Below are 144,179 nucleotides of genomic sequence, written 5' to 3'. Positions count from 1 at the left end.
AGCTCTCTGCTTTGGCTCATAGTGCAGCAGCTCTCTGCTTTGGCTCATAGTGCAGCAGCTCTCTGCCGCAGAAACTCTCTGCTTTGGATCATAGTTCTGCAGCAGCTCACTGCTTTGTCTCATAGGGCAGCAGCTCTCTGCTTTGGATCATAGTGCAGCAGCTCTCTGCTTTGGATCATAGTGCAGCAGCTCTCTGCCGCAGAAACTCTCTGCTTTGGATCATAGTTCTGCAGCATCTCACTGCTTTGTCTCATAGGGCAGCAGCTCTCTGCTTTGGATCATAGTGCAGCAGCTCTCTGCTTTGGATCATAGTGCAGCAGCTCTCTGCTTTGTCTCATAGTGCAGCAGCTCTCTGCTTTAGCTCATAGTGCAGCAGCTCTCTGCTTTGGATCATAGTGCTGCAGCAGCTCTCTGCTTTGGCTCATAGTGCAGCAGCTCTCTGCTTTAGCTCATAGTGCAGCAGCTCTCTGCTTTGGATCATAGTGCTGCAGCAGCTCTCTGCTTTGGCTCATAGTGCAGCAGCTCTCTGCTTTAGCTTAAAGTGCAGCAGCTCTCTGCTTTGGATCATAGTGCAGCAGCTCACTGCTTTGCCTCATAGTGCAGCAGCTCTCTGCTTTGCTTCATAGTGCTGCAGCAGCTCTCTGCTTTGGCCCATAGTGCAGCAGCTCTCTGCTTTGGCTCATAGTGCTGCAGCAGCTCTTTGCTTTGTCTTGTAGTGCAGCAGCTCTTTGCTTTGTCTTGTAGTGCAGCAGTTCTCTGCTTTGGCTCATAGTGCTGCAGCAGCTCTTTTCTTTGGCTCAAAGTGTCCCCTCTATGGTGCTTGAATACCCTACTGGAGCAATTAAAAGGGGTAGTCATTGTGAGAAAACCCATTTAAAAGACCTATTTAGGAGGGGCTACTAATTAGTGCACATGTTATATGATAGGGCATAAATAACACACAACTTCAGAGTCCTATGCAGTAGCAAGCAGAGGCAGGCAATAGCTGACAATACCCTTTTTTGTTCACAATTTATATCTCCATTATGGCAGCTCGGCTTTGTACAGAACTATGCTACTGAGCACCAAGTCATTGGGGGAAAACATGTTTTTTATTTTCACAAATTATATCACTTGCTGTGTCAAGGCCAGTGTAGCTGGGGCCGCGTTTGTTACTCAGAAGTGCCAGGTTATATTAGCATGGTGCTAAGTGATGGAATCTACATGACATACAATGCGTTGCTCCTAGTCCTCATTTTACCGCAGGATGATGCGGTTCTGTATAGATGGCAACATGTGTTAATCTGACATTCTGTAATAAAGAGCCTAAGGGTTGGATTGAGAGAAAGTCAGACACCTCAGAACCATTTATAGCCAGATGGCCAAGCACGGATGTGAAATGTTTCCATCCTCTGAAGACCAAATTATGCCTCTGTGACATCCTATGTTTGCAAATCTATCCGGTACTTTGGAGCTAATACATGGTGGCATTTGACACTGGAGTGCTGTACGGATAATTGCTGTTATTTACTCCAGGCATTTTATTAGATTATACAAATTACCATGCTGTATCATTCCATGTAGTGTGCTCAGACTTAGGCCTCATGCACATGGCCATTATTTTGGTCTGCATCCGAGCCGCATTTTTTTTTGCAGCTCGGATGCGGACCGATTCACTTCGTGTGCTGTCCGCATCCGTTGCTCCGTTCCGTGGCCCTGCAAAAAATATATAACCTGTCCTATTCTTGCCGTACTTTGCAGACAAGAATAGGCAGTTATATTAAAGGCTGTCCGTGCCGTTCCACGGAACGCACACGGACGCCATCCGTGTTTTGCAGATCCGCGGTTTGCGGACCGCAAAAAATGTAATGGTCGTGTGCATGAGGCCTTATAGAGAAGGGAGGTATATACTATAAATTAGCACAAGTACACTATTTATATAGCAGTGATTTATGCCTGACTGAAAAAATGACTTCAGGCACAGTTTAGAGATTATTTTTAGTTCAGCTGTAGGGTAGGATATGGAATAAGTTATTCTTAGAATTATTTTGGTGAAAAGCTGCTAAGGAGAAACATTTAGTACTGGAGATTATGCTGTAGAAGCAAATGATTCTTCTCTGTAAAAAAATAATCATTTTAACTCTTTTTTTTTTATGTATGTTACGTATTTTTTATCTACATGTCTATCATATAACTATTTACCTATCTATCTATCTATCTATCTATATATCTCATATCTATCTATCTCCTATCTATCTATCTGCACACACACATATGTATATATATACTGTATATGTATATATATTTGTGATCGGGGCTATATGTGACAGAACCTAGCACCTCCTTACTCATAATAGATGTTAACGCTCTGAGTTGTGCCATAACCGCTACCGTCGAGAGTACACCTGAAAGAGGCCATACCCTGTGGGAGAGTAAAGAGAAAGGGCGGGCTGGGAGGGGAATGCTGCTGCCATCCGTACCCCTACTGAGAGAGGTGAGCAGCTGATATAGGGCAGGGCGCCCCTCCCACAAATTCAGACCAATAACTCAGCCTTTTTACTTGTGATCGGGGCTATATGTGACAGAACCTAGCACCTCCTTACTCATAATAGATGTTAACGGTCTGAGTTGTGCCATAACTGCTACTGTTGAGAGTACACCTGAAAGAGGCCAAAAAACCAGCATGAAGTTCAAAACATATTTATTTACATATTAAAACACCAAAGTCTGAAAGGCACATGAAATCTCCCCTGTAGGGTTGGGAACATACCGATTAAAACAAGACGAGCGCCACCGGCCCAATTTACGAATAATGTGTGCCGGGACTTGATTCTTGGAAGCAGCTGATGCCGCACCAATCCTAAAGGAATGTCCTGATACAGTGAGTGGGTCTAAACCTAAATTGACCGCCAGGATACGCACATGTGAGATGAACTGGGAGGTGGACAACGCTGCTGCCCCGAAGGGTAACAGAGGAGTGTTGGAGCCGAGGTCGCCCAAAGCCCCTGACAAATCCTGTAGAACGTGCACTGGACACTATTTGTGCGTCGTACGGAAGAATTTAATCTGGGTAGGGGGGCCTGACTGGGAAGTCTTAGTCACGGGTAACGATAGGACAAAGCCCTCTGAGCTATGGACCAACTGCCGACGGGCTAGGAACGGCCTAATGGGCAACGAAGAGGAGAATTCTCCTGGCCTCATGAAGCCGTAAAAGGCCAAATAGATGGCAGCTTTAACTACCAAGCTTTGCAGTACCCCGAAAGGCCTTAAATCTAATAGGTCGGACATATCTCTGAATACCGGGTCGGAAATGGGCTGTCTACGGGAGCTTACCGCGGGGGTACTATTCTGTAAGCCTTTCGATGTGGCCTTGACCACATGACTGGAAAATACCGATATTCTCTCTGGATGAGATAGGGATAAATGATGTTGAACCACTGACAAGTAAGTCCTCACTGTGCATGTGAAAGGTGCCTGTGCACATGACAGTACCCGATAAAATACAGTATGCGGTCAATTTGACCAAGACCGTCTTGTGCGTGTTCCTGTTGGAATTTACAGTACAACCGCCAGCCGGTGTTGTACGCTCTGGTGGTATTGGCCGAGAGAGAGCTGGAAAACAGCCCATGGGCAGCGGCTAAGTACTTGTTTAGTGGAGAATTAGCGAGGCCAGATGAGGTGACGGGGTCCTCGACGCATCGGCTTTGGGGCAGACCTGAGAAAACAGAGAGTAATTGTGCTTAGCTAGGGCGTCAACTGCTACCATCTGCGCATCATGTATGAGGGAGCCACAGAACAGGAATTTGTGCTTGAGTGACAACTGCACCAGACACCTTAAAAAGGACATGGCCAGTTGAGACCTAGTTTTGCCACTATCAAGGATAGTGATGATGGAGGAACTATCAGAGGTAAAGATCACGGTACGGCCTGTCCAAAGGCTCCCCTAAACACAAGCTGCTGCCACCATGGGATACAAGTCCCTCGCCTCCGCTGATTGACAAACTCCCGTGGCCTCGAACATCACCCTTGGCCAAGTCCCGTTTAGCCAATGGGGGCCAAAAATTGCAGCGAAACCAGTGTTCACCGCTCCGCTGGAGAATATAATGGGGGAGTTATCTGAGACTGCTGGAATAAACATAGACACGCCATTCCAATGACTTAAAAAGTGGTCCCACATCCCTAAATCTGCTAGCGCCTGACTATCCAGGAATACTGGACTATCCAGACAGGGGGCCTCTGAAAGGAGTGGTAATAACCTAGCTACAAAAGACCTACCTTGAGGAATAACGCGCATCGCAAAATTGAGCATGCCTAACAATGATTGTAGCTCTACCTTCATGGTGACCACTGTGAATTTGTGAATAACTTCCTGGACCCTGACCAACTTGTCTACTGGTAGCCTAGCGGACATGCTTCCCGTGTCCAATACAATGCCCAGGAAAGTAATGACGGTAGCAGGACCATCCACCTTTTTTGGGGAAACGGGGATCCCTAACTGCGCGAAACATGCTAAGAGACTTTGGAGATCACCTCGCGGGCCCTGTGGAGATTCAATCAGCAGGAAGTCGTCTAGGTAATTAATAACATGTTCACAATCAAACTTATTCTCGAGGATCCAATGTAAGGCCTTCGCCAGTTGATCAAAAATCCAAGGGCTGCTACCGGACCCAAATGCCAATTTCGTGGCAAAATAATAACGAGTATTCCACTTGAGCCCATGCCATCGCCAAAGCTCTGGCCTGATCGGGATTAACTTAAAAGCGTCTGATATGTCCGCTTTGGATAGAATGGCCCCGGGACCTGTCGCTAAGATGAGCGCGATTGCCTGATCGATGGAGGCGTATACCATGCTGACCTCCTCAGCCGGTATGAGAGAATTGAGACTAGGTGCATGTGTACCGTGAGGTGCCGATAGATCGAATATCAGTCTCTCTTTGTTACTGAATTTACCCGTGACGACCCCTATGGGGCTGACCCTCCACCGTTCGAACGGGGATGTTGTAAAGGGCCCGATGACGTAACCCTTGTCTAACTCCAATTGTAAGAGTCTATCTATGGACCCGGGGTTAAGTAACGCGGACTGCAAGTTTCTACACTCATGAGTGTCATCTGGCAATGCTACTAGGCCTGTGTGGAAACCACTAGTAAAACCAGACACCAGAAAATCGCAAAAACAAGTATCCTCGTGCCCTTGCAGGTAAAAGTTCAGGAGATCCACATTCACGATGCTCAAGCAATGTTTATCTGACTTTAATGAGCAGGTAACCTTTGGGTGAGCCCGGAAACAGTTAACACAAATGTGAAACAGATGGCATTGACTATAATTGCAAGCTGAAAAATTATAGTTGTTGCAGATTGGTGACCTGCCCAGGTACTTGATAGGACGGCTGAGTTTGTCTACAGTTGCCTGCTGCTGGGCAACAACCGACGGACCTGGGATAGGAGCAGAAGGATCGGACTTCGGTGTACTTGCTGCATTATGACACCATTCGCTTGTGTGGTAGATGGACTGGCATGATGAACATGCCGGAGCTTTTAGCCCAGCGAAGTGCCTGCAAAAAATCTCTGTATCGATGCTTGCCCAGTTGGTGGTGAACTGAAACTGGCTGAGCGCCACTGCAGCCTTCGCGGAAAACGAGCAATGATAATCATAGGAGCCAAAGCCGCCGTATTTGTAGCCTAGTTCCGTGACCCTAAACAAGTATAGGTCCAATTCTTCCCTCCTAGCCGGCCGTACTGAACAAATGATATCTCGGTACTAAAAGCAAGTACAAATTCTGGCATAGTCAATTTCCTACTCAGCCTAAGGTCGCGACCCTTCAGGACGACAGAGACATCGCCACAAGCGATGGCCCTATTGTCCGATAGGTCAAGAGTGGCAATTAGCAGGGAAGCTAGGTTCACGTCCCTCCCATCGAGGATGTCCTTTTTGATGTTGGCCAGGATAAAATGGGCTGGCGTGACATTGGGCACTGAAACAAAGTTACCTGAAGTACTAGCCACCGGTGTAGTTACGACCGGTAACAGTGCAGCAGGTGTAGATAAGCCAGAAACCCTAGACTCCACGACTCCAACCTAGATTGTACACTAGACATGGAGGACGTGAGACTATTGAGCATAACATGGAGTTGTGTCAAGGAGGTTTGAACCGTAGCCATGGAGATTTCTTGCTGACTCGGCTCTACGGGGGTGGACACCAGTAGCCGATATAACTCCGCCTTCCAGGCAGCGGCCGGGAAGGGAATGCCTCTCTTTGTTAACTCGGACATGAGTTTAGGCACAGTCAAATTAGGAAGAGAAGGAATACTCCCGGATTCGGTTACCCTGGAACCAAAATCTTCACCAGAAGCATCCACGACATCCGATATGTGAGACATAACCAGACTGTTAAAACAAGCAAAAATTTTCGGGACGTCACCATCACAGTCTAGTGACCTGCTGACTACACCCGTGAAACACAGACACCACCAACCACCGTCACTGCAGAAACATCATGCAAGAAAAGAAAAACCGACTCTGGTGACAACCAGACAGCTGAGGCATAGCGGGAAGCAGAAAAACATGTAAAGTCTTGTAGAGAGGACCTTACCAAGAGGAACGGGACACGACGTCCGTATAGGTGGAAACCGGTAATGATCGAAAAGGAACGTTACCACCTGAAGGAATCAGAATGAGTTTTTTTTTGTTTTGTTTTTTTTCATCAGTTTATATCCACCCTGCCTATAGTGTCGCCACCTTTATGCACGGACGCCCCTGCCATCCATGTGATAGTAACCATTATGGACACACCAAGCATCAAACGGGGTGCAACAGATGTCAGCTGAATGGCAAAGGGGCCCATGCAAAATGGTGGGTACCTAGCGCACCAACTCCGCTAAATTGTAATGAGTGCGTAATGCTACTTCAATAATACCACTGCCCCCCCCCCAAAACCATGAAAAGGGAAACCTCAAGTGACGTCTGAAATGTACGTAATTACCTATAACATGGTGCATGGTACTGAGAGTGCTAACCTTCAACATGATCACTATATGGCATCATCCCCCTACCTAACTAACATCACGGCGGCCCGTGCTAGACTTTGCCCCCCATAACAAAACCCTGCTCTGCCACATGGGCCAAGCTTGTGTACTGACATACATGAATTGGTTAAAATCACAATACCAAATTATTTATGCGACCACAATCAACTACAATCCGCCCTGCTCCCGCCCCCCCCCCCTTCTTCTCCCCCCTAACACCTCTCCAGCAGCAGAGAAGGAACCCTGCACATTTCAAGAAGGTATATGTGAACGGAGTCCCGCTGATTCCTGCTACCTGCGTGCAAGTCACGTGGGAGCGAGGCGTGCTTCTGGACTGCCGTTCCGGTGTGGGGATGTCCCTTCCATACCTTGAAGGGACCGACCCCACCGACCGGACTGAAGAGGTGCCACTGCGCTGAGAGGCAGCTCACACTTACCTGACACACAAGCCGCACGGACGCCCGCTGTTGCGCCGACAGAGGAACCAGCTGACCGTAAGGGCCGAAGGAGAACTTCCGGTGACGTAGACCTGCCGGCTGGAAATTGGAATGCTGCTGCCATCCGTACCCCTACTGAGAGAGGTGAGCAGCTGATATAGGGCAGGGTGCCCCTCCCACAAATTCAGGCCAATAACTCGGCCTTGATACATATATATACTATACATAGAGACATGTGTATGACATGTCACATAATCAAGTATAATTGAGATAAAACATAAAAATAAAGGGGCACATTTATTAAGACCGATGTTTCTAAGGCCAATTGCACACGGCCGTGGTAACACGGTCTGGATTCTTGCTGAGAGCAGGAGCGCACGGCATCATTGGTTGCTATGACGCCGCTGCACTACAGTAATACACTCGTACAATCTATACCAGTGTATTACTGTAGTGCAGAGGGGGCATGAAGCGCATGGCGTCATAGCAACCAATGACGCTGTGCACTCCTGCTCTCAACAGGAATCCAGACCGTGTTACCACGGACCGCTCACGGCCGTGTGCATTCGGCCTAAATGTAAGACCTCTTCTGAGCTGTCTTACATTTAGACCATTTTTTACGCCTAAAACAGGTGTAGAAAATGGTGAATGAGACGGGCCTCCCTACCTGTCCCCTTCCCCGCCCATGCCACACCCACTATTTTAGACCTGGCATCAGCAGGAAAAGTCACAGATAGCGGCGCAACTAACCATTGAGCTGCCATCTGTGCCTATTTTAGGCCTATTTCAGATTAGTAAATGACCCCCAAAGTGCTTAACTAGTGCAGAAGTATATAAAACATGATACAAGATAAAAATTTGTGTACATAACTCAATACATGAAAACACTGTATTCAGATAATGAAAACCATAAAATACATAAATACATAATTGATCAATTACATAAACACCTGTGAATAGATTGGAGGCTGATTGATGAAATGTGCATGACTCATTCCTAAAGGAACCTCATATCACAACCACACCAGCACATGGCATTCTTGATTGTCAAATGCGCACATCCGCATATGTGAGGGGGAGAAGGTTAGACTAGTACCCATAGCGCATGTCAGGCACTAGCAGTAAATGATCTGTAAAAAGTCAGCCATCTTGAATGGGCAAAACAGAAATAAGCCCTACTGAACCATAGGTCATATAGGATATGCGCAATAGAGCATATAGGGATGCGTCCTCTATATTAGATAAGGGAGAAAAGGAATTAGCACTACAGGCATGGGCACACTCAGGCGATCCCTGCATTATTCGCATATGTTTTTTGTTCATATGTGCTAGTGGTTTATTTCCTCCTTTGAAATAGTGAGCGCAGCTCTTAGGAGCTTTTGTGCATGTATGTAGTGCTAATTCCTTTTCTTTTATCTATCTTTTATTTGTTAATCTATCATCATCTATCTATCTCATATCTATCTATCTATCTATCTATCTATCTATCTATCTATCTATCTATCTATCTATCTATCTGTTATCTATCTGTAGTGTCCCACTAGGTAAATGTGGGCACTACACAAGGGTCAATTAGGCTACGTTGTTCCCCACCTTTTGTGGAACAGGGTCATTGTATTTTATATGATGTTTTTATGTGTATTTTTCCTGTTTTATCTTGAACCAGGCCTGTTAGGGGTAGTTCCTCCTCCTAGACAGCAGAGGGAGCTAGGGAACCCCTAGTATATATTGTCAGGTTCAGGACAGGAAAGGGTCAGTCCAAGAGGAGAGTGAAGCTAGCACTTTAGCTAGAAAGGAGCTGAAGATCAGTTCCAACATGCAGCTAGATAGCCCAGGTCCCTAGCTTGCATCCAGGGGAAGAGGTTGCCTCCTGAGAAACCAAGTTCCTTTAAAGGTACAGTGCAGAGCCAAGTTTATTCCAGCCAAACAGAGAGCTGAAGGGCAGAAGGATATTCTACAGCAAGGAGACATATACCAGAGGAATGTTTCCCTACCCAAGGATAAAGCCAGCAATAGGGCATACAGGCCTTGGAGAAAGCCAGACAGGAACTGAGGAAAATACAGCCTGATCTGTAAGTGTTATTCCCTCTGAGTATCTTGCAAGGACTTTGCCTGCCATTTATATATAAGCCTGCCTGTCACAACCTGTTACACGTGGAACTGACTAAAGACTGTAAATAGTTAAACTGTTCAGTAAATGAAGTTCTGGTTCACTGCAACTTGTGTTCCTCAATTATTACTACAATAAATCGGTGTGCCACCGTTACCGGCACTGGCGTCACAAACTAAAAACCTGCAACACCCAGGGCACCTCACCTACCACCCGGCCTGGTCCCTATACATAGAGAGTGCCCCAGGGGATCCCTGAGCCAGCCTCTCCATCACTGCTGTATGCCTGCCCAGGGTATATAAAAAAACTGCGAATACCAAAAACACCCTCGGTTAGTAACTACCCCTGTGACCTCACCATCGCTCACCCTGCAGCACTGCGTACTGCATATTTTGGCGTCACGAACAGGATGCGAATATTCCTACGCCATTGTGGAATCGGAACTGTGTGCCATTATTGCCTATAAAGTGATAAATGCCCTATCTGTTTATTTGAAAATTGTTGGGCCAAAGAACTGTGAAAAACTGCGGTGTGAAAATTGTATTTTTGTGGACTGTTTTCTGTGTCCTAAGTCACCGCTTGGTGGACAGCCTTATGCTTAAAGATGGCCGCCTAAGCTGACTGGAATTATTGCTGTGCCATCGCTGTATTTTGTTGGCGGGACGAATTTGGCGCCTTCTGCTGAAGAGAGCGGGAAGGACTGTATTTTCGCGCCACCACCTTTAATTAGCATTTTATCTCAAGATGGACACCGCCTCCCCCATGTTGAAGTACCTAGGGGGCGGCCTCCCGAAGCAGGGGGAGGTTTTGTGTGAAGTCCTAGTGGTGTGCAGAAGAAGGTCCGGAAATGTTGCAGAGAGGAGAGTCTCCTGAGGGAATGGCCTTACCTGCAAACAGGACCCCAGAGCCTGAGATGATCGACGAAAGAGAAGCACCGCCTGCCTATACTCCGGGACCGGAGAGGCCACCTTGTTTCCCAACGCGGTTGCAGCCCGAGCCATGCCTTGGCTCACGTTGGGGATTTAACAGGCCCTCTGCGCAATGGCCTTTGCTGATGGCCGAGATACGCACCGTGGCAATACGAAAGACCACTGAGAAAAATATATATTTTGAGGAGCTTGCGAAAACAGTGTATGAGCGCCACACAAATACTCAGCCTCATCTGGAGAGGAGGATGGGAGTGGTGGTCACGTTTGATAAAAGCCACGGTTTCGGGTTCATCAAGGACTTGTCCACAGGTTGAGACCTTTATGTGAATCGGAGGTCTGTCAAATGCAGCTATTTACCCGAACGTTTGCATAACCTTCGTGAAGGGGAAAAAGTTGAATTTACCCCCACCGAGGGCCTGAGGGGTCCCTATGCACGGCAATAACCCGTCCCAAGCCGGGACCAGAGGATTGGGAAGAGTCTGAGGAGCCTGCCAGTCCGGAATGCGAGCCTGAGATTCCAGCGGAACCCGCTCATCATACCTACCAGGAGAGGAGTTCCTTCACTGGCCCCAATATCTTCTGGCAGCCCACAGTGCTAGAGAAACGGGTGAGTCCCTATCCCTCACCTGAGTTGCCCCTCAGGGAGAAGACACAAGCGGAGATGGAAAATATGCAGAAATTCCACAAGACCCTTGATGTCCTGCGGTGAGGAAAGAGTCAAGACTCTGCCACTGTACCTGCTGCAACTGTACTGGATCCCTGCAGCGGAGCATCGCATGAGACTCTGGAGGAACAGATCGCCAGGCTAGAAATCCATCTTGATGGCCTGCAACAAATTGCTGCGTCCAGGGTGGCACCAACACCACCTGACAGTAACGATCCATCCGAGAACTCTGATGTCCCCGGCCTGCAGAGAAAAATCCCGTTGCCACCAGTTCGGCGACCTCCAGGACTGCGCCAGGAGAAAAACTCTGTTATACCAGGAGTCGGGTCCGTCGTATAAGGACAGCGACACCCAGACCCACTGAGCCTCCTGCATCGTTCACCCCTAGGCTTGCAGAGCCTATATCATTGATTGGCCCATTTGTTCTACAGTTGCCTGCTAATACCATTTTGTGGGCCCAGCCAAGTATTAATCCACACAGGCCATGACTCAGAGCGGAACCAGGATGTACCACGTCTGACGACCAGTATGAACTGGACACGTACCTGTGAGTAGGCCTGCTAGGCCATAAATTGATGAGGGACCCTTACAGTAACTTAACTGTTTCAGGACAGGAGTCCTATGTTTTGACACCATGAGCTGCTGCCAGTTTCCCATGGCCCAGTGGTGGTTGTAAGGCCACTGAGAATTCCACTTGCTCTACTGCCATACTGTTTACCAGGACATCCTGCCTGCTTCAAGTGCCAATCCAAGTTGTGCCTGCTGTTTTTGCACCTTACCCTTTTAACCCCCTTCTCAGATTGAGTAGGGGATATTACAGCACTACTTTTATATACCAGGACTTGCCAGGGAAAAATATCCCTAAGATGTGGAGTTTTGTGCTGTGACTTTTATGTGAAATTTTAAATTCAAGAACTGTGCCCAGACATGACCACCTCTGAGATGCTGTTTTATGGGACTACTGTATTTTATTATTATGGACTATCCTGGTTATTCCTGATACGCTGTGCTAGGTCAGCGCCCCTGTTCTATCCTGCATGAAGAGAACAACCCTTTTCACCGCACTTGTTCCTTTGCCAGCGGAGCTGCCTGATATATTTGTACTGCAAAAGTAGTGATTATTGTATATGCCTGCTTTGCATTTTTTGTCTTTCAGGTTGCAGTTTCCAGCTGGGCGGGCAACCTCAAAGCAGGGGGGTATGTAGTGTCCCACTAGGTAAATGTGGGCACTACACAAGGGTTAATTGGGCCACGTTGTTCCCCACCTTTTGTGGAACAGGGTCATTGTATTTTATATGATGTTTTTATGTGTATTTTCCTGTTTTCTCCTGTACCAGGCCTGTTAGGGATAGTTCCTCCTCCTAGACAGTAGAGGGAGCTAGGGAACCCCTAGTATATATTGTCAGGTTCAGGACAGGAAAGGGTCAGTCCAAGAGGGGAGTGAAGCTAGCACTTTAGCTAGAGAGGAGCTGAAGATCAGTTCCAACATGCAGCTAGATAGCTTGCATCCAGGGGAAGAGTTTGCCTCCTGAGAAACCAAGTTCCTTTAAATGTACAGTGCAGAGCCAAGTTTATTCCAGCCAATCAGAGAGCTGAAGGGCAGAAGGATATTCTACAGCAAGGAGACATATACCAGAGGAAGGTTTCCCTACCCAAGGATAAAGCCAGCAATAGGGCATACGGGCCTTGGAGAAAGCCAGACAGGACCTGAGGAGAAATTCAGCCTTGTCTGTAAGTGTTATTCCCTCTGAGTATCTTGCAAGGACTTTGCCTGCCGTTTTATATAAAGCCTGCCTGTTACAACCTTTTACATGTGTAACTGACTAAAGACTGTAAATAGTTGAACTGTTCAGTAAAAGGAAGTTCTGGTTCACTGCAACTTGTGTTCCTCAATTATTACTACAATAAATCGGTGTGCCACCGTTACCGGCACTGGCGTCACGAACTTAAAGGGATCTTGCCACCGGCACATTAAACCTGCAACACCCAGGGCACCTCACCTACCACCCGGCCTGGTCCCTATACATAGAGAGTGCCCCAGAGGATCCCTGTGCCAGCCTCTCCATCACTACTGTACGCCTGCCCAGGGTATATTAAAAAATTGTGAGTACCAAAAACACCCTTGGTTAGTAACTACCCCTGTGACCTGACCATCGCTCACCCTGCAGGGCTGTGTACTGCATATCTATCTACATATCTATCTCATATCTATCTATCTATCTATCTATCTATCTATCTCATATCTATCTATCTATCTAATATCTATCTATCTCATATCTATCTATCTCATATGTATCTATCTCATATCTATCTATCTGTTATCTATCTAACTACATATCTATCTCATATCTATCTATCTACATATCTATCTCATATCTATCTATCTCATATCTATCTATCTATCTATCTATCTATCTATCTATCTATCTATCTATCTATCTCATATCTATCTATCTATCAAATCAAATCAGCTTTATTGGCAGGACTAAATACATTTTAGCATTGCCAAAGCAAGTGGTGAATAATTGGGTAAGGTTGGGGGGTGGGGACAGGTCCAGTGTGGGGGTATAGGAGTCCATGGTATATCAGGCTCCTCTCAGTCTATGGCAGGCAGTAATATATTGTGCTGCTGTGGCCGCTGTGTTCTCCTCTTCCCCCAGCAGTATGGAGAGTCTCTCTTCCTCCTCCATGGAGGTGAAGTCTGGGCAGAGATCAGACAGTCTCCTGAAGTGAGTCTCCCTCACTGCTGAGTATTTGGGGCACCGCAGCAGGAAATGAGCCTCATCCTCCACGGCCTCCTGGTGGCACTGCTGGCACAGTCTGATCTCCCTGGGCATGTACCTCTGTCGGTGACACCCGGATTCAATGAGCAGGCTGTGGGCGCTCAGTCTGTACCGCCTCAGGATCTGTCGGTCTTTTGGATTGGGGAGTTTCTCCAGATATGGGGCCAGTTTGTACTCCCTCTGCAGGCTCTGGTATACTGTCAGCTTCTGGGATGTTTTTATGTTGTTCCTCCAGACGCTAATATACTCCTCTTGTACTTGTGTATCGTCCTCTGGATTTCGCCCTTTGTCAGGCTGTATTGCTTGGTGGCTTGGGCAGGCTGGGTTTAGGTGACTTGTTGCAGGGTGCTTTGTTTTTCTGGGGCTTCTTGGTGTAGCAAGGCTTTGTGATGGTAGGAGCTGGGACTGCTGCTATGAAGATGGGCTCTGAATGATAGCGCCCTCTTCTGGACAGCAAAGTAGAGTGGGAATCTGCCCAGTTCTGCTCGACAGACGCTGTTTGAGGTGCCCCTGTGGACCTGGAGAAAGTGTTTGCAGAGTTCTAGGTGGAATAGTTATGTTGGCCCAGAGTCCCACTCAGGGGTGTAACTATCAGGGAAGCAGGGGAAGCAGTTGCTTCGGGGCCCTGAGCTTAGAAGGGGCCCGGGAGCAGTAGCAGGGGTGTCAGCAGGGCAGGGTTGCATGTACTATGATGTAAACTTCTGGCCTCACAGGCAGCAGGCAGCGTATGGTGGAGGGCCGCACTGACGATAACAGCAGCTCTTGTCAGCAGCTGCTACCTTTAAAAAAATCTCCCTGGAGCTTCCTTAAGAACTCCCCCCCCCCTTTTGCTCCTCTTCACTTACGGTCATATTACGGCAGGGCAGTAGTGCTCTTTGCTCTGCTGTCAGCGTCGGGACACAGTGAGGGGGCTGCACTGCTCTCTGAGGAGGAGACACCCAGCCATGTGCTCGGGGGTTAGAAACTCTTCTGGATCCTCCACAGCCTGACAAATCCATCTAGCCTGCCTAAAAGGCAAGTGTATGTGAAAGGTGTGTGTGTGATCATCTATCTCCTATCTATTATACTGTATATATATATATATATATATATATATATATATATATAACAGAACCTAGTTTTCTCACCAGTGGAGGCATTTGGTGGAAATTTCAATGCATATGTGAAATGAGAAATAGGCCTAAGACTATATACTGAATGTCTGTGTGTATTTATACAGTCAGCCCCATACTGAGGAGGCATAGGGGAAATACACTGCCCAGTGGATGCTATTCCTGTACTTGCTTGAAATTGGTTATGCTATTTTATTCTGTGTATTCAAGTAAGCAAGAGTTCACATCTCCATTTCATTTTCGGTTCTTCTGATCCGTCAGAAGAACAGAAAAAAGGATCCTGTAAACAAATGGATCCTGTTGCATCCGTTATGCACATTTGGCATCCGTTTGAGCCATTTCTACCTGAGATCCGTTTTTTAGACAGAAAGAAAACTCCTGTACGCAGTACTTTTTTCTGTCTGATAGAACAGATCTCAGAAATGGCTCAAACGGATGCCAAATGTGCATAACGGATGCAACAGGATCCATTTGACACATCAGAAGAACGGAAATGTAAACTCTCCCTATTTATATTTGTTTTGAGTACTTTTTTTTGCATTTTTCTTGTAGTTATGGTAACAGACCTTTTATTGGCATTGTATAGTGTGTATAGCTGTAATATTGTGAAAGGCAGGAGCGTACCTATAGTGGAGACAGGGGACGCAGCTACTGCGGGGCCTGAACTCAAAAGGGGCCCACCTAAGATGAGGACTAAATTGTAAAAGGACCCCCACAATAGTATTATATACAGTGACATGATATGCAGTATATGTGTGGGAAACGGACAAAGTCACAGCCGGGCCTGGTCTGAGTGAATGTTTTTGACTAGCTGCAGGACTGGGGCTTGCATGGGGGGGGGGGGGGGTTGTTTGAAGAAGTTGCCCGTGAGGGGGGGGGCCCCATTCAATAATTTGGTGTGGGGCCCAGTCAGTTCTAGTTACGCCACTGGTCCCACTTATCTCATATCTATCTATCTACATATCTATCTTCTATCTATCTATCTATCATCTGTCATATCTATCTATCTTTGTATCTATCTTCTATCTATCTATGAATCTATCATTATCGCAGACGTGCAACAAATTTATACAGTGCAACAGCTTCTAAACTATAGGATAACCTGTGCCACATCAGAGCTCCGCAAAGTAAAAGGCCCCTTTCACACGAGCGAGTTTTCCGTGTGGGTGCGATGCATAAAGTGTACACGAGCGTTGTTTTTCATGCATCATTTCTGCGTTGTGTGAGAATCGCAGCATGTTCTATATTCTGCGTTTTTCACGCAGCCCTGGCCCTATAGAAGTGAATAGGGCTTCAGTGAAAAATGCATGTAATCATGTATGTAATCTGGATGCAGTCCGGATGCAATGCATTTTTATCTGATGGAAGGAGATGTTGTTTGTAAACCTTCAGTTTTTTCATTTACTATCTACCAAAAGTATAGGTAATATAAAGTCAGGTCCATGAATATTGGGACACTGATACAATTGTAACATTTTTGGCACTATACACCACCACAATGGATTTGAAATGAAACAACCAAGATGTGCTTTAACTGCAGACTGTCAGCTTTAATTTGAGGGTATTTACATCCAAATCAGGTGAACGATGTAGGAATTACAACAGTTTACATATGTGCCTCCCACTTGTGAAGGGACCAAAAGTAATGGAACAGAATAATAATCATAAATCAAACTTTGACTTTTTAATACCTGGTTGTAAATCCTTTGCAGTCAATTACAGCCTGAAGTCTGGAACGCATAGACATCACCAGACCCATTCATTCTCTATGGGGCAGGGATGGATGCGGACAGCACACATCCGGCATTTCTGGAGCGCGCCCCCGATCTTACAATAGACCATGTCCTTTTCTTGTCCGCAATTGCGGACAAGAATAGGCAGTTCTATGGGGGTGCCAGCCGGGTGTATTGCGGATCTGCAATACACTATGGACGTGTGAATGGACCCTAATGGAAATGTATTTTAGTCTGCAGCTGGCCCTGTAAGTGGAGCACACAGCATTTTGTATTTGCTCGTTATGTCTCACTTAATATTCTAAAGCCTCATTCACACGTCAGTGTTTCACGTACAGTACAGACCAAAAGTTTGGACACACCTTCTCATTCAAAGAGTTATTCTTTATTTTCATGACTATGTAAATTGTAGATTCACACTGAAGGCATCAAAACTATGAATTAACACATGTGGAATTATATACATAACAAAAAAGTGTGAAACAACTGAAAATATGTCATATTCTAGGTTCTTCAAAGTAGCCACCTTTTGCTTTGATTACTGCTTTGCACACTCTTGGCATTCTCTTGATGAGCTTCAAGAGGTAGTCACCTGAAATGGTCTTCCAACAGTCTTGAAGGAGTTCCCAGAGATGTTTAGCACTTGTTGGGCGTTTTGCCTTCACTCTGCGGTCCAGCTCACCCCAAACCATCTCGCTTGGGTTCAGGTCCGGTGACTGTGGAGGCCAGGTCATCTGGCGCAGCACCCCATCACTCTCCTTCATGGTCAAATAGCCCTTACACAGCCTGGAGGTGTGTTTGGGGTCATTGTCCTGTTGAAAAATAAATGATGGTCCAACTAAACACAAACCGGATGGAATAGCATGCCGCTGCAAGATGCTGCGGTAGCCATGCTGGTTCAGTATGCCTTCAATTTTGAATAAATCCCCAACAGTGTCACCAGCAAAGCACCCCCACACCATCACACCTCCTCCTCCATGCTTCACGGTGGGAACCAGGCATGTAGAGTCCATCCGTTCACCTTTTCTGCGTCGCACAAAGACACGGTGGTTGGAACCAAAGATCTCAAATTTGGACTCATCAGACCAAAGCACAGATTTCCACTGGTCTAATGTCCATTCCTTGTGTTCTTTAGCCCAAACAAGTCTCTTCTGCTTGTTGCCTGTCCTTAGCAGTGGTTTCCTAGCAGATATTCTACCATAAAGGCCTGATTCACACAGTCTCCTCTTAACAGTTGTTCTAGAGATGTGTCTGCTGCTAGAACTCTGTGTGGCATTGACCTGGTCTCTAATCTGAGCTGCTGTTAACCTGCGATTTCTGAGGCTGGTGACTCGGATGAACTTATCCTCCGCAGCAGAGGTGACTCTTGGTCTTCCTTTCCTGGGGCGGTCCGCATGTGAGCCAGTTTCTTTGTAGCGCTTGATGGTTTTTGTGACTGCACTTGGGGACACTTTCAAAGGTTTCCCAATTTTTCGGACTGACTGACCTTCATTTCTTAAAGTAATGATGGCCACTCGTTTTTCTTTACTTAGCTGCTTTTTTCTTGCCATAATACAAATTCCAACAGTCTATTCAGTAGGACTATCAGCTGTGTATCCACCTGACTTCTCCACAACGCAGCTGATGGTCCAACCCCATTTATAAGGCAAGAAATCCCACTTATTAAACCTGACAGGGCACACCTGTGACGTGAAAACCATTTCAGGTGACTACCTCTTGAAGCTCATCAAGAGAATGCCAAGAGTGTACAAAGCAGTAATCAAAGCAAAAGGTGGCTACTTTGAAGAACCTAGAATATGACATATTTTCAGTTGTTTCACACTTTTCTATTATGTATAAAATTCCACATGTGTTAATTCATAGTTTTGATGCCTTCAGTGTGAATCTACAATTTTCATAGTCATGAAAATAAAGAAAACTCTTTGAATGAGAAGGTGTGTCCAAACTTTTGGTCTGTACTGTATGTGTACTGTACGTGTTCTCCGCAGACAGCACACGTCCCCATTCATTTGAATGTGTGTATTCACACATCAGTGTTTTAGCACGGTCTGTGGGTGCACGGATGCATGTCCTTTCTTGGTCCATGTTCCTGGATCCATCACGCCCATTATAGTCTATGGGTCCATGAATACCACGGATGCAACACGGATGCCATCCGTGTTGCATCCGTGTTTCACAGATCATTAAGATGAGATGCTTTGAAAATTATTTTTCAGCTGTTCAGTGTCATTGAAACACGGATGCAACACGGACTGCAAAAAACGGACACACGGACCCAACACGGATCCTTCACGGACAGTTTGTAAGGATGTATCACTGACCACCTGCTCACGGATTTGAGCACAGACACGGATGTGTGAATGAGGCTTAACCCGTTTTTCAAATGAATTCCTTTGTTGTTTTTCAGTGGGTGGACAGTTACCACTGTCTATGACCTGATATAATCTCTCTCCAGGACATATCCTGTCATTTTTATTTATTTTTTTCATAAAGAAATCACTTGCACGAAACATTGCTATGGCAACTGAAAAAATGATAAAAGTTTTAAAAAAATATTTTAGTTTTAGTTTTGAGATTGGCTCGTCTGTTGTAGCTTGGTAAGAGTTCTCAATTGTTAAGATTTATAGCTGCAGTAAAGATCATTGTCATGAGTTCTAAAAACGCCATTGTGAGTCTTTCAATAGGTCTGTAAACGCCCCTGTGCAAAACAGTGTGTGAGGGCCCCTGTGTTCTTTGTAAGCCAGGCTACAGAAGGAAAGTCCCAAAATATGCAGCTACAATGGGGCTACTTTCACACTAGCGGCACGGACCTCCGGCAGGCTGCTCCGTCGGGTTAACAGTCTGTCAGATCCGTCCTGCCGCTAGTGACCGCGTGCCCCCGGGCTGCTGCTCCGTCGTCTCCATTGACTATAATGGGGCCAGAGGCGGAGTTCCAGCGGAGGCACGGCAGCGCACGGCGAAAGGCTGCCGGAATAAAACCACGACATGTCCGACATTTATTCTGGCAGCCGCTTGCCATGCGCTGATCAGTTCTATCCCCATGCATCCTGAATGGAGAGCATTCCGTTCAGCATCAGGATGTCTTCAGTTCAGTCTTTTTGATTGATCAGGCAAAAGATAAAACCGCAACATGCTACGGTTTTATCTTCAGCCAAAAAAACTGAATACTTGCCATTTTTTTTCCATAGAAATGTATTAGTGCCGGATACGGCATTCAAAATACCGGAATAAAGGTGAAATAAATAAATGCCAGATCCGTTTTGCTGGCTGACACCAGAAAGACGGATCCGGCATTTCAATGCATTTTTCTGACTGATCAGGCATTTTTGAGACTGAGCAGGATTCTGATCAGTCTTACAAATACCATCAGTTGGCGGCGACGGAACTGCTTGCCGGATCACTAGTAGCCTGACAGATGACAAACTTTCTAATCACAGTCTAAGTACATATGTATGGGTCCGCGCTAGGTTTCCACAGGCAGGCGTTTCACTCACAGGAAGATTCTATGGAGATTCCACGATGTTACAGGCACATCTCCAATAACAATCCCGATACCGACCAGCAAAGTTTCTTTCCTCCTCTCCTTCAGGAGAAACAGAACATAGTGCAATACCCAGGGTGTTTAATATTCAGTAAGGTTTATTGTACTTACAAACATCGATAGGTAAAAAGCGTGTGTAGATGCCCGACCCGGGTTTCGCCTTTGCTTCATCTGGGGCGTTACCGTCACAGTCTACAGTAACCAAATAATACCACAATACAGTGATATAATAAAGTCACAGTGATCAAATAACAGAGCTACAAAATACCAAAATAATAATGCCAGACAGTAACTTACTAATACATTAATAGGTATTCAAGCACAGCACTATGAGAGTGGTGGCCTCAGACATTTGCTTTACTTTGTATAATGTATGTTAAATTAGACCTACAGAACCAGGGCTGCATCTGCCATGAGGCGAAATGAGTAGCTCGCCTCAGGAGTTGGCTGAGTTGTGTTTGGGGGGAGAGAGGGTGTGGCACTACAGAGGGGGCATTATATATACTTATGGCACTACAGAGGGGGCATTATATAATCTTACAGCACTACAGAGGGGGACATTATAAGGGGGGATCATAAATACTGGGGGCACTACAGAGAAGCATTATAAATACTGGGGGACACTACAAGGGAACATTCTAAATATTGGGGCAATATAGGGGGCCATTATAAATACTGAGAGCACTACTGGGGGCCTTTATAAATACTGAGAGCACTCCAGGAGGTTATTAGAATACTGGATCACTATACAGGTGCATTATAATTACTGGGGGCATTATAAGCTCCTATTTCTACTGGGGGCATTATAAGCTCCTATTTCTACTAGGGGCATTATAGGGCATTATTATTGGGCAAATTATGAAGGGCATTGCTTGTAATGGGGCACTCTTTGGGAGCATTATAACTATTGGGGGCATTATTACTAGCGAGGCACCCTGGGGCAGAATTATTAGTGTTAGTGGGGCTTTGGGGATCCCTACTACTATCTGGAGGACTATCTGTATCTTAATTATTTCTGTATTTGAAACATTGGGGAGGACTGAGGTTGCAATATTGGGGATAGCAGCGGGATAGTACTGTTGGGGCAACAGGAGGGAGGGAGGAATATGGAAAAAATGAGGAAGTTAATATGTCTGTGTGGCAAACTCTGCAGAGGCGAGACATGGCTAACATAATTCATCATGACAGTCTAGTCCGAAAGGGGAATATGAGGAAAGAGAACGTCTACATCAGAGGAGACATCACTTGATGCAAGAGGTATGTAATTTGGAAGCGCTGTATGTAATGTCACATCCTAATATGTCTTTAGCAGAATGGCTGAGGCAGGGGTTAGACATGGGGTGGCTCATCTCAGTATTCACATCAGGCAGTAGAAAAGCTAGAATCAGCCCTGTATATAACTGTATTTTTATTAAAGTTAGATTAAATTTCTTAGTGAGTTCAGTTTCAGCTCCTTTCTTCAGTTCTTTGTAGTTTATGGATAGTTGTGTCTATGATAGTTAACTTCCAGATATATATAAAGATGGACTGTTGAATGGATTGTACTACGAAAAATATACAGTTTTCAAACCAGTACCTGGATCAGAATTCTTTTGTAACTGCATGTAATTTACATTTTAGAATAGCCATTTATTTATTAAATAACATGTATCTGTATAGTGCCTCCTGGTGTTTTTTTTTCTTATTTCTTTGTCCTGCTCACTGAGATGGCCGCACATGCTCAGTTTCATCCTTCAACTGCCTCCCGAGCTGTGATAGGGAGAGCATGGACACGCCTCCTGAGCTGTGATAGGGAGAGCATGGACACGCCCCTCCTGAGTCAGATTGATATAAATCTAGCAGAGCAATGGATGGGAGATCTCTGGATCCATGTGAGGTACAGGGCTGGTCCTAGCTTTGTTACAAAGACATTGTCATGTCCTATATGATGTCTGACTTTCATTTTTTACTTTAGTCATGGGATAACCCCTTTAATGATTTGTTCTCACTATTGTTCTATCCGGTTCCTGTTGTTCTTTCATCGTCAGAATATCACAGCACTCAGTGCAATTCTGTCCAGTAAAATAATGGGCCTCTGAAGGACCCATTATAAAGTCTAGGGTCCCATAAAAACGACATAGTCGAGTCACATTATTATGACCAACAGCTAATATCCAGAGAAACTACAACTGCTAAACAAACTGGAAGCGACTCAATAAGGTCCTGGTAGATTGTCACAACTATCTGGAGCCATGCTGACTGCAGTGCATCTCACAGCTGTGGGAGGGTGCGTGGGGAAAGATAAAAAAAAATGCCCATTATAATGTGTGCCAGTGGAAAAAAGTCTGTTATAATGTCTACCAGAACAAAAAAATGCCACCTTGTGTATCAGTACAAAAATGCCTCTTATAACATGTGCAAGTACAAAAAATGCCCCTTATAACATGAGCAAGTACAAAAAATTCCCATTTATAGTGCCTCCTGTAGAATCAATGCCCTCAAGGTGCTCTCCCCCAAGTTATAATAATAACCAAAAGCATGCTGCCAAAGAAAAATAACAAACTGAAATACTTACCTCTATGCCACTGTCAGTGAGGTGGGCAGGACACAGGCCTCTTAAGGTCTGTGTCCTGAGCTGTATGCGGCCCAGCTCAGGTGATGCAACAATGTGCTAGGCCCAAAGCCTATCAGAAGGAAAAGTGTAGTAGGAGACATTGCTCCTGTCTCCCGCTGCAGCATTTACAGTTGATTATCAAGAGAGAAGAGCGATTCCACAATGGAAGCACTCATTGCTCACAACCCTGTAACCTCCCCTACTATTCTGTAGGATGCATCGCCCGAGGCAATTGACTCACATAGCCTCATTGGTGGTGCACCTCTGTCTTGGAAGATGGATTCATGCCCAAATCTGTTGGAAATGAGCAGTCTATAATGTGATGGACAAATGAATCAGGCCAGCAAAGGAAGCAATATGGACAATCACAATACATTAGTAAGTGCCTTGCATTAACTCTACGCAATAAATGCTATTTGGTGAAATGAGACAATCCCTTTAACCAGTTGGTGCTCTGTTCTTTTAGCATAGTGCACTGAACTGTTGGTGTATGCTTTTATTGTGTCTTCACGCATTGTCTCCTGTATTCTTCATACTCAGCTTGCATATTGATTGGTTTTGGTCACATAATTTTATACTTTTTATACTACCTCCCCTGTCTCCATCCTGTGTTGATAAATGATTGCTGAATGCCTCACATGACTCCCATCATTCGTATGTTTGTGCATCCCCGCAGTAATTGTACACCGTTCTTGAAGATCAGATTGTGAGCCCCAATGGGGACAGGGACTGATGTAAGTAGACTGTAGTAAAATATGTTGACACCATACAAGCAACTAGGGAAGGGTAATGCTATCATATCGACTTTTTGCTGGAATGACACCCTACTTCTGAGAACCAAATCCTGCTATCCATATCATTCCTTCAGTACCTCTGTTTCAGATCTGATTAATAGATTGAAATAGATATACATGGTATATGCATAGTTCCAAGGTAGCAGGCATCGCAGCTATTACAGGTCCCACGACTGGTGTGGTGGTGGTGCTGGTGGGGCATTTCTAATTAGATATAGAGATTAGCCTGGCATGGGCAATGAAATACTATGGAGCCCCATGGTCCTAGACTTATTCCTAGACTATGACATCATTATATGTTTTTCCTTCTGCTGTGAGGTCACATTTATTATGTAATGTCACATGTATTATGAGTGTAAACTGTCCCTGTACTGTGACATCAATATTTGTATAATTCATGTTACGTAACGTCAGTGACTAGATTATCCCTATACTGTGACATCACTGTGTGAGTTATGCCATTACTGTGACATCACTATGTACATTCTGCCTGTACTGTGACATCACTGTGTGAGTTATGCCATTACTGTGACATCACTATGTACATTCTGCCTGTACTGTGACATCACTGTGTGAGTTATGCCATTGCTGTGACATCACTATGTACATTCTGCCTGTACTGTGACATCACTGTGTGATTTATGCCATTACTGTGACATCACTGTGTGATTTATGCCATTGCTGTGACATCACTATGTACATTCTGCCTGTACTGTGACATCACTGTGCGAGTTATGCCATTACTGTGACATCACTATGTACATTCTGCCTGTACTGTGACATCACTGTGTGATTTATGCCATTACTGTGACATCACTGTGTGATTTATGCCATTACTGTGACATCACTGTGTGAGTTATGCCATTGCTGTGACATCACTATGTACATTCTGCCTGTACTGTGACATCACTGTGTGATTTATGCCATTACTGTGACATCACTGTGTGATTTATGCCATTGCTGTGACATCACTATGTACATTCTGCCTGTACTGTGACATCACTGTGCGAGTTATGCCATTACTGTGACATCACTATGTACATTCTGCCTGTACTGTGACATCACTGTGTGATTTATGCCATTACTGTGACATCACTGTGTGATTTATGCCATTGCTGTGACATCACTATGTACATTCTGCCTGTACTGTGACATCACTGTGTGATTTATGCCATTGCTGTGACATCACTGTGTGATTTATGCCATTGCTGTGACATCACTATGTACATTCTGCCTGTACTGTGACATCACTGTGTACATTAACGCTGTACATAAAGAAGACCAGATTAATCTTTACAAATGTACACTGATATTCCAGTAAAAAGTAAGTTGAATGTATTACTTAGCTACTGTTTCCTATGTAGCTTCAGCTTAGTCAGCATACAGAGCAGAACTCATTTCAGTGGGAATTAGAGAGAACTGAATAATCACAATTTCATTTGACACATCCACAGATCAATTAATAGAGACGCCTCATGCTTTAGTGGTCTTAGATAGGCATTAGCCATTCAGGTTCTCGTCACATCTGCTTCAGAGCCTCCATCATAAATTCCATCATATTTGATCGGAAAACTAGTACTGCATCAATATATTTCCTGTGTTAGGCTTCAACTGTATTTGTCAATCAGCGGATCCCGCAACACCATTATCAATGGAAGACAAAACGTTAGTGTGAACATGGCCTGTGCTCTCAGATATCAATGTATCTGCATATATCATGTAATGTACTGCAACCATCAGTGTTAATGCTCAAGTTATCTTTGTATATCGCTTACAGGTATTGTGGTGGCTTAGATCCGATTCACCATGCTGACTCTGGTTTCTATTCATTTCTTAAATATCATTTTCCAGTATGTCAATGAATGAAAACTTTAGTTATCATACAAAATAAAACAGCAAATTATAAATGTGCTTGCCATTTAGCTGGCAGTCTGCAGTATTTTATTGAAGGATAGTGTGTATTAATTTCCTCACTTTTGCTGCTACCTTGTGGCCAAGAGTGGAATATTATGTTTGTGATTTCAATTCCTAAAGGAGTTGTCTAGGATTTAAAGGGAACCTGTCATCAACTTTATGGTGACCCCACTGAGGGCAGCATAAATTAGTGACATAAATGCTGACTTCAGCGGTGTGTCACTCATGAGCTAAAAGTAAGTGGTTGCTGAGAACCAGCATCATAATCATTGCAGCCCAGGCCTTGAAAAGAGTCAAATCTACCTGAGAAGAGTCATGGTTATTCATAATCTTCTTCTCTCTCACCCATCTGCTGATGATTGGCAGTTCTCTCCTAGACAGAAAGGGAGAAAACTAGGTAGAAGCCTGTCAGTCATCAGCAGGTGGGCAGGGAGAGAAGGAGATCATGAATAACAAGGACTCTTCTCAGGTGGCCGTGACTCTTTTCCAGGCCCAGTCTGCAATGATTGTGATGTTGGTTCTCGGCAACCACTTACTTTTAACTTACTTTAAATGACAGACCGCTGAAATCAACTCACCAGTCTCTACTTTATTCTGCCGTTAGTATGGCCAGCATAAAGTTGATGACAGGTTCCCTTTAACAAAGCAAAACGAAAAACATAAAAACATGGTTAAAAAAATTAATAATAATAATAATAACATAAATTCCCTCACTGCTCCAGAACCAGTGCCCCCATGGTCTCATTGGTCTTTGTTGATGTGGCGTGCATGCACACATAACCACTGAAGCCAATCACTGGCTTCAGCAGTCTCATTACATGCATGCAGGCTTTACTTCTGAGGCCAGTGATTAGATGCAGCATCTACATGTGCATGTATGGCTTTATCACTGCAGGTCACTGACAAATGGAGACCACTGAAGCGGCGGGGGATTTACCAGGTGAGTATAGGTCTTTTTCATTGAATTTTACAATGTCCCCTGCTTTTAGTATTTTATTTTTAATCCTGGACAACCCCTTTAAATGAAATTTTTTCTCTTGAATGATTTGCTACAACATTCTTTATTATTGTATACACTCTTTAATAACGTCATGTTTAACCACTTCAGCCCCGCTAGGTGAAACCCCCTTCATGACCAGGCCACTTTTTACACTTCGGCACTACACTCCTTTCACCGTTTATCGCTCGGTCATGCAACTTACCACCCAAATGAATTTTACCTCCTTTTCTTCTCACTAATAGAGCTTTCATTTGGTGGTATTTTATTGCTGCTGACATTTTTACTTTTTTTGTTATTAATCAAAATGTAACGATTTTTTTGCAAAACAATGACATTTTTCACTTTCAGCTGTGAAATTTTGCAAAAAAAACGACATCCATATATAAATTTTTCGCTAAATTTATAGTTCTACATGTCTTTGATAAAAAAAAATGTTTGGGCAAAAAAAAAATGGTTTGGGTAAAAGTTATAGCATTTACAAACTATGGTACAAAAATGTGAATTTCCGCTTTTTGAAACGGCTCTGATTTTCTGAGCACCTGTCATGTTTCCTGAGGTTCTACAATGCCCAAACAGTAGAAAACCCCCACAAATGACCCCATTTCGGAAAGTAGACACCCTAAGGTATTCGCTGATGGGCATAGTGAGTTCATAGAACTTTTTATTTTTTGTCACAAGTTAGCGGAAAATGATGATGATTTTTTTATTTATTTATTTTTCTTACAAAGTCTCATATTCCACTAACTTGCGACAAAAAATAAAAAATTCTAGGAACTCACCATGCCCCTCACAGAATACCTTGGGGTGTCTTCTTTCCAAAATGGGGTCACTTGTGGGGTAGTTATACTGCCCTGGCAATTTAGGGGCCCAAATGTGTGAGAAGAACTTTGCAATCAAAATGTGTAAGAAATGACCGGTGAAATCCGAAAGGTGCACTTTGGAATATGCGCCCCTTTGCCCACCTTGGCAGCAAAAAAGTGTCACACATGTGGTATCGCCGTACTCAGGAGAAGTTGGGGAATGTGTTTTGGGGTGTCATTTTACATATACCCATGCTGGGTGAGAGAAATATCTTGGCAAAAGATAACTTTTCCCATTTTTTTTATACAAAGTTGGCATTTGACCAAGATATTTTTCTCACCCAGCATGGGTATATGTAAAATGACACCCCAAAACACATTCCCCAACTTTTCCTGAGTACGGCGATACCAGATGTGTCACACTTTTTTGCAGCCAAGGTGGGCAAAGGGGCACATATTCCAAAGTGCACCTTTCGGATTTTGCAGGGCATTTTTTACACATTTTGATTGCAAAGTTCTTCTCACACATTTGGGCCCCTAAATTGCCAGGGCAGTATAACTACCCCACAAGTGACCCCATTTTGGAAAGTAGACACCCCAAGGTATTCCGTGAGGGGCACTGCGAGTTCCTAGAATGTTTTATTTTTTGTCACAAGTTAGCGGAAAATGATGATTTTTTTTTTTCTCTTTTTTCCTTACAAAGTCTCATATTCCACTAACTTGCGACAAAAAATAAAAAATTCTAGGAACTCGCCATGCCCCTCACGGAATACCTTGGGGTGTCTTCTTTCCAAAATGGGGTCACTTGTGGCGTAGTTATACTGCCCTGGCAATTTAGGGGCCCAAATGTGTGAGAAGTACTTTGCAATCAAAATCTGTAAAAAATGACCGGTGAAATCCGAAAGGTGCACTTTGGAATATGTGCCCCTTTGCCCACCTTGGCATCAAAAAAGCGTCACACATCTGGTATCGCCGTACTCAGGAGAAGTTGGGGAATGTGTTTTGGGGTGTCATTTTACATATACCCATGCTGGGTGAGAAAAATATCTTGGCAAAAGACAACTTTTCCAATTTTTTTATACAAAGTTGGCATTTGACCAAGATATTTTTCTCACCCAGCATGGGTATATGTAAAATGACACCCCAAAACACATTGCCCAACTTCTCCTGAGTACGGCGATACCAGATGTGTCACACTTTTTTGCTGCCAAGGTGGGCAAAGGGGCACATATTCCAAAGTGCACCTTTCGGATTTTGCAGGGCATTTTTTACACATTTTGATTGCAAAGTTCTTCTCACACATTTGGGCCCCTAAATTGCCAGGGCAGTATAACTACCCCACAAGTGACCCCGTTTTGGAAAGAAGACACCCCAAGGTATTCCGTGAGGGGCATGGCGAGTTCCTAGAATTTTTTATCGCAAGTTAGTGGAATATGAGACTTTGTAAGGAAAAAAGAAAAAAAAAGAAAAATCATCATTTTCCGCTAAATTGTGACAAAAAATAAAAAATTCTAGGAACTCGCCGTGCCCCCCACGGAATACCTTGGGGTGTCTTCTTTCCAAAATGGGGTCACTTGTGGCGTAGTTATACTGCCCTGGCAATTTAGGGGCCCAAATGTGTAAGAAGTACCTTGAAATCAAAATGTGTAAAAAATGGCCTGCGAAATCCGAAAGGTGCCCCTTTGCCCACCTTGGCTGCAAAAAAGTGTCACACATCTGGTATCGCCGTACTCAGGAGAAGTTGGGCAATGTGTTTTAGGGGGTCATTTTACATATACCCATGCTGGGTGAGAGAAATATCTTGGCAAAAGACAACTTTTCCCATTTTTTTATACAAAGTTGGCATTTGACCAAGATATTTTTCTCACCCAGCATGGGTATATGTAAAATGACCCCCCAAAACACATTGCCCAACTTCTCCTGAGTACGGCGATACCACATGTGTGACACTTTTTTGCAGCCTAGATGCGCAAAGGGGCCCAAATTCCTTTTAGGAGGGCATTTTTAGACATTTGGATCCCAGACTTCTTCTCACACTTTCGGGCCCCTAAAAAGCCAGGGCAGTATAAATACCCCACATGTGACCCCACTTTGGAAAGAAGACACCCCAAGGTATTCAATGAGGGGCATGGCGAGTTCCTAGAATTTTTTTTTTTTTGCATAAGTTAGCGGATATTGATTTTTTTTGTTTTTTTTCTCACAAAGTCTCACTTTCCGCTAACTTAGGACAAAAATTTCAATCTTTCATGGACTCAATATGCCCCTCACGGAATACCTTGGGGTGTCTTCTTTCCGAAATGGGGTCACATGTGGGGTATTTATACTGCCCTGGCTTTTTAGGGGCCCTAAAGCGTGAGAAGAAGTCTGGAATATAAATGTCTAAAAATGTTTACGCATTTGGATTCCATGAGGGGTATGGTGCGTCCATGTGAGATTTTATTTTTTGACACAAGTTAGTGGAATATGAGACTTTGTAAGAAAAAACAAAAACAAACAAAAAATGTCCGCTAACTTGTGCCAAAAAAAATGGCTGAATGGAGCCTTACCAGGGGGGGAGTGATCAATGACAGGGGAGTGATCAATGACAGGGGGGTGATCACCCATATAGACTCCCTGATCACCCCCCTGTCATTGATCACCCCCCCTGTAAGGCTCCATTCAGACGTCCGCATGATTTTTACGGATCCATGGATACATGGATCGGATCCACAGAACGCATGCGGACGTCTGAATGGAGCCTTACAGGGGGGTTATCAATGACAGGGGCTGATCAGGGTAATCAGGGTGATCACCCCCCTGTCACTGATCACCCCCCCTGTAAGGCTCCATTCAGACGTCCGCATGATTTTTACGGATCCATGGATACATGGATCGGATCCACAGAACGCATGCGGACGTCTGAATGGAGCCTTACAGGGGGGTTATCAATGACAGGGGGTGATCAGGGTAATCAGGGTGATCACCCCCCTGTCACTGATCACCCCCCCCTGTAAGGCTCCATTCAGACATCCGCATGATTTTTTACGGATCCATGGATACATGGATCGGATCCACAAAACGCATGCGGACGTCTGAATGGAGCCTTACAGGGGGGTTATCAATGACAGGGGGTGATCAGGGTAATCAGGGTGATCACCCCCCTGTCACTGATCACCCCCCCTGTAAGGCTCCATTCAGACATCCGCATGATTTTTTACGGATCCATGGATACATGGATCGGATCCACAGAACGCATGCGGACGTCTGAATGGAGCCTTACAGGGGGGTTATCAATGACAGGGGGTGATGAGGGTAATCAGGGTGATCACCCCCCTGTCACTGATCACCCCCCCTGTAAGGCTCCATTCAGACATCCGCATGATTTTTTACGGATCCATGGATACATGGATCGGATCCACAGAACGCATGCGGACGTCTGAATGGAGCCTTACAGGGGGGTTATCAATGACAGGGGGTGATCAGGGTAATCAGGGTGATCACCCCCCTGTCACTGATCACCCCCCCTGTAAGGCTCCATTCAGACATCCGCATGATTTTTTACGGATACATGGATACATGGATCGGATCCACAGAACACATGCGGACGTCTGAATGGAGCCTTACAGGGGGGTTATCAATGACAGGGGGTGATCAGGGTAATCAGGGTGATCACCCCCCTGTCACTGATCACCCCCCCTGTAAGGCTCCATTCAGACGTCCGCATGATTTTTACGGATCCATGGATACATGGATCGGATCCGTAAAAATCATGCGGACGTCTGAATGGAGCCTGACAGGGGGGTGATCAATGACAGGGGGGTGATCAATGACAGGGGGTGATCAGGGAGTGTATATGGGTGATCACCCGCCTGTCATTGATCACCCCCCTGTAAGGCTCCATTCAGACGTCCGCATGATTTTTACGGATACATGGATACATGGATCGGATCCGTAAAAATCATGCGGACGTCTGAATGGAGCCTGACAGGGCGGTGATCAATGACAGGGGGGTGATCAGGGAGTGTATATGGGTGATCACCCGCCTGTCATTGATCACCCCCCTGTAAGGCTCCATTCAGACGTCCGCATGATTTTTACGGATCCATGGATACATGGATCGGATCCGTAAAAATCATGCGGACGTCTGAATGGAGCCTGACAGGGCGGTGATCAATGACAGGGGGTGATCAGGGAGTGTATATGGGTGATCACCCGCCTGTCATTGATCACCCCCCTGTAAGGCTCCATTCAGACTTCCGCATGATTTTTACGGATCCATGGATACATGGATCGGATCCGTAAAAATCATGCGGACGTCTGAACGGAGCCTGACAGGGGGGTGATCAATGACAGGGCGGTGATCAATGACAGGGGGGTGATCAGGGAGTTTATATGGGGTGATCAGGGGTTTATAAGGGGTTAATAAGTGACGGGGGGGGGGTGTAGTGTAGTGTAGTGTTTGGTGGGACTGTACTGACCTACCTGAGTCCTCTGGTGGTCGATCCTAACAAAAGGGACCACCAGAGGACCAGGTAGGAGGTATATTAGACGCTGTTATGAAAACAGCGTCTAATATACCTGTTAGGGGTTAAAAAATTCGGATCTCCAGCCTGCCAGCGAGCGATCGCCTCTGGCAGGCTGGAGATCCACTCGCTTACCTTCTGTTCCTGTGAGCGCGCGCGCCTGTGCGCGCGCGTTCACAGGAAATCTCGCGTCTCGCGAGAAGACGCGTATATGCGTCCAGGAGGAGTAAAGCAACCACCTCCCGGACGCATATACGCGTACGGCGGTCGGGAGGTGGTTAAAGGCTATGTACACCTTTGGAGTAATTTTACTCATTTTTGGCAAAAAAATCTTTTTTTTCAAAAGGCCTTTATAAAAAATATTGAGCCATTCTTTCACAAACGGCTAACTGTTTTTCTAACTGTGTGACTGATACTTTCACTTTCACTTTGTGCCGTTTCATCTAATAAACCATATCTCTAAACAACTGAGAGGTCAAAAACACTTATTTAAACTACATTCTAATCATTAAGGCTACTTTCACACTTGCGGCTGTCACGGGGTGCCAAAGGCGCACTCGGTCTCCCATCAGCCGCTGATCTGTTGCTTAGCTTCAGGAGCGAGGATCTGTGTTTGGCCTTGTTCCCAGGGCAGCTTTGCTAGCTGGGAGGCTCCCTGCTCCTAGGTCTGCCTTGAGCGCAGAGCTGATCACTCGGTACTCGACTTGTCTGTATGTCAGTCACGTGACGCTGGCCACGTCACATGACCCTCAGACCCCACTATAAATACAGGCAGCCTGCTGGCCACAGGTTGCCTGTTAATTCTAGGTTCCTGGCTATTTGTTGGACTACAGAAAACTCACCTGATCCTGTTCCCTGATGATCCTTTGCCTGCTCCTCCTGTATTGCGTATCCCTCCTGGTATTGTGTCCTCGGCTCCCACCTGACTACTCTTTGCGGACTCCTCTGGTACTTTTCTACTCTCCTGGTATTTGCCCCCGGCTTCTCCTGACCATTCTTTGCTTAACCCTTTGTACTGCATAGCTCTCTTGGTTCTGAACCAGTCCGTTCACGTTCCGTATTTTGTCTTGTCTGTCTTCCCTGCACATATCCTAAGTAAGGAACTGTCATCCAGTTGTCCCCTGTCATCAGGACTCATGAGGCAAGTAGGCAGGGCCAGGGGTGAGGGTGGAGCGCAGTGGTAACTATCCTTCCCCCTGTGTGTGTGTGGACGTGGCCGTTACAGATTAACAGGACCAATAACCGCTGTATCATGAATCCTCTTGTGACCCTGACTGACCATGTCTCTAACCTGACACAGATGGTGCCGGAGCTAGGAGAGAAACTCCGTTCTTTTGAATTAGGGCAAGGTTCTTCCACTCCTCAGCCCTCCAGTCGACATTTTGAGCCCCAGATCAAGCTCCCAGAACCCTTTTCTGGAGACCGGAAGAGGTTTCTCTCCTTTAAGGAGAGTTGCAAACTCTACTTGCATTTGCGCCCCGTGTCCTCCGGTCCCGAGAGCCAACGCGTGGGTATTATCATTTCTCTACTACAGGGTGATCCCCAGGACTGGGCATTCTCATTACCTCCTGGGGCCAGTTGTCTTACTTCTGTGGAGGGTTTTTTCAGGCCCTGGGTACCCTCTATGACGAACCAGACAGGGCCCTGGTAGCCGAGATGGCTCGTAGGGCTCTGGTTCAGGGCCATCTCCCTGCGGAGGAGTATTGCACCCAATTCAGATGGTGGTGTGTCCCCTCAGGATGTAATGAGCCAGCCCTGAAGAGTCAGTTTAGGTCTGGTCTGTCTGATAATTTAACATAGAAACATAGAAACATAGAATGTGTCGGCAGATAAGAACCATTTGGCCCATCTAGTCTGCCCAATATATCTGAATCCTATGAATAGTCCCTGGCCCTATCTTATATGAAGGATAGCCTTATGCCTGTCCCATGCATGCTTAAACTCCTTCACTGTATTTGCAGCTACCACTTCTGCAGGAAGGCTATTCCATGCATCCACTACTCTCTCAGTAAAGTAATACCCGATACTTCCTACTTCCTTATTTAAAAGATCTATTAGTCAGTTATCAAATTCCAGAGACCTTAGATGAGATGATGACCCTAGTTGTCCGACTTGACCGACGAGTTAGAGAAAGACGACAAGAACGACAGTTCTGTTCTCAGATGGTGGTCCAGCCAGAGGCCTTTTCCAGGGACAACACTGAGGTCTCCACCGAGGAACCTATGCAGGTTGGCATGACCCGGGGTAATCTTCGTCGCAGAAGGGAAGAGTGCTTCTACTGTAAAGATCCTGGCCTTTGGATCAACAAGTGTCCTAAGAGAGTCCTCTCTGACAAGTCTCCTAAGGCAAGACAACCTAAAGACCAGGTACACCCAGATTTTTCTAAATGTAAGCTTTTGGTATCCATAACAATTTCTCTGGGGGTTAATAAGTGGCCGGGTAAAGCCTTTATTAATTCCGATTCAGCGGCCAGCTTTTGTGACTTTGAATATGCTAGTAAATTGGTAATTCCAATGTTTGCTTTACCTACACCTATCCATGTCATGGCTATTGATGCTACTCCCCTGATTGGTGGTACGGTGAGGTCATGTACCTCTGAAATTTCTCTAACCGTGGGTGTTCTCTTTTAGTCCTGGAGAACCTACCGGTTGAGGTGGTACTAGGGTTGCCTTGGCTCCGTTTAAATAACCCCACAATAGATTGGTCCAAAGGAGAGTTGGTGCAATGGGGACCTAAGTGTGACTCATGCTTATCCGTGGTCCAGGCTGGGGTTTCAGTAAGGTCTAATACATTACCCTCAATTATTAAGGAATATTCTGATGTATTCTCATCCCCTACTCCAGAGGTTCTACCCCACCCCCCTATAGACCTTATGATTGTGCCATAGAGCTAATAGAGGGTGCCAAATTTCCTAAAGGGCGAATTTATAATCTTTCTAAGCCCGAGCGCAAGGCTATGGAAGATTATATTAAGGAGAGAAACTACGACATAGGGAATAGGGAGTTGCTGTCTATTAAATGGGCATTTGAGGAGTGGAGGCATTTTTTGGAGGGGGCAAGGCATCGGGTAACTGTCACTGACCATAAAAACTTAATGTTTCTCGAGTCTGCTAAGAGGATGAATCCCCGGCAAGCCCAATGGGCTCTGTTTTTTACACGTTTTTAATTCTCCATTACGTTCAGGCCGGGAAGTAAAAATATGAAGGCAGACGCATTATCTCGGAGCTTCCATGCTTTTCAACCCACTGAGGCACCGCCTGAATCCACCCTACCAGCAAACATCTTCTAAGCGGCTCTAAGCCAAGATATCTCAGCTCGTATTAAGGCTGAACAACATCTGGCACCGGCATCCACCCCAACAGATAAGTTGTTTGTTCCCATACAATTTTGTCTCCAGCTGTTGGGGGAGTGTCACGATTCTGCCTTTTGTGGACATCCGGGTTTTGAGGGCACTAAGGATCTGGTTTCTAGATCTTATTGGTGGCCCACTCTGACCAGGGATGTCAAGTCCTACGTGTCAGCCTGGGAGGTTTGTGCCAGGTCTAAGACACCTAAGACTCGCCCTGCTGGTAACCTACGACCCCTACCTATTCCCAGTAGACCCTGGTCCCATATCTCAATGGACTTTATATTCCCCTGTCTAAACGTCCGAATGCAAAAACCCTGGCGTCTATTTTTGTGAGAGAGATTGTTTCGTTTACATGGCATCCTGGAAAATATTGTTTCTGACAGGGGTGTGCAGTTTGTGTCCAAATTCTGGAGGGCCTTCTGTCAAAGATGTAAAATGTCATTGTCTTTTTCTTCCACCTACCATCCTGAGAGTAATGGGCAGACTGAACGCCTTAATCAGTCTGTGGAACAATTCTTGAGGTTGTATGTTGCTGATGACCAGCAATTATGGGTCAAATTCTTTCCGTTGGCTGAATTTGCCTTGAATAACCATGTCAATTCTTCTGCTGGGGTCTCCCCTTTCTTTTGTAACCATGGTTTTCATCCCCGTTATTATTCTGGGTCGTCCGTCTCCTCCTCTAACCCTGAAGCGGATAAACTCTCCTACCGAACTGTGCACAGTTTGGGCCCGGGTTCAATCGAACCTAGAAAAGGCTCAAAGTTCTCAGAAACTCAAGGCCGATGGGAGACATTCCAAGGGGGTGAACTTTCAGGTTGGGGATAAAGTATGGCTGTCCTCCAAGAATCTATCTCTCAAGGTAGCTTCTAGAAAATTTGCTCCTCGTTTTATTGGACCATATAAGATCACAGAGTTGATTAATCCGATATCGTTTAAGTTGGAGGTGCCCTTGTCGTTCCACATTCATAATGTATTTTAAAAAAAATCTCTACTTAAAAAGTATTTTGAACCTGTTGTACCGTTGAAAGCCTCGCCTCCGCCGGTTCTTGTTAGTGATGCTGTTGAGTATGTGGTGTCTAAGATAGTGGATGTCAGGAGTGTGCGTAATTCCTTACAGTACCTGATTCACTGGAAGGGGTGTGGACCCGAGGAAAGATCTTGGGTACCCACCAGGGAAGTTCATGCTCCTATCCTTTAGAACACCCTGAAAGGCCATTGCCTGAAGCCTTGGGTCCGGTGGCCCCTCGTAAAAGGGGGGGGGGGGTACTGTCATGGGGCGCCAAAGACTATAAAATCCTGCTGCAGGATTACCCTCCTGGTGGCCGTTGATGGGATGGTGAGCGGCTCCTGCCTGCAGGACGGCGTCCACGTGCGATGTTCCCGCCCTCTGTGTGCTCCGGCCGTTGGTTACTGCTGCAGTCTTCACTTCCGGTGAGGTTACATGAGTTTGAGAAAAAAAATTCCCACTCGATTTAGTATCGGCTTGCCACGTGGAGGCTAGTGGCGGGAAAAAACGCTGCAGTTCCACAGGAGGGAAGAAGATGGCTCCGGAGCTTCTGTTTAGTTGTAGGATCCTTTTTACTTGGTGCTAGCTAGTTTGAATAGGCTGACTCAATGCACCATACGCGTTTCGGAGCGTGCTGCTCCTTCAGTGGGAATGAGTCGCCTATTACTTTTTGGGAATTTATATGGGTTTAATTAGATCCAATTAGTGGTTGTGGGAGTGGTCGAGAGTTTTTTTTTCTTGGTGTTGGGTAAATTGTGTCCTGGATCTTCAGAGGCAAAATTGGGATAAATAGCATATCTCCATGGATGTACATATATTATGTCTGTCACAAATAGATAGCTTAAAACAATGGGATGAAGATAAAAATACAATAGGAATGCAATAAAAATAAAAAATAAAAATATATAAAAATACACATATTAGTCTCAACATAGAATGATGTGCATTTAGACATGTGTAAATTAGAAATATGTAGATTGGATATACAGTGAAATGTGAGATATTTGTAAAATATAATAGATATATAAGTATAATAGATCGATATACATATGATTTATATGACATTGAATGGTCTGAAATGGGGATAGAGTGTGTGTGTGTATGTATGTGTATATATATATATATATATATATATATATATATATATATATATATATATAATGCTATAGTGTTCACCTCTCTATAGTTATCAACTGTGTATCAAAAAGTGATGTATCGGTCTGATTGCATCCTAGTATCTTCCAAATATGGTGTGGATTAGACATGGAGTGGTTGATAGTGGATATGTAGAGGGGCTCACCCGGGAGGAGGGGTCAGAGTGCTGATAGACAGCCTGACTACGACCCCAATTCCCAAGGTGGGCACCCCACCATGGTCAACAAGTTGGATGTACTCCATTTCGTATCTTTTATAGGAAGCCAAAGATTTCCATCTCTGCATTAAGACCTCTCGGGATCATTGTGTCAAATTCAAATATTTTCCTGGATTCGGACCTAGACATGGCGGCTATGTGATTGCCGCCTCTCCATTGGCGTGGGATTCTCTCTATAGCTGTGTAGATGAGTGATGACGGATCGCAGTTGTGATGTTTCTTATAGTGTTTGGAGACTGAGTGTAACTCGTAGCCCTTTTTGATATTTGATATATGTTCGGATATCCTCGTTTACAGTAGTCTTTGTGCGCCCTACGTATTGTTTGAGACATGGGCATTGTAGGACGTATATTACATTATTGGAATGGCAGGAGAGGTGTTCACGGATCTCATGCTTGTATTGACTGTTGGTTGAATCGACTGTTGTCTTTTTTGGAAAGTTTGTGATTTTGCAGTTGTTGCATTTACCGCACCTGAAGAAACCAACTTTGGTTGGGTTTAATCTTATTTCTTTTGGTTGTTGGTGTTAGGCGTAAGCCAAGATTGGGGGCTCTGGTGTAAGTAATCTGTGGTTTATCTGGTAATAATTGGACTATGATTTTATCGCTTAGGATGTGATGCCAGTGTTTGATGCTCGTTTCAAGTTTTTTATAGTGTGCATTGTATGGTAAAATTATTCGGGGGGCTTCTTCCTTTTTGATCGTAGTTATAGTGGTTTCATTACTGTTGTCCAAAAATTTTGTTCTGTCCATTGATCGTACTTTCTCTAGAGATCTATCTATTACTGACGTCGGGTAATCTTTTGCTAAAAATGGTTTCTTCAGGTTTTCTGCTTCTATTTTGAACTGTCTGTCAAGTGTGCAATTTCTTTTTAAACGTCTGAACTGGCTAGTCGGGATGTTTAATAGCCAGCTCGGTAGGTGGCAACTGGAGTGTAAAATAAAGTTATTTGTCATCACTGGTTTTTGATACGTACAGCATTCTAGTTTCTTTTCTGTTTTGATTAGTAGGACAAGGAATTCCACTTGTGTTTGGCTTATGTTGGCTGTGAGTGTTATATTTCTATCGTTTGTATTAATGTTCTCCAAAAATATGTCCAGTTTTCCCTCGTGTCGCTCCAAATAAAGATAATATCGTCTATGTATCTCCGCCATAGTACCAGGCTCGTCCCCAGTAGTGGGGTGATGAAATCGTGTTCCCACTGGGCCATGAAGATGTTGGCATAACTGGGGGCGAACCTGGTACCCATGGCGGTTCCGCGCTGTTGTAGATAAAATGTTGAGTCGAACATAAAATAGTTGTGGGTCAGAATAAAGATAACTCCATCTATTAAAAAATCAATTTGGTCAGTGTGTAGGGGCTGGTAGTGGTTTAGTTGTTCTCTCAGGGCAGCAGTACCATGCTTGTGGTTGATGGTGTAAAGTGAGTTGACGTCCATAGTGCATAGTAGCCAGTGTTTTTCGTATTCTATCTGTTCAATTGTCCTTACAATGTCTGTGGTGTCTTTTATGTATGATGGTATTAGTTTGACTGTGGGCTGCAATAGTCTGTCTATGTACTGGGAAAGGTTGGAGGTGAGGGATCCAATTCCTGAAATAATTGGTCTGCCTGGTGGGTGGGTTGGATTTTTGTGGATCTTTGGTAAACAGTAAAATACAGGAATTCTATTTTGTGAGCTGGTGATGAATGTGTATTCTTGTTCATTCAAGATGCCTTTTCCTCTACCATTTTGTGACAGTCATTAATTCTCTAAAAAAGTCTTCGGTGGGATCTTTTTTAAGGGTGGTGTATGTTTGCGAGTCTGATAATTGTCTTCTACATTCTGACATGTAGTCCTCTGTGTTTTGCAGGACAATTGCTCCACCTTTATCCGCTGGTGTTATAGTTAGATTTAAGGTTGATTGTATATGTTTGATTGCATGTGTCTCTCTTCTGGTTATGTTGTAGTGTGTTTTATTTAAGTTCATTCTCCTAATGTCAGACTCTATACATTTATGGAATGTGGCTATATTGTCTCCCATTTCTTGTTTTGGGTATTTTGTCGATTTAGTTTTCAGATCTGTATGGTTGTAAATGGAAGGTCGGTGATTATCTCTGGATATTGGGTTCTTAATAAAATATTTTTTCAGGCAGAGTTTCCTCACGAATTTCTCTATTCCTATATAGGCATTAAACTTAGCCATTTTTGTTGTAGGTGAAAATTTCAGTCCCTTACTGAGTAATTTCTTTTGTGTCTCATTTAGACTTGTATTTCTCAGGTTAACGATAATATTCGTTGGGTTGTCTAGGTCCTGTGATATCTGTTCTGTCTTCTTCTTGTGTCTACTCCTTCTTGTCCTATGTGATCCCGTGTCCTGGGTGGATTTTCTCTTTGTGGGTCTATCATTGTCTGGTGGTTCGTGTAGTGGTGTTGGTGATAGGGGGTGTTTGTTGGTGTCTCTTCTCGGTGTTCCCTGAAATATTAGGGGGTGTTCCTCGGTGTCCTTTCTCGGTGTGGTCTGGGTGGGTTGTCTTTGTGTGTTTCGTTTCTGTGTCTTAAGTTGTATTTGTGTGTCGGGGTCCGTGCTCTCTTGTGTCTTTGTGGGGAACGGGGGTAGTGTCGTGTCCTTGTTCTGTGGTGGGGCGGGGTTTGATCTAAAAAATGAGGTGATGTAAGTGATTCAAAATAATTATTAGTTGGGATATTGTAACGGTCTTGAATGTTTTTCCTAATTTGCTTTTCTCCCTTTCTCTCAACATGGTCTTCTATCTTATTAGTGGGGACATATGGAATGATTTCTCTATGGTTGGTCTGATTGTTTGGTCTATTGTAGACATGGCTACGCTGTGTGTTATGTTTTGGTTTTTATTTTTTTCTAGTTATAATTGTTCTTTCTAGGTTGTCTAGACTCGTACAGATTCTTTCTTGCCATGTGTTGAAGGAATCGTCTTTCGGTATTTTGTCTATTCCTTTTAGTTTTATAATTTTCCCTCTAGTGTCCTCTAGGATCTGAGAGCGTCTTTTGATTATCAGCTGTATAAGTATACATGATTGTGCTTGTAGGAAATCATCCCATTCTTGTTTGAATTCTTCACTGTATAGGTCGTCTGCTGGATCTTTTGTTAGCATTAATCCTTTTGGTATCAGGCCTTTTGCTAAATATTGGTTTAGTGATTTAATCTCCCATTCTTGTCTGAGTTGTTTATGTAAGAGTTTCTCCAGGTCTCTAAATGTCTCAGAGTTGGATCCATTTGTTGGGTTTATGGGGATAAGATCATCCGTTAGATCAAATGTGTATGTCTCAATTGTTTTGGATTTTTTCTCCATACAGTCCCAAATGTCCATCTTTAAGAGAATAGGAGCTCTGCCAATGGGTAAATTGGAATATATGTAGTGCAAGAGTGAGGCGGCTCTCTATAACTCAAAAAGATGGAATAAGGTGCTCAATCCAGACAAAGCGTACCCAACGCTTGTAGTGGGGGAAAGTAAGTAGAAATAGAGGGCTGGCACTCAAAACATTTGTGTTGTATGGATGAATAAATTTATTAAAGAATGGCTAGGTGTGCCTGGTCGAGTAAAAGCTAAGTAAAAACAATGTCATAAAACAAATCACTGATAAATATAAATATCCAATGTAAAAAAATATCAATATAAAAAAACAATTGCTATTATCAATATATAATCGACATATTGGTGGTAAAATGGTATATTGAATGTCAATTTGGTGAAATCCTGTTGGAAAAAAGGAAGCAGGTTTTATAGGTCTGTTGGAAAAGAATCTGTAGAAAGAAAATCCAGTCTCATGATGAGGTGTCCGGTGGGAAAATTTAGGATAATGTATCCTGATGAACAATGTCCTAATATATCATATAATAAATGTCAGTTATATAAAATCCTGCTGCAGAAAAAACGTCTAGTAAACTTGTGGGATAAGTGTCTCTTTATGACAGGGATAATCGCATTTGATTGGGTATAGATAATTCTTCACAGGTCCAACAATAATGGGCTGTATATAAACAACTGCTGCTATGTAAGCAGGTACATTACCCTCCTGGTGGCCGTTGATGGGATGGTGAGCGGCTCCTGCCTGCAGGACGTCGTCCACGTGCGATGCTGTGCTGTGTGCTCCGGCCGTTGGTTACTGCTGCAGTCATCACTTCCGGTGACGTTACATGCGTTTTAGAAAAAAAAAATCCGCTCGCCACGTGGAGGAAAAGATGCTGCAGTTCCACAGGAGGGAAGAAGATAGCTCCGGAGCTTCTGTTTAGTTGTAGGATCCTTTTTACTTGGTGCTAGCTAGTTTGAATAGGCTGACTCAATGCCCCATACGTGTTTCGGAGCGTGCTGCTCCTTCTTCAGTGGTAATGAGTCGCCTATTACTTTTTGGGAATTTATATGGGTCTAATTAGATCCAATTAGTGGTTGTGGGAGTGGTCGAGAGTTTTTTTCTTGGTGTTGGGTAAATTGTGTCCTGGATCTTCAGAGGCAAAATTGGGATAAATAGCATATCTCCATGGATGTACATATATTATGTCTGTCACATTGTTGTAATAGATAGCTTAAAACAATGGGATGAAGATAAAAATACAATAGGAATGCAATAAAAAATAAAAAATAAAAATACACATATTAGTCTCAACATAGAATGATGTGCATTTAGACATGTGTAAATTAGAAATATGTAGATTGGATATACAGTGAAATGGGAGATATTTGTAAAATATAATAGATATATAAGTATAATAGATCGATATACATATGATTTATATGACATATTGAATGGTCTGAGATGGGGATAGAGTATATATATAATGCTGTAGTGTTCACCTCTCTATAGTTATCAACTGTGTATCAAAAAGTGATGTATCGGTCTGATTGCATCCTAGTATCTTCCAAATATGGTGTGGATTGGAGAAGGAGTGGTAGATGGTGGATATGGAGAGGGTCCGGTGGCCCCTCGTAAAAGGGGGGGTACTGTCACAGGGGGCCAAAGGCGCACTCGGTCTCCCATCAGCCGCAGACCTGCTGCTTAGCTTCAGGAGCAAGGATCTGTGTTTGGCCTTGTTGTTTTGGCTGCTCCTAGGTCTGCCTTGAGCGCTGAGCTGATCACTCGGTACTCGACTTGTCTGTCTGTCGGTCATGTGATGTTGGCCACGTCACATGACCCTCAGACCCCACTATAAATACAGGCAGCCTGCTGGCCACAGGTTGCCTGTTAATTCTAGGTTCCTGGCTATTTGTTGGACTACTGAAAACTCACCTGATCCTGTTCCCTGATGATCCTTTGCCTGCTCCTCCTGTACTGCGTATCCCTCCTGGTATTGTGACCTCAGCTCCCACCTGACTACTCTTTGCGGACTCCTCTGGTACTGCTCTACTCTCCTAGTATTTGACCCCGGCTTCTCCTGACCATTCTTTGCTTAACCCTTTGTACTGTGTAGCTCTCTTGGTTCTGACCCGGTCCGTTCACGTTCCGTATTTTGTCTTGTCTGTCTTCCCTGCACATATCCTAAGTAAGGGACTGGCGTCCAGTTGTCCCCTGTCATCAGGACTCGTGAGGCAAGTAGGCAGGGCCAGGGGTGAGGGTGGAGCGCAGTGGTCACTATCCTTCCCCCTGTGTGTGTGTCGACGTGAACGTTACAGCGGCAGAGTGACCCGGCAAGCAGTTTCGGCAATCTGCATAAAAAACGGACAGCATTTGTAGACGGATCCGGAAGCGAATCCGTCTCACAAATGCACTGCAAGAACAGATCCGTCTGTCCGTTTGTCACACGGACAAAAGGATCCGTTTCTATTTTATTTTTTTCACATTTTTAAAGGTCTGCGCATGCGCAGACCGGAAGGGCGGTATTGGACGGCATTGCAGTATTTTTAATGCTGGATCCGGCACTAATACATTTCAATGCAAATTAATGCCGGATCCGGCATTCCGGCAAGGGTTCCGGAATTTTGGACAGAGATAAAACCGCAGCAAGTTGCGGTAATATCTCTGTCCTGAAAAATCTAAAAGACTGAACTGAAGACATACTGATGCATCCTGAATGGATTTCTCTCCATTCAGAACACATGGGGATAAAACTGATCAGTTATTTTCAAGTATAGAGCCCCTAGGACAGAACTCTATGCTGGAAAAGAAAAACACTAGTGTGAAAGTACCCTAAGATAAGAAGTGAGCTGAAATGAGAGTTTATAATGTCAGAGAGCAGAGATAAGGAGTTCACCAGCTTCTCGTCTGACGAAAAGACAGAAAATCCAAAAGGTGTTAGAAGAGCATCACAGCTACAGTGGATATAAAAAGTCTACACACCCCTGTTAAAATGTCAGGTTTCTGTGATGTAAAAAAATGAGACAAAGATCAATCATTTCAGAACTTTTTTCACCTTTAATGTGACCTATAATCTGTACCACTCAATTGAAAAACAAACTGAAATCTTTTAGGTGGAGGGAAGAAAACAAAAAATCCTAAAATAATGTGGTTGCATAAGTGTGCACACCCTCTTATAACTGGGGATGTAGCTGTGTTCAGAATTAAGCAATCACATTCATGTTAAATAGGAGTCAGCATACACCTGCCATCATTTAAAGTGCCTCTGATTAACCCCAAATAAAGTTCTGCTGCTCTAGTTGGTCTTTCCTGAAATGTTCTTAGTCGCATCCCACAGCAAAAGCCATGGTCCACAGAGAGCTTCCAAAGCATCAGCGGGATCTCATTGTTAAAAGGTATCAGTGAGGAGAAGGGTACAAAAGAATTTCCAAGTGCAGTGTCCCACTCACGTGACCGTGGGCCCCACAAACTCATTTTAATTATGTATTAATGTCATGTGATATGCCTGTATTTTGTATTTTATCTCCTGTCATATTTGCCATGTCACAATGTGATTCCATATGCAAATATCCTTTAGACAGGCCTAGCAAGCAATTATGGCAAGAGAGAAAAGGGAGAGGCGCTCATAGGGTAGTAGGCGATGGTAAGCAGATAAACGTGATGGATTGAATGTGCTCACCTTTGGGTGTTGTGCTGGTGTAAACGCACAACAGGTTAGACACACCAAAGATTGAGAGGGTGAGGGAGGTCCGTGCTGCCGGTACCCGTTCAGTCCCTTTGGATGGAGTTGCCAATAACTCCTAGGGAATGTTAGGTGCGAGAAGAGTGATTTGTGTCCGAAAAAACACAATAAGGTACCTCTTTGGCGCACAGGGACGACCACAGTTTCAAGGTTTTTTGGTATAAATACTATTTATTGTTCGGTTGACTAACGCGTTTCGGAGTTTATAACTCCTTTTTCAAGTCTAAAGTGAAACAACAAAGAAAAAAAGAGGGAGAATTGCCGAAGCCAAAAAAAACACAAAGTCACAGAAAAGGCCCCCACACGGTTGGGGGGAGGATACATATATATATATATATATATATATATATATATACACATAGAAAAAATATACACATATATATACACATATACACATGCGCATAAAGTTCAGTTAGTAAATAAATCAATTGATTAAAAATTACAGCATATAAAAATATAAGACATTTCTGTATATATGTATAAAAAAAAAAAAAAAATTTAAAAAATATATATATATTGCATGTTGGATTTTCCACAATCTGGATGTTTAATGGAACTAGTGTTAGCCCAAACATGAACGCGAAAAAAGACTCTAACCACTTCTATTGGCAAGGGTTTAGTGTGCTCCAACCTGTCCAAATTGGACGCTGTTTAAGTAAAGTACACATATACATATATATACACACATATACATATATATATATATATACACACACATACATACACACACACATACATATATACACATACACACACATACACGTGCACATACGCTCAAGAATGGTGTGAGGGATGTATAATGTTAGACCATGATATACAATGTACATTGGTATTATACTGATGTAGTAGGGCGTGGTGCTTATGTGGTGTGATATGAAGTGGAATGTGATGGGTAGATGTTGGTATTATTAGAATAGTGATGTTGATTAATCTAGTCTCTGCTTGGATTGATCCTTTAATTTTTATTGAGGAACAGGAGGGAGGTATAGGGTTTACCTTGGGGGCGCCAACAGCAAGGGGCAACAGGCAAAAAAGTGGCCGGGTGGCTGCAGAAGGAAGAAGATGAATAAATAATTAAATTATTAAATAAATAAATGAATGATAATGACATAATAAAAGGCCCAATGCCTGAATGTATAGAGGGAAATGAGGATAGGCTCCAGAGGGAAGTGGCAATGAAGCTCTACAAGGCTGTTATACAGCTTATTGAAAGATTAAAAGATTAAGTAAATATATGGGTAAAAAGATCCAATGTCTAATGTTTTATTATATAGATATATAGGGGGAGTTGAAAATGCAGAGGATTCTACCTGAATTTCTACAGGGCTATTGTAAGGCTTACCTGATGTGTGCTGCTGCTGTGTCTGGCGTCACTCACCATGTGTCTGGGAGCGCGCGCTTCTAAAGCTTAGGGGGCGGGGACTGGGTGACGTCACTGGGGAAGCCTCTCTGGGCGGCGCTATTCGGCTGGTGCGCTGGAGGCCAGGGAGAACCTCCTGCTGCAGTACTGTTATGCCGATCGAGCGCTCAGGCTGGTGCTCCGGGGGTAGCGCAAGTTAGACACAGCAGATCAAAGGGGGTGGGTCAGGCCGATATGCTGATAACATAGTGATGGTGTGTGTACATGTTTTGGAGGCTGGTACAGCGCAGCTGATTATAGGGGGGGGGGGGGCTGGGGGAGTGTGATGAAGCTGGATGACAGATGGAAGGAGATTATGGGATGGGTAAAGAGAGAAATTAGTGAAATGAAGATAAAAATAAAATTAAAAATAAAAATAAAAATACAAAAAAATTGTAAAAATGAATATGAATAAATATAGATATGAAAAAATGAATGAATGAAAAAAATAAGAATAAGAAAAAAATTAAAAATAAAAATTATATAAAAGATAAAAATGAAAATGAATGTACAATACTAAAATAAAATAAAATAAAAATGGAAAAAAATATAGAAGGATGAGTGAGTGGAGGAGAATATGAGTGAATGAGAAAGAAAAAATGAATGAATGGATGAAGGGTATGGTGAACCTTTGATATTTTGGTGGCGGAAAAAGCAGTGGACCTGGTGGCTGGGTAAAAGAGCTGGGGGATGGGGGTTTGGGGCAAATGATGGTACTACGGGGGGGGGGGGGGAATGGAAAGGTGACCAGAGGGGGTGATGGTGGATGTGGGGGAGTAAGGTGGATAGCGGTGAGCGAGAACGGGTAAATGTTGGGATGTGAAGTGATGTGTGGACGCGTATGAGGGAGAGGGAATTGTGGGAAAATGACGCATGGTGGAGCTGATGAGGAATAACTACGTAAATTGGGAGATTAGAAGCAGTTGGTCTCTAGAGATTCATTTAGGCCATATGGTTCGATGGTTTGAAGTTTGAAAATCCAATACATTTCTTTTCTCCTCAGTTTTTGGTAACGGTTCCCATCGGTAGCTGGGATTGTTTCAATGGGTAACAGGGAGAGTTCCCCTGGATCTTTATTGTGTGCCTGGATGAAGTGCCGGGAAACTCCGTGTTTGAGGAAGCCGTTTGTGATATTCCAGCGGTGTTTGTTCATCCTCTCTCTTAAGGTGAGGGTGGTACGGCCAATGTATTGCAGTCCACACGTGCACTCCAATAGATAAATCACAAATGTTGATGAGCAATTCAAAAAGTGTTTTATTTCGAAGTTTTCTCCTGTTACGTTACTGGAGAACTTCGTAATTCGGGTTGAAATGTTGAGGCAACACTTACATCTGCCATGTCCGCATTTGTAACTGCCAAGCACCTTGGGAAATGGGCTCAAAATGGGAGGGGGGTCTTTCTTTAGAGAGCGCAAACGGCTGGGGGCAATAAGGTTCTTAATTGTTTGTGCTCTTCTAAAGGTTATGTGTGGCTCCGGCTGTATATGTTTTATTAGGAACGGATCTGCTTGCAATATCTGCCAATGTTTCTTGAATATGTTTCTCAGAATATTATGGTTGGCATTAAATGTGGTTATGAAGGAGGTTTTATACTTCTTGGTGATGACTGGGTCGGTTTGTTTCTTCACTGGTTGATTACTTCCTGATGGTAGGCAGTCTTCCTGAGTGTATTCTTGTGCCTGCCGTAGTGCTGCCTTAACGACAGCACCTGGGTACCCTTTATTATAAAATCTTTTTTCAATAACCTTACTTTGTCTTTTGAAATCGTCGTCCTTTGTGCAGTTCCGGCGAATGCGCTTAAACTGACTGAAGGGGATGTTATTTTTCCACTTTTTGTGGTGGGCGCTCCGGTAGTCCAAATAACTGTTGCCGTCTACTTTTTTAAAAAAGGTCTTAGTTTCAATGGTGTTATTTGTGGTGGAAAGGACTAGGTCCAAGTATTCAATAGATCTCATGGAGTAGTTGGCTGTGAAGGCGAGGTTGAAATTATTGTTATTCAGATGGGTGGTGAAGTCATTGACCTCATCTAGGCTGCCATCCCAGATTAGTAGTAGATCATCGATGTAGCGTTTATAGAAAACGATTTTGTTTTTCCATGGGTGTTCATTGTAAATGAGTTGCTCCTCGAAAATCCCCATATATAAATTCGCGAAACTAGGCGCGAATCGCGTCCCCATTGCGGTCCCCCTTGTTTGCTTGTAGACTTTGTTATCGAAAGTGAAGATATTATGGTTCAAAATGAAGTCAATGCCGTCCAGAATGAATTGTCCTTGTGAGGCCGAGAGGTTCACATCTTGTTGTAGGAAGTGTCGTATAGCATCTATCCCTTTTGTATGTGGGATGTTTGAATATAGTGAGGCCACATCGAGTGTGGCCCAGATGTAGGATTTTTTCCAATTTACCTTGTTAAGGAGGGTGATTAGGGTGGCGGAGTCCTTAAGGTGGGATGGTAACTGGACCACATATTTCTGTAAAAAAATATCAATACAGTGGGATAAATTGCATGTTAATGAGTCAACCGAACAATAAATAGTATTTATACCAAAAAACCTTGAAACTGTGGTCGTCCCTGTGCGCCAAAGAGGTACCTTATTGTGTTTTTTCGGACACAAATCACTCTTCTCTTAGACAGGCCTAGTCAGGGTGCACTACCATCTCCACAAGATGGAGCAGTGTCAGTGTGTATAAATAGCTTAGCTCAGACCTAAGTAAGGCTGTGCAGTCAGGTGCCGTGTGTGCAGTGCAGTCATGTGAAAATGTGTGCAGTCATGTGCAGTTGGGTGCTGTGCAGTTCAGTTTAGTTCCTGGTTGAGGTAAATCCAAACCAGTGCAGATGAGCTCAGGTGAATCCAAGTGAGAGTTCAGTTGAATGCAGTTCTCTCATGAGCCTACAAGAAAGCAGCAGCCATGTAGCTGAATATCTGGAGGGAGGCCCCTTCCTAGCCTCTACTCTGTCGATGTCGGTTCCATAGCCCAGGGTTAAGGCCTGCAAGTATTCTTCCTAGAGGTCAGCAATCCACTACTATAGATCGCTCTTCCAGGGTGACCAATGTCTAAACTGCATGCAGCCGAGTATTCAAGGAATTATCGTTTATGCAAGACAAAGGATTAGCAAGATAGTCATTACCTGAGGACTTATTAGGCACCTTTGTAGTAGGTGTAGGAGATAGCTTGAAGCCTCTACATCTCCAGTTTAAACCCTGAGGACAGTCAGTCAGAACAGCATTGGAATAGAAGTTTCAGGATTCAGAAAAGCACCTTTATTTAAGGATTAGGATCAGGCCGGAGTTGTGACCAGTGTAAGACTTTCATTATTACCAGCCTAGTCTGAGCTGTAGCTTTCTTATGTATTACAAGAGCCTGTACTTCATTGAGGATTTGCATTTCCCTTTCCCCATATGCATGGGAGATTGTGCTTAATGCCGGATTATATCAAGAGACTGTTTTAATGCAATGGATGTGATGTATTAAGAATCATATACAGTAAAGTTCCCTGTTGAGTTTCATCCTGCTGGCCTCAGACTCAGTTCCTCTATTAATACTACAGTAAATGGTTGTACCTCCATACAAAAGGTACTGGCGTCACGACTACAAGGGACCTTGCCACTGGCACATTAATACAGACCACCAAGGGCACCTTAAACCAACATCTGGCCAGTGTCCCTTACACCAGAGCGTGCCCCAGAGAATCCTTGTGCCATTCTCCTTTTCACTTATGCAAGCCTGCCCAGGGACGACATAACCGTGAGTAACCAGAACTGTATATACCTCGGCCCACCTATTGCTCACACCGTGACCTCACACATAATGCCCTTGCAAGGTCTGGCATACCGCACAAGGCATTAGATATACCATGGAACATAGTGAAGACAGTCATCATCAAGTGGAGAAAATATGGGACAACTGTGACATTACGAAGAACTAGACGTCCCTCCAAAATTGATGAAAAGAAGAGAAGAAAACTGGTCTGGGAGGCTACCAAGAGGCCTACAGCAACATTAAAGGAGCTGCAGGAATATCTGGCAAGTACTGGCTGTGTAGTACATGTGACAACAATCTCCCATATTCTTCATCTGTCTGGGGCTATGGGGTAGAGTGGCAAAATGAAAGTATTTTTTTACGAAGAAAAACATCCAAGCCAGGCTACATTTTGCAAAAACACATCTGAAGTCTCCAAAAAGCATGTGGGAAAAGGTGTTATGGTCTGATGAAACCAAGGTTGAACTTTTTGGCCATAATTCCAAAACATATGTATGGGTCAAAAACAACACTGCACATCACCAAAAGAACACCATACCCACAGTGAAGCATGGTGGTGGCAGCATCATGCATTGGGGCTGTTTTTCTTCAGCTGGAACTGGGGCCTTAGTTAAGCTAGAGGAATTATTAACAGTTCCAAATACCAGTCAATATTGGCACAAAACCTTCAGGCTTCTGCTAGAAAGCTGAACATGAACAAGAACTTCATCTTTCAGCATGACAACGACCCAAAGCATACATCCAAATCAACAAAGGAATGGCTTCACCAGAAGAAGATTAAAGTTTTGGAATGGCCCAGCCAGAGCCCAGACTTGAATCCGATTGATAATCTGTGGGGTGATCTGAAGAGGGCTGTGCCCAGGAGATGCCCTCGCAATCTGACAGATTTGGAGTGTTTTTGCAAAGAAGAGTGGGCAAATCTTGCCAAGTCAAAATGTGCCATGCTAATAGACTTATACCCAAAAGACTGAGTGCTATAATAAAATCAAAAGGCGCTTTAACAAAGTATTAGTTTAAGGGTGTGCACACTTATGCAACCATCATATTGTATTTTTATATTTTTCTTCCCTCTTCCTAAAAGATTTCAGTTTGTTTTTCAATTGAGTTGTACAGTTTATAGGTCACATTTTTTTACATCACAGAAACCTGACATTTTAACAGGGGTGTGTAGATAAGTGTTTTTAACTCCACTGTATGTACAGAAGAAAGGACGTCATATTTTTAATAAGGCCCAATTTAAAAATATATATTTTAAGCCGACAATGAGTACAATGCAATAATAATAATAAAAAAAAATGCCCCCAAAGGTATACCTAGCCTTTAATGACTATTTAGACAGAAAGGTAAATTACAAATTGTGCTGGATTCTAGAGAGCAGTGCATTGTGGGAGCTCAGGTCCCTGTCTCACAGTTAGAACTAAGCTGATGGGTCACATGTCTGATTGTTACTCAATTGTTTCTTTACATTTTGATTGTGACATTTTGTTAAATATAGAATTTTCCTTCTAATGGAAGGGACTGGTATCTAGAATACAGATGAGAATGTTATCTGGTATGCCTGCACTTTATTAACAGTATAGGTACCAGTGTAATAAACATGCCAGGCTGTATACCAGGTGCTTGAAATGGCCGTGTGCCTATAGCGAAATGATGCAGATGTATATGATAATGAAAAAGTTACATTATTCTCTCCATCAAACGGCAAAAAAAATAAAATAAAAAATCCCAAGTTGTGTAGTTGAAGGACTGTGTAGGACATGGCTGGGACCAGCTGTTTATCTGTAGTAAGCCATAGACAATATTACTTGCTGAAAGGGAAGCTGTCAGCAAGGCTACATTATTTAGAACATGCTCTGATCCTATTAAGGTTGTGTTCACATCACACGTCCTACATTTCACATACATGTTGGGAAAAACAGGAAGCGAGAGCATAGTATACTACGCTTTTTCATCCTACAAAGACCGACAAAAAAATGCATACCTTATATGGATACTTTTTTACATTGGAGCAGATGGTATCTGTCATCCGTTTAATGTATACATAATATGTATACATGAAACATGGGACAAAGACCTCATGTGAACACAGCCAGAGCGCTTCAGCATTTTGGAGAATGTATATTTTTAGCACTCGCTTGTGGACAGGGCTCCGGTGGCACTTGTCAATAATCTTGTTGCCTGTGGTTAGGACAGCATGATCTTACTGACAGGTTCCCTCTAATAATACTATAGACCAGGAACGCTCAAATTGCGGCCCTCCAGCGGTTGCAAAACTACGACTCCCAGCATGCCTGGACAGCCTACAGCTATTAGGGCATGCTGGGATTTGTAGTTTTTCAAGCTGATATATCAGTTTTGTTAACAATATTAAAGGGCTTGTGCCATGAAAAACCAGCATCTGGATCTGAATACTTTTGTAATTGCATGCAGTTAAAAATGTACTATAATCACTGGGCCATTCAATAAAATGTATCTGTATAGCGCCACCTGCTGTTTGTTTGTTTCTTTATTTCTTGTCCGCCTCACTAATGTGGTTGCATGCGCTTCAACTGCGAACAGCCACAGGTTTAGTTAGGGGTAAATGCATGAGTTCAGGATTTATGTGCGGAGAATCCACACTGAAATCCGCAGGTGTTAGCAGGGAAATCCGTGCAGACAATCCGCATCAATTGGTGCGAATTTACATGCAGATTTCGTGCAGATTTTCCTCATTTGGATTTTCCTCTCCCCTTTAAAGTGAATTGAAAAAAATAGTAATAAAAAAATGAGTAAAAATAAATTGACATGCTGCGGATTTTAAAATCTGCATTGAAAAAAATCAGCATCGTGTACATGAGACTTTCAGATTCTCATAGAACACAAAGTGCATGCGGAAAATCTGCACGTAATCCTGATTGTGTGCATTTAGCCTTATATGGGTACTTTCACACTTGCGTTAAAGTTTTCCGGTATTGAGTTCCGTCCTCGGGGCTCAATAACGGGAAAAAATGGATCAGTTTTATCCTAAATTTGCATTCTGAATGCAGATCTATCCGTTCAGGATGCATCAGTTCAGTCCATCTTACGTTTTTTGGATGGAGAAAATACTACAGCATGCTGCAGTTTTCTCTCCAGCCAAAAATACTGATCAATATAAATTAATGCCGGATCTGGCATTCCGGTAAGTGATGTGTATTAGTGCTGGATCCGGCATTAAGTGTTTCGGCAAAACGGATCCGACTTTAAAAATGCAAACAAAATTAATACCGTATCCATTTTTCCGGATGACACCGGAGAGACGGATCCGGTGTTGCAGTGCATTTGTGAGACGGATCCGTCTCACAAATGCATACGTTTTCGTCCATATTTCCGGAATTCTTTGCCGCCAGTGTGAAAGTACCCTAAGCTTTGTCAGTTACAGGGAAAGAGCTACTGCAGAAAGAACACTGTCCTGAGAAAGGACACCTCTGAGCTGAAATAAATCTAGCAGAGTAAGCGTGATGCGAACGCATTGCGCCCGCACGGAATCCGGACCCATTCATTTCAATGGGTCTGTGTACATGAGTGTTGTTTTCACGCATAAGTTGTGCGTTGCGTGAAAATCGCTGAATTCTCTATATTCTGGGATTTTTACGCAACGTGGCCCCATAGAAGTGAATGGGGCTACGTGAAAACTGCATCGCATCCGCAGGCAAGTGCGGATGCGATGTGTTTTTCACTGATGGTTGCTAAGAGATGTTGTTTGTAAACATTCAGTTTTTTATCACGCGCGTGCAAAACGCATTCAATCGTATTGCACCCACGCAATAAAAACTGAACTGAACGCGATCACAAACACAACTGAATGTACTTGCTTGTGAAATCGTGCATTTTTCACTGAATGCATCAGCAATGCATCCGGACCTAATCCGCTCACGCTCATCTGCAAGGGGCCTAATTAGAGCAATGAATGGGGAGATCTCTGGATCCATGTGAGGTACAGGGCTGGTTCTAGCTTTGTTAGACATTGTCATGTACTATATGATGTGATTTTCATTTTTTTACATCCATCATGGCATAACCCCTTTGAATCTTTAAAATATGTACAGTTTGGGAACCTAAGGTCCCATGTACAGCAGTCTTTGTTGAGTCTTTGTGGCATCTTATTATAGAGGGATACTCCTCTGGAAGTATGAATCTGACAGAAAACCTCCTTATGAATTTGGATTGCTCTGGATGTTGTATTACTATCTGTACCACCTGGAGCTTTGAGCTGTATTATACCCATGTGCATGACGTCTCACGTTACAGGTAGTTTTGGCTGAAAGACTGATGCATTTTTATTGTTTGGTTTATTGAGTCATACGAGACACCTATGGTCATATTCAACTGAAAATCTGCATTTGATGAACAGAGAATTCTATATATTTCTGCTGTTATGTGCAGATCAGGCATTTTCGCTACAACCCTAAAACAAAAGCTGGAAAAGTTGCATTCAGCACTGGTTATGCTGCCCTTACACCTTGTGCCTGCTCACCTATCTTCTCTTGATCTGTCTGCCCCTACACCTTGTGCCTGCTCACCTGTTCTTTCCTGATATGTCTGTTCCTACACCTTGTGCCTGCTCACCTGTTCTTTCCTGATATGTCTGTTCCTACACCTTGTGCCTGCTCACCTGTTATTTCTTGATCTGTCTGCCCCTACACCGTGCGCCTGCTCACCTGTTATTTCTTGATCTGTCTGCCCTTACACCTTGCGCCTGCTCACCTATCTTCTCCTGATCTGTCTGCCCCTACACCTTGTGCCTGCTCACCTGTTCTTTCCTGATATGTCTGTTCCTACACATTGTGCCTGCTCACCTGTCTTCTCCAGATCTGTCTGCTCCTACACTTTGTGCCTGCTCACCTGTTCTTTCCCGATCTGTCTGCTCCTACACTTTGTGCCTGCTCACCTGTTCTTTCCCGATCTGTCTGCTCCTACACCTTGTTCCCGCTCACCTGTTCTTTCCTGATCTGTCTGCTCCTACACCTTGTGCCTGCTCACCTATCTTCTCCAGATCTGTCTGCTCCTACACCTTGTGCCTGCTCACCTATCTTCTCCAGATCTGTCTGCTCCTACACCTTGTGCCTGCTCACCTATCTTCTCCTGACCTGTCTGCTCCTACACCTTGTGCCTGCTCACCTATCTTCTCCTGACCTGTCTGCTCCTACACCTTGTGCCTGCTCACCTATCTTCTCCAGATCTGTCTGCTCCTACACCTTGTGCCTGCTCACCTATCTTCTCCTGACCTGTCTGCTCCTACACCTTGTGCCTGCTCACCTCTCACCTATCTTCTCCTGATCTGTCTGCTCCTATACCTTGTGCCTGCTCACCTGTCTTCTCCTGACCTGTCTGCTCCTACACCTTGTTCCCGCTCACCTGTTCTCTCCTGATCTGTTTGCCCCTAAACCTTGTGCCTGCTCACCTCTTCTCTCTTGATCTGTCTGCCCCTACACCGTGCACCTGCTCACCTGTTCTTTCCTGATCTGTCTGCTCCTACACCTTGTGCCTGATCACCTATCTTTTCCTGATCTGTGTGCTCCTACACCTTGCGCCTGATCTGTCTGAAGGAATCTGGATAAAGGAAGTCCACACATACTGTAATGTATCATTTATTGAAAGAGAATAAAGCATACATACAGCCCCTACAGCTGGTCACAATGTCAGCATGTAAATAATGGACACATAATCATAGTAATACACAAGTGATGAAGGAAGCTATCTTACCATACGAGCATAGGTTGCACCAGAACAATTCATTACAGTGGGCATTTTAGGCAGAGGAAAAGTGAATGGCTTGAGCTTCTAGGAGCACCGGTGGTGTTGCTGTTACTCCTAGAGGCTCAGCTCTCTCTGCAACTGCAACTGCATACATTATATATATATATATATATATATATATATATATATAATCACATAAGGAAATCAGTAAATTCCAGCATGTGGATGGGAGCAAGCAGGACTTACTGACTGTCTTAATGAATCCTGGGGCATTTCAACTACTAAATGAAATTGAAAAATATGGAAAATTTCAGCCCGCACAACCCCTAGCAGGTGCAGATTGCTGTGGCGAAATAGAGATTGCTAGGGGTTGTGCGGGCTGAAATTTTCCATATTTTTCTCCTTGTAGTACGTATTGGAGGCGTGGCGATCTCCAAGCAGTCATGCACACCTGTCCAGTTAATCTGCCCCCTGGAGGCTGGTTTTTAAAGTCAGTATAAAACTGAGTCTGCTTATACAGCACCTACCAGTAGCCATTAGGCTCCAGGAGAAGTATATAGTGGGCTCAGCATGCATGTTGGTACTTGCATCCCTGGATCCGATGAAAGCTGTAATGGCACCGGACGGGGTTAAAAGCAGAGTGTGCTTGGCGTGCATGCTGTACCTGCGCTCCCTGGACTTTATGTGGCGGTCATGGCCCATAAAAGGTAGGAACTAGTGTTAGGGACCACTCATGAAGGCGACCTTGACGTGGTGAGTGGCTTATTACGCTTTGGCCAAAATGTACACCAATGCCTTATTCAGCATCCAGCATAAAGGCAGGGCAGAGTGCTGGTTGCAGTGTGCGATTGCATTTTGTGATTTTACATTTGTGTTTTTAAATGAAATTGAAAGCTACTGTATGTATACTCGAGCATGGGCAGCATAGGAGACCTGACAGAGATGCTCTAGATCAGGCATGCTCAACCTGTGGCCCTCCAGCTGTTGAAAAACTACAACTCCCATCATTCCCGGACAGCCTACAGCTATCAGCCTACAGAAGGGCATGGTGGGAGTTGTAGTTTTACAACAGATGGAGGGCCGCAGGTTGAGTGTCCCTGCTCTAGGTGTATAGTAAGATTTTGATGAAGATCCATCACTTAATTGCTGTAGGGTCACATGTAACTGTATGCTGCTCTCTGCGGCCTGTTGCAGAAATGTCTGCGCTAACTAATAACAAGACAGTAGACAAAGAAAATATGCATTGTAAATAGGGAAGGCAGAAGGTGTAAAAGGATAGCAATAATCGTTTGTGTATGTGATCAATGTGCTGAAACACACAGTATGATCAGGGCTATGTTTCAGGACCCAGCAGACAGGCTAATAGACAGTAGTATTTAGGCTAGGATTACATGGTGACATTTGTTGCCTAGCCCTAGAGCACTGCAAGCAGAGTTAGTGTTATAGTAATATGTAGTAATATATGAAGTTTGTGATGATAAATCTGTATATTATTTGGGTTATCAAATCCTTGGTTTGCCTATGATACAATGTGGCAGTGGCCCATTATGGCATATATAATGCCCCAAGAAAACACGCCCTCTTGTTGCAGCAACAATGTATGTTTGTACAGTGGCAGATATAATGTGACAGAATATGATGTTTCTGTAGTAAACTGTATGAATTCTACTTTAGGCAAGTTTGGTTGTGGCGTGTTCAAGCAGTACAATTCATACCTTAATATCCAAATAAAGCAGCATAGCAGCCTAATACATAAGTATTCACTGCTGGATTTATATTATGTTCAGAAATAACATTGACTCAAGTTTCCTATTACATCTTTTCTTTCTACGCCTTCTTCTAATAGCCTCTTATTATGTAACATGTCTACTTATATCCTCCAATCATAACTCATGTTCCCCTAGCTAAACAAACCCTAATCACGCAGACTAAGGTCAAAAGTGACAGCAAATGGAAATGACTGTAGTCTAATTGCCATTATTTAAAATCCTCTCCACTGACTTTCATTTCACATTGCATTATATGCAGGGTTCAGTGCCAAGCGTTACCGATTTTCTAGAACTTTTAACATGATATGAAGGGAGCTACTAGGAAGGCTAGAGTGACAATACAAAAAACTGCTTCACAAACCCTGTTTTTTTTTTTAGATTGTTCAAATATTTGACATGCTTAATTCACTGTAGGATGCAAAAGTCAAAAATGTAAAACACTTTGCGCTCATTCACAAGACCATATCTGTTTTAGCAGATCCGCAAAACACAGATTCCAGCTGTGTACCTTCCGCGTTTTACAGAACGGACCATTCTTCTCCATGATAGAAATGCCTATACTTGTCCACAAATACAGAAATCTTTTTTGTGTTGCCTGGAACAAAGATACGGATGTGAGCAGAATGTGGTGTGCTGTCCGCATCTTTTGTGGCCCCATTGAAACAGAGGCGTAGAGAAATATATGGTTGTCTGAATGGGTCCTAAGGGGGCCACTTATAAAACCTGGTGCACCAGCATTTTGCCATCAAAATGTTGCAAGTAATATCGTACTCAGCACCTTGCTGCTCCACGTACTAGACTAGAATCTCTAGACAAAAATGATAGGTTTAAGGATGCACCAAATGTAACAAACAGCAGGCAAAATTTGCCGCAAGGTACGTTGATGCAAGCTTCTGCAAAACTGACCTCAAATATTTCCCTCATGATAAATTGTCACCTAAATGTGCACAGCAATAAATCTAATTAAACAATATTTTAAGTAGCTATTACCAATTTTCCTTAAATGGGAGATTAGATAATGATGAAGTCTGTTATCTCAGACCATAGGGAAAGGCCTTAAAACAGAAGCAGATTTTACAATACAAACTGCATACATGAGTATATACAGCTAAGACTTGATGAAACTAGTGTACTTACTATTAGGGATGAGCGGATAGACTTCAGATGCTTCATTCGAAGTCGATTCGCATAAAAATTTGTTGTAATATTGTATGGAGCGGGAACTATTAGAAGGTATTGGCTCCAATGAGTCGAAGGTATTCATTTGCGAAGTCACGTTAAACTTTGTGTAATAACTTTGGGAATTAATTATTACTGTAAAAAACCTTGGTACCGCTCCGTACAATATTACAATGAACTTTTATGCTCATCACTACTTGCTATGATAATCCATATTAAAATTCCATAATAATAATAATAATCTGATATTATGAGGCAAGAAAACTTAAAAACCATTATACAGCCATATTAACTTTGCATTTCAAAGTAAGTACACCAGCCTCATCAGTGTTTACTTAGAAAAGTCTCTAGTTCACTTTGATCTAGTACAATAATTTCAATAGATTTTGTGTAATACTTTGTTTCTCCTGTGGAGGCACTGCAGTGGATTTGAACACTTGCTGAGAAGTTCCCCCACAGATCACTGATTGCTTCCAGCAGATAGATGTCTGTGATCAGCTTATCACCAGGGGACGCTTGTACCAAATACAGATGTCCAGGGCAAAATCGTTTCATAGGATTACAAAAATGGGTCTGCTTTTTTACTGTATCACTCTTTCCCATGGGCTGCGTCTGGTACTGAGATGCACTCCACTCTTCGCCTCTCTTAGTGTGCACTTTGATCAATTTTCAGCTCCATTCCGGTCCACGATTATATCATGTGACCAGCACGCTCACTATCCAAATATTAATATTAACCAACCCTTTTCATTAAATGGTGACTTCACAAGCATGATGTTCTCATGTAGATCTATGTCATAACGTAAGATCATTTTGATTGGATCTCCCCAGAATCTCTAAAAGTAATTACTACTAGTGTTAATGTTAACACTGGTGTTAATTAGATTTGCTGAATTTTACAAAAAAATTTGCTTTGTGACAAATTACTTTGTCACAAAGCAAATTACTTTGTCACAAAGTGCATTAGTAGTGGGTGCAATGACAGGGAGCAACGATTGCGCCGCTCCCCGTCGTTGTACCCCTCAGATGCCGCGTTCATAACTGATTGAGGCATCTGACAGCAATATTACAGTGTAAAATTGAAAAAAATAATTACATCAGACTTACCTCATCCATTTCCTCGCAACAGGCCAGCCGTCGCCATCTTGATAGAAGATCTGGTGTGAAATCTCATGCGGCCCGTGATGATGTCATCACGTTGGCAGGCGTTATGACGTCATACGTATGTACAGGATTTTGTGCAAGATCTTCAATCAAGATGGTGACGGCCAACCCGTCACGAGCAAATGGAGGTAAGTATGATTTTTATTTTTTTTGCTTTTTACAACATTTCAGGGAAAATCAATTCACTACGAAGCACGAGGAAATTCAGCTTCGCAGCTAATTCAATTTTCCCTTAAATTCGGATTCGCTCAACACTAATTACTACATAAAGTTCACAAAATGTCTGCTTTCACTGTATGAAGGTAATTAAAGGAAGCTAATTAAAAAAGATGAGACATAGTTTTTTTTTCTCTAGCATACTGTATTTGATCAGAAAAGCCAGACTCTACAATGACCACTAAGGCAAACACTCATTTCCCATACCATTATTCTCCTTGTATATGATCTAGTGCGCGGCCCGCACTGTGCACACATAGAGCATGTAGGATAAAAATGTCACCAGCCCTTCCTCACTACTCTGGAAGGTCGGCACTATTAAAAACTATGAGGCAACCAAGAGTGGGCAGCAAAAATAACAAAAATAGTTGTGTAATATGTATTGATACTAAATGCATTACTTTTCAGTGCTCCACGCAGTTGATGTGTTGCCCACAAGCGTAGGTTCACATTAAATACATTAAGCATTCAGTGCAAAACATTTTTTTTAGCGACATGTAAAAATATGAAATGCCCTATGAAATGTTGCACTCGGACATATCCATCTACATGTCCTGGCCACACTCAGTGCAGAATATTTGGCTTTGCTCCGAGAGGAATCTTTGGCCAACAAGGGAGGCTTTGCATTTTGAACAGGCGAAGCAGTCGCTGTGCCACTGGCAATCCTCAAACGAGATGTACTGGCCGCCTCCTTGACCTGTGCAGACAGGAAAGGGATGAAAATGTGAGAAATAACACATTAGTGCAAACACTGTACCTTCTGACATCAGAATAGCTTCTTATCCACGGAATGGCATGAAGCAGCTCCTATCTTAATTTGCCTGCAAAATAAATAGCTGTAACGTAGCAACAAAAAATATTTGGCTCCATGCTTGTTTTAGCATCAGCAGTGAGTCACAAAGAAACATGACCCCCAGCCGTGATAAGAAGCTTCATTCAAGACTCCATGGGCCGATCATATTCTAGTGGTGAGAACACAGGTGCCTGTTATAGGAAGGGCACTGTTCCTTTCGGATGGTTGTTACAGCAGATGGCAGATATTAAAGAACATTTGATAACGTTTCCACATGCAAATCTAATTGTCAAGTTGATATGATGCCAAATCCCAGCCTCAGCCCTGCTACATCTATTTTGGTTCACTTACCAGGCTGGGATTTCTTATTTTCTGGAAATAAAAAAGATACCAGCTCTCCTCCTTAGGACACACCTCTATATCTCTGCAGGGACAGTGGGGCGGACTGACCATATACACTTTCCTGGTGGGCTGATCCTCAGGAGGCTGCCCAAGCCCTCCTTATGGCCGCTGGCCAGGTACATAATAATCTGATGGGGCATCAGGTACTTATGCACCTGGCCAGTAGCCAGATGGCTTCCTGAATTTAACCACTTCAGCCCCACTGGGTGAAACCCCCTTCATGACCAGAGCACTTTTTACACTTCGGCACTACACTCCTTTCACCGTTTATCGCTCGGTCATGCAACTTACCATACAAATGAATTTTACCTCCTTTTCTTCTCACTAATAGAGCTTTCATTTGGTGGTAATTCATTGCTGCTGGCATTTTTACTTTTTTTGTTATTAATAAAAATTTAACGATTTTTTTGCAAAAAAATGACATTTTTCACTTTCAGCTGTAAAATTTTGCAAAAAAAACGACATCCATATATAAATTTTTCGCCAAATTTATTGTTCTACATGTCTTTGATAAAAAAAAAAATGTTTGGGCAAAAAAAAAATGGTTTGGGTAAAAGTTATAGCATTTACAAACTATGGTACAAAAATGTGAATTTCCGCTTTTTGAAACAGCTCTGACTTTCTGAGCACCTGTCATGTTTCCTGAGGTTCTACAATGCCCAAACAGTAGAAAAACCCCACAAATGACCCCATTTCGGAAAGTAGACACTCTAAAGTATTCGCTGATGGGCATAGTGAGTTCATAGAACTTTTTATTTTTTGTCACAAGTTAGCGGAAAATGATGATGATTTTTTATTTTTTATTTTTTCTTACAAAGTCTCATATTCCACTAACTTGCGACAAAAAATAAAAAATTCTAGGAACTCACCATGCCCCTCACAGAATTTCTTGGGGTGTCTTCTTTCCAAAATGGGGTCACTTGTGGGGTAGTTATACTGCCCTGGCAATTTAGGGGCCCAAATGTGTGAGAAGAACTTTGCAATCAAAATGTGTAAAAAATGACCGGTGAAATCCAAAAGGTGCACTTTGGAATATGTGCCCTTTTGCCCACCTTGGCAGCAAAAAAGTGTGACACATCTGGTATCGCCGTACTCAGGAGAAGTTGGGGAATGTGTTTTGGGGTGTCATTTTACATATACCCATGCTGGGTGAGAAAAATATCTTTTTGGTCAAATGCCAACTTTGTATAAAAAAAATGGGAAAAGTTGTCTTTTGCCAAGATATTTCTCTCATCCAGCATGGGTATATGTAAAATGACACCCCAAAACACATTCCCCAACTTCTCCTGAGTACGGCGATACCAGATGTGTCACACTTTTTTGCTGCCAAGGTGGGCAAAGGGGCACATATTCCAAAGTGCACCTTTCAGATTTTGCAGGCCATTTTTTACACATTTTGATTGCAAGGTACTTCTCACACATTTGGGCCCCTAAATTGCCAGGGCAGTATAACTACGCCACAAGTGACCCCATTTTGGAAAGAAGACACCCCAAGGTATTCCGTGAGGGGCATGGCGAGTTCCTAGAATTTTTTATTTTTTGTCACAAGTTAGCGGAAAATGATTTTTTTTTTTTCTCTTTTTTCCTTACAAAGTCTCATATTCCACTAACTTGCGACAAAAAATAAAAAATTCTAGGAACTCGCCATGCCCCTCACGGAATACCTTGGGGTGTCTTCTTTCCAAAATGGGGTCACTTGTGGCGTAGTTATACTGCCCTGGCAATTTAGGGGCCCATATGTGTGAGAAGTACTTTGCAATCACAATCTGTAAAAAATGACCGGTGAAATCCGAAAGGTGCACTTTGGAATATGTGCCCCTTTGCCCACCTTGGCAGCAAAAAAGTGTGACACATCTGGTATCGCCGTACTCAGGAGAAGTTGGGGAATGTGTTTTGGGGTGTCATTTTACATATACCCATGCTGGGTGAGAAAAGTGCCACAGCTGGCACTTTGTGGATTTTTATGGAATAAAACTTGGTTATCACTTTTTATCCTAGCTTGACTAGTTTGTATGTTCTACCCATGTTCCTTCAAGTTTTGGGATTTTCTCCCACGCTCCAAAAGACATACTGATAGGGAACTTAGATTGTGAGCTCCTCTGGGGACAGTATGATGCTAATGTATTTAATGCACTGTGAAATATAGTAGCGCAATAATAGTACAACAAATAAAATAAAGTCGAACATCTTTTATGCTTATTCTAACACATTTATTTGGGGGGGCACCGCCACCCTGCTGCACTATATTCTTTATGTTCAGTGTTATGTATGATGATGTGGCATAAACAATGAGATGTATCTTCCACTTGATTGAGATATCTGAAAGCTTTCAAATCAGATTTTGGAGGTCATTTAATAAGCTGAAATACGCAGTTGCGCTGCTATATGCGACTTCGCCCCGCTCATGCCAGTTCTAAAATTGTGGGCGTGGCGTGGGCAGATGGCCCCTCTCATTTACCATTTTCTACTCCTGTTTTAGTCGTATGAAAATTGTCTAAATGTAAGACAGCTAGGGAGCTGTCTTACATTTAGAACTGGCACTGGATGTGCCAAAGTTATAGAGAGGACTGCGCCTTTATTAAGACCGGTGTCTAAAATGCCGGTCTTAATAAATGTGCCCTTTTGTTTTTACGGCGCTCACTAAGCAGTGAAACTGACTTGTGCTCTTTATTCCCCAGGTCAGTACTAGAGATGAGCGAATCGAATCAGACGAAGAGAAATTTGATCCGAATTTCAGGAAAAATTTGATTCACAACGAATGCGAATTTCCTTGCGCTTCGTGGTAACGAATAGCAATTTTTCCTAAAATGGTGGCTACACGTGTGAGGACATGGGGAAAGGAACTCTGGGAGGGCGGGGTGACCCATAATGCCATGCATGCAGCCAATCAGCAGCCAGCCAATTTTTAAGCGTTCTTCTTAGTGCAGGGAGAGACGTCAGAAGGCACTAGGGACAGTGCCATATAAGCGATTTACAAGTGCAGGGAAAGGATAGGGAGGAATCATTTCACAGCATCTTAGTGCAGGGAGAGACGTTAGAAGGAACTATGGACAGTGCTAGAAAAGCAATTTACAAGTGCAGATAAAGATTATTTGGGGATCCAAATAGCCATTATACAGCTCTGTCATTCCAGCAATTTGTTCTTGGAGTGCATGTGCTATGTTGAAAGCCGTTAGTAGCTTATATCTTTTCAAACAAGAAAAATATATATGCAGTTCACTTCTGCAGTTATATGTGTTGAAAGCGTACAGAAAGAAAAAAATACACGCACTTCACTGGTGAACTTATTTGTAGCAAAAGCGTTTAGTGGCCTATTTCATTATAGAAAGAAAAAATATACACACTTCGCAGGTGCACTTATTTGTGGCAAAAGGGTTTAGTGGCCTATTTCATTATAGAAAGAAGAAAAATATATACGCACTTCACTGGTGGACTTATTTGTGGCAAAGCATTTAGTGGCCTATTTCAGTACAGAAATAAAAACATATACGCACTTCACTGGTGCACTTATTTGTGGCAAAAGCATTTAGTGGCCTATTTTCTTATAGAAAGAAAAAATATACGCACTTTACTGGTGCAGTTATTTGTGGCTAAAGTGTTTAGTGGCCTATTTTAGTACAGAAAGAAAAAAATATACGCACTTTTACTGGTGCACTTATTTCTGGGAAAGCGTTTAGTGGCCTATTTCATTATAGAAAGAAAAAAATATATGCACTTCACTGGTGCACTTATTTGTGGCAAAAGTGTTTAGTAGCATATTTCAGTACAGAAAGAAAAATATATACGCACTTCATTGGTGCATTTATTTCTGCTGAAAGCCTTTACTGGCCTATTTCAGTGCAAAAAGAAAAATATATTTTCAGTTCACATCAGCGGTTATGTGTTGAAAGCATACAGAAAGAAAAAATATACGCACTTCACTGGTGCACTTATTTGTGGCAAAAGCTTTTAGTGGCCTATTTCATTATAGAAAGAATAAGATATATGCACTTCACTGGTGCACTTATTTGTGGCAAAAGCATTTAGTGGCCTATTTCAGTACAGAAAAAAAATATATACCGTATTTTTTGCCCCATAAGACGCACTTTTCCCCCCAAAAGTGAGGGGAAAATGCCCCTGCATCTTATGGGACGGATGCTGCCATTTTACATCGCAGTCTACGATGATTCAGCATCGCAGACTGCGATGTATCAGCTGGAGGGGCCGGTTTTATGCAAATGCTGCGGGGCGGTGTGGTCACTGTTCTCCGGCCCCGCTGCTCACTCACTTCCTTAATGCCTAAATCTTTTATAACAATAACTTAAATTGATAAAGTAAATTCATAAAGTAGGCAGCGCAGGCACATGACGTCAGTGAGTTACGGCTGGCCGCCCGCCCTGCTCTGCCTGCTACAGGACATTTAGTAAGTAGTACAGATGGGGCTGGGGATCGGAACTTCAATTAAAGTTATTATTATAAAAGGTTTAGGCAATAAAGCAGTGAGTGAGCGGCGGGGCCGGAGTACAGTGACCGCACTGGCCCCGCCGCATTTGCATGCCACCGGCCCCTCCCACAGGTTTAGCTCCGGTATATTAGGGCATTTGTGGATGCCACTATTATGGGGTGGGGGATATGTGGATGGCACTGTTATGGGGTGGGGGATCTGTGGGTGACACATATATAGCAGTGCCATCCACAGATCACCCCCCCCATAACAGTGCCATCCACAGATCACCCCCCCATAACAGTGCCCCCCTCAGATCCCCCCCATAACAGTGCCATCCACAGATCCCCCATAACAGTGCCATCCACAGATCCCCCATAACAGTGCCACCCAGAGATCCCCCCCATAACAGTGCCATCCACAGATCCCCCATAGTAGTGTCATGCAAAGACCACCATTAGTTCAAAACGCACCAAAAGCACACCTTTTGGTTAAAAATACATATTTTTTTATTTTCCTCCTGAAAAACCTAGGTGCCTCTTAGGGGCCGGTGCGTCTTATAGGGCGAAAAATACGGTATGCACTTCACTAGTGCATTTATTTCTGCTAAAAGTGTTTACTGGCCTATTGCAGTACAAAAATAAAAATATATTCTCAGTTCACTTCTGCAGTTATACTGTAAGTGTTGAAGGCATTTAGTGGCCTATTTCAGTACAGAAAGAAAAATATATACACACTTCACTGGTGCATTTTTTTCCGCTGAAAGCGTTTACTCACCTATTTCAGTACAAAAAGAAAAATATATTCTCAGTTCACATCGGCGGTTATATGTGTTGAAAGCATTGCTGGGAGTCAGCATGGTGGCAGCAGTGAGTCAGCAGGGTGGCAGCAGTGGGAGGACGGGAGCCAAACGTGCCCGGGGTAGACCACCTGCTTCGCAGCAGCCTACCTGCCCGGGAAGTAGTGGTACAGGGGTTCACGGAAGTAGTGGCGGTAGCAGTCAGTCAGTGTTGCGGTTATATGTGTTATTTTGTATTTCAGTACAAAAAGAAAAATATATTCTCAGTTCACGTCGGCAGCGGTTATATGTCTTGAAAGCGTTTAATGGCCTATTTCAGTACAAAAAGGAAAAAAATATACGCTATGTGGCGAAAGCCACTTCACCACGGTGTTTTGGAGGGGGCTGTTTGCCCGCCTCCTGCCCCTGGATTATGGCCCTTTTAAGAACCATCTGGGGACATACTGTGGAGTTACTGGATGGCCACCATTTCATGTATCAGAGGCACATGGTGAGAACAATGGATGAAGCACATGGTGAGAACAATGGATGGCGGCCATTTTTAACTCACAGACACTGTTTGGACTTTTCTACACGGTGCCATCTTGCCGGTATTTGGTGCACAAAGACATCGGGCAGTAGTTTTAAACTATACAACAGGGGACCATCCGTGGACATGTGACTTTTGGGAACAATGGCCTTTGAGACTGTGTAGCAGATTGCATTCGGGCTGTCTTGAATATTGTGTATGTTGTTATGGGTTCGGTTAGATTGTGTTGCGATGTATTGTGGGCTGTGTGTATCTTGCTCTTGCTGTGATGTTAAAGGCATTGCTGTTCTGTGCCTCTTCTCCTCCCCCTTTTCCTGTCCCTCCTCCATCAGCCCTTGCTATTGTCGGGCCACACCCTTCCTTGTACCATAGCCCTCCATGTGCCCTATTGTATGCAAATGAGGCTGTTGGGGGGGGGTTTAAAGTAGGTGTGCTATGTCCAAATAAAGTCAGTTCCTGTTTTAAACCTCAAGGTGAAGTGTCGTCTCATTCTTGGGGGAGGATTTATTGCATGCTGTCCCAGTTTGACTGCTAGGAGTGAAAACCTATTCGTATGGTTTCCTATTCAACTGCCTACAGCATTCATATGCATCAAGAGGATTTATCTGCTTCTTCGGTTTGGTGATTGTGGTGTCTGCCAGAGTGCTTGGAAGCCTCAGGAAACGCTAGGCGCATCCGTAAACGGAGGTACTCAGTCGGGGTGCCAGGAAAGTCTACAGTGTACCAATATGCCTTAGACTGCTCCTGGCAGCTCAGGGTGCACTATGAACAGCACAGACAGGGCACTGAATGTAGGCAGGCTATTATAGATAAGTGATAAAGTACATGGAAGATATACTATTGGACTGTAGTATTCTGGTTAAATTGCTGTGTCGGCACTTTGCAATAAATAAGTGGGTTTTGGGTTGCAGTTTGGGCACTCGGTCTCTAAAAGGTTTGACATCACTGCTCTATGACCTTCCCAGGAGCTGCTGTCGGGAGCAGCGGTTCATTTCTGCGACGTCCGTATAGTGCAGGGGGAATCCGACGACCCTCTCCATGCACCGTTATATGTGGTAAAATCTTTATTGACGTATTTCGGTCGAAGTTATATGTGGTAAAATACTTTTGGAACATATTTTGGTTGAAAAACAAATTTTATTCAGCGTTCAGCGCTGCAGTTAGTAACATAGTATATAAGGCCGAAAAACATAATTTGTCCATCCAGTTCAGCCTGTTATCCTGCAAGTTGATCTAGAGGAAGGCAAAAAAAAACTGAGGGGGAAGGGGGAAAAAATTCCTTCCCGACTCCAATCAGGCAATCAGAATAACTCCCTGGATCAACGACCCCTCTCTAGTAGCTATAGCCTGTAATATTATTACACTCCAGAAATACATCCAGGCCCGTATGGAATTATTTTATTGTACTCACCATCACCACCTCCTCAGGCAGAGAGTTCCATAGTCTCACTGCTATTACCGTAAAGAATCCTCTTCTATGTTTGTGTACAAACCTTCTTTCCTCCAGACGCAGAGGATGTCCCCTCGTCACAGTCCTGGGGATAAATTGATGATGGGACAGATCTCTGTACTGACCCCTGATATATTTATACATGGTAATTAGATCCCCCCTCAGTCGTCTGCCTTGTTCACAGGAGCCCAGAACTGTACACAGTACTCCATGTGTGGTCTGACTAGTGATATTTGTAAAGTGGTAGGAATATGTTCTCATCACTGGCATCTATGCCCCTTTTGATGCAACCCATTTTCTTATTGGCCTTGGCAGCAGCTGCCTTACACTGGTTTTTACTAGAGATGTCCCTAACTATTCGCCGGCGAACAGTTCCCGGCGAACATAGCTTGTTCGCGTTCGCCGCGGTGGGCGAACATATGCGATGTTCGGTCCGCCCCCTATACATCATCATTGAGCAAACTTTGACCCTGTACCTCACAGTCAGCAGACACATTCCAGCCAATCAGCATACCCCCCCTCCCAGACCTTCCCACCTCCTATCAAAAAGCAAGGACAGCATCCATCTTAGATTCATTCTAAAGCTGCAGTGTCACAAATTTGACTATGTTGTAATCGCAATGCGATTAATACAGGTTATATTAATCGCATTGTGAATTCAACTTAGAGCTGGGTTCCTAATGGTTGTATTGCTAGAATATAATGAACATTGAGAATATAGTGCTATATTCGTTATATTCGTCAATTCTAGCAATACAACCATCAGGAACTCAGACCTAAGTTGTAATCGCAATGCGATTAATACAGGTTATATTAATCGCTTTGCGAATTCAACTTGCCACACTCTGCGTCAACTACGTAATTTTCCATGGGAGTTTTGCCATGGATCCCCCTCCGGCATGCCACAGTCCAGGTGTTAGTCCCCTTGAAACAACTTTTCCATCACTATTGTGGCCAGAGAGTCCCTGTGGGTTTTAGAATTCGCCTGCCTATTGAAGTCTATGGCGGTTCGCCTGGTTCGCCCATTCGCGAACATTTGCGGAAATTTGCGTTCGCCGTTCGCGAACGGAAAATTTTATGTTCGCGACATCTCTAGTTTTTACTGTTTAATTTGCTGTTTATTAAAATTAGGTCCTTTTCCATGTCAGTGTTACTGAGTGTTTTATCATTTAGTTATATGCAGTAAAATCTTGCATTTCGGTCAAAAAAATAATTTTATTCAGCGTTCAGCGCTGCAGTTATATGTGGTAAAATCTTTATTGACGTATTTCCGTTGAAAAAAAATATGTATTCAGCGGTCAGCGCTGCGGTTATAGGCGGTAAAATGTTTATTGACGTATTTCGGTTGAAAAACAAAATTTATTCAGTGGTCAGCTCACCGGTTATATGTGGCAAAATCTTTAGTGACGTATCTTGAGGAACTTCGTGACTCTTCCGGGCTCAAAGCTATCTTGACACTTTGTCTTCTCATTGTCTATAGCTACTAGAGGCCTGTTCATGCCAGGCAAATTCCCCCAGAAGTATCTGGGTCAATGAGCAGCCAATACTGCACTTGCATCAATCTTGACAGGATTCGTCTCTAGGTGGAGAGAAATTTGTTTTTTGGAATGCTTTCTCCATCATAACCACATCATCGAATAAAGTAAAGACTGGCGGATTCTCTCCTGTTTTAGGCAACACTTAATTTTTATTATTAAATGTATTAAATATTGAATATTCAATTGAACCAAAACTTGATTAAAATTATGAGAAAGTAAACTTAAATTCGCCAATATATTATCCCAATCTTCGAGGCAAATTCACAGACAATCAATTTGCCAAGCCTTTTGTGCTGGAGAACGTGTAACACTTTATAAAGTTGAGACATTTTTACCTTCTGTTCTGTTCCATATTCCCTATAAATGAATAGACGAAGCGGCCACTCTGTGGCCTCCTCATGCTGCTGCCACCTCCACAATCTCTTGTCGTCGTGCCACTCTGTGGCCCCCTCATGCCACCTCCACACTGTCAACTTGCCACTCTGTGGTCTCCTGATGCTGCTGCCACTTCTACACTTGGTCATTGTGCCACACTGTGGCCTCCTCTTGATGCTGCCTCCGCCGCCACCTCCACACTCGGTCATTGTGCCACCATGTGGCCTCCTGATGCTGCTGCCGCCGCCACCGCTGCGCTCTATCATTGTGCCACTTTGTGGCCTCCTACTGATGATGCTGCTGCTGCTGCCGCCATCTCCACACTCGGTCATTGTGCCACCATGTGGCCTCCTGATGCTGCTGCCGCCGCCACCTCCGCACTCTGCCATTGTGCCACTCTGTGTCCTTCTCCTGATGCTGCCGCAACCTCCAGACCCTGTCACTGGGCCACTCTGTGGTCTCCTCATGCGGTTCTCACCCTCCCCACTTCATGACTGGGCCACTATTTTGCCTTTCGGCCTGGCTGACATCATCATTTGTTTGACCCTTCTTCTGATCTGTCAGAAGGAAGAAAAAATGAGACGCACAACGGATCCTATCTGTGTAGCAGCTGTAAGGCCTGTATGGTCCCATCAGAATTGGCTTATGATTTGGTAGCCAAAAGCAGGGGTGGGTACAAAACACAGAAGACATGCAAATATTCCATTTACGTGTCATCTGTTTTAGATCCAGTCCTGTTTTTTTTTTTTTTTTTTTTGCATTAGCACTACTGATGGATTATTGCGTATGCTCCACAGACTGGATCCTTTTTTGTGGGTTACTAGAACAGGTTCTGATAACATCTATGTGGAATCAGCTGGCGACGGTGTAAAAGGAGTGCGCTTCTTCTTGGCACTAACATTGTCCTGTAAGGTTGAGTACATACTTGACTTATTTGGTCAGTTTTGGCCCTGTGACTGCCCTAATAAGTGAAGTGTGCAGTGATTCTAAGAGCGACGCCTGTCATCTGCATGTCATGCGGACTCACAGTATTTCACTACAAAAGCAGACTCCCTATGCGTGTTAGGCCTCTTTCACACTACCATTTTTTTTTCCCGTTTTGCGGTCCGTTTTTTGCGTTCCGTATACGGTCCGTATACGGAGCCATTCATTTCAATGGTTCCGCAAAAAAACCTGAATGTGTTCCGTATGCATTCCGTTTCCGTATTTCCGTTTTTCCGTTCCGTTGAAAGATAGAACATGTCCTATTATTGCCCGCAAATCACGGTCCGTGGCTCCATTCAAGTCAATGGGTCCACAAAAAAAACGGAACACATACGGAAATGCATCCGTATGTCTTCCATTTCCGTTCCGTTTTTTCTGAACCATCTATTGAAAATGTTATGCCCAGCCCAATTTTTTCTATGTAATTACTGTATACTGTATATGCCATACAGAAAAACGGAATAGAAACTGAACCACAACGGAAGCAAAAAAACGGAACAACGGATCCGTGAAAAACGGACCGCAAAACACTGAAATGGACATACTGTAGTGTGAAAGAGGCCTAACTATAAGGCACAGTGTTCTACGCCACTATAAAGGTTCTCAGCAGCCAGAAAATAGCAGTTTTTTAACGTAATTCGCTGCAAATATATCCGAATCGAAGTGAAGTTTTCCCGAAAAATTCGGTGAACAGGCGAATCGAGTTTTTAAAAAATTCGCTCATCTCTAGTCAGTACGATTATGGCAATACCACATTTATATAGTTTCTTTTTGCATTTTAATACTGAAAAAAAATCAAAATTTTGGAAAAAATGTTATAACCGTTTTTATAGTTATGTCTATGGAGCTGGGTGAGGGCTCATTTTTTTGTGTTACGATCAGTAATTTTTATTGATACCATTTTGGGGTGTGTATGACTTTTTGATCACTTTCATTCAATTTTATTGGGAGGGAAAATGATGAGAACGTTTTTTTTTCCTGTTATGGCATTTACCATATGGGCTACGTTTTTTTTATATTTTAGTAACACAGGCGTATTTGCATGTGGCAATGTCCATTATGTTTATTTTTTATTGTTTAATTATTTTGGGGAAAAAGGGGTGATTTCAATTTCTGTATTAAATTTTTTTTTTATATTTTTTCAAACTTTTTTTTTACTTTTTTATTTAGGTCCTCAAGTGGACCCCAACACGCAATCATCAGTTTGCAATTTGCATGGAGTAATGGAATTTTAACCCCTATCCTATACAGCAATTGCTACATTTCAATTCAGTGCTGCCACCTAGTACAGGCTTTGGCTCATTACTTCTTTGCCCGTGGGGAGGCTTTCCTGCCTGAGAAGGGCACGCTTCTGGGTTTGAGGGCTTCAGATGCCGTAATCACATTTGAACATGGCATCTGAGGGCTTAATTACCACCGATCACGGACATTAGCCATGGGTGTCTGCTGTGTGAAACATCATTCACCCGGTTGCAGTGGTGCTTGCTCCGCATCTTTAAAGACCCGACATCCGCCGTACTATTACTATGGTTATCGGGAAGGGGTTAGTGAGCATTCCCTTTCATCCATTGTTGACATAACTGTTTCTGAACTATTAGGCCTCTTTCACACGGGCGTCATATTTTTGGCCCGGATAAGAGGCGGGTGCGTTGCGGGAACATGCGTGATTTTTCTGCGCGAGTGCAAAACATTGTAATGCGTTTTGCACTCGCGTGAGAAAAATCGCGCATGTTTGGGACCCAAACCTGAACTTTTTCACAGAAGTTCGGGCTTGGGATTGATGTTCTGAAGATTGTATTATTTTCCCTTATAACATGGTTATAAGGGAAAATAATAGCATTCTGAATACAGAATGCATAGTACAATAGTGCTGGAGGGGTTAAAAAATAAATAAAAAATAAACTCACCTTCTCCTCTTGATTGCGTAGTTCCCGTCTGTTCTTTACTAGCTGTGGGCTAAATGACCTGTGGTGATGTCAGATCACATGCTCCAATCACATGGTCCATCACCATGGTGATGGAGCATGTGATCTGACATCACCACAGGTCCTTTAGCCCACAGCTAGTAAAGAAGAGACCGGGAACTACACGATCAAGAGGAGAAGGTGAGTTAATTTTTTTATTTTTTTTAACCCCTCCAGCACTATTATACTATGCATTCTGTAGTCAGAATGCTATTATTTTCCCCTATAACGATGTTATAAGGGAAAATAATACAGTGAATAGACTGTCACCTAGAACCCATGCGTGAAAATCGCACCGCATCCGCACTTGCTTGCAGATGCTTGCGATTTTCACGCAACCCCATTCATTTCTATGGGGCCTGTGTTACGTGAAAAACGCTGAATATAGAACATGCTGCGATTTTCACGCAACGCATAAGTGATGCGTAAAAAACACCGCTCATGTGAACAGCCCCATAGAAATGAATGGGTCCGGATTCAGTGCGGGTGCAATGCGTTCAACTCACGCATCGCATCCGGGTGGAATACTCGCCCGTGTGAAAGGGGCCTTAGGCATATGGGGTGCCATTTTTGCTGATCATTAATCACTAAAAGTCTTAATTTCCCTTTGCTGTACATTAAACTTCTGTCAGAAACATTTTTTTTTTTTTATCAATATTTATAGTCAAACTATTTTTTTTCTTAGAAATTTTGCTTGTTTTTCTTTTTTATTTCAGCAGTGAAATGCTACTGAAAATTAAATACAAAATATTATCCTTCTGTAAGAGTCAGCAGAAATAATAAAACCTCTTATATGGATAGGTAAGCTATTGTCAGTTCACAGCTGCTGTGAGGGAAAGGCATTATCTGCAAGGCAATCCTCAAGTGTAGAATTGGGATAGCAGTAGGACAACTCTATTGTTCTCTTGATAGGCCTAGATAAAGATGCCCACAGAAGAGCACTGCATTGATCAGGATAATGTGTGATGCTGTAATTGAGTCACTCATCGCCTAACCCTCTGGTCACAGTGAATGGTCTGACTGATAAAGTTAAGTTAGACTGCCTGCTGTGCTAAAAGTCCAAACCAAGAGGAAGTTAAAGAGCCAACGCAAGGTGTAAAACACAAAAATAACGTAGAATATTTACATATGGGCTGTTAATAGATGCTAAAAAGAATTGATGGGAGTGTTCCTTTAAATGAAACATTACACTTACCTGTGATGGGTTTTGCACAAGCAGTGCATTTTTGTGCAAAAAGATTAGTGAAGCAATCCATGCAGTATGGACAATCATCCTTTGATGTAAACTTCTCTCCAGCCAGTGTCTTCCTACATCCGGTACATAAAAAGCACTGATTGTGAAAAGGCTTTCCTTCGAAAGTTATTCCGTCCTTGGTGATGGCCTGTTAACACCATGAATGTGTGCATTAACAAGTATATACAGCATGTGATACAGCTAATGTTCTAACTGTATGCAATACTCACTGATATAAAGGGAAACCAAGTGCGTTATAGAAGTGCTCATAGCAAGCGGTCACCATATCTCCAGCACTGGGGAGACTAGAAGATTTACTATGGACACCTTTACTGAGGTTATATAACACGTCTTTATTCATAAATGTGCTAAACGTAGCGGAGCTGATGTCAGTGTAGGAGTGGTGAGTTTGTCATCTAACAATGTTGTATTGTGATACCATCATATAACGGTATCTGTTTTACCTAGAATGGGGGTTATTTTTATAGAGTGAGCATTATTGAGTGCAATACAAAATGATTTATGGAAAACATATAATAATTTCTAAAACCCATGGTGACATCAGATCTTTGGTTTTACGCAGGATTGCATTTACGCCGTCTACCTTGTCTTAAATGAGAACTAGTGGATATAACGCCAGTTAACGGTTATATGCTGGTATACAAATTACGTTCTCTATGGTGAAATTTATTTTCTGTAACCTTTCAGTTTCGGTGCCCAGTAGCACTTTTTTCTCAGTGGCTTCAGGACGTTCTTGCTTTCATTACTTAACCCCTTAATGAGTAGCAATTTTTTTCTTTTCGCCTTAACTTTTTCGTTTTTTCATTGACATAGCTGTTTAAAGAAAAAGTGTCACCAAAATGTTTATCTGCCAGTTAAAACCAGATAGTGACACACATCCTTTTTTTCTAATCAGTTTTTATTTTCAATTCCAGAGTTTTTTTTAATTCTATTTCCTGCTCATGATCATGGGGGCGGCCATCTTGCCTAAGCTGTTTTTAACAACATTTACAAAGCATTCAGAAAATTGCTTTACAGCAGCCCCATGGGCCACAGACACAATGGTCTGGAGTGGACATCATTGTCTTCTATGGGAGAGTTTTCTAGGCAGGCTCTGTAACCTGTGTAGAAGTCATTGTACAAGAAAAGAATAGAAAAGAATTGTGAATGGTGGATCCTGTATTATCTATATACAGAGGTGATATCATTACAGGCAGAATTAGAAGGACAGATAAGCAGGTAACTGCAGTAAAGTGATCTGTACAGACCAAAACGTGGCACCTATTTTTAGGCTTAGTGGCAAGGATATTATGTTTTTTGTTTAAATATAGATATTGACATGGAAAATGATAATCATCAAAAATTCTTTGAAAATATGTTAAACATAAAAACGGGATTTAAATAATAGGTCATTTTCTGATAACACATTCTCTTTAAGGCCTTGTTTTATGTGGGAGAAATTGCATTTTTGGTGCTGTCTGACGGTACATATAAAATACTTTGCAATTTACATAAATGTTTTTCACCGCAAATATAGAAAAGGCAATTTTTGGAGTGGCTTTTTAAACTTTATTGTTTATACTGTACATATTGAACACGGAATAACCCAAATGAGTTGTTCAGGTAATTTCGGTCATGTGGATGCCTAATAAGTATACTATATCTTTTTGCTTCTACTTAATATATAGGCTTAATAAAAATTTATTTTATGTAAATTAATCAATTATTTATTAACATTTTTGCTATCTTTTTGTATCTTTTTAAATTATTTTTAAAATCCAATTAAGGATTTACTGTTTTACAAAATGATTTTATACTTCTAATGTATTAGTGTACTCCTGTATGTTAATGCATTATACTTTGTGTCTTTGTGGCACAGGCTGTGGTTAAGGCAACACTAGTGTGACCTAACAGCAGGATTACTGCTTTCTGGGTCCCCAGGGCTGACTGCAGAGGGCTAACCCAGCCTCCAATCTGATCACTGGGACCCAATAAGAAGGGGAGATCCCCTTTGTTCATACTGCGGTCACAGACAGAAGGTTAACATTTGGGATTGGAGCTATCTCTGATCCTAGCTGTAGCACAAAAGGCTGCTTTAAGAACAAGAACTGTTAGTTACAGTTCATTTGTAAATCAGGCAAACAGAAGCTCTCAGCTTCCTTTAAAACAGCAACAACAAAAGACAGCGTGTGGTCATTAGGGGGTTAAAGGGAACCTGTCAGCTCATTTTCACCTAATAAACTACTGCTAGCGGACTGTAGGTGACAAACAGCATGTAGATCTAGCCTTTGTTCACCTAATCAGTAGTTCCATGCCTCAGAAAACGAAGCTTGAGTCGATATACAAACGAAGTGCAAGGGCTCAGTTGAGCAGTCCATACTGAAGCAAGAGCCCAGGACCAGACTGAGGTTCCTTGGGCCCACCAGAGGAAATTATTCTCAGGACCCAACCTCTATATCATCAATAAAGTCTAATAGGTTTTGAAAAAAAAAAATAGAGTTTAGTGGCAAGTGATTAGCTTCAAGTGTTTTTTTTTCCCCCTGAACCTTTGGGGCCCATTATGGCTTCAGAGAGTGGTCCTGCCAGACAATCTGGTGGGCCAGTCTTACTCTGCCCAGGCCCTCCTCTCCTAGCTCAACCCTTCTCTTTCTCCCTTTCTCCTCATTGACTTCCCCCTCTCCTCCCAACATCACACATCCCTGCTCTGAAATCTTGCATGGGTGCATTGTACAGAGGGACCTTCTCAGTTGGCAATGTAAATCCTGGCTGTGCAAGATTTCAGAGTGGGGATGCTTGATGTCAGGAGGATAGGGAGATGTCAGGAGGATAGGGAGAGATCAGGAATAGGGGGAGGAAAGCGACTCGATTAGGAAAGGAGGGCTAGGACTCTTGCTGCACTATGAACCTGCCAACTGGGAACTTGCACTATATCGGGTCAAATTTATTTTTCTGAGACACAGAACCATCTACTAGGACACAAGTATGCTCTGCATTATCCCATCTACAGTCTGCTGGCAGTCGTTTAATAGGGGACATGAGCTGACAGACTCCCTTTGTTGTGCACAGAAGGTTTCATCACAGAGAGAGGTAGAGTACTGTCTGCACATATACCATTTAGGCTACTTTCACACTAGCGTTCGGGCGGATCCGTTCAGAACGGATCCGCCCATAATAATGCAGACGGAGGCTCCGTTCAGTACGGATCCGTCTGCATTATTTTAGCAAAAAAAAGCTAAGTGTGAAAATAGCCTAGTACGGATCCGTCCAGACTTTCAATGTAAAGTCAATGGGGGACGGATCCGCTTGAAGATTGAGCCACATTGTGGCATCTTCAAACGGATCCGTCCCCATTGACTTACATTGAAAGTCTGGACGGATCCGTACGGATCCGCACGCCTCCGCACGGCCAGGCGGACACCCGAACGCTGCAAGCAGCGTTCAGCTGTCCGCCTGTCCGTGCGGAGGCGAGCGGAGCGGAGGCTGAACGCCGCCAGACTGATGCAGTCTGAGCGGATCCGCCTCCATTCAGACTGCATCAGGGCTGGACGGCTGCGTTCGGGTCCGCTCGTGAGCTCCTTCAAACGGAGCTCACGAACGGAATACCGAACGCTAGTGTGAAAGTAGCCTTACAAGGAAAGACAGTAAAGCCATACTATCTGTGTCTACATTTTCCAAGAAGAGATGAGGAGGTACTATCTGCTCCTGCTTAGTCACACAGGCAGTGCTATCTGTGCCTGCATCATTATATAGGCCAGGGGTAGGCAACCTCTGGCTCCCAGCTGTTGTGAAACAACAACTCCTAGTATGCATACTTGCTCTGCTCATCTAAGAACTCTCATAGAAATGAATGGAATGCTGGGAATTGTAGTTTCACAACAGTTGGGAGCCGGAGGTTGCCTACCCCTGATATAGGCAAAGGGCTACTTGTACTCTCACATGAGCTATTGCTATACAATATCCCCAGCCTTTATCAAGGCAACAGTATTCGAGCAGCTGGGGAACAACTGAATGATAAACTACAAACAAAAAAGTATGAATTTTGTTGTAATAAAAAAGGTGTAAAGAGAAATAAATTACATATGTACAGACAAGAATTAAAGAGGTTTCTACCAAGTTCCTCGAGCCTGCCTTTGTAAATGAAAGATTTATACTTACCTGCTCCCCGTCCTCTGCGCTGCTTCTGCTATGTCCACCTTACGGTTCCTGGCTTGTTTTCTTCCAGCATTGCATGGTCACATGCTCCGCTGCAGCCAATAACTGGCTTCAGCAGGGATGTGGCCAGAAGCAGCATGTCACCACTTAAGCCAGTCATTAGACAATGCCCTTGCTGCCCTGGAAGAAAATAAGCCAGGGACCAGAATGTGGACACAGCAGAGGCAGCGCAGTGGACTGGAGCAGCGAGGAGCAGGCAAGTATGAATCTTCTATTTATGGAGTTATGGAGGCAGGCTTTGGGTACTTTGTAAAAACTCAGTATTCCCGGAGATCCCTTTTAAGGATTGCATTCTTTAACCAATGTTATAATTGTGAAAGGGGGATTTTAATTATACTACCTTTTATTAATCCTTTTACGTTCCTTCTAAAATGCATCCCTGGTTATATTGATAAATCTAGTGGCATATTTGTGATATACAGTACTACAGACATGGAGTATAAAATAATACACTACAATCAACTGTCATAGTAACATATGTATAGTAACATAGTACAGTTTGAAAAAGACAGACATCCTTCAAATTCAACGTATTATTCTACAGTGTTGATCCAGAAGAAGGCAAAATACCCACAAGAAATTAAACCTTGATTCTTTAGTACAAATTGTGTCATTGATAAAATACTACTGAAGAATGACCTAGAGGGTTACATACAATGTATCTAAAAATGTACCTTTTGGCAGGCAGCACACTGCTGTGCAAACTCATTCTCATAGCAAGGAATACAATACAGGCTAGAGTGCTTCGGCACAAATGATTTGGAGGCTAAAGGCTGCTGGCAACCTTGACATACAAAGCAAGTCTCATGGAAGTTGCAGCCTTTGTACTCAATTTTACGAGAACCTGTAATATAAAGGAAACCATTTATAGAGTAAAGGGTTATACTTCTGTATACAGAATGAGAAGTTTGTCTAAAATAGGGAAAGTCATGGGCTTTGATTTTGAAAGGTGTGTCATGTAACCCAGAATGAAGAGCTGTACGGTAACCAGTCAATATTTTCCCATCTCAAACATGCTGGATATCTAAACTGACAAGCGAGAGTGTATTGGCTTAAGAGCCATATAGAACTTATCAGGGAGAACAGCTAGAAGAATGATTTTATATGGACCTATGTAGATCTGAGCACTCTTCTGCATATTCTTTAAAATGTTATAATATTATATGTAATATTATAAATGGGACATGGCTGATGGGAGCCTGTTACAGATTTTGCATATAGTTCTGATGCTAAGACTCTTTCATATTTCAAGTAACTTTGGAGGAGCTAGCTTGTCATTTATATACAGCATACTGTATGTTGCTTTGGAGTAAAAAAAAAAAAGTTAAGTATTCTTGCAATTTTTTCACAGTACCCAAAATCCACCTTTGTCTCTCACGCCACCATCAACTCACACCAAAAAACACAATAACGATTTTAATGTTATAGTTATAACTATTATTATTGATGCTAATATATAATAGTAATAGCTATTTTGCTAAGGAGTTTCTGTACCCTGTTGATAAGTGCACATAGAGCATTTACCCTACTCCATACAAAAATGGAAAGGGAATGGAGATATCCTTACCCAGGAGGTGGATGTACCTAAATAAGATATATGTATCAAGTACCAGGAAGTCCATGCAGGTGCTTTGGGGACCATGATAAGGTAAAAATGGTGCTTTGGATTGATCTAACCTAATCCTTTGGGTTGTTTGAAAATGCCCAAAGCTTCCCTTCTCCTCAATCATGACAGCACCATTTTTTCTCAGTAAATTATTGCAGGTAAAATGGTCAGATGGTCAAGTTACACTGCTCTTCTGCAAAGCTCCTAGATGGGATAAACCCAGACACTCAGCATATTCCCAGATGTAATACAAAAGTGTATATTCAAAAATGTATATGTATTAAAATCGATAAAACAAATAAATAGATGAATAAATTGGCAAAGACAGGCACAACCACATGGAGAGTGCACACAATCTGTCGGGACATCAAAAGTATCGGGGTATTGGAAAGCACACCAAGCTTTGGGCTATCCTGTTCTCAGATGGTTATAATTATTTTTCGCATAGGACCTTTTTTGCTTGATATATTCCTCTACGCCCAGGTTAGCAGGTGTTTGTGTTTATTTTAGTTTGGGAAATTGTAGTATGATCAAAAAAATAAAAGAATGTGGTTTTCATTTAGTGAGTTGTATTTAGAGGAGTCTTACCAGGCATTATGGAGGCATTGCACTTAAAACACTTTGCAGAATACTCATTTGAGTAGCAGTCAATACATAGCAGGAGCTCATCCTTGGCAGCAAAAGGCTTCTCCACCAAAGAACAAGTGCACTTGGCACATTTAAAGCAAGCTTCATGCCAGTGACTGTCTTTATAGGTAAGGTCCTTGAAAAAAAAAAATTGTTCATATATGTGGACAAATGTTTCTCTATTAAATAGTTCAACATAGCAAAGGGCATTTTTTCAAAAGACCACTTATTTCTGCTAAAGTATTTCTTGGTTATGGAAATCTGTTAGACATGAACATACCTGTATAGGTGTGGCTAATATGTAATAAGTAATGTCGTTAAGAATACAGTACAGTTTTCACCATACAATTATGCACTGACGTTTAACAAATACAATTTACATGACTGTTATGACTATTACTATAGTTATTGCTACTAACATTATTTCATTTGCGTTGCGAATTTGGACCCTATGGAGAGGTCTCAGAGGTAATTGCTGCGGGACACATACAGGTCCATACAAATGCTATATGAAACCACTGAGTACATTATACCCATTGTACCCAAGTGTAGTGCATTCTTAAAATCAGTCACCAAAATCTCAGCCTGAGGTATGAATTTATAATGCAAATAAAGAGAGCGAATGCTCATTGCAGTGAAATATGGTCTTTTAGAGAGATGACCTCTCAAAGAGCCAATATACAGTACATGGGAAATACATCATAGAAAAAACGGTTCTAGGTGGGGATGGTTGTATTGATGAAGTGGTCTTTTGGAGAATGTTAACGGTAGAGTGAACTGAATGTAAATGTAGAACCCATTATGAAACCCGCACATAAACCAATCTATTTTAATATATACAAATATCATTGAACTATGCTTAATCATGTGTCTATCCAGTTTTAACATTTACCTTGGAATCACATTCAATTGGATTTTTACATCCTTCACATTTATTTGCAAAAATGCTTTCAAAGCATTTGACACAATATTGATTGTCCTCTCTCACTGTATATTTTTGACCATAAAGGGATTTCTTACACTGGTAGCAGTCAAAGGCTTTGTTATCCATGACAATAGTGTGTCTGGGAAACGGAAACATAATAGTGACATGTAAGAAAAAATGGTGTGTATATATATATATGAAATTTTTGTGCATAAAATATTTTTATTGAATTTGACACAGTATGGCAAAACATAAAATAGATATACAGTTTGTTGCAATATCATATGGTTAAGGAAGAATGAGGAAAAGAAAAGGTCCATTTTCTATTTAACTTCTCTAGGAGTAACAATAATGGATAAGTCAAGTAGCAGTGTTGTATCTCTTCTGACCCACTTGGGAGAAAGAAAAGAAGATAGTAGCAGGAAAATAAAAAGTAATAGTCGCAGGAAAAAGGAAGGAAGAAAGAGAAAAGAAGGAAGAAACAAAACAAGGAAGGAAGGAACAAAAGAAGGAAAGATGGAAGAAACAAATAAAGGAAGGAAAGATCAAAAAGGGGGAGGGGAAAGGAGGTGGGAGAAAAAAAGAGGAAGAAAAATGATGGAAGGCAAATAGACAATTAAAGAAAGTGCTACCTGAAAAGGTCAACATTTAGTGAAGGTGAAATGCTACTAGAACTATTACCATCAGAATTAAATATTGAAATGTAAGCGCATAGAAGAAAATCCTTTTGATTCTTGGATTTGATTTTGAAGAATCTAGTTAGAGAACTCTAGGATTTTATACAGTAGATGAATAATTCTTAGAAAGTATAAACTGCAGGGTGTGTAAAAGTGAAATAAATGAGGCCATTATGTGTTCCTCTACATACTAAACAACATTATAAGAACCTGTAGCAGAAACTATACAATCAATATATCCTTTGGAAACCCAATTAACAATATTTATAGCCTTTGTCCGCATCCTAAATTGCATTAAAACTGTTTAGCCTGTGTAATAAAATAAACCTTTAATGCTGGGGAAAGAGTATGATCAAACACAAGACATTTAAAAACAACAAGATAATTAGCCTCATATGGCCAAGGTATTTTCCTTCCAGGCAATAGTCTTAGCATCTATGAAAGATAACAAAAATGGATGCATTAGTTGAAAAAATTACCAGACATGTTGGAAATATTGCTGAAACTCAACGAACGGTAACTGCAACACTGACCGTAACCAAGCTGAATCTGATTTCGGTTTTGGAATGGTTACAAGAGAGGTTAATGAGGACCAAAGCAACTGCACAGCTGTAGCCTGAGTTTTCCATTCACTTCTATTATAATGTGACACACAAGGAGAGAAGATAGCTGAAAATGATAAATCAAGTTATGTGAATGGCCTATGGGTAAGATCATCTTCATCTAGCTTGGGTTGTAAGCTGCCCATGCACATTCCATTCTACAATCATATCTGTATACTACTTCTCTACTAGACACTAGGATTGGATCTGTTGGATTTCATCCTGCCCAAGCCTTTGTTCTGGGCTGAGAACAAAGGCTTGGGCAGGATGAAATGATAATACTCATCTTGTTCTAGCCATGTGTGCATGTTTATGGGGTTGTCAGGGGAGGTAGCTGCCTATTTGATGTCTTCTGCATAAAGGTAGACATAATGTACAGTCAATAGTTGTTCTGCCGACAGCTATCTCTCCCGACTCCCTCACCACTCCCCTATACACATACATGCTCAGCTCAGCCAAGTGTGTATGTGTATTCAATGGAGAGAGTGAAGAAAACCCCTGCCATATAACCTGGGAGAACAAAAGGATGGGTCAAAAATAGGAATTTCGCTCAATCCTTCTCTCCCCTGAAATCATCTATCGGTGGAGAGTCTGGACCTCTCCATACACATTAAACTGTTCGCCAAATCCAGCATTTTCAGTAGGTTCGGCTGACAATACACTAATATGCAGGGGCGTAACGATCGCGGTCACAGAGGGTGCAACTGAGATCGGGCCTGGCTGGGGAAGGGGGGCCTGCAAGTTCTTTTAGCCAGCCCAGTCCCCTTCCGCTTTGTTTTGCCTATTTAAAAAGTATGAAGAGGTGACTAGTGCAGCCGTGCTGCGCACATCCCCATACATACACCCTTCCTGCGCTGATCAATGTCGGCAAGACCCGGCGCTGGAGGCGGGAAGACGTGATGGCGTGGTGCCGCAGAGGGTATGGGAGGACGTGTTCGCAACTGGCTGCCAGTGAGACGGGCGACTGAATGCAGAACAGAGGTAAGTATATATATTTTTTTAGGTATGCACATGCTGCGCGCCATACTGGGGGCACCTGGCCCCGACCCGGCACTATGAATTGAATTTAGAAAGGGGGGGGCCCCACGACGGCCATATGGGCCAAAAAAATAAATCTATTCAGAGTGAGAGGGTTGCAGGAACTGCGCCATACTGGGGGCACCTGACAGAGGCCATATGAACTGCATTTAGAAAGGGGGGCCTGCGCCAGCCTTATAGAAGGGGGCCAAAAATAAAATAAAATCTATACAGAGTGAGAGGGGGCAGCCAATCATTCGATTATATACAGGGGCCAAATTAAATATATATATTCTTGGTGGGGGCCAAATGAAATATATACAGGGGTGGGGTAACGGGGTTGCGGGTTAATCGGAATGGGGGGCCCCAATCCAAAGTTTGCCCTGAGGCCCATAGAACTCAAGTTACGCCACTGCTATTATGTATGGGGGCCTTTAGTCAAGCAATCAAAGTGCGGTTTTCAAAAGAGATTTTTTTGCATGTGGTTAAAGAAAGCCAAGCAATAAACCACTTTTCAGATACTTAAAGGGAACCTGTGCCCATAGAGCCATATAGAGCAGGAGAAACGGAGTAGATTGATGCATAGTTCTGTGGGAAAAGATTCAGTGAAACTGGTAATATATGCATTTAAATCTCAGCTTTCCTGATCATGCTTCAGGCAGCACAACATAAAGGGTTAATGTCTTGCTCCTTCTAGGACAGAAGATAAATCATTAGTAAATCAGACTAACTAACCCCCGGCCCCCCATAAAGGAGTGCACACCCACTAGGCAGACATGTTTTCTTCTTCTTCTGTCTAGGACAGTGAAGTTCACACATACAGAGGCTCCTGCTGCTGTGAAGGCCAGTATGGTTTAGGGTCCATTCACACGTCCGTAAGTGTTTTGTGGATCTGAAAAACACGGACAGATCCGTTATGCTGCCCATAGACTTCTATTAAGACAGAAAGCAAAACAGAATGCCTTTTAAAGGCTTCCGTTTTGCATTCCGTCATAATACAAGTCTATGGGCAGCATAACGGATCAGTCCTTCCATCTTATGGATTCCGTTATTTTCTGTTATAACCATTTTATAACGGAAAGCCATAACGGAATCCAGAACGCAGATGTGAACCCACCCTTAGGCCTCATGCACACGACCGTTCCGTTTTTTGCGGATCTGCAAAAGACTGAAGCCGTCCGTGTGCCTTCCACAATTTGCGGAATGGAACAGGTGGCCCATTGTAGAAATGCCTATTCTTGTCCACAAAAAGGACAAGAATGGGACATGTTCTATTTTTATTTTTTTTTGCGGGGCCACGGAACGGAGCAACGGATGCAGACAGCACACTGAAGTGAATGGGTTCACATCCGAGCCGCCAAAACGGCGACTCGGATGCGGACCCAAACAACAGCCGTGTGCATGAGGTCTTATAGAGATGGAGGTGATTTCCAGAATTAACTGCATGACATGACTGAATTGGAAGTGGTTTCCAGAGGTACAGTACAGACCAAAAGTTTGGACACACCTTCTCATTCAAAGAGTTTTCTTTATTTTCATGACTATGAAAATTGTAGATTCACACTAAAGGCATCAAAACTATGAATTAACACATGTGGAATTATATACATAACAAAAAAGTGTGAAACAACTGAAAATATGTCATATTCTAGGTTCTTCAAAGTAGCCACCTTTTGCTTTGATTACTGCTTTGCACACTCTTGGCATTCACTTGATGAGCTTCAAGAGGTAGTCACCTGAAATGGTCTTCCAACAGTCTTGAAGGAGTTCCCAGAGATGCTTAGCACTTGTTGGCCATTTTGCTTTCACTCTACGGTCCAGCTCACCCCAAACCATCTCAATTGGGTTCAGGTCCGGTGACTGTGGAGGCCAGGTCATCTGGGCACTCTCCTGTACTGCATATGCATGTTAGGCCTCTTTCACACTGGCGTGTGCGGCCTAACAAGAGCATAGTCCGTGGGGCAGCCGCAGCGGATAGCAAAAAGATAGGAAAGATAGGACATGTTCTATCTTTTTGCGGAACAGAAGTACGTGATGCGGAATGCCCACGGAACGGCACCCGTGTATTGCGGGTCCGCAATACGGCAACGGGGTGCACACCCAGTGTGAAAGAGGCTTTATAGAGCTGGAGGTGCGCTCCAGAATTAACTGCATGACATGACTGAACTGGAAGTGGTTTCCAGAGTTATATGTATCATATGAAGTGCTGGAAGAGTGGCCAGAGTTATATGCATGTTATAGAGCTGGAAGTGTGCTCCAGAAATAACTGCATGACATTACTGAATTGGAAGTGGTTTCCAGAGGTATATGCATGTTATAGAGCTGGAAGTGTGCTCCAGAATAACTGCATGACATGTCTGAACTGGAACTGGTTTCCAGGGTTATATGTATGTTATAGAGCTGGAAGTGTGCTCCAGAATAACTGCATGACATATCTGAACTGGAAGTGGTTTCCAGAGGTATATGCATGTTACAGAGCTGGAAGTGTGCTCCAGAATTAACTGCATGACATGTCTTATCTGGAACTGGTTTCCAGGGTTATATGTATGTTATAGAGCTGGAAGTGTGCTCCAGAATAACTGCATGACATGTCTGAACTGGAAGTGGTTTCCAGGGTTATATGTATGTTATAGAGCTGGGGGTGGTTTCCAGAATTAACTGCATGACATGTCTGAACTGGAAGTGGTTTCCAGAGTTTATTTGCCCCATTGGGTGTTCCATGGGATGATTGAGCTGAGATTTCTCCTGGAGTGGTCCTGGTGAGTTTCTCATATGCAGTGGGTGTTCCCTGCAAACTATCAATATATGATTCAGGGTGTGCCCCTGTGAGAAATGCTGGTTCGGCTGTTACAAGCACAGTTATTACCTGCAGGCAGTGTTTCCATCTCAGGAGCGATTTTGGAGTAGTAATATACAGGTGCAGCTGAGCTAAACTTGATGGGTAACATGTTAAGTAAAATGCCATGTGTTATCAGAGTTGTTTTTAGCTCAGCTACATCTGTGGCTCTGCACAGGGCTGAGATCTTACTGCAGCAGTAGAATCACAGCAGCTTTAAGGATCCTGTGTCCTGGAATGGCTCATATGTAGCTTGTATGTATGTGTGAGCCAATTAATATATTACAATTACAGAACTTAGCAAAGAATCCCATAAATCTAATATTAGCATGTGCACTAACTATGGGTCATATAGGAGATGTCTGCACCAACTGTGGACAATGTAGGAGATGTCTGCACCAACTGTGGACAATGTAGGAGATGTCTGCACCGTTGCCTTCCAGCTGAAGATCTCCAGTGCAGACATAGTGCAGAGGTTGTGGAATGGTTTACTTCTCAATGGTCAGAAGCTTTCACTCTGGTCCTTTCTGCTCATATATCTATAAGACCTCACTTATCTGCACTTATTTTACCTTATCTCCTGCCTCATCTCATCTGGATTTGGACTCTGTCTCTGTGATCAGGAGGATTTTGAAGATCTTTGTTTCATGATGGTGCACCTTCATTTACCTTCATTATTAAAAGCTGTGCTAGCTCACCTTGAAATGGTTGTCCCTAGAGGGGATAAGCCCAAAATGGATGAAAAATCAAACTTTACGTTTTTTCCTGATGATCCTGGTATTAAAGGGATGTATGGCAGGAGTGTGGTCCCAGCCAGACAGGTAACATTATGTGGGAGCTAGATCACAGCAGTGTGTTACAGATCCTGCAGTCTTAGCTCAGCGGGGAACCCCCCTAGGGTAATATCCCAGTGGCCAGTCTGACTAGGAAGACTTTTTTTCTGGCAGTTGGTTATCCCTGTCAGGGACTTCTAGTCAGAGATTGTTTACTTACTGAAACATAGTAATTCCTTGTCTATGGCAGAGTGCAAAGCATCTTTGGCTTCAGTTTCCTAGTAACATAGGGAATGCTTCCCCATGAAGTCTCTCTTAGTCACTAAGATGGGGGTCCATTCACAGAACCATATCCGATTTTGCAGACCACAAGTTGCGGATCCATAGGAAACAGATGCCGTTGTGTGCATTCTGTATTTGCAGTTCAGAACATCCTGCCCTATGATGGTGATGCCCATTCTTGTCTGCAATACGGACAAGGGTGGGACATTTTCGGGGCCGCGGAATGGATGTGCGGATGGGGACAGCACATTGTGTACTGTCCGTGTTTCTCAATCCCATTGTAATAATGGGTCCGCATGAGATCTGCAAATCGCGGGACGTGTCGGAAAGAAAAAATACTTTAGTGTGAATGGGCCCTGAATGTGCCTCTGAGTTTATGTGATCCCCATAGACAATCTGTGCAGAGGGACATTCTGTTAGTGTCATTGTGTTCCTCAGCAAATAAATTCTATTTAGAATCCATAGTTGTTAATGAGGGGTCTCCTTTACACAATATATCTCTAGGTCTAGCTTCATTCTTGTAATTTTCATTCCAAAGATCACCTAAGAGGGGCTCAGAAGGGTCAGATAGAGAAGACTAAGTTCTTTGTGTTCAGGCTCTGAAAGAAATTGCCCCCCATGGCAAAATAGTCAACCCTTCATAAAGCCTTGCATGGTGGTTGTTTCAGGACTTGACAGGAATATTTTGACCTCTTTCCCAGGAAATTTCTGGGGTCTTTTCAAGAGTGTATGCAGTGCCAAAGCTACAGGTAAGATGGAGGCTAGATCTAATGTGCCTAAACAAATACCTTCTCGAAAGAAATTCACAATGTGAATTGCTGTTTTGTTATCAAAATTCACCAGGACGATTTTATGGCCATCACTCACCAGAGTTTCTCATATTCAATTCACTGGCCTTTGGTTTATCATCATCACCTTGTGTTTTTACTAAGTTAGTTGTGGCACTAACTCAGCCCTTAGCTTCCAGTTAGACTTCAGAAACTGGTTGCTTAAGGTCTCACAGGAGCAGATCCAGAAATTAAGGTGGATGTGAGATCTAAGGTCCCATCACCAAGTGCCAGTGGAGTAACTAGAAATAACTGGGTCCCACAGCAAAAATTTAAACAGGGCTCCCCCAGCAACTTCTGTGCAAGCCCCCCCTCCCCTTTCCGTGCAACAGCCGCTACTGTTGCTAGTCAAGATCGCTATTAGTTTAGGCAAGGCAGACGTTCTGTGTACAAATATATACTTTCCCGATCTCTTCGATAGAAGCCGTAACATGGGAATTAGTGTACATTGCAAACCAGCATTGTTTTAGGAAGAAACCAATGTTTATCAAGTCTAATTCGTCTTGTGGTGATCAAGCCAGAAACTCAGGAAGTCTTGATGGCTTTGTCTGAGAAATACTGAACAAGGTAGATTTTAATGGCAATTCCGATAACTCTGGTCAGAAAGTACACTTCCATATTCTTTGAGTTCAGGGGAGATTGTCTTCTCAAGAGATGTATCTGTGATCCAATACCAGAGACATGGGAGCAATATATCCAACTCTTCATTTAGGGCAGGCTCAAGAATCAGTTAGTAGTGGAGCAAACAGATAATATTTCCACCATGTGCTATATCAACAATTGGCACAGGACTCGTTTTGATCCACGGAACAGTCAATGCAGTCAAATTATGACCTGGGCAGTGGAATGTCCAACCGTAGACAGCCATTCACATTCAAGGTATTCTGAATGTTCAGGTGGATCTGTTAAGTAGGTTACAGTTGAAGTCTCAGTGACTATATTCTTAACAGATTGTGTGCAGGTGGGGTACCACCATTTAGATGCAATGGGGACAGCCTCTAATACAAAGCTCAAAAAGTTCTGCTCCCTGAATCCAACAGATCCACCAGAAAGAATAGATGGCCTGTCTTTCAGTTGGGAAGTAATTTTTCATCCAAATTGTCCTCCATTTCCTCTCATATCCTGAGTGCTCAGGAAAATTAGACAAGAGTCTGAGCCATAGTGCTCATCTGGCCAGGAGGGCACGATCCCTCACTGGCTACAACTTTCCAGAGAAAATTATTCTAAATAAATTCCAGCCGAATCTTCTGGTTCAAGCAGGCCTACAGCATCCACACCGGAGATGTTTCAGCTTACAGCCTGGAATCTGATGGTTCAGGACTCAAGAAGGGCTTGTAAGATGTGGTGGTGAAAACTTTTCAGAATCCTGATTTGTCTTAAGTCTTACTTTTTTTTTACAGAAAGGTTTTAACCCAAACTGGAAACCTAACACTGTAAGAGTGCATTTCCCGGCCGCCACTGCTCACATAGATGGAGCCTTCGTGCATTTATGCATTTTTCTACGTTCTTTATTCGATTTTAATTCATCAGTTAAGCCTTCTATTCCAGCCTGGGATCAGGCTGTTCTCCTCAAGCTCCTGGTTGAATCTCTATCTCAGCCTCTTACAGAAGCACCACTAAGGGTTGTATCTTGGAAGGTTTTATTTCTGATGGCATTTGCATCAGCCAAGAAGGTGTCAAACTTTGCAAGGTCCATATCTGAAAGTACATCAAGACGACTTGATTTCAAGGTTGATGCCCTATATCCTACCAAAGCTCGCATCTGACATAAATGAAAGTTAAGAAATGCATCTGTCAGAATCCACAATCAGCTGAACAAGACAAGCTTCATCTACTGGTCATTGAAGAACCAAGAAGTATAAAAGCCAGCAAGCCTACACGGCTTAATTTAGGAATACTATTAAAGTCTGCTTCTAAATTTCAAGAACTCCAGTTACCAGGTGGAGTTACAGCACACTTAACTCAGTCCACTTAGTTGCTTGGGCAGAGAAAAGAAGGGGAAAAAAAGGCATTGGATTAATTATGCAGGGCCACTACATGGTCTTCTCCATGCATCTTTACAAAACAATATAAGTTGGATGTATCTGGTGCTTGCAATTCAGCCTTTGACAGACAAGTGATTATTAAGGCTGATATTTCTTCTCTCTCCCCCCCCCCCCTCCTTGTTTAATACTGATTTTCAAATCATTTTGTGTTGTGCTGCCTGAAGGACAATAAGGAAAGTCTAAATATACTTTCCTTCAGTCCAAAGGCAGCACATATATCCCTCCCTGGAAAAGACCTTGCTGGGATGAAACACATCTACCTAGTGGGTGTGTACTCCTTTATAGGGGGGTTAATTAGTCTAATTTACTAATGAATCATCTTCTGACCTAGATGGGAGGAGCAACACATTAACCCTTTGTGTTGTGCTGCCTTTGGACTCAATGAAAGATAAATTTTGTTAAGCAAATTTAGACTATTTCTGATTTCAGGGCTTTGATAGTGCAGCGACCGGACCGCAGAAGCAATATGTGAGAGTTATGGTGGGCCGATGGGGGTAGTAGTTATTTACACATCAGTTGGATGAAATTAGTGATGCGCAACCATTATTGCCAGAGGATGTAGATAACAGGGATATGTCTCAGTCAGGCAGCATTACACACATGGACGTACAGTGTGATGATGATGTTGTACCCGCTGCTGCTTCCTTTGCTGAGGTGTCAGATACAAGTGAAGTGGTTGATGATGACGATGTGTCCGTGGATGCCACGTGGGTGCCTGCTCGAAGAGAAGAAGAAGAGGGGGAAAGTCAGACAGCATGTATCGGCACCCGGGGTCAGCCAGACAGCCCGCCAATCAACGCATGCTGTTGCCACCACCAGAATGCCGTCATTGCAAAGCTCAGCAGTGTGGCATTTTTTGTGTGTGTCTGCCTCTGATAACAGCAATGCCATTTGCAACCTGTGCCAAAAGAAACGGAGTCGTGGGAAGTCCAACACCCACCTCGGTACAACTGCTTTGCGAAGGCACATGATCTCACATCACAAATGCCAATGGGATCAACACATGAGTACAAGCAGCACACAAACTCAAAGCCATTATCCTCCTCCTGGTCCAGCATCTTCAGTCACGTCAACCACTGCTGTCCTCCTTGCCCCTTCTCAACCACCCGCCACTCCGCCTCTCACCTTCAGCAGTTCCATCTCATCTGCCCACAGTCAGGTGTCTGTAAAGGAAATGTTTGAGCGTAAGAAGCCAATGTCACAGAGTCACCCCCTTGCCCGGTGTCTGACAGCTGGCTTGACGGAACTCTTAGCCCGCCAGCTTTTACCATACCAGCTGGTGGAGTCTGAGGCCTTCAAAAAATTTGTCGCTATTGGGACACCACAGTGGAAGGTACGCGGACAAATTTTTTTTTTTAAAAAAGGCAATCCCAAACATCTACTCAGTGATTGAAAAGGAAGTCATGGCATCTCTGGCATACAGTGTTGGGGCAAGGGTCCATCTGACCACTGATACCTGGTCTGCAAAGCACGGTCAGGGCAGGTATATCACCTACACTGCGCATTGGGTCAACCTGCTGACGGCTGCCAAGCATGGAATGCGTGGCTCTGCAGTGGAGTTGGTGACACCGCCACGACTTGCAGGCAGGCCTACTGCCACCTCTTCTACTTCTCCTACTCCATCCTCTTCCATAACCTCCTCGGCTGAGTCCTCTTCTGCTGCGGCGTCTGGCTGCATATCAACTGAATCCCCCCAGCTCCCCAGGGGCTATTCCACATCCCGGATACGACAGTGTCACGCTGTCTTGGGGTTGACTTGCCTGAAAGCAGAGAGCCACACCGGACCAGCACTCCTGTCCACCCTGAACGCACAGGTGGATCAGTGGCTGACCCCGCACCAGTTGGAGATCGGCAAAGTGGTGTGTGACAATGGAAGCAATTTGTTGGTGGCATTGAATTTGGGCAAGTTGTCACATGTGCCGTGCATGGCACATGTGTTGAATCTCATCGTACAACGCTTTGTGTCTAAGTACCAAGGCTTACAGGACGTCCTCAAGCAGGCCAGGAAGGTGTGTGGCCATTTTAGGCGTTTCTACACGGCCCTGGTGCACTTTTCAGACATTCAGCGCCGAAACAACATGCCAGTGAGGCGCTTGATTTGCGACAGACCGACACGTTGGAATTCAACACTTCTAATGTTCGACCGCCTGCTCCAACAACAAAAAGCCGTCAACGAGTATTTGTATGACCGGGGTGCTAGGACAGCATCTGCGGAGCTGGGAATTTTTTTGCCACGTTACTGGACGCTCATGCGCAATGCCTGTAGGCTCATGCGTCCTTTTGAGGAGGTGACAAACCTAGTCAGTCGCACCGAAGGCACCATCAGCGACCTCATCCCATTTATTTTTTTTTTTCCTGGAGCGTGCCCTGCGAAGAGTGCTGGATCAGGCTGTAGATGAGCGTGAAGAGGAAGAGTTGTGGTCACCATCACCACCAGAAACAGGCTTGTCATCATCGCTTGCCGGACCTGCGGCAACGCTGGAAGAGGAGGAAGAGGAGTCAGAGGAGAAATGTGGCTTTGAGGAGGAGGAAGACCAACCACAGCAGGCATCCCAGGGTGCTCGTTGTTGTCACCTATCTGGGACCCGTGGTGTTGTACGTGGCTGGGGGGAAGAACAGACCGTCAATGACATCAGTGAGGACGAGGAACGGGAAATGAGTAGCTCGGCATCCAACCTTGTGCAAAAGTAGCTCGGCATCCAACCTTGTCTTTCATGCTGTCATGTCTGTTGAGGGACCCTCGTATAAAAAGGATGAAGGAGAACGATCTGTACTGGGTGGCCACACTACTAGACCCCCGGTATAAGCAGAAAGTGGCGGAAATGTTACCAAATTACCGAAAGTCAGAAAGGATGCAGCAGTTCAAAACCAAACAAAAAAAATATGCTTTACACAGCTTATAAGGGGGATGTCACAGCACAACGGGAATCTAACAGGGGAAGAGGTGAAAGTAATTCTCCTCCTACCACGACCACGGTGGCAAGGACAGGACGCTTTACAGATGTGTTGTTGATGGAGGACATGCAGAGCTTTTTTAGTCCTACAGATCGCCACAGCCCTTCGGGATCCAGCCTTAGAGAACGACTCGACCGACAGGTAGCAGACTACCTCGCCTTAACTGCAGATATCGACACTCTGAGGAGCGATGAACCCCTTGACTACTGGGTGTGCAGGCTTGACCTGTGGCCTGAACTATCCCAGTTTGCAATAGAACTTCTGGCCTGCCCCGCTTCAAGTGTCCTGTAAGAAAGGACCTTCAGTGCAGCAGGAGGCATTGTCACTGACAAAAGAAGTCGCCTCGGTCAAAAAAGTATTGATTACCTCACCTTCATTAAGATGAATGAGGCATGGATCCCGAAGGGACTGACAGTGGGGGATACGTTTGACTAACAAAAGGCCTGATGACATGCCTTGGCCTCAAAATGGTCCCCACGCTGCTGTATTTAATGTCTGCATACCGGATGACTTTTGTGAATTCTCCGCCACCAACTAGGGTTCAAGCCGCAATGTTTTAGTCACCTTTCTGCCTGGAAAACATCAATTTTTCCGGCCGCTGCTACAGCAGCAGCTGCAACAATACCAAATTTTTCAGGCATGTGTACATGCCTAATTTTTCTGGCCTCTAGTGCTGCACTGTGGCTGCAAAAACAAAACAAAAAAAAAGGCACATACATGTGTCAATTCCCCTTCATGATCAGTACCTAGTTGTGGTGAAGGGGCTTGCATATCACAATGAAGCGATCATCACCTCTATGAGTGTGTTGGCAATGTTGCCACACCCCAGGTGATAAGGCCGTTGCTTCATTATGATCAGACTAAAAGCGATCGGCTGGATAATTTTTCATAGAAAAAACATTATTATTATTTTTTTAAGTTGTATGGGTTTTTAATACATAAAATAAAACGATCATAATAAAGTCTCTTAATAGTTTATTAGAAATAATGCAGACAATTTAAAAAATCCCCATCAATTACAGAGCTCAGAACAAAATTATTTCAGGATGTCGTTAATTCGACAATGATTAATCAATTCGACACACGTCCCCGGATAGGGGACGTAACAGGGATTAAACTGATAGGAATAGTACTAGTTAAGACACCACTCATATAGGGCGTCACAGCAGATTGCTCCGTGCACGTGCAGTGCCCCTACTTGGGAGTAAGAGGACCGACCAAGCTGCTTTTTCCATCTCCCGGTTCCTAAAATCAATTCAGTTTGGTGTATCAGAGTTTGGTCTGTCACTGTGAAGGCAGTCGAAGGTACCCGGCCTAAATTTTTTTTCACAAAAGGCAATCCCTGATATGGGACGTAACAGGGATTAAACTGATGAGAATAGTACTACAGAAAATACCACTCATATTGGGTGTGACAGTAAATTGCACGGCGCAGACGCAGTGACCGTGGCGTGGATTCAAACAAAGGGGAGGGAGCAAGCGTTTTTTTAACCATCTCCCCGTTCGAAAAATCTATTCAATTCACCTTTCGGGGATCCTTGGTGTTGTACATGGCTGGGTGGAGGAAGAAACCTTCAATGACATCAACGGGACATGGCTAGCTTGGTATCCAACCTTGGGCAAATGGTAAGTTTGCGGTTGGGCAAATGGACTGTTTGCGGTGCATTAAAAGGGGAGTTTGGTCTGTGAAGCGGGCGTAACCCTTACACTACCTGATCGATACAACATCATACCTGATCGTATACACACACTGTTTTAAACCACGTTGTTCAAAAAAATTTAGGATTGTTAGGTGATTTATGCCCTTTATGGATTAAAATCCAACTCTGCGTCAACTATGTAATTTCCCATGGGAGTTTTGCCATGGATCCCCCTCCGGCATGCCACAGTCCAGGTGTTAGTCCCCTTGAAACAACTTTTCCATCACTACTGTGGCTAGAAAGAGTCCCTGTGGGTTTTAAAATTCGCCTGCCTATTGAAGTCAATGGCGGTTCGCCCGTTCGCGAACATTTGCAGAAATTCGCGTTCGCCGTTTGCGAACGGAAAATTTTATGTTCGCGAGATCTCTAACGGCAGGCAAAATCCATTATTTTCTTTCAGAAACTCTGGTCCACAATGTCCATAGAGGCATGTGGTAATAGACAACTTTGCGCCTCGTCGTCCGGCTGTGTCCAAGTGCTTCAAGGCTTCTCCCGGTCACTGGTGCTGTGGAGTTCATAAGCTAATTCTGCTCCTATCTCCACTAGACTTTCTCTATATCCATGAATTCACTCTGGTCTGTGCAAGGTAGCTGTAAGGCTGATTTCCATACTCCCTGAGCTTGGCCAGGGCCAAGGGGCTAAAATGGCAGCTACATGCTGGACTTATCCTGTTCTGCTCCTCACTCCTCCACTAACTTCCTCCCTTTTTTTCTTTTGCCTTAGCACACCCTCAGATATCTATATGTTGTGCCAGCACCACATAACTCTCGTAACTCTCCGCTGTCACCAATGATCGGGGGGGGGGGAGGGGAGGCCGCACACTGTGCCACCAATGATGGGGGGTCGGTCATTTTAATTAGGTGGGGGAAGGGGGAGGCGGCCGCACTGGCCACCAATGAGTTAAAAACAGAGGAGGAGGGAGGGGGGCCACCCACAGTGGCCACCAATGAGTTAAAAACAGGGGGGCCGCCCGCACTGGCCACCAATGAGTTAAAAACAGGGGGGCGGCCGCACTGGCCACCAATGAGTTAAAAACAGGGGGGCCGCCCGCACTGGCCACCAATGAGTTAAAAACAGGGGGGCGGCCGCACTGGCCACCAATGAGTTAAAAACGGGGGGGGGGGGGTCTGCCCGGCAGCAGGGGGCAGTCATGTACACAGTTCTTTTAGTATATTCTAACTTGAAGCGTCCCCATCACCATGGGAACGCCTCTGTGTTAGAATATACTGTCGGATCTGAGTTTCACGATCTAACTCAAATCCGATGGTATATTCTAACATAGAGGCGTTCCCATGGTGATGGGGACGCTTCAAGTTAAAATATACTATCGGATTGGAGAAAACTCTGATCTGATGGTATATTAATAGGGACTCCTGACTTTACATTGAATGTCAATGGGGGACGGATCCGTTTGCAATTGCACCATATTGTGTCAACGTCAAACGGATCCGTCCCCATTGACTTGCATTGTAAGTCTGGACAGATCCGTTTGGCTCCGCACGGCCAGGCGGACACCCGAACGCTGCAAGCTGCGTTCAGGTGTCCGCCTGCTGAGCAGAACGGAGGCCAAACGGTGCCAGACTGATGCATTCTGAGCAGATCCGCATCCACTCAGAATGCATTGGGGCAGTACGGATCCGTTCGGGGCCGCTTGTGAGAGCCTTCAAACGGAACTCACAAGCGGAGCCCCGAATGCAAGTGTGAAAGTAGCCTTAGAGGGGTGATCAGTAATTTTTATTGATACCAGTATGGTGTATGGTGTATTTTTCTCTGTAAGGCCTGATTCACATGTCCATGTTTTGGTCAGTGATTTCCATCAGTGATTGTTAGCCATAACCAGGTACTAGGATATAGAGGAGGATCTTCTGTTCTGGAGTCTCAGACATCACACTGGACTGAACTGGACACAGTATAACACTTTAGTTTTTTTCTGTGGTGGAATTTCAGGGAAACTGAACAGTGCCCTGCCCACCCGGCCAGAGCATGTGAAGTCTGGCCTCTCCAATGGTCAAAATGCATCTACCTGAATCAAATATAGTATTAGAACAGACATAAATTCAATAAAATATTATTCTTAATGTGTAAAGCCCCCTTTACACAGTCAGATTATTTGGGTAATTATCAGGAACAAATGTTCATATGAATGTTCGTTCCCAATAATTGCCCTGTGCAAAGGTGTCATGATCACCCCATGAACAAGCAAACGCTCGTTCATCAGGTCAAGGCATCAATGATGTGGTACACAAAATCATTGTTTCTGAGCAGCAGATTGACCTGTGCTCAAAAATAATAAATCTGTATGGGGAAAAGATATTGCAATAACAATCATTTGTTCCTATACAGAAGAGATGATTGCTACTTTTAAATGCTGCTTTCATCTCACAGACCATCCAGCAATTATCGGGAATGTTTGGTTCAGTCCCAATAATTGTATGTGCATTGGCCTCTGTAAAAGGACCTGTGTAAATCTTTTTTTTGACTAAGCGCAGTTATAGTATAAGACAAGAGCTTTTCAAAGAGACTAAGACTACTTTCATCCATCTGTCATGGATCAGCAAAAACACTTCCGTCATGATAATACAACCGTCTGCATCCGTTATGAACTGATCCAGTTTTATCTTTAAAATAGCCAAGACGGATCCCTCATGAACTCCATTGACAGTCAATGGGGAACGGATCCGTTTTCTATTGTGTCAGAGAAAAAGGATCCGTCCCCATTGACTTACACTGTGAGTCATGATCCGTCTTGCTCCACACCACATCGCGGACAGAAAGAAGCCGCTTGCAGCAGCATTCTGTCCGCGATGGGGACGCAACCAAACAGAATGGAATGCATTCCATTTCGTTCAGTTCAGTTTTGTCCCTATTGAGAATGAATGGGGACAAAATGGAAGCGTTCCCCCCGCCATTGAGAACCTATGACGGATCTCAATAGCAGAAAGGGGAAGCGCAGATGTGAAAGTAGCCTAATTCATTACGGCAATCAGCTAATGGCATTAGCATATTTACGTTAAATGCGGTGTTAAATAATTACTGCTAAAATAGACAGTTATAGGTGTCGGTGAGCTTGAAGCTGTCACACAACTAATATTTTGTATATTAGTACATATTGGTTTTTCCCCCAAACATTGTCTCTTTAACCCCTTAAGGACACAGGGCGTACAGGTACGCCCTTGTGCCCTGGTACTTAAGGACACAGGGCGTACATGTACGCCCTGTGCATTTTCGATCACTGCCATGCGGCTGGCAGTGATCGGAACCCGGTGCCTGCTCAAATCATTGAGCAGGCACCTAGGCTAAATGCGCGGGGGGGTCCCGTGACCCCCCCATGTCGGCGATCGCGGCAAACCGCAGGTCAATTCAGACCTGCGGTTTGCTGCGATTTCTGCAGTTTCTGATCCCCGCGGTCCCTGACCGCGGGGATCAGAAACTTTTGCATTCGTAAAATATAAATGTATCCCTAGCCCCTGCACCCCTGAGTTATTCGAGCACGGTGGGAGGTGCAGGGGGAGGGTTGCGGGCGGTGCGGGAGGCGGGCGGTGCGGTAGGCGGGATCGCGATCCCCCGCCCGCCTCCCATTGCGTAATCGTTGGCGTCTAGTGGGTTATACCAGGGTGCCAGCACATTGCTGGCACCCTGGTATAAACGGCTGACATCGGTGATGCGATGTCAGCCGTTTAACCCTTTCCATACAGCGGTCCGTACGGACCGCTGTATGGAAAAGGTTAACAGTAAGAGGGAGCTCCCTCCCTCTCCGATCGGGGGGCTGCTGTGCCTTTGCAGTCCCCCGAATGGAGAGGGAGAGAGCTTCCAGGCAGCCCCCCAAGCCCCGTCCTTACCCTTCCCCGTCTGCGCAGTTCTGGCCACTACTGAGCAGACGGGGAAGGTTCCCATGGCAACAGGACGCCTTCTCAGGCGTCCTGCTGTCCATGGTGCTGAACAGATCTGTGCTGAAAGCATAGATCTGTTCAGACAAAGTGTAAGTAAAATACAGTACAGTACAATATATACTGTACTATATTATGCAGACATCAGACCCACTGGATCTTCAAGAACCAAGTGGGTCTGGGTCAAAAAAAAGTGAAAAATAAAGTAAAAATCAAAAAACACATTTATCACTGATTAAAAATGAAAAAAATAAAATTCCCTACACATGTTTGGTATCGCCGCGTCCGTAACGACCTGATCTATAAAACGGTAATGTTACTTTACCCGAACGGTGAACGCCATAAAAATAAAAAATTAAAAACTATGATGAAATTGGAATTTTGCCCACCTTACTTCCCAAAAAAGGTAATAAAAGTGATCAAAAAAGTCGCATCTACGCCAAAATTGTAACAATCAAACCGTTATCTCATCCCGCAAAAATCATACCCTACCCAAGATAATCGCCCAAAAACTGAAAAAATTATGGCTCTTAGACTATGGAAACACTAAAACATGATTTCTTTTGTTTCAAAAATGAAATCATTGTGTAAAACTTACATAAATAAAAAAAAAAGTATACATATTAGGTATCGCCGCGTCCGTATTGACCGGCTCTATAAAAATATCACATGAACTAACCCCTCAGATGACCACCGTAAAAAAATTAAAATAAAAACGGTGTAAAAAAAAGCCATTTTTTGTCATCTTCCGTCACAAAAAGTGTAATAGCAAGCAATCAAAAAGTCATGTGCAAAATAGTGCCAATCAAACCGTCATCTCATCCCACAAAAAATGAGACCCTACTTAAGATAATCGCCCAAAAATTTAAAAAACTATGGCTCTTAGACTATGGAGACACTAAAACATTTTTTTTGTTTTAAAAATGAAATTATTGTGTAAAACGTACATAAATAAAAAAAATTGTATACATATTGGGTATCACCGCGTCCGTGACAACCTGCTCTTTAAAATTACGTCATGATCTAACCTGTCAGATGAATGGTGTAAATAACAAAAAAAAAACGGTGCCAAAAAAGCAATTTCTTGTTACCTTGCCGCACAAAAAGTGTAATATAGAGCAACCAAAAATCATATGTACCCTAAACTTGTACCAACAAAACTGCCACCCTATCCCGTAGTTCCTAAAATGGGGTCACTTTTTTGGAGTTTCTACTCTAGGGGTGCATCAGGGGGCTTCAAATGGGACATGGTGTCAAAAAAACCAGTCCAGCAAAATCTGCCTTCCAAAAACCGTATGGCATTCCTTTCCTTCTGCGCCCTGCCGTGTGACCGTACAGCGGTTTACGACCACATATGGGGTGTTTCTGTAAACTACAGAATCAGGGCCATAAATAACGAGTTTTGTTTGGCTGTTAACCCTTGCTTTGTAACTGGAAAAAAAATATTAAAATGGAAAATCTGCCAAAAAAGTGAAATTTTGAAATTGTATCTCTATTTTCCATTAAATCTTGTGCAACACCTAAAGGGTTAACAAAGTTTGTAAAATCAGTTTTGTATACCTTGAGGGGTGTAGTTTCTTAGATGGGGTCACTTTTATGGAGTTTCTACTCTAGGGATGCATCAGGGGGCTTCAAATGGGACATGGTGTCAAAAAAACTGTCCAGCAAAACATGCCTTCCAAAAACCAAACGGCGCACCTTTCACTCTACGCCCCGCTGTGTGGCCGTACAGTAGTTTACGGCCACATATGGCGTGTTTCTGTAAACGGCAGAGTCAGGGCAATAAAGATACAGTCTTGTTTGGCTGTTAACCCTTGCTTTGTTAGTGGAAAAAATTGGTTAAAATTGAAAATTAGGCAATAAAATGAAATTCTCAAATTTCATCCCCATTTGCCAATAACTCTTGTGCAACACCTAAAGGGTTAACAAAGTTTGTAAAATCAGTTTTGAATACCTTGAGGGGAGTAGTTTATAGAATGGGGTCATTTTTGGGTGGTTTCTATTATGTAAGCCTCGCAAAGTGACTTCAGAGCTGTAGTGGTCCCTAAAAATTGGGTTTTTGTAAATTTCTGAAAAATTTCAAGATTTGCTTCTAAACTTCTAAGCCTTGTAACATCCCCAAAAAATAAAATATCATTCCCAAAATAATTCAAACATGAAGTAGACATATGGGGAATGTAAAGTCATCACAATTTTTAAGGGTATTACTATGTATTACAGAAGTAGAGAAACTGAAACTTTGAAATTTGCTAATTTTTCCCAATTTTTGGTAAATTTGACATTTTTTTATGCAAAAAAAAATATTTTTTTTAACTTTATTTTACCAGTGTCATGAAGTACAATATGTGACGAAAAAACAATCTCAGAATGGCCTGGATAAGTCAAAGCGTTTTAAAGTTATCATCACTTAAAGTGACACTGGTCAGATTTTCAAAAAATGGCCTGGTCCTAAGGTGTAAAAAGGCTGTGTCCCTAAGGGGTTAAGGCAAGTAAATGCTTCCTACTATGAAGATTGCTTGTAAGGGATTGAGCTAATGAATTCAAACAGAAAGTCACAGCAATCGGTTTCTAAGAAAAATAAAGGTTTTACATACAAAGATACTGTATGTAAAAACAAACATTTACTTCCCCAAACAAACAAAAAAAAAGAAAAGAAAAAAAGTTGTTTGGTGGATAGTTAGAGAGATATAAGTGGGATTCTAGGATGAGCTACTAGAGAGAGATAGAGACCTACCGTAAATACAGTTTTAGCACAGGGGCCCTCTGCTGTATGTGCCTGCCCCTGTATGACTGTTGTTTTTATGGGCCATTCGTTCCTGGTAATCAACTGCCTGTCAGACGAAGTGACCAATCATCACCTGTGTATGGGGACGAGTGATCACTACAGCAATTGCTCTACTCAATAGAGAATCCTTGTTCCTGGGCAGCAGATTGCTGTTTTCCTAGGATGATCTGCCCAGAATTATGATTTAGGTGAGAATATCAATGTTGCCTTCACCTTATGAATGAGCCTTGGCTTGTTTGTCGGGTGATCAATGCCACCTTTACACAGGGCAGTTATCGGGAATGAGTGTTTCCAGAAATGCTCCTTCACGTTAATTGTCTCATTTGTTGGTCTGTGTAGAGAGGCCTTTATTATTCAGTGTAATGATGGTGAATTATGTACCAATTATTGCAACTATAATAGAAAATTGACAGGTTTATATAACTGTGAACAGTGAATGAATAATTTGTTTTAGTACAAAGCACCCATACAAATTAGACTAGTGTCAATCAAACCCAACATTTTCAGTTGGATTGGCCAACAATCTAATGTATACATTATTTGGAGATCACAACTTCAGATGATGTCGGAAGAGAAGGAGCAGCTGCATTAAATTTCAATGCCCAATAGTTTTGTTCTTGTAGCAGTTGAACTGAGTGTGTATGTGTATGGGAGAGTCAGGAGAGATAGCTGTTAGCTAAATGAGCATTCAGCCTATAGCTATTGACGGTGTGTGGGCAACTTTATAAGGCAGCAATCACTATGGGTCTATGAGATTTATTTACTAATAAGTGAGTATAAAGGTTAGCCCCTTGTAGCAGTCTCCTGCATAAGGCAGAATAGACTTCATAGAAACCCATTTCTGGTTGACCATGTAGCCTACAGAATATGCACCAAGGAGGGTTCAAACGCAATATACAGAACCCTCTCTAATTTTTTCCACAAATATATATATATTGTGGGGGTCAACTCAATAGTGGTACGTACAGCAGTCAGAGACAGTGACACAATGGCACAGTTCACACAGGGAGTTGCCTGTTTTCTTTATTCTCATCCACAAGCAAAATATAAGGCCTTTACATTCAGGCAAAGATACAAAATAAATTCCTGCTCAGCTGAGCACTAACTAAGCATAAAATTACCCTTTCTATATGGGCGGCCTACTACCATCCACACAACACAATTCAAAATAAACTCAGTGTCCTTTTTGTTGCTTTAGCAGACTTCTGTAGCAATGGTAAAAAGCCAGTCAGTTCAACCAGTCCCCACCCAGACATGCTCATAGTGCAAACCTGTATAGCCCAGAAATGAACTGAGCTCCGTCACCTGGTGGGAAGCTCTATATGAAACCTGTTCTGGACAGGAAAGGAATGAGTAGTCCCGCTACCAACCTGCATCCTCATTCCATTAAAATCCAGGCCCGACAACACCATTTACCAAAGTCCTCAGCAAACTGTGTTTTGCTAAGGCAGACCAGCTTTTCCTGGATTTCTGATATCTCACCCAGGTTTCCTAGTTGAAATATCCACCTCCTGTAGCCTAGTACATGGTATATGAAAGAAACCTAGGCGAAATATAACGATTCTCTACTACTTTTCCAGTCACTGTCTCACAATATATATAATCATTAAATGTTTTTTGCAGGTTCCTGGTATTGATGACCTATACTCAGGATAGTTCATTAATATCTGACTGGAGAGGGTTCAACAACTACAGCCCCACCAATCAGTTGTTCCTTGCAGCCTCTGGCACTGGAACTAGCTCTCTTAATGGAATGGGAAGCAGAGCTCAACTTACTTTATAGAGGTTGTGCCAGGTTCCTGCTTCTTAGCTTCCATTCACCTTAATAGGAGCTGAGCTACAGTAACCCAGCACAGAGCTGTGCTTCCTGTTCCTTTGTTCCAGAGGAAGAGGCTTCGAGGAACAGCTGATTTGTGGTGGTGTGGGTGTTGTACCCTCGCCGATCAGATATTAATGACCTATCCTGAGGATAGGTCATCAATATCAGGAGCCTGGAAAACCCCTTTAATTATATAATGTTATCATAGGTCCCTACTACATTTGTAGTTTCTTTCTTAGCCAAACAGCTTCTTGGAACACTCTTTGAGCTTAATCTATCTGGTCCAGATAGCTGGAGCTGGCCTTGGTGTGTCAAATTCTAGTCTTTCAGTCATGCCTCTATAGTGTATCCAGAACATAGCTATGCTAAATTTGGCAGTATCATAGTACTGTATATTTAATAATAATAATGCTATACTTCTAACACTAGCCATAAATTTGTGAGGGATTGAGTTTCAATTCTTGCTACTAAATCCCATTTCAATAGGCACGGTTGACTACTGTGATTCATGAATTATAAGTAAGTGTGGGACAATGGAGCAATAATCTGAAGTTAATGGGTGATACCAAATCCATATTTTTTTTACGTTTTACTACTTTTGTGCAATAAAAACCCATTTTTTTTTAAAAAAGAAAGAAAATATTTTCATCCCTGCTTCCCAAGACCCATAACTTTTTACTTTTCTTTCCTTTCTATGGAGTTATGTGAGGGCTTGATTTTTGTGGGATAACTTGTAGTTTTCATTGGTATCATTTTGTGGTAAATTACAATTTTTGATCGCTTGTTGTTAATTTTATTGGGTGGTCACCAAGAATAATTTAGCAATTCTGACATTTTATTTATTTTTTACAGTGTTCACCGTAAGGGATAATTTACATGATATTTGTGTAGTGCGGGCTGTTACAAATGCAATATGTGGTTTGCAATTTTTTCATTAAAAAAATTGGAAAAAAAGGCATATTTTTTAGAATTTTTTTATTTTATAAATGTATTTTCTTAACTTTTTTTTTTACCACTTATTAGTTCCACAAGGGGACTATAACAGGCAATATTTAGATTGCTTTTAAAATACAATGCATTATCCCTATAGTGCATTGCATCTTAATGTCAGTGCTGTACTGACATTGACCAGCTAGCTGCGCCAGAGAGGCACAGCCTGCTGGAAAACACTCAAAACAGGTTTGGGGCCTATACCAGGCCCCAGACAGCCTTTTCACACATCGGCACCCTGCAATGGCATTTTAGGGGGGGGGGGGGCAATGGGAGACAGAGGGAGTCCGCTCCTTATGTCACCGCTTACATGTGGAATGTAAAGGGTTAAACAGCCTGGATCGGCACTCCTGCCAGTCCAGAATGTCATAGCAGGAGCATAGCACTCATGTGAGGGCCCAGCCCCCACTCCCTGATGCATGGGGGACACGTGCAGTGGTTAGACTGGGCAGAGGTGAAAAGGCGTGTTGACCCAGCCTAAAGCCCCTTAGCATTGATGGTCACTAAGGTGTTAATCTTTCAGAAGCAATATTTTTCATGTTCCAGTAAATATTGTTATTCATCTACATAAAAGGTGATAAAAGTGTCATAATAAGGTACAGTACAGACCAAAAGTTTGGACACACCTTCTCATTCAAAGAGATTTCTTTATTTTCATGATTATGAAAATTGTAGATTCACACTGAAGGCATCAAAACTATGAATTAACACATGTGGAATTACATACATAGCAAAAAAGTGGGAAACAACTGAAAATATGTCATATTCTAGGTTCTTCAAAGTAGCCACCTTTTGCTTTGATTACTGCTTTGCACACTCTTGGCATTCTTTTGATGAGCTTCAAGAGGTAGTCACCTGAAATGGTCTTCCAACAATCTTGAAGGAGTTCCCAGAGATGCTTAGCACTTCTTGGCCCTTTTGGCTTCACTCTGCGGTCCAGCTCACCCTAGGTGCGGTGACTGTGGCCAGGTCATCTGGCGCAGCACCCCATCACTCTCCTTCATGGTCAAATAGCCCTTACACAGCCTGGAGGTGTGTTTGGGGTTATTGTCCTGTTTAAAAATAAATGATGGTCCAACTAAACGCAAACCGGATGGAATAGCATACCGCTGCAAGATGCTGTGGTAGCCATATTAGTTCAGTATGCCTTCAATTTTGAATAAATCCCCAACAGTGTCACCAGCAAAGCACCCCCACACCATCACACCTCCTCCTCCATGCTTCACAGTGGGAACCAGGCATGTAGAGTCCATCCATTCACCTTTTCTGTGTCGCAAAAGACACGGTGGTTGGAACCAAAGATCTCAAATTTGGACTCATCAGACCAAAGCACAGATTTCCACTGGTCTAATGTCCATTCCTTGTGTTCTTTAGCCCAAACAAGTCTCTTCTGCTTGTTGCCTGTCCTTAGCAGTGGTTCCCTAGCAGATATTCTACCATGAAGACCTGATTCACACAGTCTCCTCTTAACAGTTGTTCTAGAGAAGTGTCTGCTGCTAGAACTCTGTGTGGCATTGACCTGGTCTCTAATCTGAGCTGCTGTTAACCTGCGATTTCTGAGGCTGGTGACTCGGATGAACTTATCCTCCGCAGCAGAGGTGACTCTTGGTCTTCCTTTCCTGGGGCGGTCCGCATGTGAGCCAGTTTCTTTGTAGCGTTTGATGGTTTTTGTGACTGCACTTGGGGACACTTTCAAAGTTTTCCCAATTTTTCGGACTGACTGACCTTCATTTCTTAAAGTAATGATGGCCACTCGTTTTTCTTTACTTAGCTGCTTTTTTCTTGCCATAATACAAATTCTAACAGTCTATTCAGTAGGACTATCAGCTGTGTATCCACCTGACTTCTCCACAACGCAACTGATGGTCCCAACCCCATTTATAAGGCAAGAAATCCCACTTATTAAACCTGAAAGGGCACACCTGTGAAGTGAAAACCATTTCAGGTGACTACCTCTTGAAGCTCATCAAGAGAATGCCAAGAGTGTGCAAAGCAGTAATCAAAGCAAAAGGTGGCTACTTTGAAGAACCTAGAATATGACATATTTTCTGTTGTTTCACACTTTTTTGTTATGTATATAATTCCACATGTGTTAATTCATAGTTTTGATGCATTCAGTGTAAATCTACAATTTTCATAGTCATGAAAATAAAGAAAACTCTTTGAATGAGAAGGTGTGTCCAAACTTTTGGTCTGTACTGTATATTTTTGGGTGATTTTTAGTTAATATGTACAGCAGGCTGGTTTTCCAGCCTGCATTTGTGGGAGGGGCATAGGGTACTTAACCTTCCCTCGCTGCATCCGTCAGACGTCGGCATCGCGTGGTGCGCATTCTCGTGTTTCGGTGACGTCATTCGGGTGCGACTTCCGGTTCCGGCCTTCCCTGTGCAGACGAGCAGCGGCGGCGTCCTTCATCTCCTCTGGTAAGCTACTCGGGCCCAGTTTCGTACTGCCGCCCGTCGGTACGTCCGGCCGGCCGGCCCCAGTCTCATGACCCCCTCCCCCTCCGGTTCACCTCGCTCACCGGAGGGCCCGCTCTTTCAAACATTTCTTCATCTCTGCTCGGCATACCTATCCTGCCAGCCCCTGCTGTTTTCCGCCCGGTCCCTCCCACGCCCGGCACCCTCGTCAGGCTCGAGTGCGCCATCCTCGGTTCAAATGGCCACCGCAGCTGGGCGCCGGGGGGGCCGCGGGCAGCAGCGGGGGGGTTTTTCGCCGTCCCCGCAGCAGGGCCTGCCCTAGCATCCAGCAGAAACTGGTGTCATGTTGCATTTTCCCATCTGGACTGTTTGTTGCACATGACGCAATCTGACCTAGCGGCAGCGTGCTGCGGGGACGCGCACCGGCAACACCAGCTCCTCCTCCTGGCCCGGGGCGGCCTACAGGGGGCGCTGTGCGGTCCAATACTGCACAGGGACTGTGAAAACGGGCGCCTATTGCTTCCACCCTGCACGCTTTTCAATTTACACACCTTTTTGCCAGGAACTACTCCCCTGACGGGCCAGGCAGTCTCCGGCAGGGTCAGTGACCACCGGAGCACGCCATCACTCCTCAGAGGTGCACCCCGGTTTCCGGTGTCGGAGCTGTGGTAGGGGGAGCTTGCCCAGGACGGATCAGCAGGGCAAGTCAGGCCCCCCTTCCTGGCTCCTGGCACGCCGCACGGCACAGGCGTGTTTTCCACCCCTACCAGCGCTCCCCCCCCACCCGTCCATTACTTATTATTAGTTTTTTTCTTCGTTTTCTGTCACCCTGTTCCGTCAAGGTTCTCTTCGTGTCCTGTCACCTGATCCGTTCAGGTTCTCTTCATGTCCTGTCACCTGATTCGTTCAGGTTCTCTTCATGTCCTGTCACCTGATTCGTTCAGGTTCTCTTCGTGTCCTGTCACCTGATTCGTTCAGGTTCTCTTTGTGTCCTGTCACCTGATTCGTTCAGGTTCTCTTCGTGTCCTGTCACCTGATCCATTCAGGGTCTCTTCGTCTCCTGTCACCTGATTCGTTCAGGGTCTCTTCGTGTTCTGTCACCTGATCCGGTCGGTTTCTCTTCATGTCCTGTCACCTGAGCCATTCAGGTTCACCTCGTTGTCCCGCCTCCAGATACGTTCCTGTTCTCTCTCGTGTCCTGTCTCCATGTTTCTCAGGTTCTGTTCGGGTCCTGTCACTTGATACGTTCAGGTTCGTTTCATGTCCTGCCACCTGATGCGTTTCAGGTTCGTTTTTTCGTGTCCTGCCACCTGATACGTTCAGGTTCGTTTCGTGTCCTGCCACCTGACACGTTCAGGTTCGTTTCGTGTCCTGCCACCTGATACGTTCAGGTTCGTTTCGTGTCCTGCCACCTGACACGTTCAGGTTCGTTTCATGTCCTGCCGCCTGTTACGTTCAGGTTCGTTCGTGCCTTCTCACCTAACACTTCAGGTTCATTTCATGTCCTGTCACCTTTGAGGTTCAGTTTTTTTCTCGTGTCCTGTCACCTGTTTTTCCAGCTTCCTCTTCATGTTCTGTTACCCTTCATGTCCGGGCGCCCGATACGGTCAGGTTTCGTCATGTCCCCTTGTTTGTTAGGCTCAGTTTTGTCTCCTTCACGATCCGCACGGATGTTCAGGGCCGGTCGCCTGACTCTCCCACTATCACTTAATGTTTTTCAGTCGTCCCGTCAGGTCCTTCACCTGTCCTTGTCCACCCATGTCAACTCCCTCCCCACTGTCCTGTCACGCTTTTTCGGCTTCAAACCTGCCATCACGGTCAGTTCAGGCTCTTCACCTCTCTCATTCGGGTCCCGTTGGCTCTCCGTCGCCGTCATGCGCGGGTCATGTCGCCTCGCTGGCGGCCACCATGGTAAATTCCACGTTGACACCCAGCCGAGGCCTCGTCACCAGGGGCATCTCGGCTTTCGGTCTCGTTTACGGGACCCAGCAACCAGCTCCCGGGACACCCCGGGGTCTTCAGTCCGATTTTTCGGCACAATCCATCACTCTCGTTAACTCCTGGCCCGCTCAGGTTGTCATTTTTCTTCCCTTATGCAGGTCTCGTTTCTTCCTGATCATCATCTGCGTAAGTTCCGTTTTCAGAAATGTTGTTCGGCGTACCTCTTCACGCAGGTACCTGTTAAATTCTGCCTCACTTACACGTCCCAGGTTGCGGTTGCGAGGTCTCACCCTCTTCGTGAATTTTCCCGGGCTTTTGATTGCTCCCAGGTCCCCCTTTTTTCCACCCCAATTCCTCTTGACTCCAGGTAAGAAAAAAATAAATAAAAATTTCCGTGGGGTTATTTGCATGGGTTTTGTCATTTCAATTGAGATCCTCCCAACAGGGTCCAGCTCTAACGAGGGCCATCCTTCCCGATACCATGTCCCACGTGTCTGACATTGAAGACTCGATGTCTATCCCGGAGTCGGCAATCTCCGAGGCAGCCAGCCGTGCTTCATACAGGCACTGGACCATCCCCAGGTTGATCACCGAACTCAAAAAGAAGGGGATCCGTTACTCTGCATCAGCTCGAAAGGCAGAGCTATACCGTCTGCTCTTTCCTGAAACGCCCAGGGCCCTTGAACCACCCAGAGCTTCCGAAGACCTGGTCTCCATGTCGACCATCCAGCTATCATTGACCCAGCTCCACGCAACCATAAACAATCTGGCATCCTCGATTTCGGACATCGACTCACGACTCCAGGTCATCGAGAACAAGGATTCTGCATCTCCTCCCCCGGCGGAGCCCGAAGCCATTCCTTCTACTTCCCGGACCAACCCACCAGGTACAAGTCTTGGCACTCCCGACATCGCCCCCGCTTTCTTTGTACCAGAGAATATCAGGCGGGATATCCTAGCAGGAAAGGACATCAACTTGGCCGCTATCCTGATCTCGACCCACGACAGTCGAAAATCGGACAATTGCCTGCGGAGACGTATCGGTGGTGCTGAGATCTAAAGACGTCCGACTTAACAGGAAACTCACCATTCCCGAGTTCATGCTGACCTTCAGTCTGTACCGTGACATCGTGTGCTCCGTTCATCCCCATCGCAGGGAAGAATTAGATACCTACCTATACCGGATCACCGAGCTAGGTTACAAGTACGGCGGCTCTGCTTTCTACGAGTATCACCGGTCATTTTCCGCAAAAGCTGCAGCAGCGTTCCTCCAGTACCAGCATGTCACCAACTGGGCCGTCCTGGATATGGAACTCTTTTGCAGGCATTTTGCCGGCCAGAAAGCCCCGGCTTGTGCCAGCTGCCAGTCTGTCCTCCATGCTTCCGACTGGTGCCCCCACATCTCCAATCCAACTTCTGCCAGACCAACGACCAGCTCCAGTGCGCCAAGGTCCAACCCCCTTACGGACAAACTCGGGCGACCTATCACCTTTTTAGGGAAGAACCAAGTTTGCAACAATTTTAATCTGGGGTTCTGCAGTTATGACAAATGTAAAGCATTACACATCTGCTCTATTTGCTTTAGGGCCCATCCGCAGTCCTCCTGTTCCCAGCGCACGGCCAAGCGCTCATGACTAGGCGGGGTCAACATTGACCTATTACTCTCCCTCCTCCAACGGCACCATGATCCCAGTTTCGTCCTGTTCCTCAAGCAGGGTTTCTCCGAAGGTTTCCACACAGGGTTAGTCACCCTCCCACAGGTCACCCATGAATGCCCCAACCTTCTGTCTTCTCTCACGGACCCCGTGGCAGTGGACGAGTTGTTGGAGGCCGAATTGCAGAAGGGCTTCATGATCGGGCCGTTCGCTCAGTCTCCCTTCCTGGTGTATCGGGTCAGCCCCATAGGTCTGGTCACCAAAAAAACCTCAAATAAAAAGAGATTAATATACGACCTGTCTGCTCCTCATGCATCCAGCACCCCCAGCCTAAATTCCCTGGTCCCTTCAGACGAATTTTCAATGCAATACTCCTCTTTGGATGAGGCCATAGAGCTCATCTTACAGGTCGGGGCAGGAGCCTGGTTGTCAAAAGCTGACATTTCTGATGCCTTCAAGCTGCTGCCAATCCTGCCTCACCTGTGGAGGTTCTATGGCATCAAATGGAGGGGTAAGTATTATTTCGCCACCCGCTTGACGTTCGGGTCAAAGAGCAGCCCCTGGCTCTTTGACCAGTTCGCCCAAGCTCTCCACTGGATCCTGGTGAATCACGTCCACTGTCCAAGGGTGATCCATTACTTGGATGATTTTCTGCTCATCGAGCAGGCGGTGCACGCCCCAGACAGGCTGGACAGCCTACTCAACCTGTTCAGCCGCCTGAACGTTCCCGTGGCTTCGGCAAAGGTCGAGGGACCGTCCAGGGTGATCACCTTCCTAGGAATCACCCTGGACACCGTCAAGATGGAGGCCAGCCTTCCCCTGGACAAATTAGTCAGACTCAGGGACTCTGTGGCCAGGCTCGTGGGTACCCGCACGGTGTCAAAGTTGGAGCTCCAATCTTTATTGGGGTCCTTCAATTTTGCCGCCAGGATCATGCCCCAGGGCAGAACCTTCACCTCTGGCCTGCTCAGACTCCTCCCAACAGCCTCGGATCAGCATGCCCTCGTCCACCTCGGACGCGATGCATTGGCGGACCTGGCCATGTGGTCAGTCTTTTTGTCCAGCTGGAATGGCATCTCCCTCTTTGTTCCTCAGTGGAACGATGCGTCCCCCTTGGTGTTTTCTGACGCTGCTGCTTCCCTCGGTTTCGGGGCCATCTGCGGGGACCAATGGTTTGCGGGTCCTTGGCCCACGCAGGTCTCTTCTGACCAGGAGGCTGCCAAGTCCTCCCCCTTACTCGAGGTATACCCCATCATAGCGGCTGCTCACGTCTGGGGGCAGTCATGGAGGGACAAGCCAGTGTGCTGCATGACAGACAACCAAGCAGTGGTCGACATCCTCGCCAGGGGCAGATCCAGCTCCCCCAAGGTCATGCGTCTAGTTCGCAAGCTCACCTGGCTGTCCTTACAACACAACTTCCGTATCATCTGCAGGCACATCGAAGGCAAGAAAAACACCGCAGCCGATGCCCTGTCCCGCCTAAACTTTAGTTTGTTTTTTCAGATCATGCCGGGAGCACGGAAAGTCGGGATCACCCCCCCGGGGTTCGAAGACTTGATAATGGACTAGATAAGTACGTCTCCGCAGCCCATGGTCTCATCCGCAAGTCACTCTCAGCCAACACTGCCCGGAACTATTTAACGGGGTGGAACACCTTCAGACGGTTCTCACTTCTTCACCCCAGGGGGGACAGTGACAAAGTCTCCTTCGTCCTGGCCTTCCTGGCTTACTGCCACAAGGAGCTACGACTATCCCACAATACCATCAGACTCTACCTGGCAGGGATCCAGCATCACCACATGGTCAGTCACCCCAGTCACTCCTCCTTTTTTTCCTCGCAGGCGGTCAAGGCGGTCCTGAGGGGCATCCAGAAGCTCTCTCCTCCATCCGCTCCCACCAGGCAACCGGTCACAGGGGACATTTTCCAAAAAATTTCGGCCGCCCTAGATGGTAGTCCCTTTGGCCCTTTCAAAAGCCTGGTCCTCAAAGCTGCCCTCTATCTCAGCTTCTACGGGTTCCTCAGGCCTGGGGAGTTCTGCTGCACCTCGGCACGGAACTTAGGGCCAGCAATCGGTCAGCTCCACCGCAGTCTCGACCATTTCATTTTCTTCCTTCCTTCCTCCAAGACCTCCCAAGTCGGTCCGCCAGTGCAGATCGAGTATTTTAATTCATTCAACCCTTGGTGTCCCGTGACAGTTTTCAACCAGCTGCTCTCCGCTCTACGTGACAGAACTCCTGACAGCCCCTTACTGCCTTTTCCCGTGCTCTCACTGACTTCTGCGCAGTTCATCAAACACATCCGCTCCTTAGCCTCGGGGCTAGGTTTTCACGCAGCCTCAATATCCGGGCACTCTTTCCGAATCGGAGCCGCATCCGCTGCTTCCAAACACGGCGTGCCCGCTCACGTCATACGGAAGATGGGACGGTGGCAGTCTTCGTGCTTTTCCCGTTACGTCCCCCATCCACGGGCCGAGATCGCCAGGGCCTTCTCCAGTCTGGTTCTGTAAATTCTCCTCCAATAAACTGCCTAAATTCCTGTTTTGCCCCCTTTTTCTGGCTCACCCGCGTTACATGGCTAAAGGCACACCACTAGCCAAGTTAGGTTCCATCTCCAGTTCTCCACCTTCGGCCAGCGCTCCCCCGGTGCCTTGACCACAAGTATCTGTTAGGAGTTATAGTCTGAATATATTTTACAGGGCCAATGTCACAAATTGTATCCATAGTTTGTGTTATATTCAGATTGACAATACCTAGTAGTGAAAATAACATTTTCTAGGGGTCGGTGACAGCATACATATTGAGAAGATATAAATCTAGCAGGTGCTGTAGAGCAGCCCAAAAGAAGTAGTTGAAAAAGACTGTGACCACACCTATCCTAAACTAAGGAAAGCGGTGACAGGAGTGAAGACATGCAGTAGAGGTACCCCAGTACAGAAGTATCTGCAACTGTATTGTAAGGTATTGTGAGTTCCACACCTGTTCACATGGTGCAGTACTGCACAGCGGCCATTTTTTGCTTTGGTGCTGTCCTGATGGGTTGGTGGGGCCCGGTGCCAAGGTGGCTTTGCCAGACAGCGGGGGCGCTGTTTGGCTTATGGGTCCTGCTGCCTGCTGGGGCGGTGCTGTTGCGTTGGTGGTCGCCGTGCAGTGCTGTGCCAAATTTAGGTTAGTGTCCCATTCAAAGAGGCAACCTTGTTGTGGTGAGTGGGCCTATGCTTTTTGATCAAATTGTATACTAAGGCCTCATGTACAGTATGTAGCATAGGGGTAGGTATACGATATATTGCGCTGCGAAGCAATGTTAATTATGCTGAGAAGCAGCATAGTATTGTGTATGTGCGATCCAGTTCTTTTTCTTATATTTAATACTGTATTGTAATGTTTTGTCCTGTGATTCTCTATTTAATGTGTACTGAACATGTGGTAGGCAGCCAGAGGTAAATTATTCTGGCTCAGTCCTCTTAGGATGTAGCTTAGGGTGTGGGCTGGCTCCACCCCTAGCTCTAGAGAGTTCTAGGCAGTCTGAGGGACAGCTTGAAGGAGATAGAGAGCAGACTTTATGTGCTTGTTTCCTCAGACCTCCAACTTCAAGATTCTGGAGACTAACAGATCTCCGTGGGATCCGCCGCTTCTACTACAGCAAGAGAGGAAGAAAGACAAGATTGCAGAATCTGCATGGCCAGGCAAGGAGTTAGTCAGAAAGGTGACCTGCATAAAGCTTTCCAGACTTTGCTGCTGTGGAGGGGTAACAAGTTAAAACACCTTATACACCTCAGGAACGACTTGGCCAGTCATATGACTGAACCTACATGCCGTTGTGCAAATTACTGATGTTATTGTTTGAATAACCAGCCAGAGATTCTAGAGAGAAAGACGTTAGCAAAAGAGTGTAACCAGAGGGCCATTGCTTCCACCATTGCCTAATTTATGCACAGACATCTGGGAAAAGGATTTTCACTGCATACAGACTGTTGTTGGATGTATTACAACTCATATTTTGCATTTAGGTAAAGAAGGACATTTGTTTTGTTGAACCTGGCCTGGTTACTGACTCCTAGCGCACCACAAGCTGCCCATTGAGTTGTATTGCTTTACTACACCTCCTGCCGGGCACCCATATAACCACCAACATCAGGGGGACCCTAAACTACCATCAGGCAGGACCCCCATCTACAGGGAGTAAAGAAAGGGTCCGGTCTCCTTTTCACTGCACCAGCCCTATGAAGTGACGGCCTTGGGGAGACCACTGTGACACGTCCTCTAGTCGGGGCGATTCCCACTCCCATCCTCTGCTCCGGCTCCTCAAAGGCTTGCGGCACATATGTGGGCTAGGCTGTTTGTTATCTTCCCACCTACATTTATTTATAAATGCATAACTATAAGCCATTTGTTTTGGATGGATGTTGGATCTCTGGAGTTTTTTTTTGCACTGACGGCCACAGCTCTATAGAGTCCAGAAAGCTGCTACCTTTGATAACAAATCACCCCCAAATATGTATGGATCCTCCTTTGTATATGATATAAGCTTGGGATGTACAGATTCAGGGTCCTTTTCAGCTTTGTTATTGAGCTGCTCTTCTAGCATCATTATATATACAGTATTTTATATGCCAGCTTCAAGATGGCGAGAGGCATACAAGTTTTTTAATGATTGACAATCAATTTTGCTGATATTTATTGGACTCTGCGTATTTCATAATAAGTAGTAACATATACAATTAGAGTACCACTCACTGTCAGCAATTCATATACTTCTATACAGTGCAAATTCCATGATAGTTGGTAGTATAAGTATTGTCCTGATGCAAACACAAGTCACTGGCTGGTAATATGTCTTTTTTTTGCCATAGTCTATTCATTTCCAGGGTCTGAATTCTGGAGAGAAACAAAGCTTCTCTTAGGCAATCAATCTTTTCTGTGACCCAGCAATAATTCTCGCGCTGAGTGTCCTGTCTGGTTAGATAAAGGTTAAGATAGCTGCAGGATTAAAACTGTCTGCCCTTGATCTTGTATGTAGTCATAGGTTAGCTGAGACATAATTAGGTTGCCTGTATTATATCTATTGTGCATGAGCCCTCCGACTTGACATTAAACAGACTCAATGTACACTACTTACACCCATGTAAACTAAATCACCAGTATCTTGTGCTGACTCTAATAGCTCTACGTGGAACTTTTGAAAAATTGGTCCAAAATCCATCCTTGGATCTTGGTTTAGCCTGGTTCTCCCTTTATAAATTACCTAAATTACCCTAAAACATGGCTCTCAATTTTTATCTGCTAGGATCTTATCAGCTAGAACACGGGGATGTTTGGGGCTCACGAATTGCTTCTTGTTGAAGCTGCCTCCCCAACTGCACCCCATCAACAACTGAGGGATGCCTTATGGTCTGAGGAGCACTGCCCTAGAAGCTTAGATCCATGACTATGTCATCATTGTCAATGCTTAAACCTAAGGCAAATGACACAAGTTTGTAATTTGTGAGAAGAACCTACTCAACCATTCATAACTAATTTGGATTGTCTTTCTGCACACAAATATTCATGCTGCTTCACCAAATGCAATTGGGTCTCTTGATTTTCATTACTACTAAAACAAGGTAATAGATAATTGCATTTCTTTATGAAACTACAAGTACTTATTTTCTCTAAATGTATTTATAAAAAATGTAGTGAACTGCAAAGCCAACCTTCCTAATATACGGAATTACTATTAAAAGAAAAATTGTTCCTGCTTCACTAGTGGGATTCAAAGGTAGAACAGGCCAACCTAAGATTTCCATCATCATCAGGCTGCAGTCTACTGTTTATGGCAGCCTGTAGTATGTAAATAAGACATAGGCTACATGCTGCTATGCTACAGTTGCAAAACAGTCTTTAATGTTTTACTTATTCTGTATTAGGAAATTCAGTGTCATACCAAAAACAGGTACTGTATTTTTCGCCCTATAAGATGCACTTTTTCCCCCAAAAAAGTGTGGGGGGGGGGGGGGAATGGCAGTGCTTCTTATGGGGTGAATGCTGCCATTTAACACTGATACATCGCTGGCCATGATGTATCAGCGGGGAGGGAGGAGGGGCTGGTGGCCGGCAACTAATATTAGCCAGGCGGCAGCGTAACGTCACTCACTACGTCACGCGCCTGCCCCTTCCACTTTATGAATGAAGCAGGCAGAGCAGGCGCGTGACGTAGTGAGTGACGTTACGCTGCCGCCCGGCCTGCCTGCTACAGGAATTTCAAGTGAGTACTACAGTGGATTTCTCTACTGCTGCAAAGCATTGCTATAGTTTAACAAAGCGCCCTAGCCTACACATTAGATATGAATATTACAGTGAGCGGGGCCAGGTGTAATAGAATACAGGGACTGCACCGGGCCCCGCTGCCATTCCAATATCAGTTGCCGGCCCCCAGCCCCTGTATTGGGTGTCATTCACTATTTACACAGGGACACTGTTATGGGGGGATCTGTGGATGACACATATATAGCATAAGATGCTATATATGTGTCATTCACAGATCCCCCCCATAACAATGTCATCCACAGATCCCCCATAACAATGTCATCCACAGATGCCCATAACAGTGCCATCCACACATCCCCCATAACAGTGCCATCCACAGATCCCCCATAACAGTGCCATCCACAGATCCCCCATAACAGTGCCATCCACAGATCCCCATAACAGTGCCATCCACAGATCCCCATAACAGTGCCATCCACAGATCCCCATAACAGTGCCATCCACAGATCCCCATAACAGTGCCATCCACAGATCCCCATAACAGTGCCATCCACAGATCCCCCATAACAGTGCCATCCACAGATCCCCATAACAGTGCCATCCACAGATCCCCATAACAGTGACATCCACAGATCCCCATAACAGTGACATCCACAGATCCCCATAACAGTGCCATCCACAGATCCCCATAACAGTGACATCCACAGATCCCCATAACAGTGCCATCCACAGATCCCCCATAATAGTGTCTTCCACAGACCACCATTAGTTCAAAAGCCACAGAAGCACACCTTTTGGTTAAAAATATTATTTTTCTTATTTTCCTCCTCAAAAACTTAGGTGCATCTTCTAGGGTGAAAGATACGGTATATTGGTTCAGTTTCAGCGGGAACCAGATTCAGTAGGTGCCAAACCAGTGGCATAGATAGAGCTGAATCCTGGACCTTGATCATCACAGTCAATTATTTTGTATTGCTAGTATATAGTCTAGCAATGCCCCTTCCACAAAATATTGGAAGTTAAAGAAGTTGTCTTGTCATGGCAATTGATTTTAATGGCCACCATATAATTATACATTTCCTTTTGCTTTACCCACAATTACAGCTGATCACCAGGGTTTAAAGAAGGTGGACCAGCTACAATTTGCTAATGCGGCTTCCACTTAAAAAATATTTCACTATGTACAGCATATCGCAGACATTATACAGTACGGGATGTAGAGGTCCAAACGAAAAGCAAAATCCAGCTCAGTCTCGCAGAGGTAAAATTGATACTTTATTGACGCGGTATAAAAATACATCCAGGAAAAACAATCTTAGTCTACATGTTTCGGGCTACTTAGAATGTGAGCCCTTACTCATGACATAGTAAGATACAAGTGAATGCAGCAGATCTAGTGGACTCCCACCTGTGCTCTTGATTGGGTTATCACAGGACCTCAATTCCATGCTGCCATTCACATGTGTCAATCTTCAAATAAAAAAGCAGTTTACATTGTGTTAAAAACATGACATTATTCAACCATATATCGGAAATGGAAAGCATGTTCTACATGTTTATTATCGTACAATTGCAGGATTAATTCCAATCTTTTATTGAGCCCCTAAGGGTGACGGGTGCTCAGGTGAAATATCCAGAAGGATTCCCTGTTCAGGAGTTTTCTCCTGTGTTCGCCTCCTCTCGTGGGTACTTTAACCCTCTCAATGCCTTGAATCAACATGCCGGATGTGTCCCCATCATGGAAAACCGTAAAGTGCAAGCTGGCCGCAGACACTCCGCGGCTTCCATGTGCTTACGTATTCTCACCTTGATGGAATTTATAGTGCAGCCTACATATTGTAAGCTGCAAATTCGACATGTGATTAGTTTTTTTCCGTGCTTACAGCAGAGAAGGAGCAGGTGAGAGCAGCTTTTTTTTCTCAATTGTTATGTGGTATGTAGAAGTGTATTCCATACCATGAATGATGCTAAAAGACACCAAGAAGCCAGGGAGGCCATAAGTTGGATGGCACCCTGAGCTAAATTTTTTAGCCCCTCATCCCCCAGATTTCTGTGCAGTTTCCTTCTAATAAAATAAGTGACATGACTCGAGTAAATGCATGATTTGCTTCAATCGTGCAGTTACTGTATGTGTCTCTCATAATGTGCTTTATTTTATATAGCAGTATATGTGATAGTCTAATTATCCATAAAAGTGAAATTTGCCAATCACAATGCCTGGAACCGAACAAATGCTGATGACAAAGGACCCCAAATTCCAATTTTCTGTTTGAGAGCTGGCTGAATGGATAGGATTTGAGTGAGCTTTCTTAGGGACAATTTTTCTCAGCATCGGTGAAGGTGGTCTTACATCAGTCACAATTTTACGATCAGTCTAATTGACATGTCATAACACAATTGCCCACAATAATGTCCTTTAAAGGGTTGTTCCATGGATTTGTATCATCAGATATTAATGACAAATCCTATAGATCTGCCATAAATACACTGCCGGGCCAAAAAAAGGTCACCGCCTGGATTTAAATAAGCAAATGGGTAAGAGCTGCCCAGTGGGTCAGGTCTAGGTTCAGCAACGTTATGTACCAAAAAAAAAAAAAAAAAAGTGTGAGATTGGCTGACTACCAGAAGATACTTAATGACCAGGCTACTGCATCAATGGATTTTTTCTTTCCTGATGACACGGGCATATGCCAAGATGACAAGGCCAGGATTCATGGGCCTCAAATTGTGAGGCAGTGGTTCAAGAAGAAAGAGACATCATTTTCACACATGGATAGGCCAGACCTGAACCCCATTGAGAACCTTTGGGATGTGCTGGATAAGGCTTTGCGCAGTGGTCCAAATCTCCCAATACAAAATCTTGGGGGAAAATTAATGCAGCAGTTTGACAGAAATAAATGTTGTGACATTGCAGAAGCTTTTGGAAACAATGCCACCACGAAAAATGTGTCGTAATCAAAGCTAAAGGTGGTCCAACTAAATATTAGAGTGTGCAACCTTTTTTTTTGGCCAGACAGTGTATCTACAGTTGGAATGTCTCTTTAAAGGGCTATTCTAATCTGATCAGATCCAGAAACATCAAGATATGTACATTTCAATATGTACATATTTACTGTAGTACTACACAACTTACCTATGTTTTTTTACCTACAGCTACGTTAGAGAATAAGCTATGTTACTTATGCAGTTGTAAGAGGTTTACATTAAGAAACATGGATATAGATAATGTCCCATTGGATCCTTTATTTCTCATTTTGCTGTCTACTGCTAACTTTTTTTTTTTGTTGCTGTGCAGTCCCATCACCAAGCACTATGGTGCTATGTGGGAGCGCAGCTCACCGGTTGGATATGGCCAAACCGCAAATATCTCTTGGAGGGCAACAGAGAGCTGGTGACATAGGGCAATGTACACTTGCCTAAAGAATTATTAGGAACACCTGTTCTATTTCTCTTTAATGTGATTATCTAGTCAACCAATCACATGGCAGTTGCTTCAATGCATGTAGGGTTGTGGTCCTGGTAAAGACAATCTCCTGAACTCCAAACTGAATGTCAGAATGGGAAAAAAAGGTGATTTAAGCAATTTTGAGCGTGGCATGGTTGTTGGTGCCAGGCGGGCCGGTCTGAGTATTTCACAATCTGCTCATTTACTGGGATTTTCACGCACAACCATTTCTAGGGTTTACAAAGAATGGTGTGAAAAGGGAAAAACATCCAGTATGCGGCAGTCCTGTGGGCGAAAATGCCTTGTTGATGCTAGAGGTCAGAGGAGAATGGGCCGACTGATTCAAGCTGATAGAAGAGCAACATTGACTGAAATAACCACTCGTTGCAACCGAGGTATGCAGCAAAGCATTTGTGAAGCCACAACACAACCTTGAGGCGGATGGGCTACAACAGCAGAAGACCCCACCGGGTACCACTCATCTCCACTACAAATAGGAAAAAGAGGCTACAATTTGCACGAGCTCACCAAAATTGAACTGTTGAAGACTGGAAAAATGTTTCCTGGTCTGATGAGTCTCGATTTCTGTTGAGACATTCAAATGGTAGAGTCCGAATTTGGCCATCCCTCATGACCATCATGTACCCATCCTCTGATGGCTACTTCCAGCAGGACAATGCACCATGTCACAAAGCTTGAATCATTTCAAATTGGTTTCTTGAACATGACAATGAGTTCACTGTACTAAAATGGCCCCCACAGTCACCAGATCTCAACCCAGTACAGCATCTTTGGGATGTGGTGGAACGGGAGCTTCGTGCCCTGGATGTGCATCCCTCAAATCTCCATCAACTGCAAGATGCTATCCTATCAATATGGGCCAACATTTCTAAAGAATACTATCAGCACCTTGTTGAATCAATGCCACATAGAATTAAGGCAGTTCTGAAGGCAAAAGGGGGTCCAACACCGTATTAGTATGGTGTTCCTAATAATTCTTTAGGTGAGTGTATATACTGTGTAGAGCAACACACAAAAGCAGAGCTGTCAGAGTACCGGTAACTCTAATGCTTGTCCATTCCTCTCCTGGACGGTTCGCTCTGTCTGATACAATGTCAAATGCTCTAAGCTGGCATGGTAGCATAGTGCCCCCTCTATAGGGGAGTGGTATGCACCTTGTGAAGTCACACAGGTTGCACAGCCCTCATGCCGGGACTGCCACGGACGTTCATTGGCCGAACGTATTTCCTCCACATGGATTTTGCATTATATGTGGCTGCATTTTTATACTGTATTTGGTTTGAGTAGACATTAATATGATATAGACATATTGAAAGCATAATTTATCCTAAGAAAGTGATCATAAATGAAATATTATGTGCAACCCTTCAGGCTTCTTTTTACAAGCTGTGCTTATTATAAGTTTCATGAAATGGACTGTTTCTTCCATTGCATTGATCGGAAGGGTCTTGTGTTCTCCAATAAATCACCCATTGCAATAAAGTTTGGACATTCTTATAGGTGGTCTGCTTTGCTAAATATTTGCCTTGTAAAGGTCAAGTTGCAACTTTCCCAAGACACAAAGCTGAACAGAGAAGTTTTGTGACACAGAGCAGATGCCTATATGATGTTTCTAGACCTTTATTCCTAGAACATGGAACATGTTGGATCTGTTTGTTCAAAGTCTACAAAAGCAAAAATTCATAGTAACAGAAAAATCTATGTGACAAGAATCATTAGATTATTATATTATATACAGAATTTAATGTAGCTAGAGCATGAAAGCAGGGGAGACCTAGAAAAGAAAAACTAGACCCTTTAGATCAGTGATGACGAATCTTTTATAGACCGAGTGCCTAAACTGCAACCCAAAACCCACTTATTTATCACAAAGTGCCAACGCAGCAATTTAACCTGAATACTACAGTCCAATATAGTCTATCTTCCATGTACTTTATCATTTAGCTAAAATAGCCTGCAGAAATTCAATGTACTGTTCATAGTGCGCCCTGCGCTGATGAATGACAGCAAAAGTGTAAGGCATATAGGTACACCATAGACTTTTTCCAGGGAGTGAGGTCTCTGAGTGCTGCCTCTGGCACCCGTGCCATAGGTTTGCCACCAATGCTTTAGGTAGTGTAAGTATAGTAGAAGGACTCCCTCTATTAGCTATGGCTAAGCTTAAGGCTATGACCAGGGGTAGGCCAGCACACGAGGACTGCAGTGTGAAATGGTTGCCTATTAAATTGAATGGCCACCCTATAGGAGAATGTATCAAGCCCTGCACTTAAAAAATTCTGTCTTCAAAAAGTCGCAAAATGTTGTGACTTTATTTTGCATTTTTACACCACTCATTCCAGTTTTGAAAAGTAGGTGGGAAGGTGGGCATAGTTAGCTCTGTGAATGAATTTAACTACAGAGTTATGACTGCAAAAAAAAGTCCCAAAGCCACCCCAGTAGGAGGGTAGCGTAGAAAACTGGAGTAACATCTCTAAACTAAATTGTTAGGTTTAAAGGTACAGCTACACGGTGACATGTGTTGCGTGACACAAAAGGGTATGGCTACACATAATGTGAGAGATTTATCAAAACTCATGCAAAGGAAAACTGGCTTAGATTTCGCCTTTCATTTTCCAAAGGAGCTCTCAAAAATGAAAGGTGGAATATGATATGGGCAACTAAGCCAGTTTTCCTTTACACCAGTTTGATAAATCTACCCCACTGTACTTCAATTGTGGGACAGTCGCAAAAAAGTCTAACTGGGATGGATTTCTTGTGACTGCCGTATCAGCAAGTGCATTGTGATACCATTAAAATACATTACTTGAAATGTTGTGTGACTTTCTTGTTGTGTGACACATATCGCTGTGTAGCCATAACCTAAAGATGAATCAAATTTAACAAACAACGTGCACCATTTGATGCATTTACAATGCAGACTAAAGGACAACTGATTTCCCTCGGGATAAATCCCCCCCTATATTTTGCCCCACTATATAAACATAAAATCAGCATTAGAGATAAGCAAAGTTTTCATAAATTCGATTTGGACGCTTCACCAGATTTTTCAAAATAATTTGCATCATTCCGAATTAATAATGTACTTAACCATGCAGTGGCCCAAGATTGTACTATAGAGTGAAGGAGCTGTCTCATTTTACACCCTCTGCTGTTTCCACATAGATTGTTAAAGAACCTGTTCTGTTACCTACTGATACAAGTAGTGGCCCCATACCAGAGTAGGGAGGGTGGCAGCAGTGAGTTTTTTTGTTTTAATGCCAATGTTTATCTTCGTCTAATCCGTCAGAAGAACAACCCCAAAAAAATGAATCCTGTCTTTTGACCACCCGTATTTACACGGTCAGTATTTGGTAAGTAATTGATCAGTATTAGTAAGGCAAAAATAGAAGTGGGTCCAAAATAGAGAGGACACATGAATGAAATGTGTATATCTTCTGTGTTTTGGACCCACTCCTGCTTTTGTCTTCCAAATCCTGATGAAATCCTGATGCAAAATACTGACTGTGTGATAGAGGCCTCATGCTCAATTTACATGAGTTTTGGTCATTTCAGTCTGACATCAGTTTTACTCAGATGGAAAAGAAGTCCTGCATGCAGGACTTTAATGGCCTCTATCACACAGTCAATTTCTTGCATCAGTATTTGATCAGTATTGGTAAGGGTCCAAAACAGAGATAACATGTGATAGAAACTTTTGCATGTCTTGTGTGTTTTGGACCCACTCCTGCTTTTGTCTTTCAAATCATGATCAAATCCTGATGCAAAATACTGACCATGTGATAAAGGCCTTATACATGCTCCAAAGACAGGATCCGTTATGTTCATTTTTTGGTTCTTCTGGCAGATTGGGAGAAATGCGTGGCAAAATGCGTGATTAGGAGTAGGAGGAAAATCAGGACCAGTAGACAATGGGAAGGAAACACAGCTCCCTTCTGCTGAGGTGGTGGAACCTTGACTGCTGGAGAAGGGGTGCAGGCCACTGGTAGATGCAGCAAACCATGCTGACGTCCTCCAGCGACAGCTTCTTTGGGGCGTATTGAGCTTCTTTGGGGCGTATTGTCGCGCGTTCCCGCATATAGACTTAGCGGGAACACGCAACATTGGGCGTTTACTTGTTTCCTCGCACGTATGTAAATGCCCTATAAACACGCTTGTAAACAGGGCTTATCGGGTAAGCTCAGGTGTGAACCCAGAGTAAATCTGGTCTGGGCAGTCGCTGCTGACTGTCCTCAATAAGCTCGTCCTTGCTGAAAAGCGGAGCAGAGCCATCAGCATATATTACTTCCCAAGCAGAAGGAGCAGAAAAAGAAATAGACAGGTTCAGGACAGGTGAGGGCACAGAGTTCCTGGGCCATGCTAACTAAGTGTGGTGTCAGAGGAACCCACTGGCTCTTGACACCACACTGTATTAGACAGCCCGGTTCTGCTAGCGATTGTTGGTAAGGAAGCAATTCTTCCCGGCAGTCGCCTGCCACCTAGCGGAGGAGACCACTATTATTACTAGTGATGAGCGGGAGGTGCCATATTCGATTTCGCGATATTTCGCGAATATTCGAATGAATATTCGTGTTATATTCGTCGAAATCGAATATTCGTAATTATTCCAATTATCGCGAATAATATACGAATTTTTTTTCGCGTATTGCGATTATTTATCTTGATAGTATAAGGAAACATTCCTATGCTAATTGACTATGGCTAGGCTAATATGTGTATTTTACGAAATTTCGTGATTGCTCTAACTTCGTCTCTTAGAATATTACGAATATTCTAAAAGACGAAGTTAGAGCAATATTACGAAATTTCGTAAAATACACATATAGATTGTAATTTAGCTAATATAGTGCTATAATCCCTTTTTTTCCCTCTAATTATTTTTTGCCTCTTCTGAACTTAAGTTTTGTAAAATATGTACACTTTTAAAAAATATTACTATAGCAGTATATTAGCTTAAATACAATCTATGTGTATTTTACGAAATTTCGTAATATTGCTCTAACTTCGTCTTTTAGAATATTCGTAATATTCTAAAAGACGAAGTTAGAGCAATATTAAGAACATTTGCAAAAGCCGAAATTGCGATGCGAGTAATATAACACGAAATAATCGCATGAAGATTTCAACTTAGCACTGCTATATTCCATATTCTAGCCTAGTATGGAATATAGCAGTGCTAACTTAGAACTGCTATATTCCATATTAGGCTAGAATATGGAATATAGCAGTGCTAAATTGAAATCTTCATGCGATTATTTCGTGTTATATTACTCGCATCGCAATTTGCGAAATTTCGTAAAATACACATATAGATTAGATTGTAATTTAGCTAATATGGAATATAGCAGTAAGTTGAAAACGCCACTGACTGGAGCAGCCAGGAAGCCAGGAATCCAAAGGACAGGTAAGAACAACTTTAGAGAAGTGGGAAAGAAAAAAATATAATAATAAAAAAAAAAACGAATATTCGAATTCGCGAATATATAGAACGATATTCTAAATATTCGCGAAATCTCGAAATTGCGATATTCGAGAAAAAAATTCGCAATTCGAATATTCGCGCTCAACACTAATTATTACACGCAGCGATCTCCTCCACAGCATGGGGAGGAGCGATCGTTATGCCATCACTCGTCCGCATGCTATCCAGTTTGTTGCCGGCAGCAAATTGTGATTATTGGGCAGACTAGATGGACCAAATGGTTCTTATCTGCCGACACATTCATATGAACGCTCGTAAGCGACGATTGGCTCAACAATCACCAATATAGGCTTTATTTACGGTACCTGTTTTTCCACTGATCTACGGGGGGTTTAGGCATCATCCATTTTCTAGCAATTACCATTCTAGCCATGACAAATTGTTCATAAATAGAGTCCCTATCTCTATTATTTATGTTTTGACCCTTTAACCTACCCATCATTTCCAAAATCTGCCCCATATGTTCTCTTTATCATTTGTAGAAAATGTAACCAAAATGTGTGTAACTTACAGAAGTTCTACCACATGTGATGAGTATTATCATCCTCCATTCTGCATGTCATTTACCTGGAGTCTGTGAGTGATTCAAATAGTGAAACCTTGCAAGAAGCACTTTTCAGAAACCTCAGACATCCTCTTGTAACAGTATCTCATTACTCAATTGAAGAACATTCAATAATAATAGATAAAAATTGCACAAGCAATTTTTTGCAGTTTCATTTTGATAAAGACAAATCTATTTACTGTGCAAAAATGGAAATTTAGAGGTTTATTTTAATACGCCGTATCCTCTTTAAGAGAAGAACAGCTTGTTGTGCACAGATAAAAACATTTGGCACAGAAAAGCAGTATGTGAAAGGAACAAGTGTTTCTATATAAAGACAGTATTGCATGTGGAGTTCTTTTTTGGAAGTGCTTGATGATGAGCACAAACACATTGCTGAGCCACAGTGTCTGGGCAATGCCAAAGCCAAAGCAGTTTGTGGAAGGCTTCTTCTTATGTGTCCTTATGCACCAGAGCAATACCTGCATAGTCTGTATCACTATCTCAGTTTTGAGATTGGGGATCGTCCAAACATGTTGGAATATTAACTAGCCAAATAATTACTTATTAATCATTTCTTTTGCTATAGAGTTATGTCAGTTATTTTTCTGTACTTTTATTTAGTCTTTACTTCTGCTAACCAGAGAAACAACCCTCTAACTCAGATTTAACTTTTTTCTTTAATGTCCTTTAGTACCTCATGTACCATGTATACTCCACAATAAATGACCAGTTGTAAACAGTTTTTAAGTATGTAATCTGACATATTCTAGGACAGCCACAGTGCACGCACAGTGTTGTTATAAAACAATATCTAGGCTATGACCACATCTGCGGTTGATATTCTGGTTCAAGCACAGGTACGGAATACCAGAATTTCCCTATCCGGCATATACCAGAGACCATTGGCACCTGAAGAATCCCATTAACCACAATGGGATCTGCTGTGTTTTCTGCATAAATACCGCTATGCAGCAGAATTTTTCCAGACAAAAATCCGGTATTTATATCAGAAACCCGGCATACCCCATTATATAGTGATTGGGATTTCTCACATGTCGGCGTTTCTGGTATACGACAGATACAACAGTTATGGTATTTTGCCAGAAAAAAAATACAAGAATTCCAACCGCAGATGTGGACATAGCCTTAGAGCGAAGAAAATATAAAAGTTTGCAAATGAAGGGCATTGTTGGGTCATTTCTTGGAATGGTCCAACATTACTGTTCTGAGGGTAGATGCCTACAACTGAATGGACATGGTACAAGGAAGAGAAGTACTGAAAGCTATAGTAGTTGTTTTTTGTATTCTTCTGAGGGTTCGGTATGCAATTGAAAGGCTTTAGTATGACTTAAGTCTAATAAAACTCACTGCCATAGCTTTCTCAATTTAAAGGAATGTGTCATCAGAAAATGATCTATTCTTCTATGCATTTTTAAAGAATTTATGGCGATGTTATATCTAATTTTACATGTCACTATATTTTAAAAAAAAATCCTAAAATCCTGCAGTTTTCACACTGGCTACTAAGTCTAATAATAAGCACCACTTGTTTGTACAGATCACTTTTCCAGCAGTCATCTTATTATCATCACAGACAAGATTACAGATATCATCTATATATAGACAACACAGGATCCAACATTCACAGTAGGTGATTGTCAAAGCTTATCTGCTCCTTCTATGGGTTACAGAGAATGCCTAGAAAACTCTCCCACAGAAGGCAATGAATCCCCTCCAGTTTATTGTGTCTGTGGCCCATGGTGGGCATATCTCTAACTGGCAGAAAAATGATACATGACATAATTCCTTTACGATGCTCCCTCCAAATGTTACATATAAAGAACTAAGAAAAAAAGGATGTGACACAGGAAACATGCATAGACTTCTAATATGGAATAAGAACATGAAGGAAACTACCAGTATGACAACTGAAAACAAGCTGTTCCTTCAGACCCAGCAACTTCTATCAGGGTCCCTCAAGCATTTAACATTAAACAGAAACTGTGGTTACTGTATTGCACTAAATTGATGCTTTCAGTAAAGGATATTAGCTATAAGGTGGTACTATATGGAACTACGTGGGTAGAGAAGGGCAGTAAAAAGACGGTGTATGGCAATAAGGAGGAGGCACTGTATGGAATAAAGGGAAATAGGCATGGCAAGTATGGGCACTCTTTGGCACAAATGGACCTACTGTATATGAGGTTGATAAGACCTATATGCCACTGACTATTTATCTGGATAATGTATGATACTATCATCTTGCATGACACTAAATATTTGGTTGCTATTATGTAGGCATTATATGCACTATTAAATCTGGCCACTTTATAGTTCTGCTTATCTGACCATTCTGCTCTGCTATGTGAGCACACTATGGTAATATTTATATGTGCCAATCAGCTATAGCATTAAAACCACTGACCGGTGAATTACATTGATTATGTCATGACCATATCTGTCAAGAGGTGGGATAACAGGCAACAACTAAACAATTCGTTTTTCAAGTTGAGGAGATGGAAGTACTGTAGGAAAATTTGCCAAGTGTACAGATATGAGTGATTATTACTGAGCCAAACTGTTATAGATGAGTAGCTCGGAGCATCTCAATAATTAAAGGTCTGTATTATGGGTGTAGGCGGGAAACCACTGTGTTAACCAACAGATTTGACTTTAGGGCAATCCTAAGGGATTTATGCTGGCAGTCTCCTGGTATTCACCCTTTCACCCTTGTACAGGGATCTGGACTTTGCTGCAGGGGAACCGCCAGGCTGCTACCTCCTGGAGTAGTCTCTGTGGGGGTCAGAGACACCAGCGCAGGGTACCGATTGGTCAGGCAGGATCATAGTCTTGGACAGGCCAAGGTCAGGACAGGAAGAGTACATGCCATACTGTAAATGCTCTAAGGTCACGGCAAGCAGCGATAGGATAATACAGAGGTCAGGTCAGACAATGGAGGGTCAAAATCCAGTAAATGGACAGAAAGTTGGTACATGAACAGACAATAAAACAGACAGCTTTGCATGATACTAGCATGATAGAACACCTATTGCTCAGGCCCTCTCCAACAGAAGAAGGTGCCTACTTAAGTACCACAAGATTGCCAGCCATTGTCTGGTGAAGATTAGGGTGGGTATGTGCGCACTGGCCTTTCAGGAGCCAGAGGAGGGGGGTGCAGATGCCCTGTGGGCAGAACAGAAGAGGCCTTGCCAACAAGGAGGCCACAGCATGCGTGGAGGGACGGAACAGATCTGGTGGCCAGACCAGCCAGGAAGAAGACAGTGAAAGACAGGTCCAGGCTGTCTGGCAAGGTAACAGAACAGTGGTGACTGCAAGCCACCACTGTAACAGTCTGAGAGTGTTCCCAGTGTGTAGTGATGATGGGAATGAAGGCTCGTTGATGCACATAGGAAGTGAAGGCTAGCCAGTCTGGTTCAATCCCACAGATTTACTGTAGCAAAAATTGCTCAAAAATCTACACCTCCATGCTGTTTTTGTGCTTATGGCATATACTGTACAACATTGAATAAATGAGCCAATATACTACTTGAAGTTCCATAATGATGACAGACCCATTCTATGTCTGTCCCAAATACTGTATATATTAATGCATTAAAGGGTTAAGAAGCAATCCATGTGAGCTTAATATATTAAGCAGCAAAATAACTGTACATCTATGGGTTCTTCAAGTGGAGTAGACTAACTGCAACTTCCAAGCAAAACATTATAGAAATTGTATGAAAGATATTTGAAAAACAAACAAGGAACGAATAGCTAAATAAACCACAAACCTCAAAGGAATAGTTTATCCCCCTTCCCCTTTTCTCTCCCTCCTCCAACTCCGTCCTGTTTTCCAAATTCTATTTTAGAAAAAATCCATAAAAATGTGCATACTTCTTATCAGACTTCTATCTAGATTTCCTGATAAAAAGAATAAAACTATTTCTAAGTTATGGAATAAGCAGGCAATCAGCAGTTTTATATTGTTACATGGGTTGTAAAAAGACACATGTACTCTAAGATCAACCTTTCTCAGACCTCTAACTCCTTGATCCAAAGGAAGGCAAAACATAGCCCTCTGGACACTTGTGGTCAAGTTTGTCTCATGGGGAGAAAAAGTTCTCACTGACCCAAAAGAGGAAGTCATGCAGTCTCCCTGTATCACATTAACTCCTTTATTACCCTGTTGTTAATGTTAGCTATTGATATCAGTATTCCCCTAGTTTTACATTTTGCCATTGCTATGTTTTATAATAGTAAATTCTTGAAGGGGGTTTTCTGAGACTTTTTAACTGTAAACCTATCCTTTAAATTAGTCATCAGTATCTGATCGGTGGAGGTCCGACACCTAGGACCTCTGCCAATCAGCTGTTTGAGAAGGCTTCGGTGCTCCTATCCCTAGGCTACTGAGGTTGTGTTCATCAGTCACATGGCCTAGGCGCGGCTCATCTCCAATTCAAGTGAATGGGGCTAAGCTGCAATGTACGGTTCTGTGCTAGGTAAGCTGTGAGAAGCTGTAAGCGCACCAGTGCCTTCTCAAAAAACTGTTGATCTGTAGGGATTCCCAGGTGTCAGACTCCTTTAGATCAGATACTGATGACCTATCAAGAGGATAGGTGATCAGTTAAAAAGTTTCAAAAAACCCTTTACGTGTGGGTTAGCATTGCATGTTAAAACATACTTGTTGACATTTCAGAATAAGCTGCCATGTATGAGTACGTGAGGAGTAGCAGCATTAATATATTACTTGTATCTTGTATTTTTCAGAAGTTACCGCTCTGCAGGCTCCATCTCTAAATGTTAATTTTCCCTCGTCTAGTGTGTAGAGACTAGATATGATTTCTTCCATACACTACACACATAGAGAAGAATACATCTTGCTCCCCTAACATCTTGCTCCCCTAACAGCATAGAGATATAATACAGCAGTAATGAACAGTGTAGCTGTGAATCAAGCATTGGGGTGAGATAGAAAACCTACTTGAAGCAGCAGCAGTATCTTTTATAATTCTTTCTTAGGGCCCATTCTGATGGCCGTAGTGCTTTGCGGATCCGCAAAACACGGATACTGGCCATGTGCGTTCCGCAATTTGTGGACCGCACATGGCCGCAACCATAATAGAAAATGCCTATTCTTGTCCACGGACAAGTATAGGACATGTTCTATCTTTTCTGCGGAACCGCGGTATGAAATAACAGATGCGGACAGCACACGGTGTGCTGTCCGCATCTTTTGAGGGCCCATAGAAATGAATGGATCCACAGACCTTTCGCAAAATTGGTCGGGTGCGGATCCGTTCATACGGCTGTGTGAATGAGCCCTTACTCTGCAGCTGCTTTTTCCTGACACTTCTCTCTCCATAGACGACTTCTGCCAGCATATAACCTGATCCCTTAGTGAGCTGATAATCCTTCTAATCCCTCAAGTGGATTTGAGTAATAATGGATAGCGACTGATCAGAGCAGGATTCCGGGGGAGGAGAAGTAGCTTATTAGTGGATAAACAGAATTTTTCTCTAATAAGATATATTACAAAGTTTCCTATATTCACTTGTACTATTGGTTTATGCAAAGTTTGTGGAGAGGACAGAGCCCATTAAAGTCATTATGTTTATTTTATTTTTGTTTGTTCCTGCTGATTACTATATACATAACTGATCATTTCTTAAGTGTTATGCTGTGCAAAAAAATCAAAATGTATTGCTTAACATTAGTCTCATTTTCCATCCTTCAGAGTTGTATTACTTTGCCTACTTTTCTCCATTTCATGGCTGCTGAGTGGCACTGTCATGAGATGCCTAGGAAACTGTATTAGGGTGAATATACACATATAAAAGATCTATTGCAGACAACTATCCCATTCATCTGAATGGAGCTTACAGAAATCTATGCACAGGTTATAGAAATGACTCCTTTCAGGCAAATATAACATATTTTCAGTCATAGAAATTTCTCTCGACATCTGACATAAAAAGTCTAGCAAGTTTGACATGCAGATTCACAAGTGGCTGATGACAAGGCCATTTGCAGTACACAATGCTGCACCCAAGTTTTAAATAAAAATAGGGGAAGGGAATCTTGAAGGGGAGGGAGGCAGGACAAAGAGATATTTTTTTGTCTGGAGATAAAGTACATTTTAATATTGAATCCCCTATCAGCTGTAAAATGAAATTTTTAATTCTGAATTGTCAAAAGACTGCTGGGTTTTCATTTTTTAAGTACCGTATTTTTCGCTTTATAAGACGCACCTGATGATAAGACACACCTAGGTTTTTGAGGAGGAAAATAAGAAAAAAATATTTTGAACCAAAAGGTGTGCTTTTGGTAGGTTTTGAACTAATGGTGGTCTGTGGATGACGCACTGTTATGGGGATCTGTGGATGACGCACTGTTATGGGGGGATCTGTGAATGACACTGAGGGGGGATCTGTGGATGACACTTATGGGGCTCTGTGGATGACACTGATGGGGGATCTGTGGATGACACTTATGGGGGATCTGTGGATGACACTTATGGGGGATCTGTGGATGACACTTATGGGGGATCTGTGGATGACACTTATGGGGGATCTGTGGATGACACTTATGGGGGATCTGTGGATGACACTTATGGGGATCTGTGGATGACACTTATGGGGCTCTGTGGATGACACTGAGGGGGGATCTGTGGATGACACTTATGGGGGATCTGTGGATGACACTTATGGGGGATCTGTGGATGACACTTATGGGGGATCTGTGGATGACACTTATGGGGATCTGTGGATGACACTTATGGGGCTCTGTGGATGACACTGAGGGGGGATCTGTGGATGACACTTATGGGGCTCTGTGGATGACACTGAGGGGGGCTCTGTGGATGACACTGAGGGGGGCTCTGTGGATGACACTGAGGGGGGGCTCTGTGGATGACACTGAGGGGGGCTCTGTGGATGACACTGAGGGGGGCTCTGTGGATGACACTGAGGGGGGCTCTGTGGATGACACTTAGGGGGGCTCTGTGGATGACACTGAGGGGGGCTCTGTTGATGACACTGATGGGGGCTCTGTGGATGACACTGATGGGGGATCTGTGGATGACACTTATGGGGCTCTGTGGATGACACTGAGGGGAGATCTGTGCATTACACTGATGGGGGATCTGTGGATGACACTGAGGGGGGTTCTGTGGATGACACTGAGGGGGGCTCTGTGGATGACACTGAGGGGGGCTCTGTGGATGACACTGAGGGGGGCTCTGTGGATGACACTGAGGGGGGCTCTGTGGATGACACTGATGGGGGCTCTGTGAATGACACTGATGGGGGCTCTGTGGATGACACTGATGGGGGATCTGTGGATGAGACTTATGGGGCTCTGTGGATGACACTGAGGGGAGATCTGTGCATTACACTGATGGGGGATCTGTGGATGACACTTATGAGGCTCTATGGATGACACTTATGTCATCCACAGATCCCCATAAGTGTCATCTACAGATCCCCCATCAGATGGATCAGTGTGGAGGGAGGAGGCGGGGACACTCATGATGGGGCCCGGTGCAGTGACTCTACTCTAATACACCGGGCCCCGCAACTGTTAAACATTCAATCTGATCTCTATATCTAATTGTATACACGCTGTACGGTACTTACTGTAGTACCGGAAGTATAACATTAAGACGGCACAGACCGGCATCTCCCTCGGTCATGCGCCGCCTGTCGCAGCTCCCTCCTGATGCGCCGCCTGCCCCAGATCCCTCCTCATGCGCCGCCTGCCTGCTTATCTCACTTTATGAATGAACAGGCAGGCGGCGCATGACAGAGGGAGCCGGGGCAGGCGGCGCATGACAGAGGGAGCCGGGGCAGGCGCCGCATGACAGAGGGAGCTGGGGCAGGTGGCGCATGAGGAGAGAGCTGCGGCAGGCGCTGCGCCGTCTTAATGTTATACTTCCGGTACTACAGTAAGTACCGTACAGCGTGTATACAATTAGGTATAGAGATCAGATTGAATGTTTAACAGTTGCGGGGCCCGGTGTATTAGAGTAGAGCGGTGCTTCTCAATTATTTTCTGTCATGCCCCCCCTAGGAAGAAGAAAACATTTTGCGCCCTCCGCACGACTGTAAATAGTATCATTTGTCTATAAAATTGTTATAATTAATAAGTACACCTCTACATAACACTGTAACGTATAAGAGAATAAAAAAAGAAAGAAATGTGGATCAATTTACAACAAAAATATTTTTAACCAAAAGGTGTGCTTTTGGTGGGTTTGGAACTAATGGTGGTCTGTGGGTGGCACTATTACTGGGGATATGTGGATGACGGACACTGTTATGGGGGGATCTGTGGATGACGGACACTGTTATGGGGGGATCTGTGGATGACGGACACTGTTATGGGGGGATCTGTGGATGACGGACACTGTTATGGGGGGGATCTGTGGATGACTGACACTGTTATGGGGGGGGATCTGTGGATGACGGACACTGTTATGGGGGGGATCTGTGGATGACGGACACTGTTATGGGGGGATCTGTGGATGACGGACACTGTTATGGGGGGGATCTGTGGATGACGGACACTTATGGGGGGGATCTGTGGATGACGGACACTGTTATGGGGGGTCTGTGGATGATGGACACTGTTATGGGGGGGATCTGTGGATGACGGACACTGTTATGGGGGGATCTGTGGATGACGGACACTGTTATGGGGGGATCTGTGGATGACGGACACTGTTACGGGGGGATCTGTGGATGACGGACACTGTTACAGGGGGGATCTGTGGATGGCACTGTTACAGGGAGGATCTGTGGGTGGCACTGTTACAGGGGGGATCTGTGGGTGGCACTGTTACAGGGGGGATCTGTGGGTGGCACTGTTACAGGGGGGATCTGTGGATAGCACTGTTATGGGGTGGGGGATCTGTGGCTGGCACTGTTATATATGTGCCATCCACAGACCCCCCACCCCATAACTGTGCCATCCACAGACCCCCCCACCCCATAACTGTGCCATCCACAGACCCCCCCACCCCTTAACTGTGCCATCCACGGATCAGCCTAAACGCTGCCGCCGCCGCCGCCCCCCAGTATTCAAATATAAAATGTCTTATTCAATTAAAATGTATTAGATATGCCCCCTCACTCCTAAATTCCTAATAGTACCTTACATCCTATTCCTAGGTTCTGTACAATTGCGGCAGGCCGGGCGGGCGGGCGGCCGGCGCGTCACTCACTGACGTCACTTGTCTGCGCCGCCTGCTTCATTCATAAAGTAGGCAGTGCAGGCACGTGACACCAGGGAGTTACGCTGCCGCCCGCCCGACCTGCCGGCATTACAGAACCTAGGAATAGGATGTAAGGTACTAGGAATTTAGGAGTGAGGGGGCATATCTAATACATTTTAATTGAATAAGATATTTTATATTGCTATACCGGAGCGGCGGGGCGGGGCTATAGTACACTGACTGCACCGCCCCGCCGCTATTCCCGGCCCCCAGCTCCTCCTCCCAGTCCCTCAGCGCCTGCGCCGGCCTCTGATCAGAGGAAGGGAGATGAGCGCTTCCACAATGGAAGCGCTCATCTCCCTGCCGCATATTACATTGCGAGACCCCCTCTACGGAGCCTGGCGCCCCCCCTGGGGGGTGCGCCCCACTATTTGAGAAACACTGGAGTAGAGTCACTGCACCGGGCCCCGCCATGAGTGTCCCCGCCTCCTCCCTTCACACTTTTGGGGGGAAAAAGTGCGTCTTATAAAGCAAAAATACGGTAAATACATCTTAATCATTGTGCAATGAAAAGTTCTGCAACTAACATACTTTAGGATTCCAACTCCATGGATTTCAATATCTTTGCTTGTTGTCAATGGGTAAACATTCTTGTTTACATCTAGAGGCTGAACACCGGTACATAGCTATTCCTACTCTCAGCTAGGAATTAAATACAGGTGTACCCACAGTGTAGGCAATGCTCTCTAAACTTTCTAAACTCTATGCTGGTAACATTCATATGCACTGATACACTGTAACAGACCCTCAGGATAAGAGAAAGAGGTGAGCTGCTGATTTTTCAATCACAAGAGGATTGCTTATACTGGGACTAAAAGGAGTTGTCTCACTTCGGCAAGTGGTATTTATCATGTAGAGAATGTTAATACCCGACACTTACTAATATATTGTTATTATCCATATTGCTTCCTTTGTTAGCTGGATTCATTTTTCCATCACATTATACACTGCTCGTTTCCATGGTTACGACCACCCTGCAATCCATCAGTGGTGGCAGTGTTTGCACACTATAGAAAAAAGTGACGGCCTCTCTGGTGGTACGGGACCATGAGAGCGCACATAGGCCGATGCTTTATTCTACATTGTGCAAGCACGGCCACCACTGATGGATTGCAGGGGGATCGTAACCATGGAAACGAGCAATGTATAATGTGATGGGAATATGAATTAAGCCAGCAAAAGAGGCAATATGGACAATCACAATACATTAGCAAGTGCCTTGTATTAACTTCCTCTACTTAATAAATGCTATTTGCTGAAGTGAGACAACCTCCTTAACTCAGCGGTGAGACGCATTGGGTCTGTATAGCTTTAAATGAGAAGCTATCAAAGATGTAAAATAAGGTTTTCTTTCATTTGTTTGTTTTAATGCCAAAGTCCTGCTGGAAATCTGTTGGTGGAATTTGATGTTATTAAGCAAAGAGTATTTAAAATCTTAATTTCTTTCTATCTTGTATATGGATTGATATTGTATCTGTTTGGCTCGCTTGTTGGTTGTACATTTTTTGGTAAAAAGACTGCATGCTCATGTGTATAGTACCCACTGAAAAACTGCAACAAGTTCTTGTTCATCCATATTCTTCTGGTGTATGTTGTTTTCTAAGCACTAGTACATCTAACATCATGTACTATATGAAAGAATGAATATTGAGGGCACATTCCAAGCAAGCTGAAGTCTAGCAAGTAAACCAGGGGGACCATGTTCTGTATTCAGATTAAAACGTATTTCCCTGCAAACTCTGCCAAGCATTCATCTACATGGTTACACATCTGCTGTCCAGATGGCACAAGTATGGTATACTACACTTCAGATGCAAATGTGTCTCATTCAAATGTGTTCCATTTACAGTCCTCACCGTGCATGAGCTACAGCTTGAGATGCAAAACGTGTTGCATTATAAATTACTGACACTACCTGGTAACATCTAATCTCAGTAAACTCTGAAAGAACTGTATTAGTACACTGAAATCTGTACATCTGTCCAGGAGAATGAGCACCATTTGGCTGGAAGAGATCTCTATCTGCATCTCAATGGACTATTAGGAGACCACTTAGATGGCAACTACAGTGGCACCTCTAGTATGTTCAGTAATTGAATCAGATCAGCCATTCAGTCCATGACCCTATAGACCAGGATTAAATACAAATTCAAACAAGCTGTCTCATATTTTATGGTGGACTGCTAAAATGTTACCAACATTCTACCAATAAACATGATAATCAATATGTCCAAATGTTATATTACATAGTAATATACTCTTGACCTATTAAAACATTAATATCTGTAAATAGTTGAATAAACCACAAAGCACCCACTTTTAGTGCACTCTGGTCTTCACAAGTCTATATATATAATGAATTCTAGTGCTCCTGAATGGCCAAGATGGCTCATTGGGGCTGGAGCCCAAGTCATGGCTATGTTTTATTTTACCTGGGAAAAAGATTCAGTTCATTACACCAGTCCTGTATATAGATACCCCCAGCAGCACCTCTAGTGATGCCTCTGGGCAAGGGCGTAACAAGGACCCAATGGGGCCCCATAGCAAGACTTGGAATGGGGCCCCATAACCACCATGACCACCTTCAGTCCTTCGGTAACAGATGTCATGCCTGCTACCCTGGTAGTTATGCCTATGCCCCTGGTTGTGACAAGTAATTTACATATAGGTTAAGGTCCATCCCATGTGGACACTACAGAAGCCAGTTTTAACCATTAGGGGATTACACATAATGATCATTTACATTGCGGTGCCTGGTGACAAAATCCATTGAATTAGAACAAAGCACACCAAAATTTGCAAACTCAAGCACTGCTCATGAGATAATGAAGCATTTCACGTCAAACAATATTATTCATTGTGTATAAACAATATATAATCTATTTTGGTGGATCCATCTTCCATCTAGAACATTCAAACCCACCATAAAGGTATCTGTGCAATGCTTCCATCCTAGGACAGGTATCAGCAACCTCCGACACTCCAGCTGTTGTGAAACTACAACTCCCAGCATGCCCCACTCACTTCTATGTGAGTTCTGAGAACAGCCACGCAAGTTTGCATGCTGGGAGTTGCAGTTTTACCACACCTGGGTTGCCGAAGGTTGCTGACCCCAGTCATAGGAGATGATTACCATAGTGAACATTATGAATGTTATTAAAATACTCTATAGTCTACATTCCAGCTAATCCAGATTAAGTATCCCTGGTAGATTTATGAGAAAAAAAAAAGTCACATAACTAAATATCAACATTTAGCATAAGGACGTTTCAAAAAATTGTAGGTATGTTGTACGGAACCATAAATGTGAGATGAGCTTCTCAAACTCTGTATGTTGCCTAAAGCAGTGTTCCTCAACTCCAGTCCTCAAGGCCCACCTACCGTTACAATTTGAGAATATCCCTCACAATGAATACCTGTGGTAAGTCCTGATGCACTACTGACACTAATTATATCACCTTCTCAATGCTAAGGAAAGCCTGAAAACATGACCGGCAGGTGGGCCCTGAGGACCGGAGTTGAGGAACCCTGGCCTGAAGGACAAATTGTACAATCATGTCATAGTACAGACCAAACAAAAAGTGCTGCATTTCATCTAGATGTCCTCCTCACAGCTCAGAAACAGTTTACGTTTCTACATACAGACATGTCCAAATATTTCACATCCTAATCAGAACAGTATTCCATACAATATATCAAAGAAAGCAGCAGAAATGCATCATTACAAGGTAAAGTAGTAACTGCATTATATACATGGCACCAAAGTCATGCTCAAGACACTTACAGCGTCTTCTCTCCCTCTCAGCTGAGCTGCTAGTGGCTTCTAGGGACGGTTCCCAGTTACATACTGGAGTGAGTGAGCAATGTTCCAGTAATTCAAGTCTTGTCAGATTCTGGCTCCCAGGCGGAGGGGATTTGTTATTCTTCACATTTATCCTAATGCCTGTCTCTCAAATACCAATAACGGATGTTTATGTTCAGCTCCTAAACTTGCAAATTAAAGAGAGCAGCATAGATTTAATGAAGAATGTAAAGTTCAGCTGCTTTCCTTTTAACCATGGCCAGAACCCAAAGGGCTAGCTTTTGGAATTTCAATGGCTAGAGAAATGAATGGAATGTGTATCTTGAAGCGTACAGTTATAAAGAGGATGCAAAGATGTATAGATACAATTCCAGGGCTGTTGTTACCATAACTTTTTCACTAATGTACTGGAAATTCAATATATTACAGTTTATTGGAAGCAAAAGGAAAATGTGATTTATTTATTTTTATATGATTGACATATCCTGAAATATACTTCTGTAGCCATCTCCTATTAACCCTTAAGGACTACTCTATTTTGGGCCTTAACGGGCAAACAATTTTTTATCTTTGCATTTCCAGAGCCACAATTTTATTTTATTTTTAATCGAAGTACCCATAGGAGTTTGCGTTTTAAAGGCACCATTTGAAGTATATATAATGTTTTGAAAAATGTGTATTAATCTTTGTTTGGAGGGATGGAAAACTACAATTCTGCAATTTTTAGTTTTTGTTTTTGTGGTATAAGTGACATATTACCTTTTAATATACATTTTTAATTCATTTTTTGAAAACTTTTTTTTGCACTTTTTTATTTATTATGGAATCAGTCATCTCCATAACACTCCCAAAACTAGAGTAAGTGGTGTATGGTGTAAGTGACACAGTCTGGTAATGTAATTTTATATTCATACTTACTTGCATTCCGACGCTGTGCTACCGCAAACCAGCAGTAAAATGCATTGAGGACTCCTCTTTGAGTCCTTTCCATTATGCACGGGAGTCCTCTCAATGCATTTTACTGCTGGTTTCTCAGAACACAGTGTTTGAATGGAAGTAAGTATGAAGATAAAAATTACATGACCGGATCGGGCATAACTTACATTATAAACCACTTACACTAGTTTTGGGTGTTTTGGAGCTGACAGATTCCCTTTAACCCCTTAAGGACTCAGCCCTATTTCACCTTAAGGACTTGGCCATTTTTTGCAAATCTGACCAGTGTCACTTTAAGTGCTGATAACTTTAAAACACTTTGACTTATTCAGGCCATTCTGAGATATTTTTTTCGTCACATATTGTACTTCATGACACTGGTAAAATGAAGTCCAAAAAATTAATTTTTTTGCATACTAAAATACCTAATTTACCAAAAATTTTGAAAAATTTGCAAATTTCAAAGTTTCAGTTTCTCTACTTCTGTAATACATAGTAATACCCCCAAAAATTGTGATGACTTAACATTTCCGATATGTCTACTTCATGTTTGAATTATTTTGGGAATGATATTTTATTTTTTGGGGATGTTACAAGGCTTAGAAGTTTAGAAGCAAATCTTGAAATTTTTCAGAAATTTACAAAAACCCAATTTTTAGGGACCACTACAGGTCTGAAGTCACTTTGCGAGGCTTACATAATAGAAACCGCCCCAAAATGACCCAATTCTATAAACTACATCCCTCAAGGTATTCAAAACTGATTTTACAAACTTCGTTAACCCTTTAGGTGTTGCACAAGAGTTATTGGCAAATGGGGATGAAATTTTAGAATTTAATTTTTGCCTAATTTTCCATTTTAACCCATTTTTTCCATTAACAAAGCAAGGGTAAACAGCCAAACAAGACTGTATCTTTATTGCCCTGACTCTGCCGTTTACAGAAACACCCCATATGTGGCCGCAAACTACTGTACGGCCACACAGCGGGGCGTAGAGTGAAAGGTGCGCCGTATGGTTTTTGGAAGCCAGATTTTGCTGGACTGTTTTTTTTACACCATGTCCCATTTGAAGCCCCCTGATGCACCCCTGGAGTAGAAACTCCATAAAAGTGACCCCATCTAAGAAACTACACCCCTCAAGGTATTCAAAACTGATTTTACAAACTTTGTTAACCCTTTAGGTGTTGTACAAGATTTAATGGAAAATAAAGATACAATTTCAAAATTTCACTTTTTTGGCAGATTTTCCATTTTAATATTTTTTTTCCAGTTACAAAGCAAGGGTTAACAGCCAAACAAAACTCATTATTTATGGCCCTGATTATGTAGTTTACAGAAACACCCCATATGTGGTCGTAAACTGCTGTACAGGCACACGACAGGGCGCAGAAGGAAAGGAATGCCATACGGTTTTTGGAAGTTTTTTTTGACACCATGTCCCATTTGAAGCCCCCCTGTTGCACCCCTAGAGTAGAAACTCCAAAAAAGTGACCCCATTTTAGAAAGTACGGAATAGGGTGGCAGTATTGTTGGTACTAGTTTAGGTACATATGATTTTTGGTTGCTCTATATTACACTTTTTGTGCGGCAAGGTAACAAGAAATAGCTTTTTTGGCACTTTTTTTTTGTTATTTACAACATTCATCTGACAGGTTAGATCACGTGGTAATTTTATAGAGCAGGTTGTCACGGACGCAGCGATACCTAATATGTATACAATTTTTTTTATTTATGTAAGTTTTATACAATAACTTCATTTTTAAAACCCAAAAAATGTTTTAGTGTCTCCATAGTCTAAGAGCCATAGATTTTTCAGTTTTTGGGCGATTATCTTGAGTAGGGTCTCATTTTTTGTGGGATGAGATGACGGTTTGATTGGCACTATTTTGGGGTGCATATGACTTTTTGATCGCTTGCTATTACACTTTTTGTGACGTAAGATGACAAAAAATTGCTTTCTTTACACCGTTTTTTTTTTTTTTTTTTACGGTGGTCATCTGAGGGGTTAGGTCATGTGATATTTTTATAGAGCCGGTCGATACGGACGCAGCGATACCTAATATGTATACTTTATTTTTATTTATGTAAGTTTTACACAATGATTTCATTTTTGAAACAAAAAAAATTATGTTTTAGTGTTTCCATAGTCTAAGAGCCATAGTTTTTTCAGTTTTTGGGCGATTATCTTGAGTAGGGTCTCATTTTTTGCGGTATGAGATGATGGTTTGATTGGTACTATTTTGGAGTACATGCAACTTTTTGGATCACTTTTATTACCTTTTTGGGGAAGTAAGGTGGGCAAAATTTCAATTTTCTCATAGTTTTTATTTTTTTATTTTTATGGCGTTCACCGTGCGGGGAAAGTAACATGACCGTTTTATAGATCAGGTCGGTACAGACGCGGCGATACCTAATATGTGTAGTGTATTTTATTTTTGTACTTTTTATTCAGTGATAAAATTTTTTTTTTTTTTTAGCTTAACTTTTTTCACATTTTTTTTAAAATTTTTTTGACCCAGACCCACTTGGTTCTTGAAGATCCAGTGGGTCTGATGTCTGTATAATACAGCACAGTACAATATATATTGTACTGTACTGTATTTTACTTACACTTTGTCTGAACAGATCTATGCCTTTAGCATAGATCTGTTCAGCACCATGGACAGCAGGACGCCTGAGAAGGCGTCCTGTTGCCATGGGAACCTTCCCCGTCTGCCATAACTTTGCAGACAGGGAAGGGTAAGCACAGGGCTGTCTGGGGGCTCTCTCCCTCTCCATCGAGGGGCTGCAAAGGCACAGCAGCCCCCCGATGGGAGAGGGAGGGAGCCCCTTGACCCTGACAGTTAACCTTTTCCATACCGCGGTCGTACGGACCGCGGTATGGAAAGGGTTAAACGGCTGACATCTGCACAGATGTCAGCCGTTTATACCAGGGTGTAAGCAATGTGCTGACACCCTGGTATACCCACTAGAAGCCAACGAATTTTAAAGGGGAGGGTGTCGCAATGCCCCCACCGCCTGCGACACCCCCCTGCACCACCCGCCAGCATCAAATCGTGCAGGGGTGCAGGGGGGGGTGAAAAATCTTGATTTTAGGCACACTAAAGTTTCTGATCCCCGCGGTCAGGGACCGCGGGGATCAGAAACTGCAAAAGGCGCAGCAAACCGCAGGTCTGAATTGACCTGCGGTTTTCTGCGATCGCCGACATGGGGGGGGTCACATGACCCCCCCCCTTCCCCCCCTGGCGTTGTGACAGGATGCCGGCTGAATGATTTCAGCCGGCATCTTGTTCAGATTAACCCCTGGGGTGCCGGAATGCCTATTTAAAGTTAGGACGTACCGGTACGCCCTGAGTCCTTAAGGACTCGGGAAATAAGGCGTACCAGTACACCCTGCGTCCTTAAGGGGTTAAGTCTACTATGGTACTTCAAAAGTGCCTGTGATTGCATATTGTTTCTAGGATCTCATTTGTC

The 144,179-nt window shown here is 43.5% G+C and overlaps 1 protein-coding gene across 1 annotated transcript; it reads right to left on the bottom strand.

Moving 5' to 3' along the window:
- Nucleotides 1-56,296: 56,296 nt before the first annotated feature.
- Nucleotides 56,297-139,914, bottom strand: FHL5 (four and a half LIM domains 5). The gene is made up of 6 exons (XM_044290167.1): nucleotides 139,752-139,914; nucleotides 81,718-81,889; nucleotides 80,787-80,961; nucleotides 79,267-79,436; nucleotides 74,342-74,528; nucleotides 56,297-60,586 (listed from the first exon to the last, which is right to left on the bottom strand). The coding sequence occupies exons 2-6, from the start codon at nucleotides 81,874-81,876 to the stop codon at nucleotides 60,435-60,437; spliced, it is 843 nt and encodes a 280-aa protein (XP_044146102.1). The 5' UTR covers nucleotides 81,877-81,889; nucleotides 139,752-139,914; the 3' UTR covers nucleotides 56,297-60,434.
- Between the last annotated feature and the right edge of the window lie 4,265 nt (nucleotides 139,915-144,179).

The sequence above is a fragment of the Bufo gargarizans genome, chromosome 4, assembly GCF_014858855.1.
Source record: "Bufo gargarizans isolate SCDJY-AF-19 chromosome 4, ASM1485885v1, whole genome shotgun sequence".
In the NCBI taxonomy this organism is placed as follows: domain Eukaryota; kingdom Metazoa; phylum Chordata; class Amphibia; order Anura; family Bufonidae; genus Bufo; species Bufo gargarizans.
This window is presented reverse-complemented; position numbering and strand designations above follow the sequence as displayed.

Coding starts and splice junctions, on each gene's coding strand:
- FHL5 (XM_044290167.1), bottom strand. CDS start 81,876: ATGGATAACAAAGCCTTTGACTGCTACCAGTGTAAGAAATCCCTTTAT. Junction 80,962..81,717: donor CAATTGAATGTGATTCCAAG/GTAAATGTTAAA, acceptor TTTTTTTTCAAG/GACCTTACCTATAAAGACAG. Junction 79,437..80,786: donor CAATGCCTCCATAATGCCTG/GTAAGACTCCTC, acceptor TTTATATTACAG/GTTCTCGTAAAATTGAGTAC.